Source organism: Phacochoerus africanus, chromosome 11 (assembly GCF_016906955.1).
Source record: "Phacochoerus africanus isolate WHEZ1 chromosome 11, ROS_Pafr_v1, whole genome shotgun sequence".
Classification (NCBI taxonomy): domain Eukaryota; kingdom Metazoa; phylum Chordata; class Mammalia; order Artiodactyla; family Suidae; genus Phacochoerus; species Phacochoerus africanus.
The window spans coordinates 64,602,650-64,746,315 of NC_062554.1; the positions used below are offsets into that span (position 1 = coordinate 64,602,650).

A 143,666-nucleotide genomic window follows, 5' to 3' on the forward strand; every position below is an offset into this window, starting at 1 on the left:
GACAGGAACTCCTAAAAAAGCAATCATAAAGGTCCAGAAGAGACCAGGCTAAGTAGCCATTTTGTTTATTTGAAACCCAGCATGTGGAGTTGCCAGCACATTCAGTCTAGGAGGAAAGCTCAGACTTTGAAGGCCACTTTGGCTGTGTTAATAGATACACAAGGGGAGTTCCCATCATGGCTCAGCAGAAATGAATCTGACTAGCATCCATGAGGACGCTAGGTTCGATCCCTGGCCTCACTCAGTGGGTTAAGGATCCAGCGTTGCCATGAGCTGTGACTCGGATGCTGCGTTGCTGTAGTTGTGGTGTAGGCTGGCAGCTGCAGTTCCGATTTGACCCCTCGCCTGGGAACCTCCGTATGCTGCAGCTGTGGCCCTGAAAAGACAAAAAAAAAAAAAAAAAAAGGCATACAAGGCATGGTCCCATGGTCATCCCACCTGGTCACAGCACACCTGAGCCACGTGCCCAGCTGTGTACCAGGGGAGAGGCTGCTCTCTCTCATTGGCTCAGTTTCTAGCTATTTCGGGACATAGCAACCAGCAGAGTACCTCTTCTTCCCCTTCCCTAACTGGCTAAGTCCCTGCAGGGTCATCTCTCTTTCCAGGGGAAAAGAAGCCACTGCCCTACTGTGCCAGCTCACCTGACTTCCTGGGGGCAGCCCCATGCTCAGGACCAAGGACTTCTGTTGAGAGACAGATTAAACCACCATAACTGCCTTTCTCCCCCCAGAAGAAGGCTTCATTTCCAATGACTGGGCAGTTGTCAGCACCACTGCACAGGGAGCCCTTGAGGACATGGAGACGGGGAACCAGAATGGCACCTCCTTCCGCAGGGCTCACAGCTTCCTGCCTGTAGCTGAGGAGGCTACACGAAAGGAGGGTTGCAAAGATGGCTTCTATCTTCCAGCCTCTCCATCCGCCAATACCAGGCACATTTATACATATTTTGCACTTATAGGATCTAAGGCGTGCTGGGGTCACCTTTTGGGTTGCTGGGATAGAGCCCAGCACTCTTAGGGGAGTTCTGGGGTAGCAGGGGAGGTGGTGATGAGAGAGGGTCGCAGGGTTCTACTGACTTTATGAGGCCCTGGGGGCTTATTTAAGGGACCAACACCAGGATTCTCCTTGCCACATGGGCCTGTCAAGAAAGGCAGCACCTGCCCATCATCCTGGACAGGAGAGGTTGATTTCTGATTGAAATCAGTCACGGTGATTTCTGACTCCGATTTTCCGTGATCAGCACAGGCTCTGCCCTGCCTCTACCCCACAGCGCTTCTGGATCATGGAGGATGAATCCAACCCTCACCGATGGCGAACAGGCTGGATGCCACAGGCGAGGCCTGGTCGGTTGGCATGGCTACCGGAACATGACTGCGATGGTCCCCAAACTTTCCCAGTTCTTTCCCCTAAAGAACATGTAAGTTGCCCATGAGAAAGAGCACATGTGGGTGGAGCCTGCTGACTGCAGGGCAGTGGGCTGTACATTTTGAAATGGGGCTGAGCAGCCCACCAATAGAAGGGGGAGGAGCCTAGGGACCATTCTGCAGCCTCTCCCCCAAGCATCTCATGGGGCCATAACCTATCCCTCTGTCTATAAACTTGCTGGGGCACAGGAGTGAAACCTTCTAGCCACCACAGGATGGCGCTCCGTGGTTCTCAAAGTGGTCCCCAGAGCAGTAGCAGCAGCATCACCTGAAAACTTGCCAGAAATGCACATTCTCAGGCCCCAGCCAGCTCTAGATCTGGGGTTAGAACCAGCTGTCTGTGATCTGGTGATTCTGATGCAGGCTGATGTGTGAGAACCCCGGCCCAAGCAGGTTACCAAACTGGCTGTTTGCTGAAGGTCTTCAGAGAACCCTGCTCTCTTTGTGCCCACCAACAGAGGAGCATCCCCCTCGGGCTTGGGGTGAGTGTTCTCTTTCTAGGTTCCATAGGCCCTGGTGCTCTGCTTACTGGTCTGGCTTCCACCTCTGAATACACCTGCAATCTCAAGGGTGGCTTAGAGCGGCTTCCAAGAAGTCGGCTACATGTATCTGTAGCACAGGAGCCCTCAGGTTCACACGCTGCATCTTTCTGGTCTCAAGAGACCCAACTCAGAAACAAGAGCTCTGGGCCAGCAGGCTCTTGCTCTGGAACCACCCCTTGGCTGCTCATGGCAGCCCCCTCCCCCCCTGGCTCTAGTGTTTTTCCAACTGACATTCCTTTTCACGTTTGGTCCTGAGAAGTTAATCCCCCCCCCCCCTTTTTTTAAGACTGCAAAGGCAAACCAGGCTCATGGCAAATTATTCTGAAATGAACCGGAAAGATAAAGGCAGCAATCTTCTTGTCCCTCAGCCCTCCCCTCCCCAAACCCTCCATCACCCCACCACCCCTCCTGCCCCAGTGAGCTGAAGTTCTTGCTGTCTTGATGATTTGCAATTCTCTGCATGACTCTGCCTCTTGGGTTTGTTTAATTAGAAATAGGCTGGGAAGTGTTTCCTATGCACTGGCATGTTAATTGCTTATCACAGAAAGAGAAGGGGTGACAATGTTCGGTGATGGAAATTTCCACTCTCTCCATCTCTGGGTTTTCCTCCATTTGTCTCTCCCACCTTCTTCCCTTCTTGTCTCCTGTGTGTGTGGTGTTTTTTTTTTTTTTTTTTTTTTTGTCTTTTGTCTTCATGGGGCTGTACCTGCAGCATATGGAGGTTCCCAGACTAGGAGTCTAATCGGAGCTGAAGCTGCCAGCCTACACCACAGCCACAGCATCGCCAGATCCGACCCACATCTGCAAATCTGAGCCGCATCTTTGACCTACACCACAGCTCACGGCAATGCCTGATCCTTAACCCACTGAGCAGGGCCAGGGATAGAACCCGCAACCTCATGGTTCCTAATCGGATTCGTTTCTGCTGCGCCACGATGGGAACTCCATCCTGTCCTTCTTTCTTTCCCCTCCTGTCAGCCCTTCCTGCACTTTGTCCCCCTACTCCCACCCCACCGCTCTCCAGCTCAGTTCCAGGGACCCTCCGGGGAGCAGGCCCAGAGGCACCTGGCGAGGCTAGAATTCAAACCTAAAGGGAAAAACCATGTCCTCTTGAACCATGTCCCCCTCTTTCTTCTCCCTCCTCTCCCATCCCAGGCCCTCCCTCCATCAGTGTCAGGCTTTGAAGAGATTCAGAGCAGAGAGCTCTTTAGTGACACTCAATATTCAAAGGATTATTTTCCTTCCGTTTCCTTCCCTCCCCTTATTATTGTTATCTTATTTATTTTTATTTTTTACAAAATAGGAGAAAAGAGTGAATTGGGTTGGGGGGAGGTGACACATTTCTCCACGAAGGTACAAAATGGCCTATAGAAAGTCAACCTCAGAGCGTTCCTGGGCATCCCTCTCCCAAACGTCCTTGAGATCCAGCTGGGGATCCGCTTTGGGAGCAGCCCCCAAGGAACAGAGGAGTGGCCTCCTTCAGCCCTTGCCCAGGAGGGGAAAGAGCAAGCAACTGAGACTGTACAGAGACAGAGAAGCGGAGGGGTGCATCCTGTGGGCCAAGGGCCTGGGGACACGGGCAGGGGACATCCAGGCAGGGGCCCAGGAGCCTCTGAGCACACAGACAACTGGGGAGGTGGGAGGCTCTAGCCAGAGTCCTTCCTGTTCCTTGGAGATGTTCCTCTGAAAGGCATCGGAGGAGCCCCAGGAGGTAAGGGTGCCTTTCTAGAGGCTGCAGAGCGCCCCCAGGAGCCACAAAGCCAGCTGTCTTGGTCCAGCTGCCAGGCCTCAAGCACGTGGGTCCATGTTACTTTCCTGGCAGGGCATCTGGCCCAGAATGCTTCCCTTTTGGTAAAAGTCATCCTAGTTACTTCTCTACTGCTGAGAACAAGCTGGGCTTCAGGAGTTTTGTGACAATGGTGGTGACAGTGTCTCCCCCTCTGAGGACCTGGGTGGCTTCCTCCCAGGATTCCAGTGCAGGACCAGTGGGGCTGACACCACCCGGACTGAGGAGGCACTCCAGCCCCAGAAAGCCCAGGCTGGAAGGAGAGGTCTCCCAGACACTCCCTGCCTGGGCTGGCCAGTGCCAAGGTGGGCCGCCAGCCCGGCTGCCAGCAGGAGGATGGCGAGAGCCAGGACGGCTATGAGCCCAGGTCGGTCCCCTAAGGCTCTGTGACAAGGAGTGGCCTCTTTAGTCCTGGCCCATACACATGCCAGCTGGGTGTGGGCATCAGCAAAGGCCACTTGCAGGCAGGCCCAGTACTCCGTGGCCTGAAGGAGGCGGGTGATGTTATAGCTGTGGGTACCCCGTGGCAGGCGGGCCAGAGCAGTGGCCCCGTGGCCCCGGAGGGCAGAGGTGCTGGACCAGGTGAGGTTGGTGGAGACTGTGTTGGGCGGGGAGACCCAAGACAGCAGGATATGATAGGGGTGGGTCTCCTGCACCTGGAGCTCCAGCCCCCATCCCTTGTCTCTGCCCGGCTGCAGGGGAGCCCGGCCAACAACCACACTAACCGTCTTAGTGTCAGCCCCTACCAGGTTCTGGGCCACACAAGTGTACAGCCCTGCCTCTTCCACTGTCACCCTCCGTAGCTCCAGGGTCCCCTCGGGGTACACCCGGTACTTCCTGCCTGCCCGGGCAGCCGTCAGTCGAACCCCTGCTGGAGTGACCCAGTAGATCTCAGGTTCCGGTTCAGCCAGCGCCCGGCAGTGCAGCACCAGGCTCTCTCCACTGGCCACCTGGAGGCTGGAGGGGAAGCTGCGGGGGGAGATGAGGGGCAGGCAGTGGTCCGTCATCTCCCGGAAGGGCACCTCCCGCACTGGGCGGCGCTGGAGGTCTGGTGGTTCGGCGCACAGCGTGGACTGAGGCTCGATGAAGCGGACGCGGGTGCCCGTGGCATTGGCCCAGCGGATGACGCAGTCACAGCGGATGGGGTTGCCATGGAGACCCACCTCCTGCAGGTTAGGCAGGGACTCCACTGTCTGCTGGTGCAAGGCACTGAGAGCGTTGTTGTTGAGCATGAGGGTCTCCATCTGGGGCAGGTGGTGGAAGGCGCGGGGGTGGATGAAGGACAGCCGGGGGTTGTTGGTGATGTCCAGCTTGGTCAGCTCAGGGAGGTTGACCAGGGCAAACTTATCGATGGAAACCAGCTCCTCCATGTTGTTCAGCCCCAGCTCCTTGAGGTGCAGCATGTTGGCAAAGTCCCCGGGCCCCACTCGCTGGAGCGGGTTCTTGTTCAGGTCTAGGAACTTGAGCCCGGGCACCTGCTCCAGCGCCTGCCGGGGCACTCGGGCCAGCCGGTTGTCGTAGAAGGAGAGGCTCTCCAGGCTTTGTAGCCCCTCCAGGGCATAGTCGGAGATCTCCCGCAGGTTCATGCCCGCGAGCACCAGGCTGCGCAGGTTGGCCAGGGGCCGGAAGTTCATGTCCAAGATGGCATCCACCCTGTTGCCACCAATCATGAGGATCTCCAGGTTGGGCAGCATCTCGAACCAGCGGCTGTCAATGGCCCTCAGCAGGTTGGAGTTGAGGTGCAGCCGCAGCAGGTTGCTGAGGCCAGCGAAGGCCCTGGGGGCGATGCGATAGAGCTGGTTGTGGTTGAGATAGAGTTCCTGCAGGCTGGCCAGCCCTGCAAAACTGTGGTCCTCTAGCCGGGTCAGCTGGTTCTCCTCCAGGTGCAGACTCAGCAGCTGGGGCAGGGCCCGGAAGTCACAGTCTCGGGTGTCTGAAAAGCTGTTCTGGGACAGGTCCAGCTCTGTGAGATTGGCCAGGTAGCCGAGCTCACCCTGGTCCACGCGGACGATGCTGTTGCTCTGTAGCAGCAGGGTCTGCGTGCCGGCAGGCAACGCCGGGGGTACAGCCGTCAGAAATAGGTCATTGCAGTCCACAGTGGTGGCCTCGCGGTAGGACGATCGGGGTGTATACCAGGGCCGGATCTGGCAGGCACACTGAGGCGGGCAGGGCACACGCCAAGGTACCACGGGCACAGCGGCAGTGGCACCAGCCACCCAAGCTAGCAAGAGGGGGGCCACGAGGAGCCTCATGGTGGAGCTGCGGGGCAGGGGACCCTCCACAAGAAGAGTCTCGAGTCCTTGTGTTCTTAGCAATTTGCAGGCTGAGGGTCAGCAGGCCTGCCAGGGCCCAGGGAACCACCCTCCTAGGGCAGTCATTCTACGCAGGGCTGGGTGGGCATTACTTTTGGCCCCCCGGGGTGCGGCTCTCCATCCTTGTCCGCTGGTGCTGGGTCTGCTTACTCATTGCCATGCGCCATCAGAGCGGTCCTGGAAGAAGAGGATGCAGAGTTAGGGAGTTGGTGAGAAGGCGAGTCTGCTCACTCCTCCCATGTCTCCCTTGTTTGACTCAAGAGGCCACAGGAGCGGAGAGGCACGGACAGGGTCAGAGCCACGGCTGCGGGATTTTGCCCTACTGTCCTTAGTCAGGCTTTACTGTCTTTTTCTTCCATCTGCTGGGGGGAGTAAGTGGCTATGAGCATTTAGGGAAGGAGTGAGAGAGTGAGCCTTGCAAGCTTCCAGAATAACTCAGGGAAGGTGTGTGTGTGTGTGTGTGTGGAGGAGAGGGGATGGCTGGAATGGTTGTCATCTTCAGAGTCCTTCTGAGCCCAGAGAGACATGGAGTAGATTCTCCCACCTTCCTCATCTGTCCCCACTCCCTCACTGAGTAAATGGGAAATAAAGCAGGAGTTTTCAGGTATCCCTCTGAGCCAGGTGCGTAGAGGCTGCTAGAAACAAATGCAGCTTCTGAATTCCAGGGTGAGCTCCCGGAATTCTGGAAGTTGAAAGGCAGTGACCCTGACCCCATACCAAGACAGGGTAGGGAAGTGAGTATGGGGTCATCTGGTGTCTGCTTAGGCTCTCCTGGGGTGGGGGACAGCTTTGATTTTTGCCAACTTCCCTACCTAGAGGAGGGGGTTTCCCCTTTCCCAAAAGTGTGTCTGAGCTGCCAGGAGGGGGTGGTGGGGTTAAGCAGCCTGGGTGTGAGAGTTTCCTGGTGGCCTAGTGGTTTAAGGACTCAGCATTGTCACTGCCGTGGCTTAGGTTTGATCTCTGGCCTGGGAACTTCCACACATTGCAGGCACAGCCAAACAAACAAACACAAAAAGAAAAATGAAGAAAAAGAAGAAGAAGCCTGGGTTGTGAACTCCTCAGCCCTGCAGGTAAGACCTTATGTGATCTGGCCTTAGCTAGTTCTGGCTTTTGCCACCCCACTGACCCACACTGTGACCAACCTTTCAGGCTGAAGTTATCTTGACCGCCCTCCCCCAACCCCCACCTCCTGTCTCCTCTTCACTGTCTTCTAGACAACTCCCACCTGTTCTTCAAGACTCAACTTAAAGTCAGTCACCTCCTACAGAAAGCTGCTTCACCTTCCCCATTCCTGGATGGCTAAGGGGGCTGCCTTATGCTCTCACAATGCCCCATGCTTTTTTCGGTCACAGCCCGGATCACATCATGTGGAACTGTCTCCCCACTTGGGGACCTGTCTTGCTCATTACCATTCTTGTAGCCCAGGGCAGATGTCCAGTGAGGGTTTAAATCGATCTCTGTGGTCCCAGGGATCAATTTAGAATCCAAGCCATCGTTATTCCTCCCTCCCAGGTATGGGCAATCGATTCAGGTTCTCTAGCAGAACCCTTGGCCAGGCTACCTCACCCAAGAGGCAGGTCCAGCCTTAGCCTAGAACCAAGACGGGGGAGAGAGGAGGCCTTCTGGGCCTGGCCTGACTCCTGAGTGGAGGTCAGACTGAGGAGGTTTTCCAGCTGCAGGTGCCAGGGAGGGCACTGTCATTGAACACCTGTGATTTGCCAGGACTCATCAAAGACATCTCATTTACTCCTCATAGGAATTCCCATGTGATACAGTAGAAATGAATCCAACTAGTAACCATGAGGTTGCAGGTTTGACCCCTGGCCTCGCTCAGTGGGTTAAGGATGGGGCGTTGCTGTGAGCCATGGTGTAGGTCGGAAGATGTGGGTCAGATCCTGTGTTGCTGTGGCTGTGGTGTAGGCCAGCAGCTGGAGCTCCCATTTGACCCCTAGCCTGTGAACATCCATATGCCGAGGGTGAGACCATTAAAAAAAAAAAAAAAAAAAGCATTTACTCCTCATAAAGAGTCTACAAATAAGCATTAATACCTCTATTTTGCAGAAGAAGAAACTGAGGTTTGGAAGAGGTTAAGGAATTTGGCTCAAGCCACACAGCTGGTAAGTGGCAGGACACAGGAATCCAGAGGTTGTGCCATTTACACTGTGCTTCTTGGCCCCCAGAACTGGCCCGAGCCCACCCTGGCACTCTGGGCCATATTGGCTGCTGAAGCAGCAGACTGGGTGCCCATTCTTGCCCCTCGAGGAGATGACTTCCCAGTAGGGAGCTAGGGAAGGTGGGAGCTGTGTCCCCTCCACTGCCCAGGCCAATGCCTCTCAGCTGGCCAGGGGGGTTCTTTGCCCACTTCATTCCTCTTCCAGGACGCCGGGGCTGGGAGGGGAGCAGCAGGAGGCCTCCCTCGATCGAGCTCGGGAGCGGCACGCCTGCTTCCCACCTTCTTCTGCAGCTATTTCTGAAGGTGGGAAAAACAACATGACTTAAAATGCACAGAGGTTTTCGTGGGGGTGAGTGTGTGTACACTGACACTTAAAGCTCAGGGCAAACAAACACACGTGCACACACGCATGCACACCTGTGTACATGGGCAGAGGGGAGCCTGGGGAATTCGGCCAGCCAGGCTGGTGCGTGGTAGTCGGGAAGCGGGTTGGGGATTCTGCAGTGGGCTATGCGGGTGGAGAGGCACCAGGTGAGTCCTGGGATGGGCCCGTCATGGAACTAGGTCTGCTGTCTTACCATACGTATGTAATGTACCAGAAGCCCCTGCCTCCTGCCCAGGCCTGACCCGAGACAACAGAACCCACTAGTGAAGAGATTGTACTATTATTCCCAGAGCACCCTGGGAAAAGCTGTTGACTTCTCTGAGCATCTGCTCCTTATGAAAAAAATGAGGATGTCATTAGGATTAAAGGAGCCGAGTGGGGTGCACACAGAGAAAGCTCAATAAGTGCTAGTTCCCTTCATCCCCCTGGCTTGGGAAGCTCTCCAGACTTCTTAGAGGGGATAGAAGTGGGATCCCGGGGTTCAACAAGCCCCTATTAAGCCTGCCCCCTGTGGGCTCAGGGTCGCCCCCCAGGTGAGACGGGGAGCTGTGAGCAGAAATAGAGAAAACGTCCTGTCTTTAAGGGTGCCACTCTGGCAGCACCAAACATGCAAAATGATTAGGGGAGAAAAGGCTGCGGTGGCTGGAAAAGGGCTTCAGACCCTGCCTGGGCCCAGGCATCACTCCTCCAACACCTGTCCTAGCACCTTCGTCCTCCAGATGCTCAACTGTATGGAGAGAAGCGAGAAGCCATTTATTTATTTACTTGTCTTTTTGCCATTTCTTGGGCTGCTCCCACGGCATATGGAGGTTCCCAGGCTAGGGGTCCAACCGGAGCTATAGCCGCCAGCCTACGCCAGGGCCACAGCAACAAAGGATCCAAGCTGCGTCTGCAACCTTCACCACAGCTCATGGCAATGCCGGGTCCTTAACCCACTGAGCGAGGCCAGGGATCGAACCCGCAACATCACGGTTCCTAGTCGGATTCGTTAACCACTGCGCCACAATGGGAACTCCGCAAGAAGCCATTTAAAAGTTAATTTCTAGGGTCCAAATAACACACATGCACCTCCCCCTCAACAAATAAGAGGTCTCTTGTTGTCTGAAAGAGAAGGAAAAAAGCAGAAGCCCCACACAATTAAAATCTGGGCATAAAGAAAATGTCATATATGAAAAGAAAATCAAGCTTACAAATAACACACACACATACCAAAAACCATGTCCAGAGACACGCCTTCCCCTCCACCCCAGGCTCATTCTCCTCCCTGCCCCTGCGGCTGGGCTGGGAGGTGAGCCAGGGCTCCTGCCCCTCAGCCAGGAGCCCAGGGCTGGGGCTCAGCATGCAGAGACGGGCCGCGGCTGGATGACTCAAGTACACATGCACGCACCTCTGGTCCCAAGGCTTGGCAAAGACCCGGCAAGTCCTCCTCCTCACTGCTGAGCACGCAGCCCCCTTCCAGGATAGAATTCAGAGCTGCCCACTCACCTGCCATCACCACTTACGACTGTCTTGCACATGGCCCACTCACGCAGGCTTGATTAGCAATTTCTGCCGAGAGCGGCAGAGAAAGCTAATTGTCTTTTATCTATCATCTCTCAGGGTGAGAGGGAGTTCAGACTATCACAGGCACCTTTTCCCCAACTGGATTTCAAGCTCCTTGTGGCAGGGGTCATGTGTTGCATGCTTTCTGTGTCCCCTCGGCGCCCAGTGTGGGATCGAGCACACAGAAGGGACTGGGGAGTGGATACAAAGAGTGACACGGGTAATTCTCCCATCAGCCCCGTGCGCAGGCAGAGCAAGGATAATTCAGTCTCATGTTTCAGGGGAAGCAACTGAGGCACCGAGGGGTTAAGTGACTTGTGGAGGCTTCACAGCTTCTCATGTGGTGGAGTCAGGATTTCAACTCGGGTCTTTGACTCCATAACGTGCCCTTAGCAGCCCAGCCAAGGCTCACTGCCTGGCAGATGGCAGGGTTGGTGGCCCAAAATGCCCACTTTAGGTGCCACTTCCTTCAGAGGTGACCTGGTCCTCCACTCCTCCTCCTCCACAGCTACCCAAAGGGACCCCTCAGACACCATTTCTTGATTTCTGGCTAGAGCAACTCCATCTGGCAACGCGGGGAAGACACTGTTCCTCTATGTGTGGCTTGGCCTGGAACCACAGGGACAAACAGCCAGGAGACTGCACACAGACCTCAGCCTACCTTCAGACCCGCTCTTTGTGCAGGGACCGCTGGAGTCACAGCCTTCTGTGACAAGAGACGAAAAGCTCTGGGGCCACCATCAGAGAAGCAAGATTGCCCACTCCAGGAACAAAGTTTCTCTTGGAAGCCCCGACGGAACCACCTCCTCCAGGCAGCCGCCCTGGATTTAGCAGAAACTATGGAATTGATCCCTTATACCCTCCCCCCTCCCATTAAACTAAGACCCTTGGCAAAGCACTGAATGAGGAATTTTGGAGAAGCTGTTCTCAGGAGCAGGACCTGCTCTTCTCGCGTCCCTCTGTCTCTGGCCCCGCCCCCAGCACAGTCCCGCCTCCGGGGCGATAACTGACAGCGGCTCCTCCAAGTGGTGGGTGGATTCGGTCTTTTTCTCCTCCGCCCCTCCTGTCCCCTCCTCTCACTGGCAGCCTCAGCCCAGGCCCCCCCGAGCCCAGGCCCCCTGAGCTGCGAGCCCTCCCGAGGGAGGAGCAGCGGGGCAGTGATCGATTGCCTGGCCTTCGCAGCCCGCTGCAGAGCCAGGTCCCCCAGAGCTGCGGAGACAGATGGGCAGCATAATTGAGTGTAGCGTTGATAAACTCCGGCCTCCTCACTGGCAGATAAGCACGGGGTGGGGGGATGCAGAGGGAGGGAAGGCTAGGGCTCCATCTGTACACCTGGCCTCCAGCTCCTCCCAGGAGGTGAGCATGGCCCCTCACTCCCACCTCTCATTTAATCACAGACAACCAGGACCTCAGAGCTGGACGAGACCTCGGTGTTTATCTAGTCTTCCAGAATCTGAATTCCATAAATAACTCATGCAAAGGAGTGGTGGAGCGGAAGGAGCCTGGGCTCTGTGATCAGAGTTTAAGCCCGGCTCTGCCGCTCACTGTGTGTGACCTTGGGCAAAGGTAGGTGACCTGAGCTGGGAAATGGGGGATGAGACCCTCTCACAATATTGCTGCGAGGAACCCAGGATGCCAGGGCTACGATGTGCCTATTAGTTAACTTCGCTGCCCCCTTCCCCATTGCCTTTCATCTCATCTTAGCCCCTAGTTCTCATTTCCCACCTTTTGCAGGAAATTTTCTGTTACTGAGGTACAACACCCGTACAGGAGACTGCATAAACGGTATGAATCCCAAGTGTGCAGCTTGATGAATTTCTCCATTTGTAGATATCAGTACAACTACTACCCAGGGCAAGTATAAATACTGACAGACCTCCTGAGGTTCCTATGGGCTGCCCTTCCCTGTCAATGTCCCAGCCCCCACTGGGAGTTAACCACTGTCTTGATGTCTATCACTACCCATAAGATTCATCTTTTTTTTTCTCTCTCTTTTTACGTCCGTACCTGCAGCATATGGAAGCTCCCAGGCTAGGGGTCAAATGTGAGCTGCAGTTGCTGGCCTACACCACAACAATGCTGGATCTGAGCCACATCTGCCATCTACGCCCCAGCTTCAGCAATGCCAGATCCTTAACCCACTGAGCAAGGCCAGGGATCAAACCTGCATCCTCACAGAGACAACATCAGGTTCTTAACCCACAGAGCCACAAAAGGAACTCCCCTCATGCCCGCCTGCACCTTTTTAATACCCATACTGGGGGCGTATGGAAGTTTCCAGGCCAGGGGCACATCCCGGCTGCACCTGCAACCTACACCACAGTTGCAGAAACGCCAGACCCTTTTAACCCACTGGACAGGGCTGAGGATTGAACCCGCACCACCACAGAGACAATGCCAGATCCTTAACCCACTGTACCACAGCAGAGACTCCCAATTTCATCTTTTTTCTTTTTAGGGCCCACCCACGGCATATGGAGGTTCCCAGGATAGGGGTCAAATTGGAGCTACAGCTGCTGGCCTAAACCACAGCAACAGCAATGCCAGATCTGAGCCACATCTGCAACCTACACCACAGCTCACAGCAAGGCCGGATCTTAACCCACTGAGCGAGGCCAGTGATTGAACCTGCATCCTCATGGATCCTAGCTGGGTTCGTTAACCGCTGAGCCACGCAGGGAACTCCCCAGTTTCATCTTTTAAACCGAGAATTTCCCTTCCTTCTCCATCACACCTTGGGACCAGGATCTTTAGAAATAGTTGCCTCTGGGTTTAGGGAACTTCAGAACCTCAGACTTGGAATTCACTTAATTCATCCTGCTGCTTGACAGTGCATCTAGCTTCTCAGGGTCTCACACTTAATCAGTGATTTCCAGGAAGGGAGGCCAGTTCCTCTTATTACTCTTTATTGTTTTATCCTTCCCATATCTAGAAATTGCTCTGCGTCTCAGGGTCCCCTCTTTGGTTGGAATCCTTAAGACCTGGGCCTGCAAGTGCCACACTGCCTTGAGGCAAGAAGATGGCAGAATGAGCTCCTAGCCCCATGCACCACTGGCAGCCCTTCCCCAAAGCCCTGCTGAGTCTTGGCCACCTCCTGGGGCAGCACTGCTGTCCACTTTCCACTGTCAGATCCCTAGATGCTCTTATTACAGAACCTGGGGCACCAAGCAAGAGGACAAATGGGAGAGTGACCAGGAAGGAAGGGCCCAGGCTCACTTTGAAGAGCCCCAGACCCCTCCACCTGGCTGTAGCAGAGGCTCTGCCCACTCAACTTGTCCCAAACCCAACATCTCCCACCAAACCTGCTCTCACATGTCAAGCAGAACTGCCATCCAGCCACCAGGCTCCAAGACTAGAAACCTCCGCTATCTTTTTTTTTTTTTGTCTTTTCAAGAGCCATACCCACAGCATATGGAAGTTCCCAGGCTAGGGGTCTAATCAGAGCTGTAGCTGCCAGCCTACGCCAGAGCCATAGCAACTCGGGATCTGAGCCACGTCTGTGAACCACAACACAGCTCACGGCAACGCCAGATCCTTAACCCACTGAGTGAGGCCAGGGATTGAACCCGCAACCTTGTGGTTCCTAGTCAGAGTCGTTAGCCACTGAACCACAACAGGAACTCCAGAAGCCTCCGCTATCTTGACCATCCCTCTCCCACCTTACACACATTCAATATAGTGTTCACCACGTACGTTCCCTTTTCACTTCTTGTCTTGACTCTTTTTAAAAAAATCTTTTTTTCCTTTTTATAGCCACACCTGCTATGGAAGTTCCCAGGCTAGGGGTTGAACTGGAGCTGCAGCTTTGGTCACAGTCACAGCCATAGCAATGCCAGATCTGAGCATTGTCTGTGACCTACACCATAGCTCAAGCAAAGCTGGATCCTTTTTTTTGTCTTTTTGCCTTTTCTATGGCCGCTCCTGTGGCATATGGAGGTTCCCAGGATAGGGGTCAAATCGGAGCTGTAGCCACCAGCCTATGCCAGAGCCACAGCAACTTGGGATCCGAGCCGCATCTGTGACCTACACCCAGCTCATGGCAATGCCGGATCCTTAACCCACTGAGCGAGGCCAGGGATTGAACCGGCAACCTCATGGTTCCTAGTCGGATTCGTTAACCACTGCGCCACAACAGGAACTCCAATGCTGGATCCTTAAGTGAGGCCAGAGATGGAACCTGCATCCTCATGGATATGAGTCGGGTCCGTTGCTGCTGAGCCACAATGGGAACTCCTTGATTCTTACAATAGCCTCTTTTGGTGTCTCCTCCTCACCTGTGAGTGACATTCTTGTCCCCAGACCCTCCATGCTCCTGCTACACTGGATTTGCTATTTCCTTCCCCAGCTCGGACCTCTCACTCCACCAGCAAAGGCTTTCCACAGCTTCAACTATCCAACTCCTCTCCAGCCAGAAAAACCCATCCCAAATGCCACCTCCTCTGTGACCCTTTCCCGGAGGCCCTCCTGGAAGGTGATTACACCCACTGCAGTGCCTGAGAGTCTTCGAACAAACCTCTACGGTAACAGCACCTGCCTTATTGTCATTCTGTGAGCCTGTGTTCTCAACCAGATGGTGAACTCCTGGAGGAAAGAATGGTTTGTTATTGATTTTTGTATCTCAGAGCCTAGTGTGGTGCAGACTTTCCCGGTAGGGGTGGGAGGTCTTCTTCAGCCCTGAACTGTGAAATGCAACCCATTAGTGGGTCATGAAAACAATTTAAAGTGGATAACAATCTGCATTTAAAAAAAAGGAAGCAGAAAAATAGAGTGCATTGTATGTAGCTAGATTAAGCACTGTTTTGAGAAGTTTTTCCCTCTATTTTAAACACACACACACACACACACACACACACACACGTGTACAGACAGGGATATGATGCAAAATCAGGCATTTTCGCCCTTGGGTTGCAGCTATAAAAGCTTGAAAATAATGATTCTGCAGAGCCTCTCTCTTCTGGTGAGGTGAGTCCCTTCAACTCTAGTTGACACCGCTGGAAGGAAGGATGACATAAATCAAAGTGTCAGAGGGGAGATATGACATCCCCGAGTGCTTTCTATTTCTATGTACCAGATTTTTATTTGCTGGCCTCTTTTCTTTCTTTTTTTTTCTTTTTCTTTTTCTTTTTTTTTCTGGCTGTGTCCATGGCATGTGGAAATTCCCTGGTCAGGAACTGAACCCATGCCACTGCAGTGACCTGAGCTAAAGCAGGGACAATGCCAGATCCTTAACCTGCTGAGCCACCGGGGACTCCTTGCTGGTATCTTGAGGTACCGTATCCCATCCTCCCAACAGCCCTGTAAGTAGGTACCTTTCATTTATTTATTTATTTTGCTTTTTAATTTAGGGCTGCACCCGAGGCATAGGGAGGTTCTCAGGCTAGGGGTCTAATCAGAGCTAAAGCTGCCGGCCTACGCCACAGCCACGGCCACATAGGATCCGAGCTGCGTCTGCAGCCTACACCACAGCTCACGGCAACACTGGATCCTTAACCCACTGGGCAAGGCCAGGGATCGAACCCGCAACCTCATGGTTCCTAATTGGATTCGTTTCCACTGTGCCATGACCGCAACTCCAGTAGGTACCTTTTAGAAGAGAAATCCCAAGCTTAGTGGAACTAAAGTGTGTGAACCCAGGTGTGTCTCCTACACCAACCCTTTCTATTTCCCTGATTCTGGTGCCAGAAGCTGACTTCCAAGAGCAGAGGATGGTGAGGGGACTGGAAGAGGGCAGGGAGGAAAATGGGAGGGCATCTCCTGGGGAAAGAATGATGTTTCTCTTGTCCACTCCTGCCCTCCACTCAACACAGAAGTCAGTGTTCCAATTAAAACCCTCTCCCGGCCCGGAAGAGAAGGGATTTATTCCCAGGAAGAAATATCTACATTTCCAGGTCTCTGGGCCAGCCCTGGGCACAGGGTCTTGGAGCTCTGCTGCCTGGAAGGGAGCCTGCCACGTTATTTCTTAATTAGGAGTGGAGGGTGCCAGTGGGTAGCACACAAAGTCATTTCTGTCTGGTTGCACTGCACCAAAAAGGCTGCAGGGGAGTGGAGCCAGCTTAACCAGGGCATGGAGAGCAGTGCCAGGCTGAGTCCCACTGCCATGGGCTGCCAGACTTCTGCCCATGCTCAGGAAACCTTCTCTGGTCCTTCCACACCTCTGCCGGGCTCCCGTGGTGCCCCAGCAACGCCCCCATCATAAACCGGCTGTTTGCTTGTCTGTCTCTCCCTCCAAAAGGTGAGGCCCTCCAAGGAAGAATTGTGCACCAAGTTAGCAGTTCCGCCGACAGCCTAGCGCACAGTAGGAACTCAGAAAACATCTGCGGAAGGAGGGAGAGAAAGGCAAGGAAAGGCAGGACACGAGAGGAAGGGGGCTGGTTGCTCCAGAGCGCCTGAAGCCCAGGGGACCAGAGTCTGGGCTCAGGCCCTTGGGGTCCCTTCCTAGCTTGTGAAGGAGACACACAGCTGCCCCGGAGCACCTTCTGTAGGCACATGCCCTGGCTCCCTTGGCCTGGCTACTTTAGCCCTTTCCCTGGTGGACAGGGCACTTCTGCCTCAAATCGCCGCCTCTGGATTCCACACCATCTATGATATACCACCCTCACCCCCCCCAACCCCCGCCCCCAGTTCCCTCAGATGCCTCCTCTGGAAACCCTGTACCCTCCACCCACCTCTCTGAGAGCTGAGGTTAGGAGTTTAAAGGAGGGCTTTGGAGTTGGTTCTGTACCCGAATCCTGGTGCATCAAGGTCAAGGTATGACTTTAAGCATCCTTACTCAGGCTCCTCCTCTGTAACGTGGGAAGAGAGCCTGACTCACAGGGGGAAATCAGAAAGAGATGATGCCTGCACTCCGTAGAGCCCCCTTCTCTTTTCATCTGCCTCAGTCTGTGTGAGACATAAGCCCTGGCTTCTAGGCCCCGGATCTACCGGGATCACACCAGATGGCCGGACATGGGGCGTCTAATGGAGGCATCTCAGGCTGACTTCCTTCCAGACGGACATGGGTCAACTCTAAGCATTCCCCGGGCCTCCAACTGAGGTCCTGATTCTTGCTTCGGGACAGCGCTAGAACTCAGTTCATTTATAGATCACCAATGTCCAACACACTCTCACCCAACAAACAGCTCACTCTTCCTGGCTCAGGTGAGCAGCTCCTGCATTTGTCCAGCTGCTCCTTGGAAGAGTCAAGAGCTCCGGGCAGAGCTTGAAATGTCCCAGCTTGACAGCAGCGCACAGAGTTCCATACTGGCCACAGCCCCAAGCCAGAGGGGCGGCCAAGCCCTGCTGCTGACCATGAGCCTCTTCCACCTCCCTCCGTATAATCCCCCTGCCCTTTGTAGAATCAGGGAGGGGGTTCTACACAGACACTGCAGCATTCTTTTTTTTTTTTTTCCCTTTTCAGGGCCGCATCCGCAGCATATGGAGGTTCTCAGGCCAGGGGTCCAATTGGAGCTACAGCTGCCAGCCTACACCACATCCACAGTAACACGGGATCTGAGCCACATCTGTGACCTACTCCACAGCTCACGGCAACACCGGATCCTGAACCCACTGAGCGAGGCCAGGGATCGAACCCACAACCTCATGGTTCCTAGTTGGATTTGTTTCTGCTGCGCCACAACGGAAACTCCTGCAGCGTTTTTTTTTTTTTGTCTTTTTGCCATTTCTTGGGCCACTTCCACAGCATATGGAGGTTCCCAGGCTAGAGGTTGAATCGCAGCTGTAGCCGCCAGCCTACACCAGAGCCACAGCAACTTGGGATCCGAGCTGCATCTGCAACCTACTCCACAGCTCACGGCAACACTGGATCCTTAACCCACTGAGCAAGGCCAGAGGTCGAACCCGCAACCTCATGGTTCCTAGTCAGATTCGTTAACCACTGAGCCATGATGGAAACTCCTCCCTCAGCATTCTTGAAAGGTTCCTTCCTGCAGCCCATCAGACACAGTGGATCCTTGGGTGCTGAGTGCAGGTGGAAGGAGGGGGAAGGCTTCAGAGAGAGGCAAGCAATGTTCTTTCCTGCCCCAGTGCCTTTGCACATGCAGGGGCTTTATCCTAGAAGTCCCTTTCATTGCTTGTGTATCTTGGGAATTCCTTCCCATCTCTGAGATCACACTGGCACAACCCCCTCCTCCCCCTGACCACCCAGTGCCCACCCCCAACTAATCAATCCCTTGCTCCTTCTCCTACTCTGGAAGAACCTACATCCACTCTGCTGCTCCCCTGCTCTCTCAGCCTGCGAGCCCCTAGAGGGCAACTGTGTCGCTTGCACCCCAGAACTAATGGTGAGGGAGGCACCAAGGGATGCATGGCGGGGGGTGGGGGGTACCTGGGTAGAGGGTCTGGGGCCCCGGGTGGCTGAGGAGAAAGAGGCAGAGCAAATGGGGAACAGACCAGTTAAACAAGGAGAAAGGCCAAAGCTCTTCTAACGGAAAAAGAAAATGAAATCAGAATGAAAATTGATGAGGCGGAGAGAAAAGGAGACTCGTTTCATCAGCAGGTTTGCCAGATGAAGCTCAGAGATAAATCACGCGGCGGAAGGAGCCTTGGTCTCGGCGGGGCTCACTGCCTTCTCCCTCTGTCAGCTGTCTCGGGCAGGCCTGCGAGATAAATGGCTGCAGCTGAGACTCCGCCGTGGGGGTTTCTGCCCCCCACTAACTGCAGTGAGAATGGCCTGTCAGTCCTCATCACCTCCTCCAGGCCTGCCTGGCCCATGCCTTCACCTGCTCCCCCTCCCGTGGCTGTCCCCCCTCCCCAGCTCGGGGTCAGGCCTGTGCAGCATCTGTCAGAAGCCCTGCCTGACCTTCCATACCCCCATCCAGCTTCTCTGAGGTCAGGGTGGGAGGTGGAGGTCAGGGCACAGGAACTGGTGGCTAAAGGACATAGGACAGGACAGGGCTGGGTTCCAGTCCTGGCCCGGGGACAGACCTTGGAATAGGGTCTCTTCCTTCTCCAGGCCTTGGGCTCCTCATCTGTGAAATAAGGGGGGGTGGGTAAAGCAGTGGTTCTAAAACTGAGGCCCCTGGACCAGCAGCATCAGCATCACTGGAAACGTGTTAGATGCTTGGAGTTCTCATGGTTCAGGGGTAACGAATCCAACTAGCATCCATGAGGACGCAGGTTTGACCCCTGGCCTCGCTCAGTGGGTTAAGGATCCAGCACTGTTGTGAGCTGTGGCGTAGGTTGCAGACACAGCTTGGATCTAGTGTTGCTGTGGCTGTGGGGTAGGCTGGCAGCTGCAGCTCCAATTGGACCCCTAGCTGGGAAGCTCCATATGCCTTGGGTGTGGCCCTAAAAAGCAAAAGCAAAAGCAAAAGCAAAAAAAAAGCAGTGCAGATTCTCAAGCCTACCCCAGACCTCCAAAATCAGGAACTAGGAGGGTGGAGCCTAATTACCGGTGTTTGAGCAAAGCCTCCAAGTACTTCTTTTCTTTTTCTTTTTTGCCTTTCCTAGGGCTGCTCCTGCAGCATATGGAGGTTCCCAGGCTAGGGGTGGAATTGGAGCTGTAGCCACCAGCCTACACCAGAGCCACAGCAATGTGGGATCCGCATCTGCAACCTACGCCACAGCTCACGGCAACGCCGGATCCTTAACCCCCTGAGCAAAGGCAGGGATGGAACCTGCAACCTCATGGTTCCTAGTCGGATTCGTTAACCACTGTGCCACGACTCAAACTCCAAAGCCTCCAAGTACTTCTGATGTATGCCCGTTTTGGAGAATCTCTGGGTGAATCTCTCAGGCCCCTCCAGCTGAGATTAGAATTCTGTAAACAAGCACATCACCACCTAGAACACTCAATTAAAACCATGTATATCATGACCTTCTTATCATTATCCTGATAGATTAGAGGTGCATATTCCAGACCCCTCTCACCTTCTCTGTCCTGTGCCCACAAGGCAAGGCTCTACTCGGTGAGCATTAATAGATCCCCACCTGTATGCTGGCACTGTGAGGGGCTAGGGATACAAGGTCATGGGGAGAGTAGGTGGGAGTTACAGATTTTGTGTGTGTGTGTGTGTGTGTGTCTTTTTGCCATTTCTTGGGCCGCTCCTGCGGCATATGGAGGTTCCTAGGCTAGGGGTCCCATTGGAGCTGTAGCCGCTGGCCTACACCACAGCCACAGCAACGCGGGATCCAAGCCTTGTCTGTGACCTACACCACAGCTCATGGCAACGCTGGATCCTTGACCCACTGAGCAAGGCCAGGGATCGAACCCACAACCTCATGGTTCCTAGTTGGATTCGTTAACCACTGAGCCACGACGGGAACTCCGGGAGTCACAAATTTAAAAAATCCACTCTAGGAGTTCCAGGTGGCTCAGCAGGATAAGGGCCCAGTGTTGCCATTGCTGTGGCTCTGGTTACTGCTGTGGTGTGGGTTCGATCCCTGGCCCAAGAACCTTTGCATGCCATGGTGCAGCCAAAAACAAAAACAAAAAAGTCACTCTATTGGAGTTCCTGCTGTGGCTCAGTAGGTTAAGAACCCGACTAGTATCCATGAGGATTCAGGTTTGATCCCCGGCCTCGCTCAGTGGGTTAAGAATCTGGCATTGCTGTGGCTGTGGTGTAGGCAGCTGCAGCTCCAATTCGACCCCTAGCCTAGGAACTTTCATATGCTGCGAGTGTGGCCCTAAAAAGCAAAGCAAAACAAAATAAACAAACAAAACCCCACTCTACTGAAGTATGATGTGATTTGTCACAGAAGTACTTACCAAGGGCAACAGGGGCATAGCCTAGAGGAGAGAATATGATTCTGCCTCATGAGGGAAGCTGGGCAAAAATTCAGAGGAAATTTCTCAAAGTCATGGAATTATAGCCTAAAAATGGGTAGATGTGATGGTAGGTAATGCACTCCAATAAAGTTGTTTAAAAAACTCCCGGGGAGGAGTTCCCTTTGTGGCGCAGCAGAAATGAATCCAACTACTAACCATGAGGTTGCGGTTCGATCCCTGGCCTCGATCAGTGGGTTAAGGATCTGGCGTTGCCATGAGCTGTGGTGTAGGTCATAGACTCGCCTTGGATCCCGAGTTGCTGTGGCTGTGGTGTAGGCTGGAAGCTACAGCTCCAATGGGACCCCTAGCCTGGGAACCTCCATATGCCACGGGTGCAGCCCTAAAAAGCAAAAACAAAAACAAAAACAAAAACCGAAAAACAAACCCACAAAAACCTCCCAGGAAGTGCTGCCTGAATCAGTAGGTTGGCAGATGATGGAAGATACTCTACACATATTGGGGATGCCAGGAGCAAAGGTCCTGGGATAAAAATGATGAATTCTAGGAGTTCCCGTCGTGGCGCAGTGGTTAACAAATCCGACTAGGAACCATAGGGTTTCGGGTTCGATCCCTGGTCTTGCCCAGTGGGTTGGGGATCCAGCGTTGTCGTGAGCTGTGGTGTAGGTTGCAGACGCAGCTCGGATCCCGCGTTGCTGTGGCTCTGGCATAGGCTGGCGGCTACAGCTCCGATTGGACCCCTAGCCTGGGAACCTCCATACACCGTGGGAGCAGCCCTAGAAAAGGCAAAAAGACAAAAAAAAAAAAGATGAATTCCAAGAACTGAGTTGTCCCCTTAGTTCCCAAGACTGTAGGTGACATGAAGAGACTGGAGCAGCAGGTCGGAGGCAGAACAGTCTGGACATGATACTGCAGCAGAGGGCAGCCAAGGAGGATCTAAGGCAGTGACTCCTCTTGCCATCCATAATAGTATCTATTGTGACTGGGTGCACCTTGCAATTTAAATTCTTCCATCTCCATGATCCTGTGGGATTCTCACAATAGCCTTGCAAGGTCCTAGATACCCTTACCCCCATTTTAATGGAAAAGCTAAGTGACTTGCCCAAGATCATACAGCAAACAAGTTAACAGAGTCAGGGCTAAGAGATACACTGTACTCCCAAGTTCAGACTTACTGTCTCAGTGGCACCGCAGTGTTATTAATGGTAGCCAGTGACCAAGGGCTGCCTGTGAGCTGGCCCCGGGCTGGGCTCTGACATGAGTGGTCACACTCAGTGCTCACAACCACACGATGATAAGGGGATTACTAGCCCCATGCCACAGATGTGAGAGGATAGGTACCCTGCGCAAGAACACCCAGCTGGTAAAGCCAGGATTCCAACGAGGTCTGGCTGCTACCAAAGCCCAGGCTCTAAACCCTGACCCCACATCACCCTTCTCCAGCTCCTGCTGTCTAGCTCTCCCCGGGCCCAGAATGGGATGGGAAATTTCCAGCTGACTCCTCCTTATTCAAATCCCCTTGAGCCTGAGCCAACCCAAGAGAAAGCAACTGGCCCCCAGCCTAAGCTGAGCAGCCCTCCTTCAAGGGAAGGCCCTCTCCAATCTGGCAGGGGCTTCTCTCCTGCAAGCCCATCCATGCTTTCTGAGCTCCGTACACCCGCTGGGGAGCCAGTGCCTCCCAGGGCCCAGAGCCCAGCGGATGGGAATGCTTCCATCCCATGATCAATAACAGGCATAATTCAGTGACTGCAGCAAGTACAAAGGAGTGTAGGTTAAATCAATATTTAGAAGCTTCGAAATGAAACTAATTAAGAGCAAGCCTTAATGATTTTTACTGTCTGAGAATAAAAAAGACAAAAAACCCACCCATATTTCATGTTCCACCTTAGTAGCTGGTAATCATTTGGGAAGAGCTGAAGATGAAAGTGCTCCCAGGCCAGCCCCACTCTCTGCACTGCAGGAGAGGGGAGCACCTCGGCCTTGGTAGTAGAAGGTGAGAAGGAGAAATGCATGGGATGGAGCACAGGGTGCAAAGAGCAGGGCAGAAGGCCACTGGCTTAGGTCAGGGACTGCTATGGGCTGAACTGTGTTCCCCCCCACCAACCTCCCCCAAAAGATACAGTGAAATCCTACTCCCGGAACATGTGAATGTGACTTTAATTTGGAAACAGGGTCTTTGCAGATGTATTCAAGTAAAGATGAGGTCATACAGGGTTAGGGTGGCCTGAATCCAGTGACTGGTATCCTTATAAGAAGAGGAAAGTTTAGGAGTTCCCCGTCGTGGCGTAGAGGAAACGAATCCAACTAGGAACCATGAGGTGGTGGGTTCGATCCCTCGCCTCGCTCAGTGGGTTAAGGATCCGGCGTTGCCGTGAACAGTGGTGTAGGTCGCAGATGCGGCCCAGATCCTGCGTTGCTATGGCTGTGGCGTAGGGTGGCAGCTACAGCTCTGATTAGACCCCTAGCCTGGGAACCTCCATATGCTGCAGGTGCGGCCCTAAGAAGACAAAAAGGCCAAAAAAAAAAAAAAAAAAGAGAGGAAAGTTTGGACAGAGACACAGGGAGAATTCGATGCAGTGATGGAGACCAAAGTGCTTCAGTTTCGAGCCCAGGAAGCCAGCACTAGAGAGACTGGGAGAGGCAAGGAAGCGTTCTCCCCTACAGGTTTCAGAAAGAGCCCAGTCTGGTCGCCTCACTGATTTTAGCCATCTAGCCTCCAGAATCGGAGACAATTAGGGTTCCATCATGTTAAGCCATCTAGTCCGGTCTGTAGTACTTGGACACAGCAGCTCCAGGAAACGCATGCTGGGATCCTGACTTGGCAAATGCTTGGCAAGCTTGACAAAATGCTTAACCGCCACGAGCCTCACTTTTCATCTCTGAGAAATGGGGATAAGACTAGTGCCTTCTGTCTTTTGCCCAGAGATCCGGTTTGGATCGAATGACAACACAAGTGTGAAATATGCTAGGAGCTGTGAATGCTACACAAATACCACCTAGGCTCACTGCTAGTGGAAGGAATCTGGGAAGGGACCCAGGAGCCATCTGTTGGATGGGCAGGAGGTTCCTTGCCCGCTTGCAGGGCTGGTCTGAAAATCCAGGCAGATGACAGGTGTGAGGGGTCTTGGTCTCATTAGAGGCAAGCAGGGTGTTTTTTAAAAAATTGAAGTACACCTGATTTACAATGTTGTGTTGGTTTCTGGTGTCGAGCAAAGTGATTCAGTTATGCATATATATACATATTCTTTTTCATATTCTTTTCCATTATGGTTTATTACAGGATATTGAATACGACACAGTAGGACCTTGTTGTTTGTCTATTTTAAATTTTTTGTTTTTCTTTTTAGGATCACATCTGTGGCATATGGAAGCTCCCAGGCTTGAGGTCGAATCGGAGCTGTAGCTGTTGGCCTACGCCACAGCCACAGCCACGCCAGATCCGAGCCACATCTGTGACCTACACCTACAGCTCACCTCAATGCCAGATCCTTAACTTGCTGAGTGAGGCTAGGGATCGAACCCGCATTCTTATGGATACTAGTTGGGTTTGTAATCCGCTGAGCCACCACGGGAACTCCAGTCTATTGCACACAACAGTCATTTGTACTCGCTAAACCACAACTTCTAATTGATCCCTTCGCCACCCTCTTTTCCTTTTGGTAACCATAAGTTTGTTTTCTATGTCTGTGATTCTGTTTCTGACTGGTCAATAAATTCATTTCTGTCATAATTTAGATTCCACACATAAGTGATATATGGCATTTGTCTTTCTCTTTCGGATTTATCATGAAGGCTATTTTTAGTGTTGATTTACTTTGCTGCCCACTCGGTTTTCTCATCTGTAAAATGAAAGGTTTGGACAACATTATTTTAAAGTATTTTTCAGCATTAATTCCTGGGCCTCTTCATATAGAGATATATAGTAGATATAGAGAGTATATCTTAGCCAACCTCATTGTCATCCCAGGAGCACAGGTGGATGCAGAGGGATGCCAGCTGTGTACTGTGGTGAGAGAGAGGCGTGCTGGGGTGCTGAAGCCCTCGGCCCCACACCGCCTGGGTTAAGGGGGAACCAGAGCATTTTTCCTTTGTCCTCCCTCAAGCTTACTAGGCATGAAAGGAACAGGAAACCATGCAGGCAGCAAATAAAATCTCTATCGATCATAAGATGGCTGGCATCCCAAGTCCAGCTGGCTCAGAGCTGTTCGTCTTAAATAAACGTTCCTAATGATCCACTCGTACCTAATGCTCGAGCTGTGTCTCATTCAAGTGCAAGGGAACAGAGCAGCCAAACATGGGGCTGACGCTCTGTCTGGGCTTCTCCCAGGGCTCCAGGGAGGATGAGGTCCTCAGGTGGCCTCTCAGAATTTTGGAAGGAGCTGCACTTTGTGGCAGTTGGTGGGGGGGGGGGGTCTTTGAATGGAGGGACCATATGACAACCAACATTCTTCCCAGATCAGTGTGTCGAATGGGCATCTGTTTGCTCACCAGCCTCACAGGAAGGGATACAGCAGCCGCGTCACCAAGATCACCACCACCATCATGCTGCCACCTGAGATTTACCAGCATACCGCCTCGGTGGTCACCCCACCTGCAGCACACCATCTCTATCAATATCCCCAGCCCTGCTATCGCCACTGTCCTCAGCTGTGATCCCTGGGACTCCCAGGCTCACTGCCATCACCACACATCAAACATCCTCCACTAGAGCCTTTATCCCTCCATCCACTGTCACCATCCTAGTCATCATAAGAAAATTTGACTTCACTGCTGTGACCTGTACAATATCTGAAGCAGATGTGGACTCTGCCATTGGGAAATAGAGATGATGAGACCCTATAATGCTAACAGGAGATAAGTGGACTCACATGCACGCAGGGGTCCATCCTCAAAGCAGCATGAACATGAGCCTGCGATCTCCGCATGGAGACATCGAAGTGAGAAGAGTCGGACTGGAAGGATAAGCAGGGGCCAACCAGAGCTCCACACTCTCCTTGGGGGAAATGAAAATGACCATCTTGGAGTTCCCACTGTGGCTCAGTGGAAGAGAAGCTGACCAGTATCCATGAGGACGCGGGTTTGATCCCTCGCCTCGCTCAGTGGGTTAAGGATCTGGTGTTGCCATGAACCATGGTGTAGGTCGCAGATGCGGCTCAGATCCCGAGTTGCTGGGGCTGTGGCGTAGGCCAGCAGCTATAGCTCCGATTCGACCCCTAGCCTGGGAACTTCCATATGCCGAGAGTGCCCTAGGAAAGACAAAAAGGAAAAAAGAAAAAGCCATCCTTTGCCTTCTGCTACCAGTTTTTCAATGCTGGTGGCACCACAGATTCAAAAGGGAATCTTTTAAAATATACTGATGCCAACACCCACTCCAGACCAATTAAATCAATCTCTGGGGGTACAATGCAGGCATGGGATTAAAAAAAAAAAAACAACAAAAAAAACCTCTCCAGAATTTGTTTGTAAATCTTACATCAAAAAGAGAAACAAAGTTGTAAAATAACGTTGAACTCTATAGCTGTTGAAGTATTTAAGGGGAAGTGCAGTAACGTTTGCAATTTCCTTTGAAATGCACCAAAAATAAGACGGACTGAGGGAGAGATGGCGAGATGCGAAAAAGCACATCTAGTAAAAGGTTCATGGTAGAGTCCAGGGAGCGGGTAAGTGGCTGTTCATTGTAAAATTCCTTCAACTTTTCTATATATTTGAAATCTTTCCTAAAAAGATATTGGGGGAGGGGTAGAATCCTCAGCTGGTTTTGCTGTGAACCCAGGACTGACAACCACTGAGTCTAAAGGAAAAATCCATAAGCAAGTGAGTTTCTCTTTCCTCCACCTCCCATGTGTGAAAGAACACAGCCCTTTTCTCATCAAACCAATCAGACTCAGAACAGTGGTTAATGAATCCGACTAGGAACCATGAGGTTTTGGGTTCGATCCCTGGCCTTGCTCAGGGGGTTAAGGATCTGGCGTTGCCGTGAGCTGTGGTGTAGGTCCCAGATGTGGCTCGGATCCTGCGTTGCTGTGGTTCTGGAGTAGGCCAGTGGCTATAGCTCCGATTAGACCCTTAGCCTGGGAACCTCCATATGCCACAGGAGCGCCCCTAGAAAAGGCAAAAAGACAAAAAACAAAAACAAAAACCAATCAGACTTTCGTCTGGGGTCTCCCAACCCTTCTTGGGTCGTGGCACATGCAGACAAACGTACTTGGATGGAGCGCTAGGGGACACGGAGGCAGCTGCTTACAGCTGGGGCAACACCTGGCTGCCCAGGCCTCCTAGGACAGCCCTGAGTGTCCAGGGCTGGGCCTGGGACCCACTGCCAAATCAGCTGGCCAGCTCTGCTCTGCTCAAATGCCCCCAGGTCTCCCCTTTCTAAAGCCTCGGCTCAGCACGCTTAGCAAGGATTAAATCCATTCCCAGGAAAACCAGACCAGAGTCTATTGCAGTGTGTGTGTGTCTGGTGGGGCGGCCACTGCGGGCAGGGGCCAGGCCCCACGCCTCATCTGTATGCGCCTCCACCACCGGCTCGCCCTGTGGGGGAAGTGCCTCGGCAACACCGTGCTCTTTAAACACAGGAGTTTGTGCTGCCATAGCAAAGCCGCATTAGGCAATTTAATTAAGGCGCTGGCAGCAGACAAACTTTGTGAGTTCAAGGCATTTTATTAAATCCCATTGTATTACGCAGCTCAGTTCCCCCAGGAACTGCGGAGTCGGGGGAGGACAGAGGAGAATTTGCTGGGGTTTTCTTTTCTCCGCTTTGCTTTCTTCTCTTTTCCTTTCTGCTTCATGACTGCAGTCGCTGAAGGCAGGGGGACCCCAGCTGTGACTGCTCCCCCCAGCTCGGGTGTTCAGGCCTTGGCATAAGGTCTGCAGGCAGCAGTCTGGGGGCTGAGGTCACCAGCACTGACCCCATGTAATGCCACTCACAGTGCTCTCAGAGCCTTTGCTCAGGGCCAGGCCTCCACCTGCGCTTCAGCATCCACAAGGGCACCGTGCTTCCCACGCACCATCTCACTGAATCCTCCTACACCCTCCAAGCAGGAACTGCTGGCATTCCCATTTCACGGGTAGGGACACCAAGGCTTTCTGCTTTAAGAGTTTGTTTGTTTGCTTGCTTTGGTCTTTTTAGGGCTGCACCGCGGCACATGGAAGTTCCCAGGCTAAGGGTCCAACAGGAGCTGCAGCTGCCAGCCTACACCACAGCCATAGCGACTCGGGATCTGAGCCGCATCTGCGACCTACACCACAGCTCATAGCAATGCCGGATCCTTAACCCACTGAGCGAGGCCAGGGATTGAACCCGCAACCTCCTGGAAACTAGTGGGGTTCATTACCACTGAGCCATGGTGGGAACTCCAGAAGCCTGTAAGATGTATGTAGCAGAGAAGCAAGCCCAGAGAGGGTGAGTGCGGAGGCCAAGGTTCACAACACTGCTTGCTCCCCGCTGCCTCTTAAGGCTGGGAGTCCTCTTTTCCCATTTCAACCTTCAGAATGGGTTCCACTCAGGGGCCCAGCCAGGCAAATAATTCCAGGGTGAAGCTGGGGTGGGACTAGGGACTCTCTAGGACCCTGACCTCCTAACCCACCACACCTAGAATGTGTGACTGTGCCCTGTGAAAGGTCACGCCCCAGCGCCAAGAACTTGCTGACACATCCAGGGGGTCCCACATGTCTTCCTGGCCGCCCCAGGGAGAGTGTCTGGCTGGGACCTGAAGACAAGTCCATTTCCTCTAGGAACCCAAAGGTCAGGAAACCAGATGAAGGACCATAGGAGGGTGAGGCTGGATGTGGGGAAGAGGCTGCAACTAAAAAGGTATGACTTGCCGAGAAACCACATTTCAGCTTATCTGACCCAAGTGGGAGCCCAACCAGGCTCCTGCCTCCTGACTAAGGAAGGGTGTCTGGGGCTCCAGTGTCTGCTAAAGACCCCACCCTGAGGCCATCCCCCCTGGTGAGAGTCCCTCCTGCAAGCCCAGGGGAGTTGAGCCCAGGCCCAAGCAGCTCCGTGGAGGCCCACTGTCCCCTGGGATCCAATCAGCCCCTCAGCCTCCCAGGCAGGCAGCCCCAAGCTGTGCCAGGAAGGGGCAAACTGCCTTTTGCTCTGCAAACATTCACTGAGCTCCACCTGCTGCCTGACCTCCTGACCTGGTCCTCTTGCGCTCAGTTTCCTCAACCCTAAATTGGGGACAATGGCATATGCAAATTCAGCATATGCAAATATGTTAAACCAGATGCAAAAGAATTAGCTAATTTCATTAAGGGCTTTTTTCTCTGCCAGGGACTTGCCACTCATTCCCTCTTAATCCTTGTAACAACTATTCTACCATGCCCACTGTGCAGAGGCAACTGAGGCTAAAAGAAGTTAAGCTTCTTCTTTTTTTTTTTTTTTTTTTTTTTAGGGCCGCACCCACGGCATACGGAGGTTCTCAGGCTAGGGGTCCAATCGGAGCTGTAGCTGCTGGCGTACACCAGAGCCATAGCAATGCCAGATCCGAGATGTGTCTGTGACCTACACCACAGCTCATGGCAACACCAGTTCCATAACCCACTGAGTGAGGCCAGGGATCGAACCCGCAACCTCATGGATGCTAGCTGGGTTTGCTAACCAATGAGCCATCATGGGAACTCCAAGAAGTTAAGCCTCTTGCCCAAACTCATGCTACTAGTAAGGAGCAAGAATCAGTGCTTTTCACAACCCCATTCTAATGAAGTACACATATGCATAGGCATGTAAGTGCATATTTACGTGTGTATGTATATAGATGTATATATAATTACATAATTATATATATAGCAGCTTTGAGATATAATTCACAATCACATTACATGTGAAAAATAAATTGTTTTTTTCTTTGTTTTTTAGGGCTGCACCCGCAGCACATGGAAATTCCCAAGCTAGGGGTTGAACCAGAGCCCCAGCTGCCAGCCTATGTCATAGCTACAGCACCACAGAATCCAAGCCGCATCTGTGACCCACACCACAGCTCACGGCAACACCAATCCTTAACCACTGAGTGAGGCCAGAGATCAAACCTTCATTCTCACGGATACTAGGCAGATTTGTTTCTGCTGTGCCACAATGGGAACTCCCAGAAAAGTAATTTTTTGTTTTTCTGCTTTTTTTAGGGCTGCCCTCTCAGCATATGGGGGTTCCCAGGCTAGAGGTTGAATCAGAGCGGGTAGCTGCCAGCCTGCGCCACAGCCACAGCAACACCAGATATGAGCCACATCTGCGACCTATACCACAGCTCACGGCAACGCTGGATCCTTAACCCACTGAGTGAGGCTAAGGATCGAACCTGTGTCCTCATGGATGCTAGTCAGATTCATTTCCGCTGAGTCATGACATGAACTCCCATGAAAAGTAAGTTTAATAGCTGGATTTGCCACCAGGCTTCAGGATATTTTATTATTACCTGATAGGAAGGTCCTTTGCCACCAGGCTTCAGGATATTTTATTATTACCTGATAGGAAGGTCCTTTTGGAAGGGGCATCCAGGGGTCTCAGCAAACAGAGCCAGAGGAGCCCAGGTATGAGGCTCCACAGAGTCAGTTGTGAAGCATATTCTGCCAGCCTCCACCTCTTTTCTCAAGGGTCCCCTCTCTTCTCACCCCTACCCCACCTTGCTCTTCATCCATCACCATCCTCTCCCTGCCCCCACGAGGCTTCCATCTAGGCTCTGGGGTCTCCTCTATCCAGCCCACTCCCTCACCCTCGCCTGGCAGACACTGTGCCACAGCTGCTGTCCAGGTCACTCCTTTGAGAAGTTCCCAGCAGGGTGGCCATGTACGCGGGTGGGCCAGGAAGGTCAGAGCTGGCTGCAGTGTAGGGGAGGGGAAGGGCAAAAGGCCAGCCTGATGGATACCCAGGTCCACACTGCCACCATGTATATCTGCTGGGGAAACAGCAGCATCCCAGCTCCACCTAAACTTACCAACTATGGGACAATCTCACTGAGCCCCAGTTGCTTCTCGCTTGTAAAATGGGGATAAGAATACATGCCTTGGGAGTTCCTGTCGTTGCTCAGTGGTTAAGGAATCTGACTAGCATCTGTGAGGATGCAGGTTCGATCCCTGGCTTTGCTCGGTGGATGAGGATCCGGTGTTGCTGTGGCTGTGCTGTAGGTCGGCGGCTCCGATTAGACCCCTAGCCTCGGAACCTCCATGTGCTGCCGGTGCAGCCCTAAAGAGCTAAAAAAAAAAAAGAATATCTGCCTTGAATTTTAATAGGTACAACTCTTGTTTACTCTGTGCTGGGCCTTTCACAAAGCTTATCAATTCTCAGAGGATGGTACTGTTCTATTTACTGAAGGGGAAATGGAGGCCCAGAGAAGTTAAGCAACTTGCCCAAGGTCCCACAGCAAGTATATGTAGAAGCCAGGATTCTAGTCCAGCACTGTGTGATGCTGAGCCCTCACTCCACCACACCGACTGCCAGGCTGTGAGGCAGCCTACCGGATGGATGTGTGCAAAACTGGTTATCAACAGAAATCTCCAGGGCAGCTAAAACAGGGGTCTTCCCCCAGCTCTCACATGGCTCTGCTATAGGCTGGCCAGTTTTCTTCCAATGAGAACAAGCACTCCAGGGGCTAGTACCCTCCCTTCTGCCCGAGCAGCTTGGGCTGCACACTCATGCACCCATGCACATATGCGTGCGTGTGCATGTATATGTGTGTGCCTGTGTGCTAGGGCAGGCGGCAGGTAGAGGTGTTCTGAACCGCTTTAAGGGAACTGCGTTTGGAGGCTGTATTTTGCCACTGCTGACTCTCCTGAGCTCAAGGCCTGGGTGATGCCAGCTCATTTTCCCAGGGAATTAACAGGGGAACATTCTCCTCTGTAATAATGATAAAAAAATAATAATAATTAACACAGCTGTAGCTTATATTTCTCTAGTGTCTCTCAGCTCAAAACTCTGGGCAAATAGCGAATCTGCGGCTTTCTAGCCACATCCGGTATTGCCAGATTTTCTGTCTCCAGCTGGGTGGCAAGTCAGGTGCAGAGAAGCCAGACCAGGCCAAGGAGCTGCCTTCTGAGCACCACAAGTGGAGCTGGGCACGATCCCAGGTGCTCTGCCTCCCCTCCTTCTCACTCCATCGTGTTCTAGGATCACCCTGTGCCCAGGAGTAGGAGAGCAGGTAAGGAAGAGAGCAAGGTGTCAGCTGTTTTTACTCAACCTTAAAAAGAAAACCCCGCCACCCCCCACCCCCGCCGCCACTGCCACCGCCACCGATCTCTGGGCTCCCCCAACAGCCAGCATTGCCTCAGGGAGTCCTGCCCCTGCTCCTCCAGCCAATGGGGCCACATCCGGCAGGTCTGGTCCCTGCAGAGGATGGCTGATGGCTTTTTCTGGTCCCAGCCAGGAGTCATTACGCACCAAATGTCTAGTTTAAACAAGTGATTAGGCAGCTCTATTAAGACTGCGCGGGCTTCCCACCAGGGAGGGACAAGAACTTCCAGAGGTGGCCGAGGGGGAGGGGGAGGAGGCCCTCAGGGCCTTGCAGCAATGGGCTTTCACCTTCGAGGCATTTTCCAGTGAATTCAGCACAAGGGAAAGCTCCCAGCATTCCGAGAGCCAGGATCCTGGGTGGCTTGGAGCCAGATGGACTTTGGACACAGAGCCCACTCCTGATGGTACAGGCAGCCCACCCACACCCTGATGGACATGAAGGACCTTGAACAATTGAAACAGACAGAGAAGCCAAAGCCCTCACGTGGCCTGCGGCTTCCAGCTCCCTGAACACACTCTTGAAAAGCAATAACTGGATCTGAGTTGCTGGACAAAGAAGGGTCAGAAGGATAAACACAGCAACCGTATTTATCATAAACGTGTTCCCCCAGCATCTCCAGAGAGAAAGCCTACTTAATCTCTTGAGTCCTCAGATGGACTGAAGAACCTGGAAAATACCTGAAATTACGTGTGTGTGTGTATGCGCGCGCGTGCGTGTGAGTGTAGGGGTGCGTTTTTCTGGGGAGAAGGTCCGTAACTTGGATCAGATCCTCAAGTGGTCTACAACCCCCAAATGTGAAGGAGCACTGCTCTATCCCTTGGTCAGTTCTGAAGATAACGGGTTGGATCCCTCGGAAACCAGTGGTGGATACTGAGGCCTGGCTTCCACCTGCTTGGAGAGCGAGGCGAGGATGAGTTTGGGGACACAGCTGAAGCAGGACTGTGACAGAGAGTTTCTCCAGGCAGAGCTGTGGCCGCCACTAATCTAGAGGTGGTGATGAAGTGCCTTCCTTGTTACCTCATTTTTCCCGTTGTGACAGCTCCATATCTACTGTTCTCTGTCACTCCAGTGACAGCCCTCTAATGATGCAGGCAGCAGCAATGTCATATAAATTCCTCCAGAACCCCAGGGGCTAGAAGGAGATCGGATTCAGGAAGCTGGGACCCAAATGCTCTGCACAGCAGAGTGGAGAGAACAAAGCCTTTAGAATATGAAAGACTTGAGTTCAAATCCTGCTTCTGACTCTTAGCAGCTGTGTGACCTTGAACACGTTACTTAACATCTCTGGGTGTCAGATCCAGTATCTATAAAATGGGAACGCTACCTCACAGGGTTACTTTGAGGATGCCATGATGTCACACTGACAGAGACTCTGGCATCATGCTGGCACCCAGCAGGAGCCCAATAGACGAGCGCTCTTTCCCAGCAGGCCCGGGGATGGACCTGCACACCTATACCCATCTGCTGCACTACCGCCATGCCACAGAAAAGGGGTCTCGAGGGAGAATGACGGCTTGGTGACACATGAACGGCAGTCAGAAGCCACGTCTGCCTATATTGACCTGCATCTCCCAATTGCTCAGGGCTCTCGGTGGTGGTGGGGCTTCTCCATACAATGCTCTTCCCTGCCATCCCATAATTGCCATCTGGGCTTTCTATGTTGTGCAATCTCTCCACCCCATGTCTCCCCTCGTGATGAGAGAGGCCACTGGCTCCCTTGATCAAAGGGCAGGCCCCTCGCTGCTCCTGCAACACCCCCACCCCTCCCATCCCCTTCCCACCCAACTCACCAGGGCCTCCCCTCCTCCTCTCTTTCCCAGACTGTACAGGAACCAGCTGTTCTTTTTTGTGCTTGCAGACCTCAGAACCTGTTGTTCTGGAATGCCCTTCCATCCTCTGCTTGGGGAGCTCTTAATTATCTTCCAGTGCCAGCTCAATCGTCACCTCCTTTTTTTTTTTGTCTTTTTGCCTTTTCTAGGGCCGCTCCTGCGTGCGGCGTATGGAGGTTCCCAGGCTAGGGATCCAAGCCGCGTCTGCGACCTACACCACAGCTCACGGCAACGCCAGATCCTTAACCCACTGAGCAAGGCCAGGGATCGAACCCGAAACCTCATGGTTCCTGGTCGGATTCGTTAACCACTGAGCCACAACGGGAACTCTCTTATTTTTTTTTTTAGATTTTTATTTTTCTATTATAGTTGATTCACAACGTTTTGTCAATTTCTGCTGTACTGAATGCCTTGTTGTTTAATCAGAAATGTGTAACCTAGAACATCTTGGGACTTCTATGTTTTTTGGGGTTTTTTTTGTTGTTGTTTGTATGCATTGTGTTATTGTTGTTCTTAAATTTGTGGTGCTCCTTTTCAAAAGTCTACTCCTGTTTCTGTTGAAATGGAGAGGAAGCAGAGATTGCAAGCACCTGGGTTAGAGCACAGCCTGGGAGCAGCAGAGTCCCTCCAGGACCTGGAGGGCTGGAGGAGCTGGGGACAGGGGCCAGGGAGGACCGGTAATCACCGCCAGAAATGAACAGTGGCTGTGAAGAAGACTGGCTTTCCTTGGGCAAGGGAGCTGTTTCAGGACCAGGTGGGATTCACAGGCAACCCCAGGACCCGGATTCTGAGCCAGGGCCCTGCAGCAGCTGGGCAGCTGTTTTAGCTCCTGTCCGGGTGCCAGGAGGGCGGATGGCTTGCCTCCTGCTGGCGTGGGAGGGGTGTGCCAGGGAGCCTGCAGTGACCCTGAGATTCCGATTCCAGGTAGACAAGGAGCAGGGAGGCAAAAAAAAGAGGCTGGAACCTTAAAAGGGAAAAGAAGGCCTTGAGGAGCCTCGTGTGGCAGGGTTAATAGTTTCTTTCCTTCAAGGGAGATTTCATGCCACGTTGAATAAATAAAATGCTACGCAGTTGCAAAAGACCCGTTCGTTCGGCAGTGTATTAGATACCAACACACAGATCTCCGTCTGTCAGCCGCCATCAGGCTGACTGATGACTTATCAAAAGCCATACTGACATTTCCAAATGAGATGTTTTGATAGAGGTGCCATTCAACGGGGCCAAAAAAGCCAGATAGAACCTGAATGTAAATGAGGAACATTTGTCACCTTTGTCTTACCTATTTAAAGGTTTCTTGTCTGACAACAAGTCCTCCAGGAGAGAGCTAAGGAGAGAGGGAGGGAGAGAGAGAGAGAGGTGCTGGAAGATGGGCAGGTCAGAGGGGAGGGAGGGACAGTGTGATCGAGAAAGAGCCCAAAGGAAGAGGAGGACTGTCCCCCTGGGAACAGTAGGGAGTCAGGGGTAGCAGAGGCCAGGGAGACAGCTCTGATCTCTATGCTGAGTCACTCTGTGACTCAGCCGGATGGAGCAGCAGCAAGAACAGAGGCCTGCACTGTCCAGCACGTACCCTGAAGTGGCCCCTGAGCATCTGCAGTGCGGCCGGTCCAAACTGAGAAGTGTGCTATACACGTTAATGCACACCAGGCTGTGAAGATTTAGTGTGCAAAAAGAATGCACAATAGCTCACTAGTAAATCTGTTATACTGAGTACATTTTGAAATGATAATTTGGGTGACAGAGTGGGTTAAATAACATGGTATTCATTTCACCTGTTTCTTTTTCCTTTTTTTAATGTGGCTACTATGTATTAAAACCACCTTTGTGGTTTGCATTATATTTCTTTTTTTTAATTTCTTTTTTTTTTTTTTTGCATATGTCTTTTAAGGGCCACACCCATGGCATATGGAGGTACCTAGGCTAGGGGTCTAATGGGAGCTGTAGTTGCTGGCCTATGCCACAGCCACAACAACACCAGATCCGAGCCTCGTCTGCGACCTACACCACAGTTCACGGCAACGCCAGATCCTTAACCCACTGAGCAAGGCCAGGGATCAAACCTGCAACCTCATGGTTCCCAGTTGGATTCGTTTCCACTGCGCCACGACGAGAACTCCTGCATTATATTTCTATTGAGCAGCACTAGCACAGGCTGGATCAGAAAACTGTAGGTTCAAGTCCCATCTCCACCACTTACTCAAGCCTTCCCCCCCCCCCAATTCCTGGGAGCCAGGACTGAACACTCTCCTAGCCCATCACTCATTAGCTGCACACTTAGCTTTTCTGCTGGTCCTCTGTGAGAATGTGCGAAACTCTTACCCCTGTGTGCTCTGGTTTTCTCAAGTGTAAAATGAAGGGGTTAGGGCAGAAGACTTCTGAGTCCTCCCCAGAGCGAGGTGACCCAGAGCCTGAATTATTACACAGCCTCTGTGCGCCTCGGTTTCCTCACCTGAGTCTTGACAAGGGGCAAGCGGCCGTAGTGGCCCAAAGGGAGCAGGTGCAGTGGTGGTGCCCCTGACCTCTCAGGGTGACTTGATGTGTTTGTGCCTTATGGTCACACCACTACCCTCTGGGCTGGGATCTGGAACCAGTGGGGGCTGTGCTGACGCCCCCATGCCACTTCTATGTGAAGCGGGGGGCTGTGACCAGCCAAGTGAACCCAGCTAAGTGCTCTGATCATAAAGCGTGTCTAGAGAAGGTGGAGGAGGCCTTAAAACCTTTATCCAGGAGCATCACCTAATCCCTGGGGAAATAGATATCCTTCCTGCAGAGCTCATCCAGGCTCCCAGCTGCTGTCCACAACCAGCTCTCCTCTCCTGATGCTCCCACCTCCCCAGGCCAGTGCAGGGGGAAGGGTGAAAGTCAGGATTACCAGGGAGACTAAGGCAAGAAGACCTAGGGTTAGTCCATCCTCCAGGCCACCAAACAAGTCCAGCTGGGGGCTGGTGGCTTCTCTCCCTGACCCTGAACTCTGGGCCTTAAAGAGCAGGTGACAGAGTCCTTCTTGCCACATCTGGATCAAGCAACCTTTTATAGAGGGTGGTCCATGGCTCCCTTAAACCAGAATTAGGTTCCGAACAACCATGTAGGGTATTTGTTAATCCTGAGGATTCCTGGAATCCACCTCAGACTTCTGGGATCAGATTCTCCAGCGGTGAAAGCCGGGACCCTGCATGCTTAACACACCCCAGAGGTGATCTCCTGTAAGCACTGATGGAGCTCCCAGGTGAGGGTCAGTATGATGACCTCTGGGCTGGGAAGGAGCCTCCCAACCCTTGGGCCTGACACTCCACGGAGCAGGCTGCACATCTGTCGATCCCATCAGCAGAAGAGCAGGAGACGTCAGAGCAGAAGGTGAAGGATGAGGTACGCACCACGAGGGGAAGTGAAAGCTGGGGGGCAGTGCACCCCTCTTTTTGCATCTGTGTGGCCCTATGTGCCAAAGACAGTTCCCAGGCACCTGGGAAAAATGGGTCATGCTGCAGCAGCAGAGGCTGCAGTAGGAATGTCCTACACTGAGGAGCCAGCCACACTGGAGCATCTCGTTTCTCTTCTTTAGTGACAAGAGACAGGCCTGCGGTGAGGAGCTCTAAGTGCCCCAAAGGGGAAGGGGTCCTGAGGCTGTGAACCCAACCTCCCTATGCCCCTCCTTCAGGTGAGGCCGAGCAGGAAGATGTTGGGACAGGAAGACAGCAGTAGAGGAGTGAGAGGGGGACCTCTGGCAGGTGGCCCAGCTGAAGCCACCAAAGGCAAGAGGAGCAGTAGGTAAATAGTACAGGGCTGGAGCTGCAGGGCTGTCCCCACTGGGGGATAAGTCTCAGCTGCCCACCCGGACCGTATGTCACAGTGGGAGCCTGGGAGAGGACACCATCCAGTGGCCTGGGAGCTGAGGCTCTGCAAGGAAATCCCTCCTCCCGCCCCACTCCCAGTTCCATGCTTTCCACTTCCCCATGTGCTTCCGGTCTGTGCTCCCACCAAACCGAAGGATGCCATCCAGGTGCGGTGGCAACTACCACAGCATAGCAAGGACGCCCTTTCCCACGGCACTGCAGGGTTTTTGTTTTTGCTTTTGTTTTAATCTTTCTAGGGCTGCACCTGCGGCATATGGAGGTTCTCAGGCTAGGGGTCTAATCAGAGCTGAGGCTGCTGGCCTACACCACAGCCACAGCAACGCCGGATCCGAGCCTCTGCGACCCACACCATAGCTCACGGCAATCCTGGATCCTTAACCCACTGAGCGAGGCCAGGGATTGAACCTGTGTCCTCATAGATATTGGTCAGATTCATTTCCGCTGAACCACAATGGGAGCTCTGGTACTGCAGGTTTCATTCAGGGGCTCACTTAGGGCACTCTGCACCTGTCTGCTGATGTGCAAACACCCTTACCTTCACACAGCCTGTACCACACAGTTGGTCACCACACATCCTACTTTACCTACAAAGAATGGGAGGCTCACAGATTTCAGGTTCCCCAGAGGTGGTGGCAGCCCCAACCCAGGCTGCTCCTGACTACACTGGGCCTTCCACCAGCTATGCTGCCTCCACCTGCGTGCAGTGGGGCGAGTGCCCAACAGAGTCACCAAAGGCGGCGGTGGAGGCACTGGAGCCCAAGGCCCTGGCTTCAGGAAGGAGGGAGGGATTGTGGCAGGCCACAGAGAGCCTTTGGAAGGCAAAGCTGGGATTAGAACTTCAAATTCCTGACTCCAAACTTAATTCCTCAAGCAGCAGCAATTCTTAAGAGGTGGGTGAGCTCAGGGTCACCCTCCACAGTCAAGGGCAGAAGCTAGCAGCCAGTGTCTATTTCCTTACCTGCTGCCGCTCAGGATTAGGGTCAGGTCTCACCCTAGAGTGGGGGTGGGGGTGGGTCCAGGGCTCCACACCTGAAAACCACAAGGCTGGGAAGTCCTTGCCTTTGCATCCCAACACCTAGAATGGTTCCCAGCACACAGCTGCAGTGAAGGATGAATAAATGAATGTGGGAATGAATGAATGAATGAAGGCAGCCCAATGTATGAGGCTCAATGGAGGAGGGGCTTGGTGGACTCAGGACTTGGCATGTCTTCATTTCCTGCATCTGTGAGGATACCTGGCATTGTGCCGGGCGCAAGCCCTGGGCAAGAGAGCCATGAAGCCCCCAAGCAGAGCAGAGACAATTAAGCAAGAAGAAGCATGATGGGCTGTGTGTTCCTCCTGGGTTTGGACCCCTGGGTGACCTTGAACCAGTCCCCTCCCTCTCTAGGCTTTAGTTTGCTTAGTAGGAGCAAGGGTTAGCCTAAATGATGCAAGGTCACTTAAGCCGACGCCCGTGACTAGTGCTGAATCCCTCTTTCAGCTGAAGAAAATCACAGCCTCATCAACAGGCGAGCAGTGAGTGGGTGGGAAGAGCAAGGCCAGCCAGAGATGCCCTGACCCAAGGGAGGGCAGGAAGCTGGAAGCTGGGTCCCCAGAGACCGCGCAGCCAGAGGTAACTGGCTGTGACAGAGGAGCGAGCCAGTAGTCAATTCCATTCAATAAAACTTTGATTGCCTAGAAGCCTTGTAAACAGGCTGCTCCCCTGTGGGCCAGAGGCACTCTCTTCCTCCCTTCCCCCCCACCTTGCTCCTGCCGCCACCTGCTCAGCCCAATCCCGCCCCCGTGCCAGCCACCAATTGTCCCTCGGTCTCTAGCGCAAGGTGGGCAGCCAAGGGTTAAGTGCCTGCTGACAGGTGAGGGCCCAGGGCCACAGGACGGTGGGAGGGGGAGGGAGCCAGAATCACTTAGCCCTCATTAGTCCAAATTAAAATCAGGAGTGAGATGACAATTACAATTTGCAGTGGGCTAATTGTTTTCCCTCAGAAGCTGATCGTTTTGCAGATTGGGGAAATTAATTGTTGGAAGTCCCAGGTGGATTGGCTTTGAACCCAGCCGAGGCAAGGCAGTCCTCCACCTCTTCTTCGTCACCCCTCAGAGCGGCCACCCAGGCTCAGGCTTCTGCCCTCTGGGATCCTCAGGCAGGGAGAGACTGAGGGTCTGGGGGTTCTGGGTAGGAGGAGGGGAGAGCACGGGCAGAGAAGCTGGGTTGGGGAAGCAGCTGGGCAGAAGGTGCAGCTGATCACAAGCCAGCAGTGCTAGGGCCTTCCAGCCCAGCTGCCAGGAGGGGGTACTGTGGCTGCAGGTGTCTTCCTGCCTGATTTGCCATCTGTCCAGCTGAGGGGTGGACTCTGAGAAGCTTCTTTGGATTTGCCACAAATTGCCATTTCCACTGAGCATCCAATAGTCATTTTAACATTCATTCAACAAACACCAATAGCCTGCTGTGTGCCAGGCCCTGTTTAACAAGGGCTAGGGAGGAGTTCCTGTTGTGGCTCAGTGGTTAAGGAGCCTGACTAGTATCCTTGAGGATGCAGGTTCGATCCCTGGCCTTGCTCAGTGGATTAAAGATCCGGTGTTGCCAGGAGCTGTGGTGTAGGTCGCAGATGCAGCTCAGATCTGGCGTGGCTGTGGTGTAGGTCAGCAGCTACAGCTCTGATTCCACCCCCTAGCCTGGGAACCTCCATATCTGGCAAGCACGGCCCTCAAAAGACAGAAAGACCAAAAAAAAAAAAAAAAAAAGGACTGGGGACACTGCCGTGAACAATATAGACACTACTCCCTCCTGTGTGGAGCTTACATGGTGGGAAGGGATAGATAAATAAATAAATAAATAAATGCAGAATAAATATGTAAATAAATAAAACACCAGATAGTGACAAGGACTCTGAAGGAACATGCTAATAAGCAGAATGGCTCTCCCAAGATCTTCATATCCTAGGCCCTGGAATCTGCTGAATGTCACCTTACACAGCAAAAGGGACAGTGCAGAGGTAACTAAAGTTAAGGACTTCAAGGTTAGGGGGAGTGCCCTAGATTATCTGGGTGGGACAAATCTAATTTTATTTTTTATTATTTTTTTGTCTTTTTACGGCTGCACCCGCAGCATATGGAGGTTCCCAGGCTAGGGTGGAATAGGAGCTATAGCCGCCAGCCTACACCACAGCCACAGCAACGCAGGATCTGAGCCACTTTTTAGACCTACACCACAGCCCACAGCAACACTGGATCCCCAACCCACTGAGCAAGGCCAGGGATCAAACCTGAGTCCTCACGGATGCTAGTCAGGTTTGTTAACCACTGAGACACGACAAGAACTCCAAGGGTGGGACACATCTAATTACAAGAGTCCTTAAATATGGAAGACTTTGTCCAGCTGGCAGCCGAGAGGGAGTCCAAGCATGCACAGATTTGATATTCTATGTGCTCATTCTGAGACTAGAGGCTAGAAACAAGGACCGCAGGGAGGCCTCGGGAAGCTGACAACCAGCAAGGAAGCAGAGGCCTATCTCAGTCCTATAACCACATGGAACTGGGTTCCCCCAGCCACCTGCATGAGCTCACAAGTGGATTCTCCCTTGGGGCCTCCAGAGGAAGGGTCCAGCCTGGTGGACACCTTGATTTTGGCCTTTGAACCAGGAGGAGAGAAACCAGCAGAGCCAAGCCAGGTGAATTTCTGAGCTGCAGAGCTATGAGACAACAAATGTGTGCCGTTTTAAGCCCCTACATGGAGGGTAATTTGTCACAGCAGCAACAGAAAAAGAATTTGGGAGCTAACGGGAGTGATAGGCGAGTGACCTGGTGCCACTGCCTCTTTGAGGAGGGATCTGTGGACTGGGACCTAAAGGAGGAGGAGGCAGAAGACGGCGACCCACTCATCCCCATTTCTTGGCTCTCAAGTCCTGAATCCCCAAAACCTCCGGGGTCCCAAGCAAACCAAATGGTTGGTCACTGTAAGGCAGAGGGGACAGCAGGGCAAAGGCTCTGAGGTGGGGGCTTTGAGGTAAGATGTCACCAAAAGCATCCTGGTTGGAGATGCTGTCAAATACAGAAGCAAGTGACAGAGCTGCCATGGCATCTCGCTCAGAAAGCTTGAGAATGGGGACAGAGCAATTCTAGCTAAGATGGAGGCCTGCCCAGAGGTGGGGGGTTGGCCCCTTCTGGAACCCTCTCCTCCCAGTTACAGGGCTTAATTACCACTGCCTTTCTGGTCCCCTCAGGGCTACTTCCTCTCTCCCAGGCTCTGCCTCCCTTCCCTTGCTGGCCTCTGCCAGCACCCAGGTGCCCGCTGCTTGCTGCTTTTCCCAGCAGGACGCTGGCACACCGCCGGCGGCTCACACTGGGGTGGGATTATTCAAGGCATCTTTAATTAGGAGACAATAGGAGGCTGGGAAAAAGGGAAGACAGAAGTCCGGAGGAATTCATGCCCTGTCAAAACCTGCCTGGGAGCCTGAAGGAAGCCTGAGAAGCAGAGGGGGCAGGAGGGCTTCTCATTCCCTCTGCCCCACCCTCCCCCCAGCAGCTCCGCCTTTACAGGCACCCACCCACCTCCCAGGGCACAGGTCACTTTCCAACACTGCAGGCACGCAAGCAGCAGTGGTTGGCCTCAGCAAGGAGCCAGAGTGGTGCAGGGGGAGCGCCAAGAAGGACCCCAGTTAAAATTCTGGCTCTTTATCTCATTAGCTGTGTGATGTCTGGCAAGTTAATTGTTCTGGGTCCCAGCTTTCTCTTCAGTACGATGAGAGTAATGATACCTACTTTGCAGGGTGGTGGTTGTAAAGATGAGATCAGAAAGTGCCCCACATGGAGTAGGTACTGGATAAACAGTAGCTGTTTCGATTATGAGCCCTGAACCTCTGTCTCGGACCCCAGCGCCCTGAATCCAAGATTTCTCAAATCAGAGTCCGCCCAACAATCACCTGGAGCACATGTTAAAATGCAAATACGGGGAGCTTCTGTTACCACTCAGTGGTTAACAAACCCAACTAGGGTTGAGGGTTCGATCCCTGGCCTCGCTCAGTGGGTTAAGGATCCAGAATTGCTGTGAGCTGTGGTGTAGGTCGCAGATGCTCCTTGGATCCTGCGTTGCTATGGCTGTGGCAGAGGCCAGTGGCTGCAGCTCCAATTCGACCCCTGGTCTGGGAACCTTCATATGCTGCAAGTGAGGCCCTAAAAGGCAAACAAACAAACAAACAAACAAACAAAACAAAAGCAATAACCCATTCAACCCTGATTCTGTGGAACTGGGGGTGAAGCCCAGAAACCTGCAGGTTGAACCCACTTCCACGCTGGTGATTTTGATGCAGGCGGCTAGGTCTACACTTGCTATCCCAGGCCAGGGTCTGCCTGTTGCGGGGGAGAGCTGACCCAAGGGTCTCCTGCACTTGCATCCATTTCAGAAGCTGCCTCCACAGAAGGAAAGAGGAAAGAGCTGGGTGGGAGGGGGAGCCTCTCCCCACCCCTTGCCTGGAGGTCTGTGCCTTGGCAGCCTTCACACCTAATCGAGGTGAGTTGGTCCTCAGCCTCCTGGGATGTCTGTCACAAGAGTCACAGCTCATCTCAGCCACCTCATTTTGCTTCCCTGTTTTTAGTGAAAGAAACTGATTCCCAGAGCAGGAAGGGACGTGTGCAAGGACACACACTGGAACTCTGGGCTTCTGATTCTGATCTGCAAGGTACAAGTTCTCAGCCACGACCATGGGTCCCTCTCAACTCTAAAAGTTCTGTGTTTGGGGGATTGTTGACTCCAGGAGCTGGCTCCACTGGCCGTAGGCGGAGGAAGCCCAGGGACAACTGCTTTCCTGGGTCTCTAATCAGTCTTGATGACATTTTGAAATTTTAAAATGTGTCTATAATTATGAGGGTCTTTTGTCATTAATTGTGCTGGGCACCTAGTGGACCCTTGTAAGCTGGGAAGTATGGAATCATTTCCATTTAGGGAAGTGGAATAACTTTTCAGTTTCTAAGAGTTTACTCCTTTTTTTTTTTTTTTGCTTTTTAGGGCTGCACCTAGAGCATGGAAGCTCCCAGGCTCTCAGGTTAGGGGTCCAGTTGAAGCTGTAGCCACCAGTCTACACCACAGCCACAGCAACACCAGATCCGAGCCGTGTCTGTGACCTACACCACAGCTTGTGGCAACGCCAGATCCTTAAGCCACCGAGAAAGGCCAGGGATCAACCCTGCGTCCTCATGGATACTAGTCAGATTCATTACTGCTGAGCCACAATAGGAACTCCTAAGGGTTCATTCTTGTTCTCTGCATTTTCACTCTTTGCAAACCACCCAAATGTCCATCAGCAGATAAGGATAAACAAAAAGTGAAATATACATACATGCCATGAAATATTATCCAGTCATGAGAAGGAATGGAGTACTGATACTGCTGCTGCAACACAGATGAATCTTGAAAACGTCATGCTAAGAGAAAGAAGCCAGATACAAAGGCCATGTGTTGTATGATTCCATATATTGTATGGAAATGTCCACAGTAGGTAAATGTATAGAGACAAAAAGTAGATTAGTGGTTGTCAGGGCAGAGGGAGAAAGAATGGGGGATGACTACTTATGGATATGGGTTTCTTTTGTGGATGATGAAAACATTCTAGCATTAGATAGTGGTGATGGTTACATAACCTTGTGGATATACCAAAACCCACTAAATTGCACCTTTTTTTTGTATTTTTGGGGACACACCTGCAGTTTATGGAGGTTCCCAGGCTAGGGGTCCAATCAGAACGGTTGCCACCAGCCTACACCACAGCCATAGCAATGCCAGATCCAAGCTGCGTCTATGACCTACACCACAGTTCATGGCAACGCCAGATTCTTAACCCACTGAGTGAGGCCGGGGATCGAACCTGCAACATCATGGTTCCTAGTCGGATTTGTTTCCGCTGCACCACGACGGGAACTCCAATTGTACTTTTTTTTTTTTTTAGGGGGGCTGTGCCTAAGGTATGCAGAAGTTCCTGGGCCAGGGATCAAACCTGCTGTAACCAGAGCTACAGGACTGACAATGCTAGATCCTCAATCTGCTGAGCCATGAGGGAGCTCCTAAATTGTACATTTTTAAAGGGTGAATTTTATGGTATATGAAGTGTATCCCAATTTTTTAAAAGATCTTTTGTTCTGTAGGCATAAAATCCTCCCTTATTTCTCTGAGGCTATCAATGGGGAATCCTTTTTTATATTGGATGCTTTTCTTAAAAATCTAGTAGTGCTCAGCCCATAGCTCATATTTATGAGTGAGACATTTTAAAAGCTGACCAGAAGCTCTGTGAACATGAGCAGAGCTTCGTACTGGTGGGTCTCACCATGAGAGGTTTCCATGAAGTTCCCTGAAATGTCACCGTTTTGCATTCCCAGAGCCAGTGGGAGGAAAAGGGCAAGGGGCTTCCCCATTTGACTTGCAAACATTCAGCAAATCCTCATTTTTTTAAAATCCTTTTTTTTTTTTGTCTTTTTAGGGCTGCACTCACAGCATTTGGAGGTTCCCAGGCTTGGGGTCGAATCGAAACTGTAGCCATCAGCCACAGCAATGTGGGATCCGAGCCTTTCCTGTGACCTACACCAGAGCTCATGGCAACGCCAGATCCTAAACCAACTGAGTGAGGCCAGAGATTGAACCTGCATCCTCATGGATACTAGTCAGATTGGTTTCCATTGAGCCACGATCACAACTCCCCCATTTTTCAATATATCATCTCCTTTCCACTAATACTTGTACCCATGTTCCCAAGCCAGTGTTTCTTGGGCTGATTCTCTGGTGGATAAAGTTCTCTCCAAGATGCTTAGGGTAAAGCAGGGATATTTCTGCGGTGAAATGGGGGGAATGAATCACTCTGAGGTTTCATGCTCCTGTTTTGGGCCCCGCTCCATACCCTATGCTCAGATGTCACTATTTCAATGGCAGGCATGTGCCCATTTCTCACTGACTTCTCCATCTCTAGGTTTTACTGTCTCCATCAAGCCAGGTCAGTTAGCTTCTCAACCTCCTGCCCCGCACAGACATGGCTGGTTCCCTCGGGTCTCCTCTCCCCTACCCTGGGCTTGCACCTCTTCTACACCTTTGCTCGGTTCAGCGCGGTGGCAGAGAGAAATGCGTATGGCTTCAATCTACCACGTTCAAGCGACGTCCCCCTCTGCTATCTGTTGTCTGAAAAGGAGCAGATGCTTGGCACCTCCAAGATTATCATAAAGTGGTTTTATCGCAACCACCAACCCTGATCTGACATGAAACAGCATCCAAGGCTGACTTGCAGGTGCTGTGGGTCTAATTCAGGGAGCCCTCCCGGCACGCTGAGAGTTAGGTGACTTTGCCCTCGCTAGCCATCCTCATTACATTTCTGAGCCATACTTTACTGTTTTTGATGGGGGAAAATTACCGAGTAGTCTCTAATCCACAGATTCATGACAGGCTATGATGTCTCCCTTGAGAATGTCAAGGGGCTAGTGTACCTCTGTTGCTATGGAAACCAGTTCCCTGGTGACAGTCAGGCTTAGATCCACAAGGGTGGGATGCACTTGGATTCTGGCTCTGGTGATGGGCAGAGAGCAGTCCCTGGAGAGTCCACACTCACCCTGATGACCAGCCACGCCCTTTGGGATGTCCCCTGAGCATGGAGCTGGCTTGAAGCACTTCAGCTCAGAGAATGAGGAGGGAGAGGGAGAGGGTATGTCTGTCCGGCCCACTAAGATCAGGAATCATTCAAGTATTCCTGGAACTGCTTCAAGTCTAGCCCCCCTAGGACTTCTGCTTCATGTTCACCCAAGCGAGGGAGACTTGGCTCAGAGCTCTTCCAGTGGCCAGCAGTTCATAATCAACTTTCAGAGTGGGGAAGGAGGGAGATGGATAGGTTTCTCTTTAAACTGATTTTTAAATTTTTTTGTCTTTTTAGAGCCACACCCACAGCACATGGAGGTTCCCAGGCTAGGGGTCGAGCCAGAGCTGCAGCTGCTGGTCTACACCACAGCCATAGCAATGCAAGATCCAAGCCAAATCTGCGACCTACACCACAGCTCAAAGCAACGCCAGATCCTTAACCCACTGGGTGAGGCCAGGTGTGTCTTCATGGATACTAGGAGGATTTGTTTCCGCTGAGCCACGAAGGGAACCCTGGAGATGGAGTTTTTAAAAGTCACTTGTATTTGGCTTTGAAACCCCCTCCCCACCACTGCATATTTACTATGCAAATGAATTACTAAGGGCTTAGAACAGCCTGGCTCCTGGTTAGTGCTTTGTAAGTGTTTGCTATTACTATTATTACTACAAAAACTGTATTTAGCTTGTACCCATAAGAAAACAAATGTGCATTCCCTGCCTCTCTGCAACTTTCTCTACTCAGAAAATGCACAAGACAGAGACCCAGGGACTGAGAACTCCTGGGTCTTTGACTCCTCTTCACACAACAGCAAATAAACCATCATCCAAATTATTTTGTTTAGCATTTCTCCCCATTCACTAGATTGGTGACCTCACTCCCTAGCAGCCTTACTTCTTGACACTTTACCAAGAACCAGTTAGGAGATGTCTGGAAAGCCACATGTGAACATCCCCCTTTTCCAGGCTGTCCTCTGGGCTGTCTCTTGGTCCAGGGGCTGATAAGCAGACTTACCCCTCCTTCCTCCCGGCCTTGCACTTGCGGCTCCAGTACAACCCCTGGCCTTGAAAGCCGGGGGGCTCTTGCTCCTCCATTCCAGCTGTGTAAGCTGACCTCCAGCCCTCCCACCCCCACTGCTTCTTCCAGAGGCTCCCGCCTTTTCCAGATGTGTCTCCTTGTCTTTTCTGCTATGGTCCCCGTGATCTCACTTTCTCTCTTTTCCTCCCCTGGGCTGGGAGCCCCTAAGGGCTGATTTTTTCCATCTTCACAGTCTAAACACCCAGCATAGGGCCTGACACATAACAGATATTAAGAGGAAAAAAAAAAAATTTTTTTTTTTTTTCTCTTTGGAATGACAGACTCCTCTTTCTGTATTGCCCCGTTTCTGGAGCTGCTTTGCATCCTCTACCTGTACACCGCCCCCCTTACACCCCCACCTCCCCACTCACACCCTTGCTAGCTGCCTCTCAAGGCCCCGTGGGCTGCCCCTCTGACCTCTGCGTGTGATGGAGCTAGGGCTTCCCAGTGCCGGGCAAGCCCTGCTGACCTCAGCTGTAAGGAGAGGCCTGAACAGGTTGCACAGCTCAGCGTGTCAGGACTGATACCTACTGATGAGGAGTTGGCTTGTTCCGGGCAATTTCCATCTCATTTGTCTTTCCATTTGTAGCTTAAATTGGCCAATTTCTTCTGGAATGTGCCCGGACTCTGGCAAGCCGCACACAACAAATGCATGTCCCCAGTAGCTGTGACAGAGAGACTGGCAGGGGAACAGGCCCGGCTCCTCCACGGCAACACAGTGATGGGTCCTGAGCCTCCGGAAGCACTAATGTTTGAAGGATGACAACCAAACATGATTTCTCCAAGGCCCGAGGATGGGAGGACAGGGAGCAAACCGCAATGAAGGGGATTAGAGTCAGGCCCTGGAAAAATCTGTTTTCTTTTATTCTTTTTTTTCTGTCTTTTTAGGGCCACACACGCGGCATATGGAGGTTCCCAGGCTAGGGGTCTAATTGGAGCTATAGCCGCCGGCCTACACCACAGCAACAGCAACGGGGAATCTGAGCCAAGTCTGCGACCTACACCACAGCTCACGGCAATGCTTAGTGGGATCCTTAACCCACTGAGCGGGGCCAGGGATTGAACCTGCAGCCTCATGGTTCCTAGTCGGATTCATTAACCACTGCGCCACGATGGGAACTCCTTTTGTTCCTTTTTATTTGTTCCTATCTACCTTCTTATCTTGAAGGAGAGGGTAATGTGATAAGTTGTTCGGGCCTTTAAAGGCAGGCAGCACTGACAGAATGTTGAGTGCGAGAAGCCAAGTGGTCCAATTACAAGAAATTTAAAAATGGGCAAAACGAACGTGTGGGGCTAGATCTCTGAACAGTGTCACTGAGGGTCAGGGGCATGCGGGAGCTTTCTGGGGGGCCAGAAGTATTCCGCATCCTGATCTGGGCTATGGTAACTGGGGGTATGGTACACCCTGTGGACAATTTATCAAGCTGCCCACTTAACAATCTGTGTGCTTTGCTGTGAGTTTTACATCAATGAAAATAAGGGGAAAAAAGTCACAGCAGTGGTTTTCCAACTTTCCTGTGTATAAGAATCACAGGGGAGCTCATTTAAAATGCAGATTTCGGAGTTCCTGTCATGGTGCAGTGGAAATGAATCTGACTAGGAACCATGAGGTTGCGGGTTCGCTCCCTGGCCTCGATCAGTGGGTCAAGGATCCATTGTTGCCGTGAGCTGTGGTGTAGGTCGCAGACGTGGCACGGATCTGGCGTGGCTGTGGCTGTGGCATGGGCCGGCAGCAATGGCTCCGATTGGACCCCTAACCTGGGAACCTCCATATGCCGTGGGTGCAGCCCTAAAAAGACAAAGAACAAAAATAAAATAAAGTAAAATGCATATTTCTGGCAAACTACAACTCCAATGAGGTACCACCACATACTAGTCAGAAACTGCTATCATTAAAAAGTCTACAAAAAAAAAAAAAAATCTACAAATAACAAATGTTGGAGAGGCTGTGGAGAAAAGGGAACCCTCCTACACTGCTGGTGAGAATGCAAGTGAGTGCAACCACTGGGGAAAACAGTGTGGAGCTTCCTTATAAAACCAAATGTAAAACTACCATATGATTCAGCAATCCCACTCCTGGGCATATTTCTGGACAAAACAGTGATTCAAAAGGATACCTGCACCCCAGTGTTCACTGCAGCACTATTCACAATAGTCAAGACATGGATACAACCTAAATGTCCATTGACAGAGAGATGAATGGATTAAGAAGATCTGGTATATATACACAATGGAATACAACTCAGCCATAAAAAAGAACAAAATAATGCCATCTGCAGCAACATGGATGCCTTTAGAGATTATCATGGTAAGTGAGATAAGTCAGAAAGACAAAGAAAATTACTGTAGGATATCACTTATATGTAGCATCTAAAATATGGCACAAATGGACCTACCTACAAAACAGAAACAGACTCATGGACAAGGAGAATAGATTTATGATTGCCAAGGGGAGGGGGAAGGAAGAGAGATGCACGGGGAGTTTGGGATTAGTGGATGCCACCGATCACATTGAGACTGGATAGGCAACAAGGTCTGGCTGTATAGCACACGGAACTATATCCTATCTCCTGGGATACACCATCATGGACAGGAATACATATTTTTAAAAATGTATATCTGTGTATAACTAAGCCATTTTGCTATACAACAGAAATTAGCATGTAAATTTATGTAATAAATCAATAAATTTTGAAAATGCAGATTCCTGGAGTTTCTGTCGTGGCTCAGTGGTTAATGAACCTGACTAGCATCCACGAGGATGTGGGTTCAATCCCTGGCCTCACTCAGTGGGTTAAGGCTCTGGCATTGCTGCGAGCTATGGTGTAGGTCGCAGATGTGACTTGGATCCAGCCAAGGCTGTAGTGGAGGCCAGCGGCTTTAGCTCTGATTCAAACCCTAGCCTGGGGACCTTCATATGCCTCGGGTGCAGCCCTGAAAAGACAAAAGACCAAAAAAAAAAAAAAAAAGCACATTTCTGGACACCACGGAATCTATTTAGTTGGTCTGGAGTGCTGTCTGGGAATCTGATTAACCTCTCCTCCTCACCGAGAGCGATTCTGAGACAAGAGTCTACAGATCAGATATGAACTCTTGGGGCTTGGACAACTGTCCAGTCAAATGGCCTAAGTGCCATCCTGCTGGGAGCCTGAGGGGCAGCTGGGTGATTAAAGGCTCCCAGACACCCTTGGCAGAAAGGGTTAGGGGTTGGTTATGCTGTTGCATAGAGGAAGCACTGTCAGACAGAAGTGGCGGTGAGACATGAGGGGAAGCTCTCTGGGCTAAAATCAGGACAGGAGTAGGCCCCCTCACCAGGGAAGAGAATGACTCTGGGCAAGGAGCCCTCTCCAGCACTGCCGTCCTCTGGGCGCCCTGCCCCAGGATGCCAAGCAAACGTCATGGAGATGCAGTGGCTGGGGAAAGCTGCCCAGCAGAGGTGGTGTTCCATAGAATGGCCTAACGACTCCAGAGGGACTGGAGGTCACTTGATCAGTCACGCGCTCCTCAGCAAGCATCTGCTATTGGACAGGAAGAAGAAACCCAAGACTGGGACATGCAGCTAAAGAGGAGGCCCTGGTGGGAGTTCCCGCCATGGCGCAGTGGGTTAAGAATCTGACTGCGGCGGCTCAGGTCACTGCAGAGGTGTGGGTTCGATCGCTGGCCCAGTGCAGTGGGTTCAAGGATCCAGCGTTGCCTCAGCTGTGGCTTGGGTCATGGCTGCAGCTCAGGTTCAATCCCTGGCCCGAGAACTTCCATATGCTGTGGGTGTGGCCATAAAAATTTTTTTTAAAGAAAAAGAGGAGACCCTGAGGAGGGTGTGGACAACGTGGCATTTCCATAGACAAACGCAGTGTGGGCTGTGTCTGGAAATGTGTGCAAATTATGTCTTCTGAGCTGTCCTTGATTTGAAGGCCGAGGAGAGGAGTGAGACATGGAGGGTGGAGAGAGGGCAGTGAGCAACATTTGGGGAGCATTTAGCATATGCCAGACCCTTTCCAAACACCATGTCATCTGATCCTCACGATATTCTGACATGGCTTTCTTGCGTCCACTTTACAGATGATAAAACCAAGACAATGAGATTTACCAGGAGGTTGAACTCTGGTCTTTATGACTCAAGCCCTGAGATCTTTCCACACTCCCTGCTACCTCTCCCTCTCAACCTCTAGCACCCGTCAGACATTTAAGAACTTGCAAAACGCTTTCTCGCATGTTATCTTTTGAGTTTTCACAAACACCCTGTGTCAGGCAGGTAGAAGTCCCACTTTATGGATGAAAAAGTGACCTTCAGGTAAGGAATAACCTACCCAAGATCAAACACTTGGGACATAGTTGGGAACTGGGCCTTAAGCACAAGTTAGACGGCTCTGAATTTGCCACAATCCCTTGTCTGGACACGGAAAAATACACTCCAGGGAGTTCCTGTCTTGGCGCAGCTCAAATGAATCTGACTAGGAACCGTGAGGTTGCAGGTTCAACCCCTGGCTTTGCTTAGTGGGTTAAGGATTTGGCGTTGCCGTGAGCTGTGGTGTAGGTTGCAGACGAGGCACGGATCCCGCGTTGCTGTGGCTCTGGCATAGGCCGGTGGCTACAGCTCCGATTCGACCCTTAGCCTGGGAACCTCCATATGCCACGGGTGCGGCCCTAAAAAAAAAAAAAAAAAAAAAAGACTAAGACAAAAAACAAGAAAAAAAGAGAGAGAGAAATACACTCCAGCCCTGTCATAAATCTCAGAGAATCTGGGGACACCGCTGCTTAGAACACAACTTGATTTCATGATGACTGGTTTCACTACAGCCCTTTAGGGACTGAAATGGAAAAATGGCTTAGCAGGAGATGGAGGCCCACAGAGTTTTGGAGAGTAGCTCAAGATTATACGGGACACTGGAGTTCCTCCTATGTGTGGCACAATGGGATCAGTGGCATCTCTGCAGCACCAGAATGCAGGTTCGACCCCCAGGCCAGTGCAGTGGGTTAAAGAATCCGGTGTTGCTGCAGCTGTGGCACTGGTCACAACTGTGGCTTGGATCCAATTCCTGGCCCAGGAACTCCATATGCCACAGGGCTGCCAAAAAAGAAAAAAACAAAAACAAAAAACTGTACAGGACACTGAGGCTGGAGCTGAGACTAGAACTCATGTTTCTCCAAATGGATCATTTCCAGATCCTTTGATCTCATTCACATTCTGTGCCTCTGGGGCCCTCCCCTCCATCCTTCACTGATGCCACAGGTACAAAAGGAGCAATAACCACTCCTGGGGGTTGGGTGGGAGGGCAGAGCACTAGCCCTAAGAGTCTTCAAAGTTCCTCTGGCAGAGTGTCTGGACGTCGCCAGAAGGCGTGACCGTCAGGACCGCACATTCATGGGGAACCTGGTGCTAAACCATTTGTGGACGACTTGCCTCTGGGCTGGAGTTTCGTACAGAGCAGAGCACCTCCCTCGCTGCGACCTATTGCAAAGTCAGCCTTTGACACAAGGGTTTGTAATAATAATAATAACAATAAACAATTTAGAAATAAAATTTTTAAAAACTCTAAAAAGGAAAAAAAAAAAAAAACAGTGTCTGGAGGCATCAGCTGATGGAGCGAGGAAATGTCACTGAGGCGAAGGTCTGCACAGGGATGTGCATCCCGGACACCGTCCCTGACCCTGCCCACAAGGGTTTTCCCAGGCACAATCCTTGGTTAACTTGGCCATCAGGGTGGGGAGCATCCTATTCTGGGGTGACCTGCCAGCATCTGGACTAATCTGCCAGGCCAGGTCTTCACATTGGGGCGGCCATCGTGGACCCTCCATTCTGCTTGTGGGCACATTTGGGGATTATTCACCGGGTCACTTTTCCCCAGCAAGCAGTCTCTGCCCAACCTGGTTTCTCTTTGCTGCCTTCTCTACTCGAGGAAATGCAACCAGTGCTCTCCAAATCAGACCTAATTAGACCAGCAAATCACTGCACTCAAGTCATCACCACACACTCCAAGCACAAGTGGAAATGCTGTTTGGATTATCCTGCAAGGTGCTTGTTGTGTCTGTTGTTGTTTCTTTGCATTATCCATTCTCTGCTTCCCGCCTTCCATCACCTCCTTAATGGAGAGGCAGGATGCAGTCCCCCAAAGGCTGGCATTCATCTTCCCAGCCTGACCCTCTTGCGGGCTATTAAGCGGCTGTTGCAAGATGGAGGAGGGGAGAAAAATGAAAACAGGGCACTGAGAGCAGTGAGGGCAAACGGGACTCTTTTAGAACCGGATCCATTGATAAGTCAGGCCAAGAAGAGATGGCCTCGACCTCTGAGAAGTGGAGAGCTCCCCAGATCTCCTGGCTGGGCTGTGCACAGCAAGTGGCCAGTCGGGGAGGGTCTCCGTAAAAGGCTGAGCCGCCTAGGAGCCCACACCCTGGGAAGTGAGGCAAAGATTGCTGAGGTCGATGCTGCCGCCACCTCAGTGCAAGGACTAGCAATTCTTCCTGCCCTGCCCTGCTCCTCTCCTCCCACAGCATCGAAGGAAGAAAATACCGAAGCCCATGAGGTTGTGGGTTCGATCCTGGGCCTCAATCACTGGGTTAAGGACCCGGTGCTGCTCTGAGCTGTGATATAGGTCACAGACACAGCTTGGATCCCTTGTTGCTGTGGCTGTGGTGTAGGCCGGCAGCTGTAGCTCTGATTAGACCCCTAGCCTGGGAACCTCCATATGCCGCAGGAGTGGGCCTAGAAAAGACAAAAAAAAAAAAAAAAAGAAAGAAAAGAAAATACCACAGCCGACAGACCTGCCACATCCTCAGTTCCAGCCTCCCCAGGCCCTCTCTGCTGCAAGCAATCTTTTTATTCATCTCTGGCTGCTGCCCCAGAACACTCTGCAAAGCCCTTTTCTAGATCTGCTTCTCATCGTGCTCCTGTCTGCATCCTGTCCTTCAGATGGGGGACCTTGCATGACCTCCTCTGCCCATCAGCCCTGCGCCCCCCTCCCTGCAGCTGTGCCCAGCTGCCCATTCTCTCTTCCTTCCCTCTGACTTCAGGCAAGAGGTGTTCCCCTTTTAAAAATCAACCTTGCAGTTCCCGTTGTGGTGCAGCAGCAACAAATCTGACTAGGAACTGTGAGGTTGAGGGTTTGATCCCTGGCCTCGCTAAGGATCCGGCATTGTCGTGAGCTGTGCTGTAGGTTGCAGATGCAACTAGGATCCCACACTGTTGTGGCTGTGGTGTAGCCCAGCAGCTGTAGCTCTGATTAGACCCCAAGCCTGGGAACCTCCATATGCCATGGATGTGGCCCTAAAAAGACAAAAGACAAAAACAAAAACAAAAACCAACCTCACCCCTTGCCACCTCCTCAGGAAACTCAGGCCTTCACTTACCCTCTCCCTGCCTTTAAAACCAACCATACAAATGTCACTTTTGTCTGGTCCTCCCCCTAAACACAGACGCTTCTTGCTTAGCTGCCTGTGAGTGGCTTTTCCATCTCACAGCTCTTCTCAATCCAGCAGCATTTTCTCAGCTTTGAGCCTCTGGGAGTTCTTAACGGCATCATCCAGCAAGGCTGGAGGCCCTTCTCTCTTGGAACTCTCCCCATCTTCTGAGTTCACCTTCCCTCTGGAAGTGGCCTCTCCTGCAGACTCACCGCCCCTCTTCCTTGGCCGCCTCCCCTCTACTCTCTGGTCACACTGGCAGCGCCACCCCAGCGACCATTGTGTGCTATAATCTTTTCTCTCCACTCATTTCCCAAAGCGACCAAACTTCAACCTGAGTCCTTAGAGTACCGGGCCTAAAGCAGACACACCACACCGTCCAGCCCGGTATGGACCCCACGTCCCAACAAGCCCATCCTCCCAACAGTCCGTCCCACCTCTGCTCTCTTTAGGGAGATGAGAACACTCCCTTGGAAGTGGCTCTGATGACAGAATGGTCATGCAAGCCCGGGGGTCTGAGGACACAATCCCAGATGGCCTGCAGAAAGGTCAAAATTGCCCTGGAGTCTTGTCTGAAACCTTTTGTGAACTTTTGTTTGTTTGTTTGTTTTGTTTGTTTTTGTCTTTTTAGAGCTGCGCTCCAGGCATATGGAGGTTCTCAGGCTAGGGGTCGAATCGGAGCTGTAGCCGCCAGCCTACACCACAGCCACAGCAACTAGGGATCCAAGGCGAGTCTGTGACCTACACCACAGCTCACGGCAATGCCGGATCCTTAACCCACTGAGCGAGGCCAGGGATCAAACCCGAAACCTCATGGTTCCTAGGTGGATTAATTTCCGCTGTGCCACGACAGGAACTCCCTCTTGTGAACTTTATGCCACATTTGTATTTGCTTCCCTCTAATGTTTCTTCCCTGAGTCTCTGCTTCTGCAGTTAACACGGTCTCTCTTTGCCACCAACAACCACTGGCTTTAGAGCCTGTACCACTTGGTGTGCTGTTTATTCTTAATCACTTTGAGGCTGCGTCGGCACCACCAGCAGTGCCTTGAGGACAGGGCCCATGTCTCGCCTTTTTTGTCTATTGCTCCAACACATGGTAAAGCCTTGACTGGACTAAAATCACAGGTTCCCTCAGAAGCCACAGGGCATGTTTCCAGACCCCCTCCGTGAAAGTCTCCCCCTGGAGACTCCACTTGTCCCTATTGTGTCCCTTGAGGCTGGGCTGGGCTCTCTTGGCAGATCACCTCTCCAAACAGAAGGATGGCAGAGGTGCTGAAGCCAGCCCATCCCCTGGGCAGCGTGCCGGGATGAAGACCAGTCCAGCCTGTGGGGCTTTTCCAATCACTTCGTTGCATTTGGCTCCACACCTGAGGCTGAGGAGTCCGACTGCTCCACAAATCCTCCTTAATGAAACCTCCTGAGACCCCTGCCGAGTGACAGTAAGTAACTCGGCTCCCCTTCTACAGGCTGAAAGCACCAAGGAAACCAAAGAGCAGGTGCTTGGTTTAGGGCAGGTGCTTTCAGGACCCAGCCTATGGTGTGTGCAGCCTGCACCAGCACAGCCTGGCTGGAGCAGCTGAGAGGGCGGTGGTGACGAGAAGCAGGAGCTGGGAAGGGTTTCTCTGCATTGTGCTAAAATGAGCAACCTGAAAATGAGATGCAAACTACCAGGCAAATATGGCATATATTAGTGTGGAACCAATAGCTTTGGGCATTTTAGGCAATAAAATGCCAGCCCCGTACGCGATCATATTTACTGCCCCAATTTTCCTTTTCTGAGATTCCAAGGAAAACTGAAAGTGCAGTTATATAAGATATGGAGAGGAATGTCTATTTCTCTCTTGGGAATGTCTAGACACTGGGATAAGTTAGACACGACTCCTACCTATGTAAACACAGATGCTATTTCATCCACGTCCTTACTGGCCAACACACCTCCTCTGTGTAAAACACCAGGCTGGGCACTAAGAGAGTGATGTGCCCTCATTCAGCTGAGCTCAGTACAACAAACGTCGATGAGGTGCCTAGTCCTAGACACTTATTAAATGCCCCTTCCTAGGGGTGTGACTCTGGGCAAGTTAGTTTTCTCACTTGAAAATGGGGCAATGCGAACATGCTTCAGTGGGTGAGTGGTTAAACTACGGTGCATCCTTATCATGGAGCACTGCCCAGCAACAAAGGGGAACCAACCATTGATACGGGGAACAACTTGAATGAACCTCGAGGAAAATATGCTGATGGGAAAGAAGCCAATAGCAAAAGATACAGATGGTATAACCCCATGTATATAACATTTGTGGAACAGGAGTTCCCATCGTGGCTCCATGGTTAACAAACTCGACTGGTATCCATGAGGACCCGGGTTTGATCCCTGGCCCCGCTCAGTGGGTTAAGGATCTGGCGTTGCTTTGAGCCATGGTGTAAGTTGCAGACAGGGCTCGGATCCTGCATGGCTGTGGTTGTGGTGTGGGCCGGCAGCTGTAGCTACGATTGGACCCCTAGCCTGGGAAACACCATAGGCTGTAGGTACAGCCCTAAAAAGAAAAAAGGCAAAGGCCAAAGTACACACACACACACACACACACACACACACATTTGTGAAATAACAGATCATTGAGATGGAGGACAGTGGTAGCCAGGCGTTGGGGATGAGGTGTGTGGCTATGAAGGTTTGCATCCAGGAGCCTTATGATGGTGCAGTTAAGTGTCTTTTTATTTTTTATTTTTATTTTTTGTCTTTTTAGGGCTATTCCTACAGCCTATGGTGTTTCCCAGGCTAGCGGTTGAATCGGAGGCATAAGGAGGTTCCCAGGCTACGGGTTGAATCGGAGCTGTGGCTGCCGGCCTATGCCACAGCCACAGCAACTCAGGATCTGAGCCGTGTCTGCGACCTACACCACAGCTCATGACAACACCAGATCCTTAACCCACTGAGGGAAGCCAGGGATTGAACCTGCATCCTCATGGGATACTAGGTCAGATTCGTCTCCACTGAGCCACTACAGGAACTCCATAAACTATCTTGTTTGTGGTGGTTACACAAAGCTAGACACACATAAATGAAATCTGGATAAGCTCTATGAATTCTATCAATGCTGTTTCCTGGGTCTGGTATTGCACTGTCACTACGTAAGATACTAATGGTGGGGGAGGCTGGACAAGGAGTACTCAGGACTTCCCTGTACATTTCTTTGTACTTCCAGGGGATCTATATACTTATTTCAAAACCAAAAAGGTTTATTTTCTAAAAATAGAGTACAGTACCTACAGGATAAGGTCATTTTTAAGGTTCGATGAGTGAATATAAAATACTTAACATAGCATCTGGCACACAGGAATGTCATTGTTACTGCTACACGCCAGACACTGGGAATACCAATGTGGGTAAGTCACAGTCTCCGTCCTCAAGGAGCTTCCGATCCAGCAAAGTAGAAAAGTGCAGCAAAGAGATCTGCCCATTTTTTTTTTTTAAGGGCAACACCCATGTCATATAGAAATTTTCAGGCTAGGGGTTGAATCGGAGCTGCAGGCCTGCGCCACAGCCACGCCAGATCCAAGCTGCGTCTGAGACCTACACCACAGCTCACGGCAATGCCAGATCCTTAACATACTGAGCAAGGCCAGGGATCGAACCTGCATCCCCATGGATACTAGTTGGGTTCATTACAGCTGAGCCACCACGGGAACTCCCAGGAGATGTATAATAGAATAGATCTTAATAGAACTCCCAAGAGATCTTTAATAGATGTTAATAGAGTACACATCTTTAATGTGGACTCAGTACGTGGGAGGAGGTCGTTGGGCTTTGGGGAAGGTTTCCTGGGAAAGATGTTACCAGAGCTGAGGGCTGAGGCATGGGGAGAGTCAGCCAGGAGACGAGCGTGTGAAGGGCACCCAGGCAGAAGGAACAGCCGAGCAAAGCTTACAGGTGTGGAGCAACGTGGGAAGGCTGAGGGCAGGAGGCATTTAGGCGGCAGAGAGCGAGAAGGGGAGAGGCTGGCAAAGTCGGCAGAGGCCAAGCCAGGGAGGGTGTGGATGCCTCAAGAGCCCAGACATCACTCCTCAGTCCTGCCCTGGCCTCAAACCGCCCTCATTCTTTACTCTGGATTCATCTGGGCACTCCTGCTGCTGGGACCCAGAGAGCCTGACCAGTCGCTCTGTCCAGCACTCAATGAGGGACTATGAGTATCTGAGAAAAGTGAGGCCCAGTGCTGGCTCTGCAAAGCCCACTCGGACTGGCCTTAACACAGGAAGGTAAATCTAATGCAAACCAACCTGCCCATCACATTCCGGACGCCTCTCCTCCTTCCCACCCCGTGGGTCGGTTTGTTTTTTGGTACCAGTCCTCCCTCCACTACGGTGGCTAATCCAGAACGTGCAGCACCTTCCCAACAACAGTGTATATGCAGCAGAACAGGGAGCCCAGAGGTGGGGCCACAGGCAACAGCCTCGAGTCTGACTCTCTTGACCAACCTCGTGGCTGCTGGCAAGCCCCTGGGCCTTTCTGAGCAGTAGCTTCCCCTATTGTGCAACACGGGATCATAATACACACCCCAGCGTCCTGGTAGGGGTGGCTCAGGGGACATAAAATAATCAAAACACCGTAACACACGTGAAAGAAGCTTGCAGGTTGTAAACAACTGTTCACATGCGAAAGATTCTTGCCATTGTTCCTGAAAGAACTACTGGTGGAAGAATCTACACCTCTGGTTGGAAAATCATTGTAAACCTCCTTTGATTGTAGGCCAAGTCTTTCGTCAGGGAAGGACAGTGCAAGGAAAGGAAGGGGAGAGGACGCCAGGGGCCCTGTTTCTTTCTACAGAACACAGGCAAGGCAGCAGGCATCTGGTCTACCAGTGCCATACCTGGAGGGAGCTTTTCCCGCTGGCTTTTCCCACAAGATCCTTTTTGTATATAAAGACCTTTCACTGATTAATTCGTGCCCCAGATAGTTTGTCAATTCTTAACCGGTGCCAGGCAGCAGTGTTACAACCGTGAACTAAACAAACAGGGTCTCTGCCCTCATGGGGGTCACCGTCTAGTGGCAAAGACAGACATTTATCTAATAAGCGCCCAATTATATAATCAGATAGATGAAGTGTGTTATGAAGAAAGAGCATAGGGCATGACGAGAGTGTTTAACAGGGGCCTGATTAAAATTCTGGAGGCACCTCGAGAATCCTTTTGCAAAGAATGATTAAGGGTCAGGGAAGGGCATATGCGAAGACCACACGGCAAAAAGCAGCTTCGCAGTCAAAGAACAGGAAGAAGCCAATGTTTAGAGCGCAGAGGGTGTGTCGGGGAGGGGAGGCACTGGGAATCACTGAAGAGTTTTGAGAATATGGGAGACTGTGACCGGGCCCTGAAAAGGTGATTCTAGCAGGTAGCTGGAGACTAGATTGGCAAAGGCAGAGGCAGGCATGCCAATGAGAAGGGGATGCCAGTGGTACAGGTGAGACATGAGGGAAACCTGGAGTGCGGTCTGTGAAGCTGGGGAGGGGGGGATGGATGCAGGTGGTGTTCTGGGCATCAGACAGGACTTGGTGATGGGCTGGAGATGAAGGAGGAAGAGGTGGCCATCACTCCCAGCACAGAGAATTGGCTTGAGGTGGTATCACTCAAAGACCAGGCACGCTGGAGGGGATCAGGCACAAGGTGGAGAGGCAGTGAGAGACTTAGGAGAAACACCTCTCTGTCTTTTAGAGATGCCGAGTCTGAGGTTTCTTGGGACATCCAACTCAGTCAACTAGGCAGGTGGACAGAAGGACATGGAACTCAGATGAAAAGATACAGGATAAGGATACACTTGGGAATATCACTTGCATGACTTTTGGGGGTCACCTGCACATGGCTGATAACAGAAGACTCTCATGAGATGGCCTAGGGACAAGGCCTAGATATCTAGCTGGAAGAGAGCATCCTGAACCAGACCAGAAGGAATGTCAAAACCTAAAGATGGAGGGAGTTCCCTGGTGGCCTAGAGGGTCAAGGATCCATCACTGTCACTGCTGTAGCTTGAGTCACTGCTATGGTACAGGTTCAATCCCTGGCCCGGGAACTTCTGCATGCCAGGGGCAGCCAAAACAAACAAACAAACAACAACAAAAAATCCCAACAAAAACGATGGAGAAGGTAAGGATGAGTCAGCAAAGACTTAGGAGTAACCGGAAAAGCCAGGAATGCAGGGTCAGAGAAGTCAAGGAGAAAGAAAGTGTCAGAAAGGAGTGAAAAATGCTTCTGAGCATGAAAAAAGTGTTCCCTGCCTTTGGTGACAGGGAGAGCTGTTTCAGGAGAGCCACGGGGGAGGTGGCCAGACTGAAGTGGGGCAGAGGAAGGAGTGGGAGGTGCAGACATGAAGGGAGTTAGTGGAGCCAACTCTGTTAAGAGTCGGGCTTGCGGCAGGTTTTTGTTGTTGTTGTTGCTGTTGTTGTTGAAGATGGAAGATGCTCCAGCACGGCGGGAAGGATGTGCTGGGGAAACTGAGCACCGGCTCTAGAGCACAGGCGGAGGAAGCACTGGGCTGCCATGGAAATGTCGCCTCCCCTGCTGGGACAGGAGGAAAGGAGGAGAGGACGGGGCGCAGGGGCAGGGGGCTTTGAGGGTTCGGTGGGGCAGGCTGAGGGTGTTCCCCTGGTGACTTCTAGTTCTCTGTGAAGTAGGAGGCGTGGTCCTCGGCTGAGAGCGAGGGCAGAGGTAGTTTTGGGGAGGGAGGTATGAAGCAATCATTATGGAGAGTCAGGAGGAATGTGGTAGGAACACCAGGCACTTTTGAAGAATAAGTTGGGTTGGGATGGTGAATTTTTAGAGGTACCAATCTGCCTCCTTTTGCATCTTTTTCTAGCAGGTTTGTTGTTTTCTGGATGCAGGCAGAAAGCAGCAAATGGAATGATTAATCTGGAACTGGGATGCTGCCAGACTGGGGCAATAAAAAGACAGAGGGTCGGAAGCATTTAGGATATCAGCAGGAGAGGTCTTTTTTTTTTTTCTTCCTTTTTTAGGGTCGCACCTGCAGCATATGGAAGTTCCTAGGGCTAGGGGTTGAATCCAACCTGCAGCTGCCGGTCTATGCCACAGCCACAGCAATGCAGAATCCCAGCCACATCTGTGGCCTGCGCTGCAGCAGGAGAGTTCTTGTGATGGAATATGGAATCTACCTGGACTGAGAGAGGAAGGCAGAGGAAGGTCAAGGATGACAAGAAAGTAGAGGTGCTAATGGACCAAAGGATCTAGACCACAGGTCCCAATGGATCTATGTCCATACGGACCAAAGGTCCCAACGAGGTTAAAGAGTGGTTGTGTGGGAATCTGAGATAACAAGCTGGGGAACCAGGAGGTGGTGACCAGAAAGCAGGGCACTCCATTAGGTGAGTTCCAGGCGACAGCAAGATCTAGGGTGTGACCTTGGGGGTGAGCGGCTGAGGTGGGAAAGTGGTGAAGGGGCTGATGGGTCTGGGGGTAGAATGAGTTGTCCATCTAGTCCCTGATCTCACCCAGAACAATGGACAGACTTGGAAAGGGGAGAATGTCTGTGGGCAGATGCCAAAGACTTTACTAAAGAAGAGGGTGGCTGGTGATGATAAGCGGGAGGGGGAGATGCAGCCTGATTTTATGAGACTCAGGGAACTGGAGAAATTGGATTCCCTTGAACCTGAAATACATTCTCCGGAGTGAAAGGTCAAGAAAGAAAGTGCAAGGAGTCTTGAGAAGAGGTAGCAGATATAGCAGAGGGTCAGAAATTAGGAAATTAATATCTAGTCCTAATGGCACGTACATGCTGTGTGACCTTGGGCAAGTCCCTTCCCCTCCCTGGGGCTCAGATTTCCCATAGATAAAAATAAGTGGGGGGAATTGGCTAAGCAGGAGCTCCCCAATCAATGTTATGAAGCCACAGAGGGTTATGGGTGTGCTGAGACATTGATCCCCTTTGCCCCTGGGTCAGTCAGAGTCTCTGAGCCATTATGGCTGTGTCTGTGTGGGCTATATTGTGAACCAGAGGGTGGGGAAGCGTGGGCCAGACACTCTCCAGGGCCCCAGCCGCCTCTGACGTTCTGTTTGCGCATCTCTGGCGCTCCGTCTTGGAAGAGGCTGCGGGGAGGCTGACAGAAGAACAGACAGACTCCTGCTGCAGGCAGAAGTCCATCTGCTGGAAGAGATGGAAGCCAAGCTCCCAGCTCCCCCTTGCTCTCCTCGCCCCGCCTCCCTCCCAGGACCAGTGGAGCGAGCTGTGATCTGCTCAGATGCCCAGGTGAGGGCAGGTGCCTCTGCTCCACTTCCACCTGGTGGCTGGGTGGTCACCGGTGGCCCCCTCAAGCTTCAGCAGCAGGTAATAGAAGTGGAGGAGCAACCACCACTGGCTCTGTCATCCACTTTCCAGTACTGAAGACAGACTCGCCATTTCTGAGAAGTCGGGCAGCAGGTCTCACTGCACGTGACCTGGACAGAAGCTTCACACAGCAGATCTTCTCTTGGGGCCAGCCACTTCTCAGAAAGCCATGTGGGCCACCCTTTCTCTGCCACTAACTCTCCTTGCCCCCCCATCTCCTGTCAGATGCTACATACTTAGAGAATGTGCATGCAACTTGCCTGCACTCTAATCATAAAATAGGAAAGACCCAGTACCTGGCCCAGTACTCTGTATACAATAGATAGTCAGTAAATATTTACTGAATAAACGAAGACTATTCTCAAAAACTTAAAAAAGGAAACCCTACTGAGCCCACCAGAATTTTTTAGATTATCGATCATATTGCTCCTATTTATTTGAGTAGACAAAAGATTACTTTCTAAGTTCATTAATATTTATTGGCACCTGCTATATGCTGAGCATGGATTCTTTTTTTCTTTTTCTTTTTTCTTTTTATGGCCGCACCTGCGGCATATGGAAGTTCCCAGGCTAGGGGTCGAATCGGAGCTACACCTGCCGGCCTACACCACAGCCACAGCGACGCCAGATCTGAGCTGCATCTGTGACCTCCACCACAACTCACCGCAATGCCAGATTCTTAGCCCACGGAGTGAGGCCAGGGATTGAACCTGCATCCTCACGGATACTAGTCGGGTTCTTAACCTGCTGAGCCACAACAGAGCTCCCTGTGCCAATCACTGAAGTGTGAGCTGGTTTCATTTTCACAACGCTGTGAGATGGCTATGTAAATCCCATTTTACCGATAAGCAAACGGAGGCTCCAAGAGAGGTTAAGAGACATGTCCATGATACTATACATAGAAAACCCTAAGGACTCAACCCCAAAACTACTTGAACTGATTAATAAATTCAGCAAAGTAGCAGGATATAAGATTAACATTCAGAAGTCAGTTGCATTTCTGTATACCAGCAATGAAATATTAGAAAAGGAATACAAAAATACGATACCTTTTAAAATTGCACCTCACAAAATCAAATACCTCGGAATACACCTGACCAAGGAGGTAAAGGACCTATATGCCGAGAACTATAAAACTTTAATCAAAGAAATCAAAGAAGATGTAAAGAAATGGAAAGATATTCCATGTTCCTGGATTGGGAAAATCAATATTGTAAAAATGGCCATACTACCCAAAGCAATATCCAGATTCAATGCAATCCCTATCAAATTACCCATGACATTTTTCACAGAACTACAACAAACAATCCAAACATTTATATGGAACCACAAAAGACCCAGAATCACCAAAGCAATCCTGAGAAACAAAAACCAAGCAGGAGGCATCACTCTCCCAGACTTCAAGAAATACTACAAAGCCACAGTCATCAAAACAGTGTGGTACTGGTATCAAAACAGACAGACAGACCAATGGAACAGAATAGAGAATCCGGAAATAAACCCGGACACCTATGGTCAATTAATCTTTGACAAGGGAGGCAAGAACATCAAATGGGAAAAAGAAAGTCTATTCAGCAAGCATTGCTGGGAAACCTGGACAGCTGCATGCAAAGCAATGAAACGAGAACACACCCTCACACCATGCACAAAAATAAACTCCAAATGGCTGAAAGACTTAAAGATACGACAGGACACCATCAAACTCCTAGAAGAAAACATAGGCAAAACACTCTCTGACAGCAACATCATGAATATTTTCTCAGGTCAGTCTCCCAAAGCAATCGAAATTAGAGCAAAAATAAACCCATGGGACCTCATCAAACTGAAAAGCTTTTGCACAGCAAAGGAAACCAAAAAGAAAACAAAAAGACAACTTACTGAATGGGAGAAAATAGTTTCAAATGATGCAACCGACAAGGGCTTCATCTCTAGAATATATAAACAACTTATACAACCCAACAGCAAAAAAGCCAATCAATCAATGGAAAAATGGACAAAAGATCTGAATAGACATTTCTCCAAAGAAGACATACAGATGGCCAGCAAACACATGAAAAAATGCTCAACATCGCTGGTTATAAGAGAAATGCAAATCAAAACTACCATGAGATATCACCTCACACCAGTCAGAATGGCCATCATTAATAAATCCACAAATAACAAGTGCTGGAGGGGCTGTGGAGAAAAGGGAACCCTCCTGCACTGTTGGTGGGAATGTAAACTGGTACAGCCACTATGGAGAACAGTTTGGAGATACCTTAGAAATCTATACCTAGAACTTCCATATGACCCCGCAATCCCACTCTTGGGCATCTATCCGGACAAAACTCTACTTGAAAGAGACACGTGCACCCGCATGTTCACTGCAGCACTATTCACAATAGCCAAGACATGGAAACAACCCAAATGTCCATCGACAGAGGATTGGATTCGGAAGAGGTGGTATATATACACAATGGAGTATTACTCAGCCATAAAAAAGAATGACATAATGCCATTTGCAGCAACATGGACGGAGCTAGAGAACCTCATACTGAGTGAAATGAGCCAGAAAGACAAAGACAAATACCATATGATATCACTTATAACTGGAATCTAATATCCAGCACAAATGAACATCTCCTTAGAAAAGAAAATCATGGACTTGGAGAAGAGACTTGTGGTTGCCTGATGGGAGGGGGAGGGAGTGGGAGGGATCGGGAGTTTGGGCTTATCAGACACAACTTAGAATAGATTTACAAGGAGATCCTGCTGAATAGCACTGAGAACTTTGTCTAGATACTCATGTTGCAACAGAAGAAAGGGTGGGGGAAAAATGTAATTGTAATGTATACATGTAAGGATAACCTGACCCCCTTGCTGTACAGTGGGAAAAAAATAATAATAAATAATTAAAAAAAAAAAAGAGAGAGACATGTCCAAAGTCAGAGACCTGGTAGAATGTGGCCCCAGGATTCTAACCCAGATGTATCCAACTTTAAAGACGGTGCTCTTTTCAGCACGCCAGGCTGCCTCCCATGACCATCTCAGCAGAGACCGGAACGGGGACAGAAGCAAAGGGGGAGGCAGAGAAGTATGCAGGAAGACTGATGGCACGCAGATGGCGGCTCCCTGCTGGGGAAGCAGTTTTGAGGTTGGGTGAGCTTTGCTGAAGAGAAGTGGAGGGTCAGGCCCTTGCTCATCTCTCCCCCTTTGATTCCTTGGCTGGTTCACCCACCGCCTATGCGATCTGGCATTTCATTCAGCGCTGCCTGGCTTGGTTCTCTGAGCCTGTGAGAGGCCAAGACCCTGCAAGGACCTGTCCTGTGGAGACACGATCCCAGCCCCCTCCCCATGAGGTAGGATGACTCCTGGGCCCAGAAGGGACCCTTGTTCTCAGGAACCATTGAGCAGGCTGGAGATGTCAGAAAACACAAGGGCTTTGACCTGCCCGGGTAAACACGCCTGTCATCCCCCCACCCCCACCCCACACCTGCCTGACAGGTGAGCAGCTGTGCTCTACATCTGTCTGTCCATCTGTCTCCATCTCAGGGGCCTGGAGAGAGCTGACGCTCCTCAGGGAGGGGAGGCCCTGGACCTGAAGCAGCTCCTTTGCTCCTGATACTACTCAGCAGGGAGGAAGGAGGGTGGGGCAGGGAGAAAAGTGGGCTTCGATCACCCTTCCAAACCTGAAGTCCCTCCCCATGGCCAAGGCCCCCATGCTGCCCCACCCCCACCCCCACCCCTCCGCCCCAGCTCCCCTAGTTCTGCCTGCCAAGCTCTGCAAATTACCACACACACCAATAAGTCATTAGAAACCAGAACGGCAAATGTGGGGTTGCCATGGAGACCAACACCAGGAGCTGGCAGCCCTAGGGGCCAGCCCGTGGCTCAGGTGTGCTGCGGGGAGAGTTGGAGGACCAAGGTGCCTGGCAGACAGGAGATAAGGCACTCGCAGAGTGCTGGTTTCAGGCCAGGCACCGGGCTCTGCCGCCTCTGCTCCTCGGCTAGCTCAGGCCCTGTGCGCTACAGGAGGGCAGGTGCAGCTGGGCCAGTGTGCCAAGCCTTCTCCCTTCACAGAGGGAGGGGCTGTGCCCAGAGGAGGCCGCTGTGACAAAGCCCACCTGGCGTGCTAAGGATGGCTGACAGCCCTGAGCAACCTGTGTCTGGAGGAAGAAGCCCCACAGTGAGGGGCTAAGCGTAGGACTAGCACTGGACCACACGCTCCCATCTTCCTGGACTTGGAACTCACTTGTGCTCCAGCCCAGTGCTTAGCATAGTGCCGGATCTTTGCAGGCAAAAGCACACGCATCCATTTATTGCAAATGGATGAGTGGATAAGGGGTGTGGGGGGGCAAGCACCTGAGACCCGACAAGACAGGAGCAGGCCCTGGACTGAGTCCGCCAGTTCAGCGTGACCTCCAACAACGCCACTTCTCACTGGGCCTTGGTTTCATCATCGAGAAAATAACCAGACTGTGTCTCAGACATGGTGTTTTTCAAACTGGGCTCTTCAGAGCCTCTGAGCTCTGAAGCGATCCTCCAGAGTCCTGGGTCAGGAGGCGACGGAGCAGTGGCGTTCTGGTCCACCGGCTTTGATCCAACTATAGCAGTCGATATTCATTTCCTCTCATGGAGGTAACATACTTCCTCAAATTTAGTGGCTTAAACAACATAAATTTCTTATTTATAGTTTGAAATGTCAGAAGTCCTAAATGGGTCTCACTGGGCTAAAAGCCAGGTGTGAACAGGGCTGGGTTCTTCCATGGAGGTTCTAGAGAAGGGTCTTCCTCCCTGCCTTTTCCAGTTTCTAGAAGCTGCCGCACTCCTGAGCTCATGGTCCCCTCCATTTTCAACGCCAGCAACGGCCTTTCTCACATCTCATCCCTCTGACACTGACTTCCGCCTCCCTCTTCCACGGTTAAAGGACTCTTGTGATTACACTGGGAACCCTCGGATAATCCAGGATAACCTCTTTATTTTAAGGTCAGCTGATTCACACCCTTAATTCCCTCTGCCCTGTAACAACAGATTTCCAAGTTCTGGGGATTAGGAGGCGAACATCTCTGGGATGCCGTGATTCTACCACACGCATAGCTTTGTCTTGCAAAATGAGTCAATTTCTAGAAACGTTTGAAAGCTACAGGACCAGAGGACTCTCGGTGGCTATCAGTTTTCAATGCCATGACCTGGAATCCTCCTGTTCTCCTGAGGGGGAGCCTTAGGATGAAAAATCAGAGGCATTCTGGGGCCTGCCCATGGGCTGTGAATGCTGGCAGGCTCAGGCTATCCTGGGGGCGGGGCGGGGGGGGGGTGCGCAGAGAGATGGGTCTCCGAATCTGCCAGAAAAGAAGACTCCAGCGTGGAAAGCATGAGGGCTGTTTTGGGGAACCCCCTCCCAAGTCTCAACTCCTTCCTCTCCCTTCCATCTCTACTCATATAATCAGATTACCCGGCATCCTCTGTTCTTGTTTTCACTTCCAGGTTAGGTCAGGTGGAGCGGTGTGGGCACGTGTATCCATGTATGTGTGTGAATGATCTCCTCTGTCAGACTGGGTGACCCCTGAGGCCGTGACCTTGATCTCCTTTGCTCCCTATTACCCATCCCCATCCCTTGGCGCTGCACTTGGGGTGGAAGGAATACTGATGGTTGTTAGTCATTAAGTTGAGAGAACGTCCCTTTTGCCCCACACTGTGACCTTCGACACTGTCCCCTTTCTAAATCCACCCAGAGGAGTCCCCAGATTATTTCTACGAAACTCTAGAATGAACACTCCAGTTCAAATGCCTAGGTCTTAGAATCTTCCTGCTGCCCACAGTAACCAATACCTGGGGGAGATGCTGGCTTCTTATTCTCCTCTCACAGCATAACCTCTCTTCCCATCTCTGCAAGATACGCTCTGCCTGAGTTTCCGCTGTGGTGCAGCAGGTTAAAGATCTGGCACTGTCTCTGCAGCAGGGCAGGTTCAATCCCTGGCCCAGCACAGTGGGTTAAGGATCTGGCACGGCCATAGCTGTGGTAGCTGTGGCAGTGGGTGGCAGGTGCGGCTTGGATTTGATCCCTGGCCCGGGAACTTCCATATGCCACAGGTGCAGCTGGAAGAAGAAAAGGAAAAAAAAAAAAAAAAAAAGATGCTCTGCCAACTGCCTGGGACCCAGTGGGGCCGAATAACAAAAAGCTCTTATGAGAAAGGTGCCCTGGGTATTAATCACAGTCTTGGTGTGTTACGATTTTATGCAAATTACTCACCCTCTTTCAGCCTCCCCCCGCCTTAGTATAAACCGACAGCTCATTCCCATTCCTACTTCTATCATATGTCCCAGGGGATCCCGGAGAAAAAAATGTGATGCGGTTGGGAAAGCCATTCTTTGGAGGAGGGGCCCTGGGGAGATTGAAGAGGAAAGGAACCAACGTTTACTGAGCCTCTGCTTTGTAGCAGGCACTTTACACAGATTAGTTGGCTTAATGTGGTGGTTGAGAACCAGGGCTCTGGAGTCAGAGCTGGGGCTGAATTCAGCTCTGCCACTTGGCGTCTGTGTGTGGCCTCGGGCAAGTTACTGAATGTGTCCCCGCTTTAGTTTCCTCAACGGCAAAATGGGGGGAAAATAACATCGACTTCACAGCGTTCTGTGGATTAAGTGAGATAAATGCAGTGAAGCTTTCGGCGCATCAGAAGCACTCAGCAGCTCAGCTCTTATCATTAACAATCCTATGAAGTGGGTGCTATTAACCCAGATTTATAGATGAGGAAACCGAGGCTCGGAGAAGTTAAGGAAAATGCCCAAGGGCATGTGGTGAGGAAAGAAACCCTAATCAGCTCTGATTCCAATTTCTCTGGGTGGCAGACCAGGCTCAGGCTCACGCCTGCACCATGGAGATGGCAGAGACAAGGTGCCTCTGGGACCGAGCTCTGTCCTCAGGCTGCTGAGGGCACAGAGGACGGAAAGAAGCCTGCCCCTGTGCCTCTTGGCTCCCTCTCTTTGGCTGGGGGCCAGGGGACAGAAGAGTCCGCCTGTGTCTCAGGCAGGGCAGAGCATGACCAGGGCTCCCACTCCATCCTAGGGCCATCTTTCTCCACACACCAGAAGGATGCCCAACCCCCAGGACTCAGGCGACCTCTCTCCAGGGGAAAGACAGGCTCACCCCGCACAGGGGATGTAGGCTCATCTGGGCACAATTTCATTCCCATTTCACTATACATGAAATGAACTGGAATCCTCTAGGTATAACCTACCAGACAGGAGCCCGCAGTGAGAGGGCGATGAGAAGCCCGCTGCAGACGTGGTAGAAAATCGGAGCTCTAGGGAATTCCAGAGAGCTGGACCCCAGACATCAGGGGGCCAAGGGGGCACTGGTGGATGGCACCAGATTAGGAGAGCAGATCTATGCAAACAATTAGAGAGCTGGAAACACAACCTCCTGAGAGCAAGAAGGCTTCGAGGGACAGAGATCTCTGCAAAGGAGAGGCCAAGAGCGCTGACCGATGGCTTCCATTCTCTCAAGGGCTGCTCTCTGTTCCCGAAGAGCAGTAAGGGGACACCAGAGACCCAGATGGTGGGGAAAGGGCTGCCCCAGAGACAAAGGGCCGGCCCTTGGCAGCTTACACACCTGCTGCCTTATGCCCATCCAGGGGCCCTCCCCTGGCTTGGCCACCCTTCCCCCCTCCCCCCACAAATCACAAGCCCCCTCCTGAGAATCCTCTCCTCTGCAGATCCAAACCCCACCCCGGTTTCAGGGCCCAAGTCAGCCGCACCTCCTCGGGAAGCGTTCCCTATATACTCCCACACAGAGCTCACAGTTCTGATAACATTTATAGTCTAAAATCACACAGTTTAGCACTTGGTTTTAAATACTGTCTGGTATTATTCCCTCCTTATTTCTTGGGAGTGTAAGGTTTTTTTTTTTTTTTTTTTTGGCCTTTCCAACTGATTCGCAGGTTCCCTTACAAGTAAACACCTTGCTTGTCTTAGGTTCCTTCTTGTTCTCCTCCGCCCCATCCCCCACTGCCTAGGAGGCCTGGGGCTCAGCCCAAAAGGACTGGGTGGGTCAGTAGTGACCGACTCAATTAGCTTCAATGCCCGGAGAACTCCCTGACCAGCCACCTAGTAAAACACAGAAATGGATGTGGCCCAAGCCCCGTGGTTTGAAAGGTCAGATCGTATCATTTCTGCCCTAAACCCCGCAAAGGCTTGTCTATCTCTGAGGGAACAACAAACTCCTCACCCCAGCTCCAGGGCTCCCCGAGATCTGGCCTCCTCCAACCCGCCACGCACAGCCCTGCCTCTGAGCCCTTGCACCTGCGGTTCCCTCTGCCAGGCATGCCCTTACCACCTGCCTCCACTTCATCTTTATTCATCTGTCACCTTCTCAGCGGTCTTCCCTGGACAGAGCTACAAACGCTCCTCTTCCTAACAATACCGGCTTTATTTATCTTTTTAGCCCATGCCACTTTCTAATATACAGCTGACACTTGTAGGCAGGGGTTTGGGGCACTGACCTTCTTTCTGCACAGCTGAAGATCTGCATGAAAACTTATAGTCAGCCCTCTCTGCGTGTGGTTCCTCCACATGCACAGATTTAACCAAGCATGGATATAGGGGTCCTGGAGTGCTGCAGTATTTACTATTGAGGAAAAAAAAAAAGCCTTGAAGTTCAAACCCGGGTTGTCGAAAAGTCCACTGTACTATTTATCTCCTGTATCCCCCGACAATAAAGTACAAGCTCCATAAGAGTGGAGATCTCTGGTTGCTCACTGTTAGCGACACCCCCAGTGCCTGGCACGGATGCTTCATAAATACGTGCTGAATGAAGAGACGCCAGTCTCACACTGGGTGTGAGGTGGCCAAGGCACAGCTGTGCTCAGAGATGGGCAATGGACAGGAAATTCTATAGGTTCTCCCTCGATATGGGATGCCACCATTCCACCCCGGGGCCAGCTCTGGGGAAGCACTTTCTGCGGTTTGGAGGCCGGGAGCTGTTGTGAGCCCCTGCGACCTTCCTCCCGTTGAGAGGCCTATCCAGAAGCAGAGATGAGGGGGCAGGAGTGATGGCCGGGCAAGGTGAAGGGTCAGGTCTCTCCCCTCCCCCATGCGCAGCTTTTAGGTTCCCAGCCTGCCCACCAGCTGCCCCTCTGTGCCCACTCCAACTCCTGGGCATCATTCCTCCCTCCCCGGGACCCCGCCTCCTGGGCCAAAGACACATGCTTTCGTCCCTTGGCTCTGATGAGACCCTTTATAAAGAAACACGAACTGCCTGCCTTTCCCCTCTCCTCGCCTCTTTTCCTCCCCCCCACGGGAAGGATGAGGAAAGACAAACCTGCTTTTCCTGCGGGACCCTGCTGGCTGCCTAACAATTGCTGCCCCTTCTACCACGTGTTTGCTCTTGAAGGATCTGATGCCTTGTGAGATGTCTGTAAACCGACAGGAACGACTGTACTTCTTCTTCCCAAGATACACGAGCCTCCCCTGTTAGAGACGCCTCACCGATGGCGCTAATCCTAAGCCTCCCCATCTCCCTCTGCCTTGTCTGGGCTCTGAGCCTCGCCCTCACGTCCCCTGGAAGTCACCTTTGCACTGGTTCCCACTATGTGGCCCTGGGCACTGACTCTTAGGGTCCAGCTTTTCTGAGGCTATTGGCTCCATGTGGCCCCCCAAAGCGCTTAGCTGGGATAAAAGGAATGGATGTTGGCTCTCCTGGAACTGTGATTTGTGGGAGGAAGAAGGGAGACCGCTTCTGAAGGTCCCAAAAGGGGGTAGGAAGCCCCCCCGCTTGGACAGGACATGGGCAGCTTCTTACTGTGGGGAAGGGGACACTGGATTCTGCAAGAGTGAAGGAGCAGGAGCCCTTGGTCAGAGAGAAGGTTAAATCTTGCCTCGGTTTTTTTCCTAGCTACACATCCTTGAGCAAGTTACCCAGCCTATCTGAGTCTCAGTTTCCTTTTGCTTCTTTTTTTTTTCTTCCTTTTTAGGGCTGCACCTGCAGCATATGGAAGTTCCCAGGCAAGGAGTTGAATCAGAGCTGCAGCTGCCGACCTACACCACAGCCAGAGCCACACTGGATCTGAGCCGCATCTGCGACCTACACTGCAGCTTGCAGCAACTCTGGATCCTTAACCCACTGAGAGTTAAGACTGGCACCCACATCCTCATGGACACTATGTTGGGTTCTTAACCCCCTGAGCCACAACCGGAACTCTTCCTTGTGTTTAAATTAGGGATAATAAGAGGACTCACCTAACGGGGTATTTTTTGAGGAGTTGATGGGATGAAGCAGGTGGCACAGTGCCTGGCACATAGTAAGTGCTCGATAAATGCCAGCTGCTATAATTAATGCCATTACAATATGGCATTAATATATGTTATGGAGGTTGAATAACAGTTAGTGCCCCAGGAACCCTCTGCCTGCTCTGCATCTTGGAATTCACTTCAAGTCCATCAAATGCTGAGCAGTAGGGAAGGTGTGGGTGGAAGGAATGTACAGAGAGAAACTGCAATTCTCAACCGAGGTTGAATTCACCTCGTAAAAGGCAAGTGCCTCAGGCCAAGGTGTCTCCTGGGTCCCTGGAAAGTGCAAGAAGCCAGAGGACAAGGGTCCTGGCAGCTCTGGGTTTGAAGCAGGGACTGCTTGGTGGTGGCTTAGAACATTTAGGAGGCCGCCGTCATGAGACCAATCCCAGCAGGGATGTGCCAGGTCCCCTGCCCAAAAGCCAAGTGTTTCAGGCTGGCGAGTGTGGGGATGTTCTGGGCAACCAGCCAGCCTCACTGGAAGCTCAGCTCCAAGCACTGGAAACAAAGTGGGATGTGTCCTGGGTGTTCCTGGTGTCCCCAGAAGGCGGCACATACACACGACAGAACCCCGTTCCACATCCAACTCCTGGGCCCCAGGGTTGCCAGGCCCACCACCTCTGCCTGGCTGACTCCTTGTCAAGCCTTGCCCCAAGAGCATGTCCTTTGAGCACCATTCCCTAATCCGCAGTCACCCCTTTATCTGCTTATCCTGTAATTATAGCACTTGTTTCATTTTTCTAAGACTGACTCCCCGCTTCAACAATAATAAGAATACTTAACTGGCACTTACTATGCCAGGCACTGTTCTAAACACAGTACACGTATTAACTCCTTGAATTGTTACAACAACACTATGAAGTAGGTACTATTATTATCTCATTTATACATGAGGAAACTGAGGCACAGTGAGGTTAGATAACCTGTCCAAGGTCCCCCAGCTACGAGTGGAGGGGCCTGGATTTGAACCCCAGCTATGTGGCCTCCTCTCCCAGACTCCCAACTCCTCCAACCGCTCCTGTGAACTCCTCAGAAGCCAGGGGCAGCATCTGATTTGTCTCACCCCAGCCCAGGGCTGAGGGCACAGCAGGTGTTGAGAGAAGATGGGCGGACTGAGTAAGCACACGCCTGCATAAGCTAACGTGTATGTTGCAGCCTCTGAGCTGCAAGACTGAGACCAAGGCCCTCCAGGAAGGATCAGATAAAGGCATCCTCATTCACCCCTGCTTAGCAATTTCACTGCATGCTACTGTCTGCCCTGCCCTGCCTGTCCTATCTTTTCCTGCATGTCTCCTGCTTCTGGTTTACGTTTATCTCCTGCCTTTGTCTGTTCCTAGGTCATTCTCTCCCTTTCCTGCCCCATCCAGCCTCTGTCCATTGTCCCTGTTCCTCCCAGTAGTTCTTGCGCACCTGAAAGCTTCCTACTCCTATTCCTTGCCTTGGAGCTTTTCTAGAATCCGGACCTGCCCAAGGAGGCTGAGAACACCCGTGACATTGACTCTTTAGGCTGGCCATGGACCAAGCCCCTATACCTGACCCTGAATGAAAAGAGCAATCTCCCATCAACTCTACATGGAGGTGTGTGTGTGTGCGTGTGTGTGTCTGTGTGACTGCCTGTCTACAGCTTGTCACAGATCTGTGTGGGATCAGGAAGATCCACTGCCTCCTCTCCCAGACTCCCAACTCCTCCAGGTAGCCTTCCCTGATGGCCTTGAGAAAGCTTATTCATGAAACCATTCAGCAGATTCTTTTGTTTTCTTTTTCTTTTTTTTTTTTTGTCTTTTTGCCTTTTCTAGGGGCTGCTCCTGTGGCATATGGAGGTTCTCAGGCTAGGGGTCCAATCGGAGCTGCAGCTGCCAGCCTATTCCAGAGCCACAGCAACACGGGATCCGAGCCACATCTGAGACCTACACCACAGCTCACGGCAATGCCAGATCCTTGACCCACTGAGACAGGCCAGCGATCGAACCCACAACCTCATGGTTCCTAGTCAGATTCATTAACCACTGAGCCACGATGGGAACTCCAGCAGATTCTTATACACTGTCACATTCTGAGATCAGGCATGCTCATGAAAAATTCGGTTAAGATGTACTTCAGATACCAATATAAGTTGTCACAGACATAGAGGCCAAATGAACTGCAGACAATCCATGATTCCAAAACAGATTTGCGACCTGGGACAAGTGGTTTATCCTCTCTGGCCCTCAGTTTCTTCAGTTATACAGCAAGGGATGATAATCCAGAACTTAGAAGGTTGTTAAGAATGAGGAGATTTTTATAAAGCTCCTGACAGACTGGTGCTTAGCAGGTCCTCAGTAAGAAATGTTTCTTCTCCCTTCGTTGCCTAAATCACTGGCCTACGATTCAGCCCTCCCAGAAAACTGGTGAGATGTGAACTGGTCTAGCCTTTGAGGTCAGAAATGTCATAAGGACAGGGTGACCCTGAAGCTTTGCAGTACCTGGCATATTGTAAGGAGATGGGCCTGCCATGTTAGAGGTCACTCAGTATGATGATGATGACAATTATTATCACGATGACACTAAGATTTTTCACACCCCACTGCCACTGATCACAAGCATTGAGTCTTTGAAAGCATCTAGCTGGCACAGGCCTCATCAGCTGGGAAGTCTGGATCCAAGTTTGATTCCACCCTGAGATATGGAGGGTTTTTTGTTGTTGTTTTCTTTTTAGGGCTGCACCCACGACATATGGAAGGTCCCAGGCTAGGGGTCAAATTGGAGCTGCAGCTGCCGGCCTATACCACAGCCATAGCAATACGGAATCCAGGTCGGATCCTTAACCCCGAGTGATCAAACCCACATCCTCATGGATACTAGTCAGGTTCATTACTGCTGAGCCACAACAGGAACTCCTGGTTTAATTGACTATAGTACTCTCAGTTCTTAAAATAGTGCCAAACACAGAGGAGGTGCTCAATAAATTGTTGATGCACTTTTCTTTTTTAAAGCAATGGGTTATCTTTCCCCTTTCAAATTAAAAAAAAAAAAAAAAAAAGAGGGTAGGTAGGAGGGGCGAACGGCAAGGTACAGGAGCCATGCCAGGGGAATGCAGCTGCCAGGCCCGCCTCTCAGGCTCCTCCTCTGCAAAAGGGATGCAGCAAAGCCACCAGTGCCTGTGTTCCCATCATCAGGATGCTTGGGAGCCGAGGGCACACACCAGGCTCCCTGGCTCGTGGCTGAAGCTGCAGGTTACGGAAGAGAGATGGAGCAAAGGTGGAGGAGACAGACCTGGGAGGGAGGGAGAGGAGGAGGGGGAGAGAAGAGGGGGAGCAATGTGAGGGGAAAGGGAGATGAAGAGATGTTTGAGGGGGAAAGTGAAGAGTGAAGGAGAAAGAGGGGAGGAGGAAGGAGGGGGGAGGCAAAGGGAATAAAGAAAGGGGAGCAGGAGGAACTCTCTTAGCCTGGAATTCATTTCAGCAGACCTCTGAGTTTCCCCTGCTCCTCTGTGTCTCCTTCCAGCTGGGCTATGCAGGGAGAGGGTGTGGATTTGGGGGTGCTCTGAGATGCCAGGGGTCTGCCAGACCCTGGGCAGGTCTCAATCCCTGAAGCCTGAGACCTTTCATTCTCACCTTTACAAATGATGAAGTCTCAAGCCAGATCGAGGGACTCCCCGACCCCCACCCCAGGTGGGAAGGAGGGGACTCAGTCTGAGCCAGCGCAGGGGACCAAAGGGGGCCTGGAAGGCTCAGCCCCCTAGCTGTGTCCTTCTTTTTTCTGCCTTCTCCCCACAAGGGCACCTGGCCAGCCAAGAAAATGGGTCAGGCCACCCACATGTGACTTTTTTCTGGTAACGGCAGTGCCCACAGGCAAAGGGGCCTAAGTACCCTGTACACAGCCTGGCCATTCCATAGCCAGGGCTCTTTATGGGAGGGGCCTTTAAGGAGCAGGGGGAGGGGATCGCTGCCTTCTCATTCGGGAAGAGGACGTGGGCCAGAGCCCATCCCAAGCTGGGGTGCGGGGGGGAGGCTCCCCCTCTGCCAGGGTGCATGGAAAGACCCAGATCGCCCCATGATGGTGAGCAAGCTGGCAGGGAGCCACCTCTACTCCTCTGACCTGGTGAGTCTGTTTTTTCGACCACCACACCTTCTGGGATCTTCAAGTAGAGGGCCCGCCCGCCCGGTCCATCTCCGGCAACTGAGCGCTGCGCCCAGCCCACCCCCTCCCGACCCTGCTAGTCGCCCAATTAGAAACTGCGTTGGCTCCAACAGATGGGAGCTGCGGCAGCCTGAGGAACAGAGCACAAAGCCCAGCTGACATTTTCCTTCCTGTTCCTTTGGTGGGGGAGGAAGGCCAGGGACAGAGGGGGCGCACAGCAACACCCCTCGGGGCCAGCCCCAGCGTCCAAGTCTCCCGCACCTCCTTAGCGTCTCAGCTCAGCCCCCAGTGGAGCTCAGTTTCCCCTCGCCCGGCGGCGGCGGCTCCTCGCTGGCTGGGCAGCCGGTGCCTGCGCCGCCCTTCGCCTGCAGGACAGACGCACCACCTGTGGCTAGCCAGCCCCTCCCGTCTGCTGGGTGTTGTGGTGGTCCCAAGCTGGCCTTCCCCTCCGCTTCCCACTCCCGGGGCGCGCAAGCTGAGCCCGAGGCCGGCCCATCCCCCACCCAAGGGTCCCATCCCGGGCTGCGGACAGACCCCTGCCGCCCGGCAGGAGCCAGACTCCGGGTTCCACATACTTCGGACAGACCCCAAGGCCACCTTGGACACCCGAGCTCCAAGGCAGGGGAAGTCCCCAGGCTCTGGAGCGCAGCCCCCAGCAAGTCCGCCGCTGTCACACCCTCCCTAACCTCTCCGCTACCTCGCGGCTCCCCGACATCTCGGGCGCCCCGCTCTGCCCAGCAACAGTTTGGGGCGGTTCGGGCCTTTCCGGGTGGATTCAAGCCCAGACGCCCCCTCCTCAGGTCCAGCCCGCGCAGTCGGCAACCTTATTTCCAGCATCCAGCCCTCCCTTCCTCTCCCCTCGTGGTTGCCCCCCCGCCCGAGTCCCCGGCTCCCCTGCGGGCGTCGCGGCGGAAGCCCGCCCCTCCCCCAGTCCCCGTCCAGCCCCGCCACCGCCCGGCGCCCAGCCCCCTACCCGCCCGGGGTCCTCCCGGGAGCCTCACACTCACCGCCAGCCGCTGTCGCCGTCCGCCGCCCGCGCCGCCCGCGCCGCCGCGCACCGTTCGGCTCCGGCCCGGGCTGGGCAAGGGGAGGCCGGCCCGCGCCTCCCTCCGCGCACCGCCCGCGCAGGCCGGGGCGGGGTCGCGGGCGCCTCCCCGCCGCGGAGTTTTCCTGGGAGTGGTCCTGGAGCAGAACCCCGTGAGGGCGATGGCAGAACAGCCACCTTCCCAACCGTGGCGCGCTCCGCGCGCCCCGCTGCTGGAGGCTGGCGGCGGAGATCGGACGCTCCCTCCGCGCGCCGCCCGTTCGCTGGTGCAGCGAGCAGGCCCCCGCGGCGCTCCGCGCCCCTCCGCGCGCCCCTCCTCCCGGCTTCTCTTCTCGTTCGCTGCTCCGCCGCTCTCCCAACCTCCCCAGCCCACTCCGGTCGCCTCCTCCCCGTCTGCCTGCCACGCCACCCCCTCTTCCAGTCCCGCTGCCATTTTAACTCCTGAGTGGCCGGAGGCCCCTCTCTCTAACACACAAACTCACCCGGGAGGTAGGAGTTGGGTGGAGCCGGATGCGAAGCCTTGAGCATCGGGCCGGTGGTGTTCTGGTGCATTTAGACGCTAGCTTTGGTTGAAAGAAAGGGGGGGACACGGTGCCTGGATCTGAGAGGGGAAAGGGGTCGGCTCTTCTGATATAGCCTCTCATTCTCTTGTAAAGGCTAGGACAGAGGGGAAATTCAGCAGCTTTTAGAGGACAGGTACAGCTCTTAGGATGTAGCAGTTTTGCGTTGTGTGGTGCTACCCTGGCCAAGTTAACAGCACACTGAGGAATGCAGAGGGTGGGTTAGAATTTGTCCATGGGCACAGGCACCTCTTGATCCAAAAGAACAGCGTGGAATACCCACCCTACCCCAACCAGTTCTCACACCCTTCCAGCATCGCCCCGAGTGGGACAGCTCTGGCATGCCGGAAAATTCCATCCTGGCCCTTAGCAAAGATATCTGTCGACATAGGTGTTAAGGCAGGAACTAGCAAGCCCTCTATGGGCTTGGCTTTGCGGGATGCCGCTCCTGCAGGCTGGAGACTTGAACACTGGGAGAGGAGAGCAGGATGGTGCAGGTGGGTGCTGGGCTGCTACCTGGTGGCTTAGAGCGGCTGGGTCACTGCCACTGGTGGGTGCTTAGGAGAGCACATCTCTTGCTCAAGTCAACTGCTTGAGGCCCATGTCTTAGTGGAGCCTTCAACCTGGACCACTCAGAATGCACCATGACAAACTCAGGTCCATGGCAGGTCACACCCCAGTGATGGGTTCTGACCAGAGCCTGCAGAAGGAAGTAAGTGGTGTGGGTGGACCCCAAAGGATGGGGAGTCCTTCAAGGAGTGGCATTTAGTTGCCCTTCCTTCGCCCAGGGCTTGATCAGCGCCTCCTGTGAGCTGAGCTTCAGACAGAACCTGGCCAGAGCTTTCTGGCTTTGTCATCTCCAAGGGCACAGCCGGTGGTAACTCCATGCCTGGAGGCTTTTATCAAATCTGGCTTGAAGGTCTGTGTGTTCTGTGTGCACAGAGGGGGATCTCACTTTCAACGTAGTCAATAAGCACATATTAAGTTCCCATTGTACCTCCTAAACCACTCCCATGTCCCTACACCCACCCCCCACCCCCCCCTTCTGTGGGGCACGGTGGCCTCAAAGAGCTTTGAGGGACAAGTTGGAACTATAGGAAACACATTTTAACATTTCAAGGCAAAGGAAATGCCATAGAAATACAGACAGAAAAGGCCATTATAGGCTAGGGTTATTCATGAATGGTTTTATGGACGAGTTGAGTTTCAAGCTGAGCCCAGATGGAAGGTAGGATTTGAACTGGCGGAGAAAACAGGAACCTGTGAATGCAGGAAAGTAGAGACTGACAGAGCAGAATGGATTGCCTGGAGGGTAGGGGGCAAGGGAGGGAATTTGTAGAGCTGCTATTGGATGCCGGGCCCTTTCACACATCTCTCTCATTTTATCCTCTGGGTTGACTCTTAGCCCATTTCACTGACAGAGAATGGAGGCTCAGAGAGCTTAAGATCTATAGGCAGAATTTGAACCCTCTTCTTGGAACCACAGTGCCCTTGCTGTAACACTGAATTGGGTCTACAGAGAGGGAGGAGCTGATAAGCTCAAAGACATTCCAGTGCTCCAGTCCCCAATACCTGTGCATGCTGCATAGCTGTGTCTCAGCTCCCAACCAGACAGTAAACTTCTGGAGGGCTAAGACTGTCCCACACAGCATCTAGTCAAGACTTCTACTAGTGTCTTCTAGCAGATGCTCAGTAAGTGATTATTGAAGAATAAATGGGGAGTTCCCGTTGTGGCACGGCCGGTTAAGGACCCAACTCGTATCCATGATGATGCGAGTTCCATCCCTGGCCTTGCTCAGTGAGTTAAGATTCCGGTGATGCTGCAAACTGTGATGTAGGTTGCCGAAGCCGCTCGGATCTAGTGTTGCTGTGGCCCCATGTAAGGCGGGCAGCTGCAGTTCTGATTCAACCCCTAGCCGAGGAACTTACACGCGCCACAGGGGTGGCCCTAAAAAAACGGGGGGAGGGGAATGGGGTAAAAGCAAGTACCATTTGCCAGTTGGCTGGCAGACCCTGTAAGACCTATGCTGGGTAAGGGGTAAGAGAATTGCATGTCTGTGGACAGAGAATGGAGAAAATGTTCTTCTGAACTGACTCCAAATTTCCTACAATACAGTGGGACTAAGCATAGGTTTTAGAGCCTGGGGCTTGAAATTCTGCTCATCACTTCCTCTGTGTTGCTTCAGGAAAGTGCTTAACTTCTCTGAGCTCCACTTCCCGTTTCTGTGTAAAAATATGAATTCACGTAATAGCGGTTAATGCTTATTAAGGCATGATGCTACCTAAGCACATTTATGCATTGGTTCATTGAAAAGTCCACCACCCCTGGGACTCTGGAGATAGGAGGAAATAAAGTTTAACATTTATCTAACTAGTACATAACAGAGCTGAGATCTGAACCCAGGACTATTTGAGGGTGGAGTCCAAGCACTGAACCATTACCCAGGTACCACCAATTTAAGATGAGAGTAGTGGAGTTGCCTGGGGGCTCAGAAGGTTGAAGATCTGGTGTTGTCACTGCTGTGGTTCTAGTTATTGCTGTGGTGTGGGTTCGATCCCTGGCCTGGGAACTTCTGCATGCCATGACCACCCCCCCCCCAAAAAAATAGATGAAGATAGCCATAAGGGCATTCATTCAGACTCATAGGATTGTTGTGAGAGGATGTAACAGGGGTTACTGTGTCTGGCAGTGAGCATGGTGTCTGAACATGGTCCATCTCAATAAATGGTAGCTCTCAACCCATCTCCCATGGCAGCCATTCTGAGCCAGATACTTTCCTGGGAAAAATGGCTGCTCAATTCAGTCCTTTGGAAGCTCTTACCTAATTACCCAGAGGATTTAATGGCCTCAGTACTGACCTTATGCCCTTCAAGTTTAGTCTCTAGGCTTAGCCATGCATAACTTACTGCCAGGAAGCCTGGGACTCTGTGACACCTTCGTGTCTTAGGAGGAGGATGCTGGGATTTCAGTCCACTACAAATGGCCCTCGACTCAACTCCACTTGGCTCTTTAATGTAGGGGTCAGACACTGAGCTAGAAGCATGCTGTTTGTGGGGTGGGGTCAGTGACGAGGAATGGGCTCCTCCTGGAACTTAGCAGATGAGCCACGTCAGAGAAAGGAGGGTGGGGATGTGGGGCCACCTCCCTCAGTGGACCCTCTACTGCTGGATGTGGCCTCTGCCCAGCCCCTAACTCAGGAGGACCTGGATGAGGCCTTTGTGGTCACTGAAGACTGCTGTCCCACCAATGATGCAACTAAGTAGAGAGTATGGCCCCAGAGCAGTGGTCTTCAGGCTGAAGCATCACCTAGAGCATGTGTACAAATGCATACTCTCAGGTCCTACCCGAGTCAGATTCTGTAGTTCTTAGAATCTACAGTTTGACAAACTCTCTAGGTGATTCTGCCTCAGGTGACTGGATGAACCGTGCTTTGAAACACACTGGCCTGGGGTACCCATCGCTCTCTGAACTCTCCCTGCCCAGGCTCAGCAAGTACAGAGCCCTGTATTCTGGCTATTGGGGAACAACAGTGAGAGAGGAGCATAGGGTCCCTGCCAGAGGCAGGTTCCAGTGAAGCTGGTGAAGCTGATGAAGCTTGAGCTTTGTGGTTGTTCCGCCTGCAGGGATCAGAAAAAGGGAGACTGGTTTGCAAACAGGAAGCATTTTTATGCAAGCATTTCTGGTGAACTGAAAGAAGAGGTGTCAGAAGACAGGGAGCTGAATTTCCAAGGCTCATATAAATGGTTTTGATCTTTCTAGTTCTAAAGAAATACCACCATTGGGCCTAATTTTGTGTTTGTTCTTTTTCTTAAGAGGGTGCAACAAAACCTGGCTCTTCTCCTGGTCCCTGCCTTCTTCCCAGGATCGACAGACACCTTTGGAGCACAGAGAACCAGAGAGGCAGGAAGACATTGCAGATGGCAGAGTTGTGTGCAACTGCAGAGACTCCTCAAATTTATCTTGGGTTATATTCCTGGAAAAGGCACTGCAGGTAAAAATGATGTGGGTTGAATCTGTTTTTGCCCAGAAACAATGTGATAATGGAAATTACCTTCCTCACCAAGGTCCTGGTGCCCAACTTTTTATAGGAAGAAGTATAAACACTATAAACACCATATTTAATCAGCTGTAAATGATACACCTGCACTCTGTATTTGTTAAATTGAATTTGAGTATATAAAACAGCTAAACTGGGCAATATGGTAACCAAATCCCATTCTGTTGAATTTAATGCATTCAGAAAATTCCCAGGGGAAATGCTATTGTGGGGGGTAGGGGAGAGCCATGGAGAAGACTGGAAAAATGCCTCCTTCCCTCCATACAGAGCAGGTGTAGATAAAAGGGAGACTCTCAGAGGTCTGAAGCTGGGGGAGAAGAGTTTTGTACCCCATGGCACATCTGAAAACAGCCCAACCAGGCAGCATCTTTTGTAGGTATTTGTGGGTACACCTGGCCAACTCTAACGTGCATGTCTCTTAAGACCCCTTAAGGGCTGCCTCCATGCATACCAGCAGCAGGGGACATTTGAAAAGGCTTTGAGTACTTGAAGTTGGGTGAGGAGGGTGGTCTGAGATGGCTTTCTGGAGGAGGAAACGTTTTTTTTCTAGGGCCACACTCGTGGCATATGGAGGTTCCCAGGCTAGGGGTCCAGTCAGAGCTGCAGCTGCCGGCCTACACCACAGCCAGAGCAACTCGGGATCCAAGTCACCTCTGCAACCTACACCACAACTCGAGGCAATGCCAGATCCTTAACCCACTGAGCAAGGCCAGGGATCAAACCCACATCCTCCTGGTTCCTAGTTGGGTTTGTTAACCACTGAGCCAGGAACGGAACTCCCTGGAGGAGGAAATTTTTGAGAAAATCCTTGAAGGCAGGAGAGAAGAATGGTTAGGCTCCCTGAGAGGTCAGTGCCAGGGACCCTCAAGGACCTTTTCACTTGGCTCTTGACTGACATCACTACACCCCAAAGACTGCCAAGAAGACTTTGTCCCCAGTTGCCCATCTCTCAACTCCCACCTACTCCAGTGTTTTTCAAACTTCAGGTAGAGACCCATGAGTGAGTTACAATAGGTACTTTATTTTTTTAAAAAAAAGAAAGATGAAATAGTATAGGATAGAGCGTATTTCATTAAAACTTCTGCTCCAGTCAAGAAAACGTGTGTGCGTGCGCGTGCTGTGTCATGGCATTCAATGGATTTCTTACCATGGTGTCTACTTGGCTATTTATTCCCAAAGCCTGCAAATAAGATACATCCAGCGTCTCCCACCTGTTAAGAATACTTACTCAGGAGTTCCCATCGTGGCGCAGTGGTTAATGAATCCGACTAGGAACCATGAGGTTGCGGGTTCGGTCCCTGCCCTTGCTCAGTGGGTTAACGATCCGGCGTTGCCATGAGCTGTGGTGTAGGTTGCAGACGCGGCTTGGATCCCGCATTGCTGTGGCTCTGGCGTAGGCCGGTGGCTACAGCTCCGATTCAACCCCTAGCCTGGGAATCTCCATATGCCGCGGGAGCGGCCCAAGAAATAGCAACAACAACAACAACAACAAAAAGACAAAAAAAAAAAAGAAAAAAAAGCTTACTCAAATCCAGCCTTTCTTTCTTGGCATTACTTCTGTCATTACCTTCTTTTCCAATCAGATGCTGTTCATTTTTGAACATTTTATTTCAGAAATAAATGGTTGACAGGGCAAAGACACCAGGACTCAGTGTATCCTAATCTAGTTTTTTTCTCTTTGCACTGTCTCTGACCCCTATATGTTCTTTCTTATTTTCTCTCGGAGAAAGAAGTCTTTATGGTCTTACTTCCAATGTTTGAATTAATTCCAAGATAGATCTTAGACTCACAGGGCTCTCCAGAGATCACGTCTATGGTGAGTCCCAGCAGCCAGCGCCTGGGTCTATTTTTGCTTTCTAAACTTCTGAAACTGTGTGCGCAAAAGAACCACCTGGGGAACTGATTAAAATGCACTTTCCTGGATCCCATTCATAGGTCTGAAGTGAGGCTCCTGAACTGCAATTTTGACCCGTTCTTTAAGTGTTTCTGAGGACCGCACTTTCTTTTTTTTTTTTTTTTGTCTTTTTGCCATTTCTTGGGCTGCTCCCGAGGCATATGGAGGTTCCCAGGCTAGGGGTTGAATCAGAGCTGTAGCCGCCAGCCTATGCCACAGCCACGGCAATGCAGGATCCGAGCCACATCTGCAACCCACACCACAGCTCACGGCAACGCCGAATCCTTAACCCACTAAGCAAGGCCAGGGATCGAACCCACAACCTCATGGTTCCTAGTCGGATTTGTTAACCACTGAGCCACGACTGGAACTCCCTGAGGGCCACACTTTGAGGAACACTATAAACCATGGAAAAAAATCAGCTCCTTACAGGAAGCTTCCCCCCATGCACTCCTGATTCTGATCAATCCACTACTTCCCTTCTGCAAGAATAGACTTGTTTATGCTGCTTTATGTTTATTTGCAATCATTTACACTTTGCAAAGTTATTTTATCTGGGCCTCCTGCCTTCCTACTTAAATTATAAACTTGTCCAAGGAACTGTACTATTTAGCACTATTTCCCCAGAGTGCCCAGCCAAGGACTTTGCTCATGGCAGGCTTCTCATACGCTTTCTGTGCACAGGACAGAATCCTCCCCATATACCGCCCCCCGCCGCCCCTCTCAGCCCTTCGCCCCCTGGGTGGTAGCTCCAGGCAGGGGTAAGTGATCTGTGTTGTTCCCTGGATCAAACAGCATTATTGATTGGGTGATTTCAGCTCTGTCTGACTTTGTCCTTTCCGTCTCAACCTCCACAGGTTTAGGGAGAAACGAATCGGTAAAAACTAATGAATCCAGATGACCCCCCGGGATTGTAGCTTCATCAAAGGCTATTATATGCTTCCCATCTAGAAACACATTGACCGGCAAAGGCAGAAGACTGAGCAGCAAGTTTAGAACTAGAATGAGGCAAGCTAGCCACCTAGGGAGCCAAATTTAAGGAAGCGCTTGTTCCCGGATACTAACCCTGCCATTGCAGGACCCTGAGAGTGGTACCTCTTTAAATTTCAGCTCTAGGAACCTTCTTGCCTCACCCTAGTCCCAGCCTAAAGCAAGCATCCTGGACCATTAACCTTGACACTTAGGCCTTAAAATAGGAGGGAAAGAGGGCACGGCCTGGGCATTGTTCTATTCCTAGATATTAAATGGTTCTTCAGGCAGAGGGCACCTTGGTCCGTTCTCCCGTCCTGAGGAGCTGTACTGCATGATAAGCAACTTGGGTAAAATTAGCTCTGAGCCCCTGATTCTGTGCAAGGAGCCTTCAGTGTGTGGTCTTACTTGGTCCTTAGGGGTCTAGAGGGGCTAGACTTCAGCTAGGAAGCAGCCCAGAGCAGACTCAGCCCCATGTCCTATGGTCCAAGTTTTTTGGTTTTTTTTTTTTAATTCTTTTTCCTTGTCTTCCCCCTCTATGACTCCCCTGCCTCTCGTGAAAGAGATCCCACAATCCCCAGGAGCCACTTGTCAAACAGATTAAAACCTTCACTGTCAGAAAGTGCATCCTTATGTTTTATCCTTATTACTCCTCCTGCCACGAACCACATTTTTTTCCTGTTTTAACCTCAGGGGGAAAAGACTTCTTGAAGCCAAAGGCCCCGGGGGCCCCACATGCCGAGGCTGGTGACCAGTGACAGACACAACTTAGAATAGATTTATAAGGAGATCCTGCTGAGTAGCATTGAGAACTATGTCTAGATACTCATATTGCAACCGAACAAAGGGTGAGGGAAAAAAATGTATACATGTAAGGATAACTTGATCCCCTTGCTGTACAGTGGGAAAAAAATAAATTAAAAAAAAAAAAGAAGTCTTTTCTGTCTTCTTTTGTTCGGGCATTGAAAACTCACCTCCTTTGCTGGCAGCGGGGCTGGGTACGGGGTTCTTTTCTGGAAAAAGAAAAATTATAAGGAGGGGAGGGAGACGAGTAGGGGGAAGAAGAGAAGGAAAAGTAGGAGAAAGGAGGGAGCCAAGGATGTAAACAAATTCCATCTCTTCCTGAGCAGATCTGCTGAAGGCAGCACCTGAGGGGATGAGTCCTCAAAGGCTGGACCCCTTGCAGGCCAGGACCCTGGCGGAGTTCAGCACCTTGGGCCTCTTCTGTGTATTTCTGCACAAATGATTCAGGGTCCACCTCCCTTCACGGACCTCAGGCCTCTGTCTCTGCTGAGTGGGTCCCACCCTGGAAGGGAAGATAGGCGAAATAGCCCCTGGAGAAGGTTGCGCCTGGCTCATCTGAAGGCCCCCATCACAGGGGAGGGGCACCTTCAGGCTCCAGATGGGAGAACAGAAAGCTGAGGACCCAGCCCCTTTCCTTCCCCCCCACCCCCTGCAATGTCAGAGATGAGCTTCCCGCACACTGAGTAGGGTGGCTGGAGTGGGTGACTAATGCATGTCATTTTCAAGATGCTCTCTCTGCGCAGGAAAGTACATTCAGATCCAGGTTTTAATTGTGTGTGATTTTAGCTGAGATGGCGTTAATTTATTTCCTTTGCTACTTCAGCGGTTCTTCCTCTTTCATCACGGTGAAATTATCTGGAATGTATCTTTTTTTTTCTTAAGGACAAAGAGAAGCAGCTGATCTTGCTCCTTTTCCACTGATTGAGGTTTAGAACATTCTAGGGGCTGCCAGATGCTGTTTGGTGGGTGCTTCAGGATGGAAGCCCTAGGGTCTCCCACTACCCCACCTCTTGCCTTCCCATTACTAGATCTGCCAAAGGGAATGCTTGATGTGGCAGCACCCTCACCACCCAGACAGACCCTCTGATACGTTCACCCATAGACAGGAATTTTCAACCACGGCCAGCTCCGGTTAGTGTCCAAAGCTTGAGGTGCTTGTTTTCCTTTGCAGAGTTTTCAGAGAAAAGGGGAACAATTAAGGTCCACAAAGGGCTTCTTGGAGGAAGGGGATAGATAGTGTCAGCGAAAGAAAGATGGCACAGGAGACACCTAAGATGCCTTGACTTGTACTCCGAAGCTCGGGACTTCTGACTTGGGTTGGAAGAGAGTCTGTTTGAGAAAGTGGGCAGGGTCAGGGTGAATATGATTAACCTGGATCCATGTTTTTATTTTCTTCTTTTCACTCGAATTCTCCTTGAGGTTTTTTGTTTGTTTGTTTTTTTCCTTCCTTTTTTGGTTGCACATGTGGCATATGGAAGTTCTGGGGCCAGGAATTGAATATGAGCCGCAGCTGTGACCCATGCCACTGCTGTGCAATGCTGGACCCTTAACCCACTGCGCCTGGCCAGGGATCAAAGGGCAATGCCAAGAGACAAGCAGAATTATTAACTCATTGTGCCACAGCGGGAACTCCCTCAAATTCTCTTTGTTTTTAAAATTTTTTCAAAAACTGTATTAAAGTTGATTTACAACGTTGTGCTAATTTCTGCCGTACAGAAAAGTGACCTAGTCAGGCACACACACACACACACACACACACACACACACACTCCCTTTCTTACATTATCTTCCATCACTGTCTATCCCAAGAGAGTGCTATAGGATCCCTGTGCTATACGATAGATAAGACATTATTGCTTATCTATTCTTAATGGAATAGTATTCTCTTTGCGATTAGCATAAAAATAGCACACACATCTTCAGAGAGTCCGCTGCATCTGGCCCCAGAAATTTGCCTTCTTTGAGTATCTGCACTAGCTAAGATCATTTTATCAAACCAACTTACTCTAATTTTTATTATAAAAGTAAAATAATTTTAACTTTCCAAACATAGAATTGTCGTGTCATTTTGAACATGTTCTTTCCATCTCTACATTAGTCCTGAATTGGAGATCAAACTTTCCCACCCTCGCCCATTGCAGAATCACTGGATCACTGCCCTGATACCCAGCACAGGAGAAGCAGAAAAGCAATGCCATGCCAGGCTGGGCCGATTCAAGAACATTTTGTCTGTAGTCCAAGTCACTACCCCCGTGTCATGAAATAGTGTCTTTTTCGGTCATTCAGGCACACAAAGTGGAAAATTCATTAAGTATATATAGCATGAATTAATCTATTAAATTACACATCTTGCTCAACCTACAGTGGGGTTACGTCCTGATAAACCCATCGTAAGTTGAAAATATTGTAAGTCAAAAATGTGTTTAATGTAACCTACGGAAGAGCATAGTTTAGCCTAGCCTACCTTAAATGTGCTCAGAATACCCTCTTAATTTACAGTTGGGAAGAGTCATCGAACACAAAGCTTTTCTTATAACCAAGCGTTGAATATCTCAAGGAGTTGATTGTAACTGTACTGAAAGTGAAATACAGAATGGTTGGGGGTCAGGAATCGTTGTAAGGGTATCAGCTGTTTACCCCTGTGATTTGAGGCTGATGGGGAGCTGTGGCTCCCTGCCTCTGCCCAGCATCACATGAGAATATCTTTACTGCACATTACTAGCCTGGAATAAGGTCAAAACTCAAGATTTGAAGAAGGGTTTCTACTGAACGCCTATCGCTTTAGCAGCATCATAAAATTTTAAAAAATCGTTAAGTCAAACCATCATAAGTCAGGAACTGTTTGTATTATAAAGTGCTTGGCACAGTGTTCGCGCCCGTAGTGACAAGGTGCCCGAGAAGAGTAAGCCATTGTTCCTAAAGTTCCCAACACCCTGCCACCTCCACATGCCCTAAAAGCTATCTACCCCCTGTTAAGTTGGTCTAGCTGATGAAGATGCTGATTTTCTGAAGGTACTTTGAGACAGCCTGCAAAATTCTCGTTTCACCTCTGAATGGGGACCACCTATACACACACTGGCTTCTTTTGGTTGAATCAGAAGCCTAGCATAGTGCCATGCACATAATAGGGCTTCAACAACTATCTGTCGAAGGAGTGGCTGACTGGTCTAGTGTCTTCCACTTGGCAGCTCCTGTGGTCGGGGGAGGCAGAGTCCAGGGAGACTGGGGCTGGACCATCACACGGCTCCTTAGTGAACAAGTAAGCTGTTCTGATTGTGGGCTTTATGGGCGGACTCTGATTTACCAGCATATAATTAGGTCTTGAAAATCATTCTGGGCAGTCCATCTTTCTAGTGTGTTTACAGGTTTGTTGGAGGCCAGTATTACTTGGCTGTTTAAAATTTGGTTCTGAGTTCTCTCTAGATTGCTTGGAATAGCTTTGGAGTCCAGATGGCTCTTCCTTCCAATTGCTTCTGGCCATTTCCTGCTGTGTCAGCTGCCATCTCAGTCTCTGTAGGGTGATAAGTATCAGTTTTCTTTCCCAACTGGGCCCAGCCTGGACCAAGTGGACCCTTCTGACTATAGGATGGAGGTGCCTGTTTATCTGCCCCCAGTCGCCTTTTCTTCAAAATAAAACATTGGAGTTCCTGTTGTGGTTCAGTGGAAACGAACCCAACTGGTATCCATGAGGACATAGGTTCAATCCTTGGCCTCGCTCAGTGGGTTAAGGATCCAGCGTTGCCAGGAGCTGCGCTGTAGGTCTCAGACACGGCTTGGATCTGGCATTACTGGGGCTGTGGCGTAGGCGGGGAGCTACAGCTCTGATTCGACCCCTAGCCTGGGAATTTCCATATGCCACACCCAGGGGCAAACATTAAAAAAAGAAACATACTGACTATGTGATCCTGCAGTCACCTTCCTAGATGTGGGTCCTGAAGAAATGAGAACTTAGGTTCACATAAAATTTTGGAGTTCTCCTGTGGCACACTGGGTTAAGGATCTGGCATTGTTACTGCAGCGGCTAGGGTCGCTGTTATGGTGTAGGTTCCATCCCTGGCCAGGGAACTTCCACACGCTGTGGGTGAGGACAAAAAAAAAAAAAAAAGACACATAAACGTCTTGTACATGAATGTTCATAGCAGTTTTCACTGTGATAGCCCTCAAATGGAAACAACCAAAATGTCATTCAATGGGTGAATGGTTAGACAATCTGGTACATCCATGCCACGGAATAGATCCAGCAGCCAAAAGGAATGAACTAGTGATACATACAACAACTACATGGATAGCTCTCAGGGTGTTGTGTGGAGTGAAAAAAAGCCAATTTCAAAAGGTCACATGCTGCATGATTTCATTTATATGACATTCTCAAAATGACAAAATTGTACAGATGGAGAACTGATTAGTGGTTGCCAGGGTCTGAGGAGGAGGGGTGGTTTAGGAGGAGAAGAGGGTAGGATGTGACCATAAAGGGACAGCTCGAGGGATCTGTGTGACTGGAACAGTTCTGCATCTTGACTGTGACGTGTGATAAAATTGCATAGAATCTCTGTCTCTCTCTCTCACACACACACACGTACACGAGTGCATGTAAAATTGGTGAAATCTGAATAAGGTCTGTGGATTGTACCAATGTTCAATTCCCATTTGTTTGTTCTAAAAAAGAACCTCCTGCTTTTGTTACCGCTCTTCGTCAGCCCCTGGTCTGCCTTTGATCTCTGGCATGATGTTCAGAGAAGGTTCGGAAGGACCAGATTCTCCTGGCATTCTTGAATATTAGGAATATAGCTAAAATACTTTAGTTCTCCTTCTAACCCACAATAAATCCATTTTCCCTGGAATCGTTATAATCTGGTTTGGGAGCACAACATATTTCCAGCCTGTGCCTCCTCTTGGGGTATTGTAGTCTTAAGTGGATTATCTACCCTGAGAAGTAGGACTATAAACATATTTTGTTTATTTGATTATTCCAAGCCTAATCAGCTTCACCTTCAAGTTTAAGGAGGATCCTGAATTCAATTACTGGAGGACTTGCTTCGGCTGCTGCTTTAATTTGAGGCCATGTCTGCAGTCTCTGAACCCATGGTGTTCTCCTGGCGATCCAAGGCTCCACTCTGTGCTTGGCATGGGATACAGGGTGCTGCTTGCCCTTGGGGGTGTCCAGGGTAGGGGTCCTAACCGAGTCATCCTAAGCCTTGATTCATTTGACCCCCACCACCTCCTCCCCACGTGAACGGCCCAGGAGTTCTGAGCTCTCTCCTTGCCCCAAGTCTCTGCAGAGAAAGACACAGGCTTGTCCTGCTTATTGCTCATCTATGCCCACCCTCATCTTTTGCATCCTGATCTTGTGGGGATCCCAGGAAGGTACACAATCATCCTCTCTCCTTTCAGACAGACTATGCTTGCCTGAACAAAGCTCCTAGTTTTGTGGGTGGAGACTCTGAGACCCTGAGACCCTGCAGTAGTTCCTGGCCGAGCTGTCTACAGGTCCCCCCTTCCCCTGTCACCCCCTTGCTGGGGGACCTCATGCTACCTCTTTGGGAGAATGAGTTTCATAAATTTATGGCTTACAGTTCTGGTGTGTTAACTGGGGGAGTTTGGTGACAACAGGTGTGGGACTTCACCTGAGCTGCCCTGGCAATAAGGGAGAGTCACTTCTGGGACTCTGTGCTCCCACCCCCTACTTTTGCTGGGGCCAGGTCTCCAGAAGGAGCTGAAGAGATGGGGAAAAGCTCAGCAAAAAAGGACGAGATTCCTCTGACTTCTGCGGAGGCTCCTCTGCTTTTTGGTGCTCTGGCTTTTTGGAGCTCCAGGTTTGCTTGGAAGGATCAGCCCAGTCCAGGGGGAGGAAGGCTAAGCCTCAGGGTGTGGCAGTTGGAGTGATGTTGGGGAGTGTAGTGGGGAGACCAGAAAACATCCTCCAATGAGCTCAGCAAACACCTTCCCCAACTGACACCTCTTTACACATACTTGCGTGCGCGCATGTGTGCACACACACACACATACGCAAATATGCACACTGTTGGATTTAAGAACACTTTTTCCTGACCTCTACTATGGTGAATGATTAGGGACATAAAGGTTAAGACCCATCTGACCTTGGAGTTCCCTTTGTAGCTCAGCAGGTTAAGGACCTGACCTTGTCTCTGTGAGGATGTGGGTTCAATCCCTGGCCTCACTCCGTGGGTTAAGGATCCAGAGTTGTCGATAGCGGCAGCGTAGTTCACAGATAGGCTAGGATCCGTTGTAGCTGTAGTGTAGACCTCAACTGCAGCTCCAATTTAACCCCTGGCCTGGGAACTTCCATATGCTGTAGGATCAGCCATAAAAAGGAAATAAAAGACTCCTCTGACCTTGTTTGAATCCTGACTCTGCCGCATCCTGGCCATAGCACTTTGGGCAAGTCTTGCAAACCCTCTTAGCCTGCGTTTCTTCATCTCTAAATAGGGATAATGAATAGCATCCATTTCACAGAGATGTCATGAGTATTGGAAGAGAATATATGTACTGTACTCAATCTAGTCTCTGGTACTTAGGGAGGGCTTGATAAATGTAAGTTATTTTGACAATGCTGATCATCATGATAGCGAGTATGAATGTTTTAAAAATCATTTTATATTTGTGTCCCTCCTGTTTCCGCTTAGGTACTACTTCCTCTCGAAAATCCTGCCTGACCCTGCAAGCATGACCTAGACCCAAACTTGTCTACCTTACTCTTTTCACATTGTATTGGTGGCCTTGCCAAGTAGACTGAGTTTTTGCAAACAGCATCCACACCCTGTCCATTTCTCTAACCCCAAGGTTTAGTGCAATGCCTGTCAAAGAGGAGGTGCTTAAGAAATAGCTGTTGAGGAGTTCCCGTCGTGGCTCAGCGGTTAAAAAACCCGACTAGCATCCATGAGGATGAAGGTTTGATCCCCGGCCTCACTCAGTGGGTTAAGGATCCAGCGTTGCGGTGAGCTGTGGTGTAGGTCACAGGCTCAGCTCGGATCCCGCGTTGCTGTGGCTGTGGTGTAGGCCAGCGGCTACAACTCTGATTGGACCCCTAGCCTGGGAACCCCCATATGCCAAGGGTATGGCCCCCAAAAGACACACACACACACACAAAAGAGTGGTTGTCTTTGACATTAGATAATAAAAAAAAATCAAGGTTTAAAAAAAAAAAGAAGAAGAAATGGTTGTTGAACAAATGGATGAATAAAGGGATGAATGAATGAATGAAAAAAAGGATGAGTAAATGTGAGGCTCAATACGCCCTCTCCATAGTAAGACGAAACCTGCCTGCGGGCCTTCGCTCATTCCACCTCCCCCTTCTTCTTGGACCGTCCCCCTCCATCTGAAGTCCCTGCCTCCTCTGTGAAGCCTTCCATGATTACTCGACCCACTGTGAGTCCCTCCTGGTTTAGAATTCACATGGGAATGATTTGGCATTGACCTGGACGGTTAATTATCTTTTTATGTTTATGTCTTTTCTTCCCAGACTGTAACTTCCTCGAGGGCAAAGAGGTCACTTTATTCTGCTCTGCCTCCCCAGAGGATTTAGTAAACCTCAGGGGCTAAATAAATATTCATAAGTTGGGAGTCAGAGGAATTTCATATGAGGCACAAGGACCAGGAGAGTCACAGGCTGGACCGAAGGGTGGACCCCACAGTGATGCTTCTCCCATCTGTTAGCTGGCTCACCTTTGCAGATTCCTTTTTTTCTTGGAGTCTCATTTTCTTCACCTGAAAAGTAAAAGTGCTTAACTTTGGAGGGTTGGTGGCACAAAGCACAGGACGAGTCCCTGACCCCTTAGCTGCCAGTTCTGTTCTTCCATTGTCCACCACGTTCCTCCCGTGTGCTACCAGCTGCTGAATTCATTCTACTGCCTTGCGCTTTGCATCATCTTACCCTGTTATGAGAACCCTGTAAGCAAGGCATGGGTCCCCTGGTTTCAAACAGAAAGAAACTAATATTCAGGCACATAGAGTAACATTTCAAGGGTCACACAACTAGAAAATGGCAGAGCCTGCAGTCAGGCCCAGGTCTGTCTGATGCCAAATCCACACATATTACAATGTAATTGTGGAAAGAGCACAAAAGTATAGCTCTTACTCTGCTGCCGACTTGCTCTGCGACACTGAGCAAGTCATGATGCATTTTCCAGTTTCATCGGGATGTGGTGACCCGGCTGGATGGGCAGTGACGTCACTCCTGCTCTCATGCCCTGTGAGCCTCTCCAGGGCAGGGACTAGATATTGCTCAGGGTTCCCTCTCCAGCATCGCTCGTTCTACACACACACACACACACACACACACACACACACACACACACACACACGCTTCGTTGGATGGAAACTAGACTAACTGGGACTGCGGCAGATGGGTAGGAAGGGAGGGGTGTGGTGCTGGTTAAAAATGAAGGATTAGACAAAAAAAAGTGAAGGATTAGGAGTTCCCATTGTGGCTCAGTGGGTTAAGGATCAGGCGTTGCCGTGAGCTGTGGTGTAGGTCGCAGACATGGCTTGGATCCTGCATTGTTGTGGCTGTGGCATAGACCGGCAGCTGCATTTCCGATTCAACCCCTAGCCTGGGAACTTCCATATGCGCTGGTGTGGCCCTAAAAAATAAAAGGGAAGGATGAAAGGAAGAAAAATAAGGGTGAAGGACTATGATGAGGGCATTGGGGTGGATCCCAGTGCAGTTGCCATCAGCAGAGGTAGCCTGGCCTGGGCAGGAGGAGGAGGACAAGGGGCTCCGATCCAATGTCTACCTAGGTCTGGGTGAAAGAACGAGGGCAGGGGAGTTGCTCGTGTGGGCACTTCTAGGGAGAGGGATTTCTGAATGGCTCAGGTGAGCTTGTGGTTTAGGCGGCTGTAGAAAGAGGATGGTCTTGACTCAGAGCTGTGGCTGGGCCTGATTATCAGTGCTGAGCCCCCGCAATCAGGACCCAGCGACTGAGTGAGTAATCAGGACCTACTCAGCTTTCCCTGGCTTGTAACAGCTGTCTCCCCTTCCTGGCCAAGAATCTCAGTTTTCAATACTCGGCTTGGTGACAAGCTCCTGGACACCATGGGAGATGCTGTCCTTCTCCGCGGCTCCTCCAACATGACTAAGGAGTGGAGGCCATGCCTTGACTCTTCTCATCGCAGGGGAGATGGGCTGGGCCAAACACAACCTGTGTTCAATCTATCACAGGAGATCCCTAGTGGCTTAGCGGGTTAAGGATCTGGCATTATCACTGCTGTGGTGTAGGTTGCTGCTGTGGCATAGGTTTGATCCCTAGCCTTGGAATCTTTTTAAAAAATTTTATTTATTTACTTATTTATTTTGTTTTTAGGGCCGCATCCATGCAACACAGAAGTTCCTGGTCTACGGGTCGAATTGGACCTGCAGCTGCGAGCCTATGTCACAGGCACAGCAACGCCAGATTGGAGCCGTGTCTGCAACCTACATTATAGCTCACAGCAACGCCAGATCCTTAACCCACTGAGCAAGGCCAGGGCTCAAACCTGCATCCTCATGGATACTAGTCGGGTTCATTACCGCTCAGCCACAGTGGGAACTCTGCTGGCCCTGAGATTTTTGCCAATAAAAGAAAATAAAGTAAAATAAAATTTAAAAACAAAGTTAAAAACGTTTTAGAAAGACCTATCACAGAAGAGTAGCTGTCAGACATGGCCAGCTCCCAGGCCTCCTCCCCAGGGTCCAGCAGGCGTTTCTTCCTTGGGTCCCTCACACTTAACACTCAGCACCCTTGGAGCTGCTGCTGCCTCCTGCATATGCTCTTGCCCCCTCCCCTTCCCAGAATCACACTCTTTAACTCCTCACCTATGTACCGGTCACCTGCCCAATATGGGTCCATACCAGCAGTGATGAGAAGGGGGCCCTGAAACTGTCTAAAGTGGCATTTTGTAAAAGACACCGTTCCCCATGAGGGCACAGTGCTCTACAATCAAGTACTGTCCCTTATGGACCTGAGGGCTAGGGGAGGGCAGAGCGATGGCCAAGCTGTCCCCGGGCAGCATGGAGCCCTGGGTGACCATGTCATCACTGCCTTCCTCCTACCCGACATCACCTTTGGCCCTGCTCCGACTGGCAGCACCGAGGAGAAAGGGCTGCAGGGCACTTTCCATATGCTCAGCCAGGCTGCCGCAGGGTTTAGACACGACATCATTTGTCCGAGGGGCTGAGGGCTTTCCTATGACATGTCCAACCTAGGGAGCCAGCTTTGAATGAGTTCCCCTCCTTGAATGTCTTGCACCCTCCCGGGGACAAAGCGGGTCCTTTTAGAGGGTCAGCCACAGAGCACCCCAGCTCCCCAGCCCTTCAGACAGAGTCCCTGACACCACAGATGGGCTAGAAGGGCCCAGGCAGAGGGCAGACATGGTTCCTCTGGCTACTTATTTCTTTGGTTTGTAGCTGTTTGACAAGCAATAAAAACAGCTTATAAATTAGGTGCCCGGCTATAAATTGCAGAAACGGCCGTGGTGCAGGCAGCAGGGAGATCTCCTCCCCCATCTCCCGGCGCTCCCCAAGCAGGGCAGCACCCCACCCCACCCCCAGCATCCTGGCTTCGGGCAAAGCAGCCCCCCCCCCCACACACACACACTGCTTTTCCTGATGGCAAGGGCCAGGGAGCTGCTGTCAGCTCCTCAGAGGCTCTTCAAACACAGAGATGTTTATATCTTTTCAGGGTGGTCTAAATTACAAGCAGGAAACTGGAGCTTAGGGAACATAAACCAAGGGATACAAGGTAGGATTTTTTTTTTTTTTTTGTAAAGCTTGATTTAAATCAACCTCCGGAAGATCTCAAATGAGGCCAGTGGGGAGGACGAGCTGCAAGAAGAAAGCACGGAGGCCTGGCTTCCAGGAGTTCAGAGTGACCCGATGCATCCTTTTTGGGTCTCCTTCACATGGTGGCCTTTCTTCTAACCTCTTCAGAGCCAGTTACTCCGGTGGACAGGGAGCCCAACAGAGGATGGGCTCTGGGTACAGCTTTCAGCATGACCTGCGTCCACTGCTTCTCTGGCCACAGGCGGTCACTGGCCCAGCCCTCTAGGGAAGTGCCTCCGCTCTACCGCCTTGACAGGGGGAATATCTGGTCTCCTGAGACTTTTCCCTCCTGCCCCAGACGCAGTGGAAGACTCAGGACCTGGATCAGTGCCTTAGGGAGTCTAAGCCTCTACCCAATTGTGCTCAATGCAGACTGTAGGGAGGCCTCAGAACTTCTTTACCGACTAGAGCTCACCCTTAGAGTTAGTTTCTGGAGGTTCCCATTGTGGCTCAGCTATAGTGAACCCACCTGGTATCCATGAGGATGTGGATTTGATCCCTGGCCTCACCCAGAGGGCTAAGGATCCAGCGTTGCTGAGAGTTGTGGTGTAGGTGGCAGACGTGGCTGGGATCCCATGTTGCTGTGGCTGTGGTATAGGCTGACATCGATTTGACCCCTAGCCTGGGAACTTCCATATGCTGAGGGTTTGGCCTTAAAAAAGACGAAGAAAGAAAGAAAGAAAGAAAGAAAGAAAGAAAGAAAGAAAGAAAGAAAGAAAGAAAGAAAGAAAGAAAGAAAGAAAGAAAGAAAGGAAGGAAGGAAGGAAGGAAGGAAGGAAGGAAGGAAGGAAGGAAGGAAGGAAGGAAGGAAGGGAGAGAGAAAGAGAGAGAGAGAGAAAGAAAATGAGAGAGAGAGAGAGAGAGGACAAAGGAAGGAAGGAAGGAAGGAAGGAAGGAAGGAAGAAATAGAGTTAGTTCCTGAACCCAGAACACAGCTGCTTGGACTTAGTATCACCCACCCCTTGGCGGGGCTGGGTTATTACTCTGCATTTGTTTATGTATTAAGTCACTGTGTGTGCACCCAGCCCACATGAGGAACGAGGGTCGCACGCCCTTCTAAATCGAGGATGCCAACCGGCAGGGAGAGGACACCCAGGTGGCGTGCTCACACACATATGTGCGTGTGTGCGTGTGTGCACACACACACACACTCACACAGACATGTTGACATTGAGGTACAATGTCAAGTCTTATAGTGGCTGCTTTTTCCCAGGCATTTTAATTTTTTACTTATTCCATTGTCCTGCAGGCCAGCTGCCCACACATTCCACCCTGGTCTAAGCCCAGGAGGTCTGAGAGGGGCAGATTCCTGGGCTGTATTGGACCAATGTTAGACATGATGTGTTTTAGACCAGTGAGCGACCAAGTCATGCTATCTCTTTTTGAGAAAGAAGACATTTCTGACCCCCTGGAAACATCTAGGAAGTACTTTATCAAATCTAATAAGCTGTGTGACCTTAGACAAGTCGGTTAACCTCTCTGAGTTTTAGCTTTTATCATGGAAGTTAGGAAAGTGATCCCTGTGAAACTGCTTTCGGGATCAAAGAGGATAATGATGAGAAACAACTGTGAGAAGTCAAGTGCTCTGGAATGTCTAGAATTCTACAGAATAACCCCAACGACTCTTATGTTCAGCAGGAATAGATGGTGGTGGATGCCAGAAAGGAGCTAAGTGCCCCATAAGGCCTTGGCGTCTACGCTCTCACCACCTGTGCTTGCCAGCCTGACCTCCTCTTTCCTCTGTTTCTGTGTGGTATACGTGACCAGTTATTCTACACACACACACACTCACACACACATGCATGCACGCACGCACACACAGAGCCCCATGTGCTATTGATTAATCGTTGACCATGCCTGCTGCCCAGGGTGCTCAGGATCCCAGAGTCCCCACACTGTGGGGTCCTGGACCAGGAGTGAAGGCTCTCTGTGTGACAGGCCAACTCCTCCCCACCCCTAGCCCATAGCCTAGGACTCTGAGACAAAGATAACTGTGTAAATCTCAGCCCATTTGGGGGGGGGGGTGTTTTCTTGGGCCAACATGTCTGTAAGAGGGGTGCAGGGTGACATCCTGAGACACCCTTTGGCTTATCCTATAACTAGTATAGTTCTCCAGTGGTGGTGGTGGTGGGGCTCCTTGATGAGTAATTGCCCCCCAAAGATAAGGATCTATAAGCTTCAGGAAATATGTTTACTGGCCATTAATGATCAGCCCCCCTCCCACTGGGGGGGTTTACAACTTAACAGGTATTTCTATTTCAGCAGAATGGGATTCAAAGGACTATCCTTATTGCTGAACTTTCGTTTCCATTCTGGAGCAAGTCTTCCCAACCAGCCCATCCACACCAGATATTCAGGCCAACCCATGTCCCCTCCCTCCCAGCCCCAGCTCTAGGGCCGTCCAGCCCTGAGGCCTTGCCTGGGGGTTCCTGCACCTCTGGGAGCACCCACCACAGAGACCCAGGCCTCCTCTCCCTCCCGGGTTCATCAGCACATGACTCTGTACAGGGGGCTCTCAGTTGGCTTTGGCGGAACTGCAAAGGCAGATGACCTAGGATTTCTCTGGGGCTGGACCCAAGGTGAACTGCCCTGAGGAAATTTCCAGTTTCTCCATGAGTCAGGGATCACAGTTAGCTGCAGCACAGTGGCACAGAAGAGGCGCCCGGGTGCGGCCCCTCTCTCCTCCCCTGAGCTTGGTCTCCTGCCACCCAGCCCACGAGGGGCGGTGTTGGGGTGGGGTGCGTGGGTGACCTGCATCCCCGTGGTAAAATGCCTCCTGGGATCCCTGCTCTGGCTCTATTGTGGCAGGGAAGAAAAAGGCCTGACACTAAAGCCTTCCTCCCTGCTGTCCCCAGCGCAGTATTTTTCCACCTACTCCTCTGGCTCCGGATCGATTTAAATAGAGAGAAAGCAGGTGCGGGGAGAGAAGAGTGCGACCGAGGGAACAAGAGGCAGACTAAAGGAGAGAGGAAGGGGAAGAGAACTAGCAGCGTGGTGGTGGGCGGGGAGAGAGGAGAGGTGCTGAAAGCAGAGGACCAGGAGCAGAAAGCAGGAGGGAGAGGATACGGAGCGAGGGGAAATAGCTTCCTGTGGTTGGCAGACTCCTTCCAGGCCTCCCCTCCTCCAGCTAACGGAGGGGCTCTGCCTCCTGGGATCCCTCTGAGCCACAGCCCAGGCAGGACAGAGCAAGGCCATCCCTCGCCAGTTCCCGGGTCCTGGAGATGACCCCTAGGCTTCATGAGATGTGCATGGGCGGAGCTGTGCCACTCTCGGTGCCCACCCGATGGAAGACCCCGCTCCTGCTCCCCACAGCCCCACCAGCCCTGGTGCACAAGCTATGCCCCTTGATGAGCCCTGTCTGTAATGAAGTCACTTGGTGTGAGGGGCTTTCCTCTGTCTGTTTCAAGGGGAGAGGTGACCTCTGAAAGGAGGTGCCCATGCCAGCTCCCGGCAGGCGATCCTGCCCACACACATCCTTGTCTCCAGGCCGTGTCCAGCCACAATGGGTACAGGCTCTTTGGGGGTGATCCTCATACTCCAGGTTCTGCTGTGCCTGTTCCTTTCTGTCCTGGGGCTTCGGCTTAGGAAAACACACACAGTGGTGTTTACGGCACAGTTGGATGTGTCTGTGTTGCCATGACAACAGTGAGGCTTGCCCCTGTTCCCTCCTGCCTCGTACTCTGCTCCTTTCACAGCCTAAAAACCCCCTCTCTGCCTCTGTTTCTCCCCCTCAATTCTCCCTCCTCCACCAATTTCCTGAATTTCCACAGGAGTTAGACCCCTCCCTGCCTGCGACATCTCTCCCTCTGGACGGAGTAAAGGTGTGCATATTTCTCATCAATCCTTCCAAGATTGTAGATTCCTAGGAGCTGGCCCCAAGCACTGAGTGAGGCACCCTGGGTTGTAACTGGGAGCAGAGGGCAAAGGACCTGGGTACGGTTTATGCCAATGCTAGGGCCTCACGGCTCTGGCATCCTCTGGAGAAATTGTCTTCTCCTTCGTCAGAGTACCCGCCACCCTGACACACCCCATCCCAGTTCCCAGGTGTCTGAAAGGACCTCTGAGCCGCCTCCATCACAAAGAGCTGGTAGCCTCATTCTTCCAATTCCAGGTCAAGATTCACCTCCCCAAGAGTTCCCTTTGTGGCGCAGTGGTTAACAAATCCGACTAGGAACCATGAGGTTGTGGGTTCGATCCCTGGCCTCGCTCAGTGGGTTAAGGATCCGGTGTTGCTGTGAGCTGTGGTGTAGGTTGCAGACGCGGCTCGGACCCCGTGTTGCTATGGCTCTGGCGTAGGCCGGCAGCTACAGCTCTGAATGGACCCCTAGCCTGGGAACCTCCATATGCTGCAGGAGTGGCCCTAGAAAAGGCAAAAAGACCAAAAAAAAAAATTTCGTCTCCCCCATAAGCATTCCCTGTTTAACTCCACCTGACCTGAAAGACCAGGCTCCCTCCTGGCATTTAAGTGCACTCTGGAGTATTGATTCATACTTGCTGCCACGTACCTGCCCCACATTTATGTTCTCGCTAGATTTATGTGTCTAGCCTCCTCGGCACCGGGGGCCGTAGTTTTGTCTGTCCATCCTCCCACCCCCGCCCCACAGCTCTTTCTTATTGGCAAACCCATTCTGTGTAGATCAGCGCCCACCCTCCTTCAGCCTGTCCCACCTGCCAAAGGATGGTCTCGCAGCCAGGCCACATAGCGCCTTCTCTGAGACCCAATCACGGCAATGCCAGATCGTTAACCCACTGAGCAAGGGCAGGGTTCGAACCCACAACCTAATGGTTCCTAGTCGGATTCATTAACTACTGCGCCACGATGGGAACCCCAGGAGTGTTTCTTAAAGCAGATTAGATGCTAAAGTCCTGATAGTTTAGTTGGTAAAATACCAAGCATGTAAGTCTCCTCATTCAGGGTTTAATTCCTTGTTCGGATTAAAGCTGCGCCTGGGTAGTAACTGTCCATTCACCCTGCAAAGGGCTGAGCCTAAAGAGAAAGGCAAGGTGGGAGTTCCTGTTGTGAGCAGCAGAAACAAACCTGACTCATATCTATGAGGATGCAGTTCAATCCCTGGCATCGCTCAGTGGGTTGGGGATCTGGTGTTGCCGTGAGCTGTGGTGTAAGTTGCAGACAAGGCTTGGATCCTACATTGCTGTGGCTGTGGCATAGACTGGCAGCTACAGCTCCTCCAATTCAACCCCTAGCCTGGGAACTTCCACATGCTGCGGATGCAGCCCTAAAAAGCAAAAAAAAAAAAAAATTAAAATTAAAATAAAAATTAAAAAGAGAGAGAGAGAGAGAGAAAGGCAAGACAATCTTTGCCTTTGGGGATTTTCAGTCTGACCAAAAGGCTTATCTGTGCTCTGACGAAAGTACAGACGGGGTACAGTAAAGGCCCAGGAAGCAATGGCAATACCATCAGAGGGCAGGTCTGGAAAATCTTCCAAGAAAAGGCCCGCAAACCAAGTCCTGAAAGAGGCACAGACACTTGTCACCTGGGCAGGGTGGAGAACGGCCTTGCAGACTGAGGGAGCAGCCCCATCGGAGATAGGAGCCAGGAAGCAGCCTGGTGGCTTGGGAGGTACAGGTGGGTATGGGTACAGCAAGGAGGCTGAGGCTGGGAAATCAAGGAGCACCTTGATTTCTCTCCTGGCCCCTCTCTTGCAGCCAACCTTCACAGAATCATCTTCAGCTGCATGGACTCTGCAGTCTTTCAGGCCAGGGTAAAGAAGCTGGGCACACTTAAGATGACCTCTTCCTGTACTTTTTCTTTCTTTTTTCTTTTTTTTTTTTTTTGGTCTTTTTAGGGCAGCACCTGCAGCATATGGAGGTTCCCAGGCTAAGGGTCCAAGCAGAGCTGTAGCCACTGGCCTATGCAACAGCCACAGCAACACTGGATCCAAGCCATGTCTGCAACCTATACCACAGCTCACAGCACCACTAGATCCTTAACCCACTGAGCGAGGCCAGGGATCGAACCTGCGTCCTCATGGATACTAGTCAGATTGGTTTCCACTGAGCCACGACAGGAACTCCAAGATGACCTCCTTCCTTACCTCACACTTGGGTTGCCATTAGTCAGCACTCTCAGCTGCAAGTACCAGTAACCATTCTCTGTCAGAGAGAGAAATAAAATATAAACTTTATCAAATATAACTGGTGTGGTATACTTCATTGGCTTAGGGTAAATCAGGTCACAGATTTTTTTGGTAGTATTTAAGTTCGTCCTTTAAGCATCCATTAAGCCCAGTTTAGCAGGAAATCCAGTGTCTCCTGATGCCTCTCTCTTCCTCCCCAACTCCTTGTAACTGTCAGCAAAAGTTCTAAGGCTTAGGAGTTCCCGTCGTGGCACAGTGGATAACGAATCTGACTGGGAACCATGAGGTTTCGGGTTCGATCCCTGGCCTTGCTCCGTGGGTTAAGGACCCGGCGTTGCTGTGAGCTGTGGTGTAGGTTGTAGACACGGCTCAGATCCCACGTTGCTGTGGTTCTGGCGTAGGCCGGTGGCTACAGCTCCGACTCAACACCTAGCCTGGGAACCTCCATATGCCGAGGGAGCGGCCCAAGAAATGACAAAAAGACACACACACACAAAAAAAGTTCTAAGGCTTGTGAAATGGGGAGGGACTGGTGATTGGATAATTGGAGGGCCCGACCAGCCCATGCGTCCATCATGAAATGACGCTCTGACAGTGGTTTCCCACAGTCTAGCGGGGCTTTTCTGTTGCTACCTTGATGCCATTAAGATCAAGTTTCTGGAGTTCCCGTCGTGGCGCAGTGGAAACAAATCCGACTAGGAACCACAAGGATGCAGGTTTGATCCCTGGCTTCGCTGAGTGGCTTAAGGATCCAGCATTGCCATGAGCTGTGGTATAGGTCGCAGACATGGCTTGGATCTGGTGTTGCTGTGGCTGTGGTATAGGCCAGCAGCTGTAGCTCCAGTTCGACCTCTAGCCTGGGAACCTCCATATGCTGCGGGTGCGGCTGTAAAAAGACCCCCCCTCCCCCAAAAAAGATCAGGTTTCCACACAGATTGGCACAGGCGTGTTCCACACTTGGGTCCCTGACAGGTTACAAATGAGTATCTACACATGTGTTCAGCCCTTCCTTACCCCCCAAGGTCACCAGCGAAATGGATGGACTGGGGAGAGTTTCTGGCCACAGCCACATGCTGTGTCAGAACCAGCCACTCTGCCACCAGCGTCACCCAGGCCCCAGCATTCAAGGCACATAGATGCTCATCTAGACGAGTGCATCCCTGATGTTATTATGCATTAGAATCTTTGCAGAACCAGTTCAAGCACAGATGCGGGGCCCCATCTGCAGAGATTCTGGTTTGCGCGGGGCTTCGGTGGGGCCCAACAGTGTGTATTTCCCACAAGTCCCCCAGGATGCTGAGGCTGTGGGTCCACGGACCCCACTGCACAGCCCTGTCTAGAGTCTTCTTTCCTCAGGATGAGGTCTCCTTTGGAGACCTTGGTGTTCACGCTCACCAGTGGTATCGAAGCTCATTTCCATCACGGCCCATCATGCCTTACAGATTTGAGTAAATACAAGATCAGTGACTCGATCCTCCGTTCCTTTCGAGAAGCTTTTTGGGCCCTATGCAAATCTGTCTATCCTGTCCCTGGTTACCTTTGAACCCTCTATACCAGTAGTTCTCCAAGTGGGCTTCCGAGACCAGCAGCCTCACCTGGGAACTTGTTGGAAATTCAAATTCTTGGGGCTCACCCCAGACCTACGGCACTGTTGTTTTTCATTTGTTTTGTTTGGGGGAGGTGATGGAGGAACTATGTCTAGTCACTTATGATAATGTGAGAAAAATAGAATGTGTACATGTATGTGTAACTGGGTCACCATGCTGTACAGTAGAAAAAAATTGTGTTGGGGAAATAACAATTTAAAAAATAAAAAAATAGGAGTTCCCATCGTGGCTCAGTGGTTAACGAATCCAACTAAGAACCATGAGGTTGCGGGTTCGATCCCTGGCCTCGCTCAGTGGGTTAAGGATCTGGCGTTGCCGTGAGCTGTGGTGTAGATTGCAGACGCGGCTCGGATCCCGAGTTGCTGTGGCTCTGGCGTAGGCCGGCGGCTACAGCTCCGACTAGACCCCTAGCCTGGGATCCTCCATATGCCATGGGTACAGCCCTAGAAATGGCAAAAAGACAAAAATAAATGAATAAATAAAAATTTAAAAAAATTAAAAATAAACCTTATCAAAGTAAGCAAAAAAAAAAAAAAATTCCACTCGGGAGCCTCTTCCCCTAGCTTTACCTAAGCAGGAGGAACCGCTGCCAGGACTCCATATCTGCCACATGCATCTTGGGGAAGAGGGGGCAGCTGGTCTGAGCTGCTGGGGGCGGTCAGCCCTGCCCCTGCCTGGCTGTGTGTTTTTGGACTTGTCACAAACTTCCTTTTGTCTCCTCAGCGGAATGTAAGGGCTGCACCCCCAGAGCTTGCAGCCCTATATTTCCCTGAGTCTCCTTATCACTCCCCAGCGTCCTCATCTGTAAAAGAAAGATAATGCCCTCCCCTGGGATTAGGGAGGCAATGAAATGAGGTGATGTGTGCGGGAGCACCCAGCATACGGGAGAGGCTTGATAAATGTCAGTTGAATTTTACATTCGTTTCTTGTCCTCTCGATTTTGCCAAAGTTTACTTCTTACTTCTGCTCTTACTCAGGGCTTTACTCAGGCCTCAGGGACCCTCTCCTCTCCAGAACCATCTTCTCTCCCTCTCTCTTTTTTTGTCTTTTTAGGGCCACACCTGTGGCATATGGAGGTTCCCAGGCTCGGGGCCCAATCAGAGCTACAGCTGCCAACCTACACCACAGCCACAGGAACGCAGGATCCAAGCTGTATCTGTGACCGACACCACAGCTCATGGCAACGCAGGATCCTTAACCCACTGAGTGAGGCCAGGGATGGAACTCGTGTCCTCATGGGTGCTAGTTGGGTTCGTTAACCACTGAGCCACAATGGGAACTTCCCATCTTCTCTTTAGAGTATTAGCAGCCTTACACCCCACAAATATTGTGGGGAAAGAGGATCCCCCTATACTTCCTCAAGAATCAGGTGATGGGGGACCACTGGAGTCATGAGATAGTACCAGGCCCCTGAGGGATGCCTGACAGAGCTGGGCCAGCTCCAGGCCTCAGCTTCCCTGCCTTGTGCTGAAGCTCAATTCCCACTCTTCTTTCAGGCCTCAACCAGCCCCTCTGAGGAACGACTCAGAGCCCAGAGGAGACCCCAACTTTCTTCCCTGCCTGTCACCACCCCCACTGTCTCCTCCCCCTCCCCCGCCCCTCTCTGCCAATGTGCCTCTGCCAACGGCTGGCTATTTATATCCCCGAGCAGCTGCTGACAGACAGCTGGGAGCTGGGAGGCATCTGACAGGGATGAGCGAGGCAGAGATGACAGGGTGGTGGGCGGTGCTGTCACTCTTAGCAGGACTGCTGGGCAGAGCCTCCTCCCCTTCACCCAGGGGGGTGAGACCGAAGCAGGGCTGACAGGGGCATCTGAGAAGGGGCACCTTCTCAGGTGGGAAGGGAGCAAGGCTATAAATCTTAGGACAGGAGGCAGCTGGGCTTGGGGGGAAGACCTTTGGCCCAGGTGACCTTTTTCAGACAGGGAGGGGCAGCTGTGGCTGAGTTATCTGGACACTTGCCCGTGGCATCTCCTGCTCACTAGCTGTATGACCTTGGGTAAGTCACTTTCTTTCAAGTAAAGGGAGATGGTTAAACACAATGTTCTCGAAGTTCTTTTCTAGCCTCATTAGGAGAGTTATAAGCACAGACCTGGAGTTTGAATCCTGCCTCTGCCACTTGCTTGCTGTGTGACTTTGTACACTTTACTTAACCTCTCTGTGCCTCTCTTTCCCTCTCTGTCAAATGAGGGCTCAAAAGCATCGATAGCCATGCCTTTTTGTAGGGATGGAATGAGTTAATTAATACATGTGTTGACATGAGCGTGGTGCCTGGCACATGGTTATGTAGTTTAAAATAGAACCTCAAGGCTATGATTCTTTGGATGTGTCCCCTTGTTCTAAGAAGGTAATTGTGGGAGTTTCCTTGTGGTCTAGTGGTTAGGATTCAGAACTTTCATGGCTGCCGCCTTGCAATCAATCCCTGGTCTGGGAACTGAGATCCCACATTAAGCAGCTACATTCTGTGGCCAAAAAAAAAAGGTAATTTTATTAGAAAATATTAACAAAAAGGGGTGATACCTTCATATGTGTGTGTGTGTGTGTGTGTGTGTGTGTGTGTATGTAATGCAGGGAGAATGGGAAGGTTTAATGGGTTCATATGCCTTATATTATAAAATGGGTGACCCGCACATTGAAAAATGTTTGGGCTGAGGCTAAATGTTTTGAGTAAGTACTCGTCCAACCTCTGACTCTTCCTTCACCAGGAATCTCTAGACGCTGTTGTTTTTGCAAAATAGTAAAAGGTCAAAAATGCGGTCGTGCTCTTTTGCTGACCCTGTCTGTCTGTCATTCTCCCTCTCTTTTGCCTCTCTCAGCTCCTGTCTTCCACTGAACCACTTGCCATCCCGCTATTTTAAAAACTAATACCTGGTCTGGGAGAGAACTGAATCCCAAGCGTGTAATTAAGTCCCTGGACACATCTGTGCCTAGAGCACCAGCCTAGCAGTCAGGGTGGGGTGGGGCCTGAGCAGGAATCTGGGGGCCGGGGGCGGTGACCTTGGAGCAAGGAGCCTGTCCGTCCCTCCACCAGCTCTGAGCCCCACAGGCAGACACCTTGGGTTTCCAGCAACGCCTCCTTAGCTGTGGTGTCTTCGAGCCCTTGAGGCCAGTGTGGCTGAGGGTCCCTTCTCTCTTTCGCTAATCTTGGCTCTCCTGTTTAGAATCAGAGTGTCCCCATAACAGAGACAGGGGAGAGGGGGAAGCAAAGGAGGCTGATGGGTTACCATGGAAACCAGCTGAACACAAACTCTTAGCTTCAGCTAATACTCGACTTGCAGAAATACTTCCAGAACCACAACTTAAGTGAAAATACACACACACACACACACACACACACACACACACACACACACACGGAAAAGGAGAATGATTGTCTACTCATCCTTCTCTAATCGCAGCAATTGGGCCATAATGTTGGGGTCCTGATGAAAGGTGAGAATGAGATGAACCTGCTCTCTTTTAGAGAAACCTCTTGCAATTCACTCTTTTTTGCAAACCTGGGACATTGGCTCCAACGTTCTAACACTGCCCAGAAGTCACCTATGGAGGATTATGTCCCCAAAGTCCCTTAATCCTTTGCTGAGTCATGCCAGTTATAGCTGTAAATTGTCTGGCTTCAAGGAGTCTTCTGCCTTATGGCGGAAGCCACAGCAGTGGGGAAGAAGGGAGCGTCAAAACTGGTTAGTCATTCATTAAACATTTCCTGATCACCCACTATGCACCAAAGTGCCAGGAATTAAAAGTGATAGTAAAATAATAAAAATCTGGTCCCTGTCATCAAGGAGCATCATAGCTCAGGCAGTGGGAGGTATAACACCCATTATGTGTTAACTAATAACAAAAGATCCACATTCGCACAGGATTTTTATGCATGCACAAATATTGCATTCAAGGTGACCCATATGATGTTATGCTTTCTTGAGAGCAGAGAGTGAGGACTGGGCCTCAAGGAGAGAAAGTGTGAGAGCTTGACTGCATTGTCTGACACCCTCAGCCCTTCCAGCTCCTCCGTCTTCAGTTACTCTAACCTGCAGTCACCTGCCCCATCCGCATGGCTATGGACCCCCTAGATCTCCAGGATTAACTGCCTTCTCACCTTGAAAGCGCCCTTGTCCTGAAAAGGGTCAACTTTGTGCCTGACCAGAAGCAACGCAGTCTCTGTAAGACCCACACCAGAAAGGTGTCTTTATTTATTTATTTTAGCCGCACCTTCAGCATGTGGATATTCCGGTCCAGAAATCCAACCCATGCCAGAGCAGTGACAATGCCGGATCCTTAACTGCTAGGCCACCAGGGAACTCTGGGAAGGTGCCTTTTGAATGAGCATACTGCCCATGGGTTTAAACTCCACACACGCTTGCATGCTATCTCATTCAATCACCAAGGAGCCCTCTCGGTCCTGTTTAACAGGTGAATTACTGGGAATTGGTCTTGCACGAAGTTGGGCAGCCGGTTAGGGTAGCGTCTGAGCTCCACCCATGCAGGATTGTGGATCTTCAACACGTTTTTGTTTGCCCCTGGGTCCCAACAAGCAGAAGAAGCTCTGGTGGCCAGGTGGAGTCAGACCTGGACCTCCAGCCTAACTCTTTGCAAAATGCTCTGCTCAAATGTCCCTTTATCAGAGTTCTTTCCTGACTACATTTTTCCAAGGTGTATCTCCCCCGTATCCCCATCACTTTCTATCCTCTCCATCCTTTCTTTCTTTCTTCCTTCCTTTCTTTCTTCTTTCTTTCCCAAGCCTGCAGCATGCAGAAGCTCCCAGGCCAGGGATCAAACCTGCACCACAGCAGTGACCAGAGCTATAGCAATGATAGCGCTGGATCCTTTAACCTCTAGTCCACCAGGGAACTCCCATCCTGGATTCTCTTCTTCATACTCATTGCCACCTGCTGTAACACAGCCACCTATTTGTGTTTTGTCTATCTCTCTTCATTGGACTGGAAGCTCATATCTAAATCGTGCACTGCTGTATTCCCGGCACTTGGAATATTGCCTGGCACAGAGTAGGCACTCAATGTGTTTGTTGAATGAGTCAATGAACGAACAAACAGAACCTCAGAGAGAATCTCCCTGCTCCCTGCTCTGCCCACTTTGGGGAAGCCAAGGGTCACCAGGAGATGGCAGTTGAGGAAGTGGTCCCCCTGGACCATCCCAGAGGCAGTGCGCTCACCCCTCCGAGGGACCCAGGAAGCACTCATTCTGCAGCCAAGGCTGCCAGTGGACCATTTCAAAGCTGAAATGGATCAGAGTTTCCCAACAGCCTCTACTCAGAGAAGGCCCGGAGAGGTTCAATAAGACAAAATAGCAAATGTAACACTGTGGAGTTTTGCGCTGCTCCCCGCTTCCCCCAGCCCCGCCCTCGCCCTACAAAGAATCAGCGCAGCCCCTGCGGCTGCAGAGAGGTCTGTTTTCCCCAAGTCTCTGCTCCCACAGCCAACTTCCTCCTGCTCCACACTGAGGCTCCCAGAGCTCATCAGGAATCTTCTGATTTGCATCTCCAAAGAAATAAAATAAATTCCACTAAACGCTGTTTATTTTTCCTTCTGTTTGCCCCGAGGCAGACCTATTGTGGCTCCTGGGATCCAGAGTGGGTAATCAAGGCGATTTCCATGGTTGGGGAGCTGGGGACCTCAGGGGCTTTCACAATAAAAAATAAAGAGAATTGTAACTCCAGTTTTAAAGGGGAGACACTTGGAGGAAAGATAAAAGGGCAACAAAACCTGCCTGGCACAATCATAGCCACATTTGCATAACAGAGACTAAGAACTCCCTTAGAAGGAGTGGTAATTGGATTCTCCAGTGATCAGGGACACTTTCCAAAGATGGGGAGAGGAGATGAAAATCCACCTTGAAGGGGAAAAGCGTGTGAGAAACTGAGGAGCGCTAGTGGGTGGCAGGACAGGAGGGATGGCCGACCTGAGAACTAAAGGACTCCCCTCCAGCCTGCGGAGGTTTTTCAACCCAGAACTGCTTGTCCAGATCCAGACAAGTGTCAAAGTGTTGAAGCCCTGCAAACCTGCTCTCTGGGGCACTTTCCCCGGGGAACTGACCCCACTGAGGTACACCTGGATGTTCTTGGAGCAGCAGGGAGCCTCGGGACTGGAGCCAGGATGCAAGGAGAGAGGGGCAGAGAGATCAGAGCCCTGCAGGCCTTGGGCATCATCTTTGTTCTGATGTGTGTGTGTGTGTGCGCGCGCGCGTTCGCGCACACGCACGCATGCACATATAAGCAGCATATGGAAGGTCCTGGGCTAGGGGTCAAATCAGAGCCACAGCTGCTAACTCTCAGCTTGTGGCAATGCCAGATCCTTTACCCACTGAGAGAGGCCAGGGATGGAACCCGCATCCTCATGGATACTAGCCAGGTTCTTACCCCACTGTGCCACAGTGGCAACTCCCTCTGGATCCTGATTTTACGCTGAGTGAGAGAGAGGCCATCAGAGGGTTTTGGGAAGAGCGGTGATGTCACAAGGCTTTCCATAAGGACAATCCCAGTTGCTGTCGGGCAGAATGGATGTGGCAAGATTAGAAGCAGGGACCCCCTCTAGGTACCATCGTGGGAGTTGGCATCCGCCACAACAAGGAACGAAAGGTTCCACGCAAGGAGCCTGAGAGCTAGGACATCTCCCTGAGGCTGTTGGGTAAGGTGTACAGGTTTCTGGCCAGATGAACCAACGCCACCGGCTCTCACGTTGTGCTGAAGAGGCTGTTCATGGGTTATACAGCCCGGCCACCCCTGTCAATTTCCAGGATGATGCAGAAGATGGAATTTCCCAGCCGGGAAGACAAGACTGCTCTGGTTTTAGGAGCTATAACCGATGACGTGCAGGTCCAGGATGTGCCTAAACTGAAGGCATGTGCTCTGCCAGGGAGCAGCCATGCCTGGAGCCTCATTTCCAAGGCAAGATCCTCATCTTCAACCAGCTGGCCCTGGACTCCCACAAGGGCGGGGGCATGGTCCTCCTCTCTGGTCCTCGCAAGGGCTGAGAGGTCTACAGGCATTTCAGCAAGGCCTCAGAAACCCCACACAACCACACCAAACCCTATGTACACTCCCAGGGCCGGAAGACCAAGCGCACCAGAGACCAATGTACCAGCCATAGCTACAAAAAATAATCCCAGAGTCTGCCTTGTTATTAAAAAGATGTTGGGGAGTTCCCATCTTGGCGCAGTGGTTAACAAATCCCACTAGGAACCATGAGGTTGCAGGTTCAATCCCTGGCCTTGCTCAGTGGGTTAACGATCCAGCGTTGCTGTGAGCTGTGGTGTAGGTCACAGACATGGCTTGGACCCCGAGTTGCTGTGGCTCTGGTGTAGGCCGGTGGCTACAGCTCCGATTCGACCCCTAGCCTGGAAACTCCATATGCCGCAGGAGCAGCCCTAGAAAAGACAAAAAAAAAAAAAAAGATATTGGATGCTGAAAAAAAAAAGAAGAAGAAGAAGAAGCAGGGGAGCCTGTTCAGGAGGCAAATGCAGCATTCAGAGGGCCTAGGCGGTAGCCATGGGGTGGCAGGAAATGCTTGCAGCCAATAGATTGGTTGCTGGGTAGGACATGGGATATGAGAGAAAGGAGGATGCCTGAGGTTTTAGCCTGAGCAATCGGAGCTACAGGTTGCTGAGTTGGGAAGGAGTAGGAAGGAAATGAAAGTTCTGTTTTGGAGATGTTCGTTTTGAAATGCCTGTTAAATATCCAGGCAGCCATGTGAAGGCAGTTGGAAACTGGAGATGAGTTCAGGGGAAGAGGTCTGGGCTGGAGATACAAATTTGCATATAGATGGTGCTTAGAGTAATGAGAATGGATGAGATCACCTAGGCAGCCAGGGCTGACAGAAAGGAAGGGAATTCTGGGAGGTCTGAGGCTGAGCCCCAGGCTTTGGCTATTTCCAAGTTCTTTCTGGCAGATTGGTGGTATAGGAGAGTGACAGGTCTGGGTAAACCCAAGCCTGGATTTCAAGCATCCTATTCCCCACCCCCGGCATCTCCCACTTTTAGGATGCTCAGGGCCTCAGATGCAGAGCTATGAAAGGAGGCATTAAAATGCCATGATGGGAAATGGAGATGGGACAAAGCTAACCGTGACCTGGACAAGCCCCTTCTCCGGACCTCAGCTTTCTCTTCTGTCGTTGGCGTGGTAGATGCTTCGTCTCTGAGGGCCCTTCCAGGAAAGTTTGGCGCACTCTGAAGACATAACTGACCTCAGGGAGACTGTCGGGTGCATACCTTGGCCCCCTTGTCTGGCTCTCATCACCTGCAATAGACAGCTGATCCCTCTTATTGCGGATTCTGTATTTGCGAATTCACCTACTCACTAAAATTGATTTGTCACCTCAACATCAACACTCAGGGTGTTTCGTGGGTGGTCCACAGACATGCGCAAAGTGGGGAAAGATTTGAGGTGCCAAAGGTATGAGTTCCCAGCCGAGGTCAAATGAGGCGACCCTCTGCCTTCTTGCTTTAGCTCTCTTACTGTAAACAAGCGTCCTTTTCATGGTCTATTTAGTGCCACATTTTCCCCATCTTTGTGCTTTTGGTGGATGATGTCGCTGTTTAAAATGGTCCCCGAGCACAGTGCTGAAGTACCGTCTGGTATCACTGCTCGGGGAAAGCTGCGACGTGCCTCATGGGGAAAACGCGGGTGTTGGATGAGCTTCTTTAGGCGTGAGTTATGATGCCGTTGACCTGAGCTCATGGTTAATGAAGCAACAATTTATATTACTAAGGTGTCTTTAATCAGACACACATAAAAGTTATGTGTTGACTGAGTGACAAAACTGTTGTGACCAGAGGCTCACGGGAAGCTAACCCAGGATTTCCCCAGGAGCACTGTTTGGGGATGGGCTAATTTAGTGTTCACAGTGATTTATAGACCAGAACTGCTGTGGATACCAAGCAGTGACTGTATTTAGTTGTTAAGCCACCGTATGCGCACACTGCTAAGGCAGAGCACTGGGAGAAGCAGATTTCCGGACGGGAGAACAATACCTGTCCTTTTCGTCTTTTGTTTTACCCTTTCCAGTCAAAACTGTGTCCCAAAGTGACTCAGGTTAGTTCTTTCTTCAGGGTAGGTGCATGGTTCATTTATAGACGATGTGTTTATTTCTTAGTGTATTCCGTTTTGAGTTCCCCCAACATTCGGTATTTTTTCATAATTTGCAAATAGTAACGTTTGCTTTTTGTGGTCTCAACAAATGCATAGAGGTGTGTATCCACCACCACAGACATGATATATGCGTGAAATGCCCTGTCCCGCCCTGACATGGTCAGTCCCTCTCCCCAGCACTAGCCCTGGGAACCACTGATTTCTTTTCTGGCCCTATAGTTATACCGCTTCCAGAATGTCATAGAAGCGGAATCATGTAATATGGAGCCTTTTGGATCTGACTTCTTTCATTTAGCAAAATATATTTAAGACTGATTCACGTCATATGTCAACTCCAGTGTGTTCCTTTTCATGGCCCAGTAGGACTCCACAATCTGGAAGAACTATAGTTTGTCCATTTGCCAATTAAAGACTATTTGGGTGGTTCCAGGGTTTGGTGATGTTGAATAAAGCTGCTGTAAACTTTGTGTAAACATATTTCCATTTATTTTAAGCCGAGAAAAATGGGATTGTAGGGTCACAATGGTGGGTATATGTTTAACTTTTTTTTTTTTTTGTCTTTTTAGGGCTGCACTCAAGCATATGGAAGTTCCCAGGCTAGGGGTGGAATTGAAGCTGCAGCTGCTGGCCTATGCCACAGCCACAGCAACACCAGATCAGAGCTGCATCCGTGACCTACACCACAGCTCACAGCAATGCCTGATCCTTAACCCACTGAGCGAGGCCAGGGATTGAACTTGAGTCCTCATAGATACTAGTCAGATTCGTTTCCACTGACCCACGACGGGAACTCCGGTATATGCTTAACTTTATATAAAACCACCAAACTGCTTTCCAAAGTGGCCGAAACACTGGCGATATATGAGCATTCCTTTTAGTCTACAAACTCATCAGTGCTTGGTAGTATTTATTGTTAGGTATAATTTTTTATTGTTGAATTTTGAAAATTCTTTCTATATTCTGGATACAAATCCTTTGTCAAAAAATATGATTTGCAAAGACTTTCTCCCCACTGTGGCTTATATTTCTATTCTAGTAACAATATCATTGGCAGAAGAGAGGATTTTAATTTTGACAATATCTAATTTATCATATATTTCTTCTATGGATCATGCTTTTGGTATTATATCAAAAAACTCCTTCCCTAGTCAGGGTCACAACTTCTTCTAGAAGTTTTATAGGTTTTTGTTTTTGTTTTTGTTTTTGTCTTTTTGTCTTTTTTCTAAGGCCGCACTCGCGGCATATGAAGGTTCCCAGGCTAGGGGTCCAATCAGAGCTGTAGCCACCGGCCTACGCCACAGCCACAGCAACACGGGATCTGAGCTGTGTTGCTGCTGCTGTCTGTGACCTACATCACAGCTCACAGCAACGCCGGATCCTTAACCCACTGAGCAAGGCCAGGGATCGAACCCACAACCTCGTGGTTCTTAGTCGGATTCGTTAACCACTGGGCCACGACGGGAACTCCTAGAAGCTTTATAGTTTCATGTTTTACATATAATTCATATGTAAGATGGTCCCTATGATCCATTTTTAACTATTTCTGAGTTAATGTTTGTAGAAGGTGTGAGGTATAGGTTGAAACTCATTTCTGTGCTCATGTGTGTTCACTATTGAAGAGACTCACCCTTGACTAGTCTTTTAAGTCAGTTGAGGAAAAAGACGGAATTTCACAATGTTTCAATTCTGAGACAGTGGTCCAATTCTGACAGTGATTCCAATGTGTGTTTTTTTCAATACCACCAAGAAATTAACTCAACCTGACACTCTCTACCTGGAGACAGCATCTCATCCCACAGTTTAAGGGCTCAGTCCCACAAGATGCCCCCCCCCCCCCCAGATGCCAATCAAAAATCTCATTACCTGTGTTTCTGATTGACTGGCTATAACTCAGGAGATCCCACGACCCCCTCCTCATCCTCAGTTTCAATTAATTTGCTAGAGAGGCTCATAGAACTCAGAAAAAGTGTTTCCTTATTGTTATAAAATGATATGATAAAGGTTACAGATGAACACCCAGCTGGAAGAGGGACTCCTCTTCCATCCCACAGAGCAAGGTATGCGGGAAGCTTCCATGCCCTGTGCAAGCACACCAGTGTCCCAGGACCTCTGTGTGTTCACCAACCTAAAAACTATCTGAACCTCGTTCTTTTTTTTGGTATTTTTTGCCTTTTCTAGGGCTGCTCCCGCGGCATATGGAGTTTCCAGGCTAGGGGTCGAATTGGAGCTGTAGCCACCGGCCCACGCCAGAGCCACAGCAACTCGGGATCCAAGCCGTGTCTGCGACCTACACCACAGCTCACGGCAACGCTGGATCCTTAACCCACTGAGCAAGGCCAGGGATCGAACTCGAAACCTCATGGTTCCTAGTCGGATTCATTAACCACTGCACCATGACAGGAACTCCTGAACCCCATCCTTTTAGGTTTTTATTGAGGCTTTATTACATAGGCACGGTTGATTAAATCATTAGCCATTGGCAGTTGGTTCCATCTCTAGCTCCTCTCTCTTCTTGAGGTCAGGAGAATGGGTTGAAATTCCACCCCTCCAATCACATGACTAGTTCCCTCTGCAAGCAGCCCCGTCCTTAGGTGCTTTCCAAAAGTCACCTTATAAACACGAACTCAGCTGTGATTAAAAGGCATTTGTGGAGCTCCCGTCGTGGCGCAGTGGTTAACGAATCCGACTAGGAACCATGAGGTTGCGGGTTCGGTCTCTGCCCTTGCTCAGTGGGTTAACGATCCAGCGTTGCCGTGAGCTGTGGTGTAGGTTGCAGACGCGGCTCGGATCCCGCGTTGCTGTGGCTCTGGAGTAGGCCGGTGGCTACAGCTCCGATTCAACCCCTAGCCTGGGAACCTCCATATGCAGCGGGAGCGGCCCAAGAAATAGCAACAACAACAACAAAGACAAAAAAAAAAAGGCATTTGTTTATGAATATCAAGACGCCTTTATCATTCTCATCACTTAGACAATTCCAAGGGTTTAGGAGCTCGGTGCCAGAAATAAAGACCAAATGTATATTTCTTATAATAAATCACAATAGCACAGGTGAGGACTGGAAACGGATGGTGGAAGGATCAGAGGGCTGGTGCATGTATCAAATAATCCATCAGCGGCTGGAATCCAGAGGTGGTCAAAAGGAGATAAATCGCCCAGGAAATTATAGAAAGGCTTTGGACTTCCCACAAGTCATTGAGGTGGGACAAGTTTGTTGAGTCAACCTCAGGCAGATCCTTCAGGGAAGAATGAGCCTCCCTGAGGTCTGAGGACCCCCAGCAGGGAGGCATATTTCTCAGGTTCTGGTTTGTGGGCATGGCCAGGGGAGGTGGACTCTGCAGCCTGGGCTGGAAGCCAGGTTGACCCATTGGCTCAGGCCGAGCCTCCAAGAGAGGGGTGGTTTTGTTTGCTTTTGTTTGCTCTCAGAGTGAGCCCTGTTGCTGTAACAGCACCAAGGTGTCCCCGCGCTTTCACTATTCCCTCCCTGGGTTCCTAATGGAGATTGACAGGACCCAGCGTCCCAGGTAATTCTATTGTCAGTTTCAGCAGCCTCCTGTTCCTCATTAGACAAAAGCAAAGAGAAATGAGTGGAGAAGGAATGTCAGCCCCAGAGCAGAGGGGGCCTGTTAGAGTAAGCAGCTTTCAGAGATGACAAGGTAGTGAGGAAATTATCTGAGCCTTCCCACCAGCCCCTCCAGGTCCTGGGCGGGAAACTGGGACATTTGCAATAAAGCATGGCAGAGCAGAGGCAGTGTAGACTGTTCAGGTTCAGCTGCAGGCCCTGCTCTTTAAGGGGAAGCTAAGAAAGACTCTATTGTCCAGCCATTGAGTCAGAGGCTCTTCCTGGAGGTGGGACCTATCAGGGAGGTGTCTCTGGGTGGCTTGGGTGTGAGCAGCAAGTGGATCCAGGGCTGGGGGTCAAAGCCTTATGTGATTGCTCCAGACCTTTAAGATTTCACTTAGTGGAGTTCCCGTAGTGGCACAGCAGAAATGAATCCGACTAGGAACCATGAGGTTTCGGGTTCGATCCCTGGCCTCGCTCAGTGGATCTGACGTTGCCGTGAGCTGTGGTGTAGATTGCAGACGCAGCTCGGATCCCGAGTTGCTGTGGCTGTGGCGTAGGCTGGCAGCAACAGCTCCGATTAGACCCCTAGCCTGGGAACCTCCATAGGCCATGGGTGCGGCCCTCAAAAAACAAAAGAAGAAGAAGAAAAAAAAAAGATTTCACTAGGGGTGGATAAATTGTAACAGACTGTGGGAGAGAGAACGTGAGCCTTTGGGAAAATGGGAATCTGTCATTGTCCCACACTATTATGCTGTCCCCAGCCCTGGCCAGAAGCACACACACTTACACATACACATATGACACAGATACAAATAGAACACACCTGGCACTCCCAAAGAGAGCCTCGTGTACAAGTGCATGCGACACTCATTCATCTGTTTGCACACATTTTTAAGCACACAGGGCACTAAACCAAATATATATGCCCAAACCACACATACACATAACACATACAGGGTCATGCTGGAAGCATTCCTCTACAAAATTTTTGTCTGTGGCTTATGGCGTCAGCCTCATTGCTATCAATTTACATCTTGGATGTATATAGCTCGCACGCACATTCACACCCACCCACCATTCTCACAGCACATAACACGCACTCAAACACCCATGCCACAAACAGACTCACGTACACATAAACATACGTGCCTCTTTCATTTTCACCGAGCCTGAAAGCTCCTGACCAGACCCGGACACTCAGATGCCTGCCCCTGTTCCGAGTGTGGACACCCACGTAGTCTCTTTCTCTCTCTCTCTCTCTAGCAGGCTCTCGGCAGGCTGGGTCGGTGTCCACACAGACCAACAGAGCCGGGAGCGATTTCCACCTCCCTCCTGTCATTGACATGCAGCACCTGTCCTGTCTTTAGTTCCTCACACTCCAGCATCGACTGGGTTGAAAGCCAGAGTCTGCCTGGCACAGAGCCCAGAGCCGTGGTCCAGAAGCAGCTGTCCTGTGGGAATGAGGCTCCCTGAGCCTGGGACGGGTGTGTGTCAACCTGGAAGGGCCATCAGGGAGGTGGCCTGGGAGGTGACCCCTCCCTTCACCAGTGCTCTGGAGCGCCCCGGGCGGGAGTCAGCACATGGCATCCTCTTTCCAGCCCTCTTTTCTCCTCCCCCAGACTTCTGGATCTTTGGGGAATTCTAGGCCTTTCCCAAACGAGAATGAATAGGACTTGAAGATCTCTTTCAGCTAAAGAACTCTCTAACAGCCCAAGAACCCAAGAACCCTTTTCCAGCAGCCTCTGCGTCCGCATCACTACAGCCCCATCATCCAGAACGTGCCTGCAACAGTGCATTTCAACTGAAAACATAAGAAGGTCTGTCAGCCTGTGAAATGGGACCAAAGCTACTTTGTCTCTCAGGAGAGACATGCAAACGTGAGGAATTGTTGCCGTCATTGTGACCAACACCAGGCAGGTAAATCATTTTCTTCTCCAGGTCACATGTTCTGGCTCAACTCACTCCATGCACCTGGCACTATCTGTCACTAAGGAATCGTACCAGTCGCCATCATTTGAACATCCGCTGTGATCCAGGTACTACACTAAATACGTTACAAATCCCGCATTTCATCATCACAACATCCACATTAAAGGAATATCGCTGGTCCCATTTTCTATTCAAGGATTCAAGGTTTTAAGAGGCTGAGTAGCTTGCCCAAGGTCACACAGCTAATAAACAGCAAAAACGGGATTTGAACTCAGGTGGTAGTTTCTCCAGCCTACGCTTTCCCTTGTCAACCAATTTTGCGTCTGTGATCACCAGCCATAGATTGTAAATTCTGTTCATACATCCGTTACCTAAGTCTAAGCCCCCCTTTGTGTCTGTGTTCATCTCACAATCTTAAACTAGAAGTCAGATCGTAGATGGCAGGAACTGTGTTTATTGAATTCATTTCCCAGTGCTCCGCATACTTCCAAGAATATATAGTACATGACTTTAAAAAAAAAAAAATGGTTCTGTGAATTTTGAATTGTGCCTGGAGTTAAGGGACCAAGTTCTAGCCTTGTTTTTAACAAAGAACAAACTTCAACCTGCCGTATAATATGGGGAATTCTGCCCAGGGTGCTGTGATCATCTATGTGGGAAAAGAATCTGAGTGAATGGATCTAAGTACATATGTGGCTGAGTCACTTTGTTGTATGGCAGAAATTATCATAATATTATGTCAACCATACTTCAATGAAACTTAAATATGACCCCTCCCCTAACAAAAACAAAAGCAAAAAACAACCACCCCCAAAACTTCAGAACAGCTGAGTTAGAATCCAACACCACCCCTTACTAACAGTGTCTTTGCTCTCATCAGCTCCTCTCCCTGGCCTCCCTCTCCTCATTTGTAAAATGAGGACATGATGATCTCTTGGGTTCCTTCCAAAAATGACCTCCTGAGAGCACACCGTGTCCCATGATACAGAGTGGTAACCTTTTTTTTTTTTTTTTTTTGTCTTTTTAGAGGTGCACCTGCGGCATATGGAGGTTCCCAGGCTAGGGGTCGAATCAGAGCTAGAGCTGCTGGCCTACACCACAATCACAGAAACATGGGATCTGAGCCACGTCTGCAACCTACACCACAACTCATGGCAACACCCAGATCCTTAAGCCACTGAGCAAGGCCAGGGATCGAACCCACGTCCTCATGGATCCTAGTCAGGTTCATTAACCACTGAGCCATGACAGGAACTCGTAGTCTTCCTTCTGTAATCTCAGTTTTCCCGTCTGTCATATAGAATGTTCCTGTCTATTGTTAGGATGGTATTGAAAGAAATGAGGTCAGGGCAGGAATACCTTGTGTCGTAGGGAAACTTACAGTTTACTAAGCCCAGCTCTTGCATTAATTCTCACAGCAATTCTGTGAAGGGAGGTAGATGGAGGGTGAAGTTCGTGGATGGACCATTTCACGCTGGGCCAGTAGGATTTTTCAGCAGAGGGCTAGAGAGTGAATATTTTAGACTGTGCAGGACACGTGTCTCTACTGCAACTAATTCTGCTTCGTAGGTTGAAAGCAGCCATCGACAATACGTAAGATCATCTCTGTTCCAATAACCTTCATTTATGGACAATGAAATTTGAATTTCCTATAATTTCCATGTGTCACAAATTATTCTTCTTTTGATTTTTTTTAACCTCTTAAAGATAGAAAAATCATTCTTAATCCTCGGGCTATATAAAAACAAGTCATAGGCAGAATTTGACCCGCAGGCAATAGTTTAGCATCCTTAAGAGGAAATTACGCTTTGAAGAGAACATGACTCTATACGTTGATATAAATGGGCAGTTAGAACTGGCTTGGTTCCTACTCTACCGAAGTTTGCGCAAAACTAACCTGCCACCCAAAGGAGCCACCCTTACTCTTTAATACATCTCGAGGGACCTACCAGTGAATTTTCCACTGTGGGATTCTTGGTATTTCCCCAGGAATGTGAATCATCTTCCCTTATTTTCCATTTCAGACTCTTCAACTGCAGTGGGCTCTTCTATGCACCACATCAGTCGGAAGAGGTGTTAGGACAACGTATAGTTATGAGCAAATTGTTTGTTTGTTTTTGTCTTTTAACGGCCACACCTGCGGCATCTGGAAGTTCCCAGGCTGGAAGTTGAATGGGAGCTGCAAATGGAAGCCTACACCACAGCCACAGCAACGCTGGATCCCAGCCACATCTGTAAACTACATCGCAGCTTGCACCAACACAGGATCCTTAACCCACTGAGCGAGGCCAGGGATCAAACCAGCATCCTCAGGGACACTGTGTCAGGTTCTTAACATGCCAAGCCACAACAGGAACTCCACAAACAATGCATAACCCTGCTCCCCTTCTGTTCATGCAGAAAATAAAGAGCCCACTGTTGTTACCACTGCTGATTTTATGACTCGGTCCTATTTTCTCCCAGGTATCCTGCAGTTTTACAAAGCACGGATTGCCTATCTGTTCATTATTCTGTATTCTCAAGCATGTAGTTCACCACTCTTCCTGCAGGAAGAACTCGGTGACTGATGACCAAGCTCCCTTAAGCCATGGTGATGCGTGACAAGAGGTGGGTGAGACCCACCTGTGTGATCTATATTATTATGAAAATTTTAAACATTCAGAAGAGTTTAAAGAATTGCATAGTCCACCCACCACGTAGATTCTGTAACTCACATTTCACTCTATTTGCTTTTGTTTTGTTTTGTTTGCTCCATTTGTTTTATCCCACATCTGTCCATCCATCAGTCCATTTTTATGCTTTTGACAGATTTCAGTGTAAGTGGGGAGACATCAGTACACTTCTAACTATGTCAGCATCTTATCCTTAACTAGAGTTCAGGTTTTGTTTATGTAATTTATGTGTTCATGTTGTTGATATATTTTTGTTATTTACTTATGTTATCTATCTATTTATTGGTGGCCTGGTATACATTTGAGAGGCTCTGGAAAATGGCTCCAGAAAATACACCACACTGACCCCTGAAAACTACTTGGGCATTTCTTTCTTTGGCTTTTCCAAGGCGTTGATTATGCATGTTTGGTGGAGAGACCTCAACTCCACCCAGCAGTGGCAAATAGCCTTTGTCAGGTTCAGTTCGAATCCCAACTCCATCACTTAATGGAGATGTGTCCTGGGACAAGAAAGTTTTTTTAAAAATCTCTCCGAGCCACTTCCCAGGTAAAATGCAGTTAATAATAACTATCTTGATATAATAGTAGGATCCCAAATTGTGTTTGTGAGTTACCTGGTAAATGAGGATGTGGTAGAATAATTCGATTGAGAAATGAATTGTGTCTACTTTCCTGACTACGGGTATGTCATGAAAGAGTGAAAGCTACTTCCAATTTCAGCCCATTGTCACTCCAAAGAGGTCAACCAGGCTTTGAGTACGAAGGTTGAGGCTCTTCTTACCACTTTGGGTGGAGCTAACAGCATCCTCGTGTCTCTACTCACACTTTAAAAGATAAAGCAAGAGAAAGTCTACCTTACTGAACCCACATGCACATCTGGGAAAGCACTGGCTCCACGGGATGGAGAAGGAGACTGCTCTTGGACTGGGGTTGGAGGGTGATTTGCAGCCCAGGGGAGAGTGAGGAGGAGTGAGGGAGAGGCAGCTTTTGTGAGTGGGGGAGACCTGCCCTCCACACCCATATGGTGACCCAGGACACAGCTGAACCTCCTACAGGGTCTGGGGGACTACAGCCAAGTTGGCATGGAAAGACTAGACTTCAAGGACAGCCCTCACCCCTCTGAAGGGACCCCACAGTTTTGGGCAATGGGCAGAAGCCTTTCCCCAAGCTTTGTGAATTGAGTATGCACCCCGAACACGCAAACCACCTTAGAGACGGAAGGAGATACCCCAAGCATAGTGTGATGTCCCACCAGCTAGCTGGGTAGCATCTCAGAGTCTTTTTTTAGGGCTACACCCGCAGCATATGGAAAGTCCCAGGCTAGGGGTCGAATTGGAGCTACAGCTGCCAGCCTACACCACAGCCGCAGCAACGTCAGATCCAAACTTCATCTGCGACATACACCACAGCTCATGGCAACACTGGATCCTTAACCTACTGAGTGAGGCCAGGAATCGAACCCACATCCTCATGGATACTAGTCGGGTTCGTTACCACTGAGCCGCAATGGGAACTCCTCATAGTCATATTTAATTTAGAAAATTAACCATCTATCCTTGCAGGGTTCTTTCTTTCTTTTTCTTCTTCCAAGAGTCCTGAGAGATATGCCAATGGGAAATGGTTACATGGCAGAAAAGGAGTGATGGATGCTGGAGAGGTTCCTCCCCTCTGGCAGAAACAGACCCGAAGGACACTGAGAAGAGAGATATGGCCCGAGAGTCCCCAGCCCCCATCTGTGGGGAAGAAGAGAGCTGGACAAGGGCAAAGAGAGCCGAGGGGAGAAGGAGGAAGACTGGCATCTGGAATCCTCTACCCTTGCGTCCCCGAACCAGGCCGCTTCTTCTGCTCCCACTCATCTCCCAAGTTGCTTTTTCCTGTAGCTTGTCTGCTGGAGAGTAGAAAAACAAATGGAGCGTGAAAAAAAATTCAGCAAAAATAATTACAGGTTACAACAGATCAATTGGAACTGTGTAAATAGCCGCAGGCAGGTAGTCAAGTCAAGGTTCTTCAGCTTAACACCCGGCCCTCCCGTGGCAGCTCCAAGTATGAGTCGCCAGCACACGAGACCAGAAGGAGTCCTGGATGTGATGTCCGAGGATCTGGATGTGAGTCCCATGCTGACCAGCTGGGCGATTCTGGACCATCCACTCCATCCTCCTGGCCTCAGTTCAGACTGAAATCAGAATTGCATCTACCACTTGGTATCTGTCACCGCTTGTCGAGGGAGACAGATCTCAAAGGACAGAGGAGATGCAAAAGAGCTTCGGGTAATCTCTTGGACCCATCCACTTGTCTCCAGCTCCATCAGTGGCTCCTTGAACTGGCTCCCCTGTCTCTCATCCGGCCTGCTGCAAGAGCTTTTATGGACTGGACTGTATCCACTCTAGCCCCATGACTTTCTTTCCTTCCCCCTTTTTTTTTTTTTTTTTTTTTTGGCTTTTAGGTCCGCACTTGCAGCATATGAAGGTTGCCAGGCTAGGGGCCCAATGGGAACTGTATCCGCTGGCCTACACCAGAGCTGCAGCAACTTGGTATCCAAGCCGCGTCCGCGGCCTACACCACAGCTCAAGGCAACGCTGGATCCTTAACCCACTGAGAGAGCCCAGGGATTGAACCCGAATCCCCATGGATCCTAGTCGGGTTCGATAACCACCGAGCCACGACAGTAACTCCTCTAGCCCCATTCTAATCTCTTTGGTAGGCTTATAGCCAGCTTGATGTTCTATAATCCAACTTGTGACCATATACCCAAAGATATCTAACCCCTGAGGAGCTGAAGTGTAAGGTGGGCTAAAGGTAGTTTGGATTAAGAGAGAGAGAGAGAAACAAGCTGTACAGTTCAATAGTATTCTTGGTGTGTTGTGCGTTGGTGTGGTTAAGGGGATTTAAGGGGTCTGTTTTGGTGTCCTGCCCTTGTGGCCTTTCACAACTATGGGGGAACACAGAGTCTGCAAATGTGTAACAAATTGAGTGCAATTAAATGCCAAGCTGTGTGCTTCTAGTTGCAAAATGTCTCAGTCTGCAGCAGAAGCCCAGGGAAGCTCATGGCAAAGGCTGAATTTAAGAGGAAACCTTGGGAGTTCCTGCTGTGGCTCAGCAGTAACGAACCTGGCTAGTATCCATGATGATGTGGGTTCAATCCCTGGCCTTGCTCAGCCGGTGAAGGATCCAGTGTTGCCGTGAGATGTGGTGTAGGTTGCAGACGTGGCTTGGATCTGGCGTTGCTGTGGCTGTGGTGTAGGCCAGCAGCTGTAGCTCTATTAGACCCCTAGCCTGGGAACCTCCACATGCTCTGGGTGTGGCCCAAAAAGGAAGAAATCTTGAAGAGCAAGCTGGATTACAAAGACGAGAGAAGAATGGGCTTCTTCAGGGGATCGAATTGCACTATCTTTGGGCTGCAGGGGGCAGCAGTGTGGGGACTCCATGCTGGTGAGCAGGAGCCCAGCATGTGAACGAGCTGGCTGGACGTTGGGGGGACGGCTGGCTGGGTAGTAGTGTCAGGTGAAGCGGAACTTCAAAGCCTACCCTGAGGTGATGAGATCTCATTTAGACTAAATGTGGATAATCTAATGAATTATTGATTTGCTCAACGGATAATTTCATAGCTCAGAAGTGGAGGAAACAAGGGAGAAATTCACTGCTCTGGACTTCACTCTGACCGGCCCCAGGGAACACTTACTGGCCATCACGTGACTGAGAGCCTAGGGCAAGTGACTGTCAGCCTGACGTGGTCGCAGCAGGCAAGGGCAGCCTGGCACGGCGGGCAGCGGTGCTAAGTGTGAGGGAAGGGCATGTGAGGCTCAGATCCAGTGTTGTGGTGGCTGTGGTGTTGGTCTGCAGCTGCAGCTCAGATTCGATTCAGCCCCTAGCCTGGGAACTGCCACAGATGCGGCCCTAAAAAAAAAAAAAAAAAGAAAAGAAAAAGAAAAGTTCTGTTTGGGAAAACATCAGGGTCCATTCCCTGGCCAGATCTCAGGAACAATAGTAGTGGTGGTGCTGGGAGGCGTGGCTGAGGTTCACGGAAGACGGAAGACGGAGGATGGGCTGTGAAAATGGAAATCTGCAGTACAGTCACACCTAATTCTAAAGAGAGAAGACATTGGCTGTTCCCCACCATCACACACACACACACACACACACACACACACACACACACACACACACACACACACAGGTGCTCACGTGTCTGTCATTAGGCATTCAGGCAGTTAATTCATCCAGACACCCTGCTGAGAGCACCAGGAGCCTTGTACAGTGGAAATGGGATGGCTTTGCAAGGCTCATTACAGAGTCCCTGAGGGAGGCCAGAAGGACAGGGAATCCCCCTCCCTCAGCCTCTACAGGAGGCCCCGTGTCTGTCGCCTCAGCTCCCACCCTGGCAGGTGGAGTCCCTGGCCCCAGGCTCCCAGGCTTCCTCTGACTCTGTCCTGGATCTCTGGTCGTGCTCACCACCGCACACCCCCATCCCCCTCCTGCTTCCCAGTCTGAGAAAGGTCCTCACCTTGGGCTCTCTGGAGAAGAAGAGGGCAGGGGCTGAGGTGGCTGGGAAGTGGAGTGGGGGACTTCTAAGCCAACTATGCCCCTTCCCCTCAGCTTAGCCCAGAACAGCTCAGAGGGGGAGTTCCAGTTGTGGCTCAGTGGGTTAAGAACCCCACTAGTGGAGTTCCCGTCGTGGCTCAGTGGTTAACAAATCCGACTAGGAACCATGAGTTTGTGCATTCGATCCCCAGCCTTGCTCAGCGGGTTAAGGATCCAGCGTTGCCTTGAGCTGTGTTGTAGGTTGCAGACGCAGCTCGGAGGATCCCGCGTTGCTGTGGCTCTGGTGTAGGCCAGTGGTACAGCTCCGATTTGACCCCTAGCCTGGGAACCTCCATATGCCGTGGGAGCGGCCCTAGAAAAAGGCAAAAAGACAAAAAAAAAAAAAAAAGAATCCCACTAGTATCCATGAGGAGGCAGGTTCGATCTCTGGCCTCTCTCAGTGGGTTAAGGATCTGGCATTGCCGTGAGCTGCAGTGTAGGTCACAGATGAGGCTCAGATCCAGTGTTGCTGTGGCTCTGGCATAGACCAGCAGCTGAAGGTCTGATTTGAACCCTAGCCTGGGAACCTCCCTATGCTGTAAGGGTGGCCCTAAAAAGGAAAAAAAAAAAAAAACGAAGACAGCTCAGAGAGAAGTAGGAGCATTCCATGCTCTTCCCTGCTCCCCTGACTTTCACAAAGGGGCTTCCTGCCACTCCAGGAGGAACAGTGGATGTTTGAGGCACTTACTGAACGCTTACCCTGTATCATCACTCCACGCACATGCGGGCGATCAGGAAACCTAAGAGGTGAGAATTCCCGAACCCATCAGGTCTCCATCTGGGGAGGGGAGAAGAGTGATAGCATCAAACACAGCAAATGAGTAAATCGTGTGGTACATTAGAAGGTGATAAGTATCACAGGAAACACAGAGCAGGGGGCAGGGAGAGGGAGGGGGCGGTCAGGCCCGGCTTCCTTGGAAAGGTGACATTTCAGCAAAATCTTGAAGAGGGGAAGGAGAACAGAGGCTGTAGAAACAACTGGAGCAAAGGCCCTGAGGTGGGAGGGGCTCGGCCTGTTGGAGAAACAGCAGGAAGCAGGGAGGAGTGGGAGGGGGTGGACCTCTGTGTGCATGAAGAACTGAGGTCTCAATCAAATGTCACCTACCTCTGAGGTCCTCCTTGACCTCTCTGCCAAACGTCCCCTGGTCCCCATGCTCTACCCCCTCACCGAGCTTTGCTGTCTTCATGAGCCTCATCATCAAGCAGCATGTCATGTAGTTGCTTTTTTTTCTGCTTTCTAGGGCTGCTCCCTCGGCATACGGAGGGTCCCAGGCTAGGGGTCTAACTGGAGCTGTAGCCTCCAGCCTACACCAGAGCCACAGCCACGACAGATCGGAGCCGTGTCTGCGACCTACACCACAGCTCATGGCAACGCCGGATCCTTAACCCACTGAGCGAGGCCAGGGATCGAACCCGCATCCTCATCCTCATGGATCCTAGTCTGGCTCATTAACTGCTGCACCACGAAGGGAACTCCTCAATGGTCTCCATTTTTAGGTGCTGGGAGGTTCTCTCTGACCCTAGACGGAAAGATTGGATAAACACGTTAATTAACACACCCAGATCACGTTCATGCTCCTCGCAGCTATACTTTCTTCTCTCCCTTGCTGCATCCACTGGGATCATTCAAAGCTCCATGTCTCCACAGCCAGATGCGGCTTCCTGGACCCCCTCCTCACCCCCATCTCCCAGGCCAGCCCTTACCTTCCATGTCCTGCCAGTGGGGTCTGAGGAATATGGGGTTTCTTGATTTTAGCGTGAATGGAGCAAAGATTCCCATAACGACCTTCGCGGACAAACGATAGGAGTAAGTTGGATGATAGGATATTAGAGGTTTTTTTTCAGTTTCATAGCCAAAAAGTGTTGTTCATTGTCATCAGAGCAGTAAACAATAGGCCTTTTTCACTGGTTTTGACCTTTTCAATATTTTAATCAGTCTTGCTTAAAGACTAAATAACACAAAGATTAGAGAAGAAGTTAATCAGCAAAATCAGGTATGTAAAGACCAGACGAAGAGAGACACACCAGGTAGTCTGCAGGATGATTCTGGAGGCTGTCTCTTGGGCAGCCCAGTAGAGTGCTGGTTGTGTAGGAGGGCTTCAAGAACTCGGGTTGCATCCAGTGCTGATATGCAAATTTCTCACCCAGCTCATGGGGGAAGAGGATATTTTTCGGGGGCAACAAGTTTATAACCAGGTCATAAGCTCAGGATCTCTCCCCTCCCACCATCATCATTAATGAATAAGGCAGTGGGTCACCAGGTTCCCTCTCTTGGATCACAGACAGACAGACAGACAGACAGACACACACACACACACACACACACACACACACACACACACACACACACACACACACACACACACAGTGCGTTCCAAGCCATGGTCAGCCTAAGCATGCCTCTCCTTGGGATGGCAAGGGTCTGAGAGGACAGTGTCCATCTTACTAGCCATTATGCCTGAGCATCTCCACTTTGAGTCTACACTGTATGTCATTTACAGTGTTTATTCTTGCCCCTTACTGCACAGATGAGTTAAAACAAGACTTTTGTTTTTGTTTTTTGCTTTTTAGGGCCACACCTGCGACACATGGAGGTTCCCAGCCTAGGGGTTGAATCGGAGCTACAGCTGCTAGCCTACACCACAGCCACAGCAATGCAGGATCTGAGCTACATCTGTGACCTACACCACAGCTCACAGCAACGCCAGATCTGTTATCCAATGAGCAAGGCCAGTAATCGAACCCTCAACCTCATGGTTCCTAGTTGGATTCGTTTCTACTGCACCACAAGGGGAACTGCTCAAAACAAGACATTTTTTAAAAAATATTAAACATCATATAGATAAGTATGCTGCATGTAGGCTAAAAAAGGTCGATTAGATAGGTCCAAGGATGTGGTGTAGACTTGGCATCATAGCTTGAGAGAGACCCAAGAGGTTAGTGGATTCCCCATGAGTAAGGGGGGTGACCCTGGGGTCTGTGGCTTGATCCAGATTTCAGGAGAGGACATTGTGCCTATCTTGCACCCCTGTGCTCAGTGCAGCCCATTCTAGTCCCAGGGAGAGGCAAGGCTAATGGCTGCGGCAGATGTACAGGCAGAATCCTTACAAGGCCAACAGAACCAGGCTGGAGCAGATAAGGGTCTGAGGCTGGCAAATTAGAGCAGAGCTGGCCTGGGCTCATGTCTAGGATTCTAAACAGAAGGGAAGGCAGAGAGAGACAGGGAATGGGCCTGGATGACTATGGGAGGACCAAGGGGAGAAGCCAAAGCATACCATACCGAGGCGAACGGGAGCCAGTGGTTAGAGGGCTAAGTCAGCTACTGAGAAGGGAAGCTGATGAGAACTGATGGAAAGGAAGAGCAGGTTGGAAGGGCAGCTGTGGAGCTTCACTGGAAATGCTCGTTGCTTTGAGAAGGCTCCAGTACCACTGCCTACTTTATTATTTTTTTTTTTTTAGTTATTTTTTCTTTAAAAAAATCTAAGTAATGCATGGGTACAGGTTTGTTTTGTTTTGTCTTTTTAGGCTGCACCTGCAGCGTGTGGAGGTTCCCAAACTAGTGGTCAAATTGGAGCTGTAGCTGCTGGCCTCATAGCAACGCCAGATCCAAGTCTCATCTGAGACCTACACCACAGCTCACAGCAACACCAGATCCCACTGAGCGAGGCCAGGGATCAACCTGCGTCCTCATGGATACTCGTCAGATTCACTTCTGCTGAGCCACAATAGAAATTCCCAGGTTTTTTTTTTTTTTTTCTTAATTCAATAGGACCACTAAGTCAACAGTGAAAAATTGCAATCCCATCCCCCTCTTTTGAATTCCTGATTCCTAGAAAAACCTGCTTTCAATTCTCTCCTCTGTTCCTCTGTTTCCCCCTGGCCCCCTATTTCTAAATAGCAGGATTATACTGCTCTTTCTTGCTTTTTCAGTTTTCTTTTCCTTTTTGGGGGTGGGATTCTGTACCAACCTTTCCTGCACTCCGGCCACAGCCACACAATCACTTCTTCCCATCTTCCCATTACAGGATTGTCACCTTGTGGGTGAAATCAATGTTCAGTGGTTATGGAAATGTAATTCACTGCCTATCTGGGGACGCAATAAAACTTTTCTTGGACAACTTATGTTTTGCTGGAGTTAATGGCTGCCTCCTTGTTCCCTTGCTTGCTTAGCGTTTCATGTACTCATCACAAATTCATTTCAAATTCTCTGGCCAAATAATAAAAATTAGCTCAATATGTGCAAACATATTAAGTTGGCTATCTCTTTTCTTTTTTCCCCCTCTTCTCTCCTATACAGCTCTTTTTCTGTTATTTCTAACTTGTAGCTTTTAAGCTTGTGGCACAACTCATCATGAGCTTCCCTTCATCATTAATCTGAGGGTTTCTGCTGCATCTCTCTTGTGTTACATTTCTTATTTTCTGGATTCCATATTTTCCTCTTTCTTAGTTTATTTACTGTTGTTGGCAGAATACATCTGCAAGTAGCTTCTTGTGAAAGATAAGTGGGAGGTTAATTTTTGAAGCCTTGCATATCTGAAAATGTCTTTATGTATTTTTACAGCTTTATTGAGATACATTTCACATACCATAAAACTCACCCACTTAAACTGTACAGTTCAATGGCTTTTAGCACATTCACAGAGTTGTACAATCCTTACAATTTAATGTTAGAATGTTTTCAATACCCCCCAAAAGACACCCTTCACACATTAGCAATCATTCTCTATTTCTTCTCACCCTTCTTCCCCAAACTCCCTGCCTCGACCCCAGGCAGCCATGAATTTACCTTCAGTCTTTATGAATTTGCCAATTCTGGACACTTCATGTAAGCTGAACCATACAATAGATGGTATTTTGTGACTAACTTCTTTCACTTAATCTTTTCAAAGTTCATCCATGATGTGACATGTATCAGTACCTCATTCCTTTTCGTTGCTAAATAATATTCCAGTATATGAATATACCATATATTGTTTGTTCATTCATCAGTTGATGTATATGTATGTTGCTTCCACTTTTTGGCTATGTTGAATAAAGCTACCCTGAACATTAATGTACAGTGTTTTTTGTGGACATATAGTTCATTTCTGGGGTATATCCCTAGGAGTAGAATTGCTAAGTCACATAAGAACTCTATATTTAGCATTTTGAGCAACTGCCAAACTGTTTTCCAAAATGACTGAACAATTTTACACCCTCACCAGCAGTGTTTGAAAGTTCCAGTTTCTCCATATCCTCACCAATACTTGTTATTGTCTTTTTTACTTTAGTCAACCCAGAGCGTGTGACGTGGTATCTCATTATATCCATAATAATGATGCTGAGCATCTTCTTGTGTGTTTATCTACCACTTGTATATCTTCTTTGGAGAATCTATTCAAATCCTTTGCCAATTTTTAAGTGGTATTATTTGTGTTTTTATTGTTGTAAGAGTTCTTTTTATATCCTGAGTATATGTGATTTGCAAATATTTATTAGTCTATGGATTATCATTTCATTTCCATATGAATTTTAGGATCAGTGTGTCAATTTTGGCAAAAAGAGTCTGGAATTTTGACGTTCCTGTCGTGGCTCAATGGAAATGAACCCAGCTAGTATCCATGAGGACACAGGTTCAATCCCTGGCCTCGCTCAGTGGGTTAAGGAGTTATGGTATAGGTCATAGATGTGGCTTGGATCTGGTGTTTCTGTGGCTGTGGCATAGGTAAGCAGCTACAGCTTCAATTCAACCCCTAACCTGGGAACTTCCATATGCTACGGGTGTGGCCCTGAAAAAAAAAAAAAAAAGAGTCTGGAATTTTTTTTTTTTTTTTTTGCTTTTTAAGGCCACACTTGCTGCACGTGGAGGTTCCCAGGCCAGGGGTCTAATCGGAGCTACAGCTGCCAGCCTATGCCACAGCCACAGCAACATCAGATCTGAGCCACATCTGCGACCAGATGCCAGATCCTTAACCCACTGGCTGAGGCCAGGGATGGAACCAGAAACCTCATGGTTCCTAGTTGGATTCATTTCTGCTGCACCGTGATGGGAACTCCAAGACTCTGGAATTTTGATAGTTATTGCACTGAATCTGTAGATCAATTTGGGGACTATTTGCCATCATAATAATGTTAATTCTTTCAATCTATAAACAGGATTGCTTTCCACTTACTTAGATCTTTAATTTCTTTTTAAAATGTCTCGTTTTTGTTGTACAAGTCTTGCGCTTCTTTTGTTAAATTCAGTTCCAGGCATTTTCTTATTTTTACTGTGTTGTAATGGAATTGTTTCCTTAACATCTTAATTTTTAGCTGGTTCATTGTCAGTGTATGGAAAGATAACTTTCTAATATAATGATCTTGTATTTTTGCCACTTTGATGAGTTCATTTATTAGTTCTACTGGTTTTTAATGATTTTCTGAGGATTTTCTATATACAAGGTGATGTCATTTGCCAGTGGTTTTATTTCTTCCTAAGTGAATGACTTCAATTATTTTTCTTGACTAATACCCTGGTTAGATCCTCCCATATAATGTTGTGTGAAATGATGAGAGCAGACTTCCTTGTCTTGTTTCTGATCTTAGGGGGAAAACATCCAGTCTTCTGCCATCACATATGACCTAGCTGTGGATTTTTGATAGATGCCTGTCATCCGATTGAGGAATTTCCCTTCTATTCCTAGGTTGTTAGGTACTTTTATGATGAAAGACTGTCGAATTTGTCAAATGCTTTTCTTTCTCTATTGAGATGATCATGTGGTTTTTAGCTATTATTCTATTAATCAGGTGTATTACATTGGTTGATTTTAGTAGGTTAATTCAACCTTGCATTCCTGGGACAAATTTCGTTTGGTCACAGTGTATAATCCTTTTTTTACTGAGTTTGATTTGCTAGTATTTGTTGAGTATTTTTACATTTTATTCATGGCTGATTTTGTCTGTAGTTTTCCTGAGATACCTCTGGTTTTGGAATCAGAGTAAAACTTGTCTCATAGAATAAGTGGAGAAGGGAGTTTTATATATTCTTAAAATTGTTTAATAGTTTAATCAAATTGAAAAAAGTGTTAGAACAAGTTTCACAGAATTTCTGTAAAGAAAGAGACAGTTAATATTTTAGATTTTAGAAGTTGCACATGGTCTCTGTCACATATTCTTCTGTGTGTTTTGTGTTCTGTTTTTCCTTTTATAACTCTTTAAAAATTGAAACATCGTTCTTAGTTAATAGATAAACAGACTGTGGTCTAGATCTGGCCCACAGGCCTTAGATGGCCAATCCCTGCTTTAAAATTTCAAAGGCATCCCTCCATTCTCGTTTGGCTTCTTCCCTTAACCCTTCAATGTAATCTTTGTTGCTTTGCTTTGTTTTTTCTCTGAAAGCATATATAGTCTTCTGTTTGTCTCTGGTACCTGGAAATTTCTCAAGGATATATTCTGTTGGAGGACTTTTTTTTATTCTTTATACTAGGAAATCTGTCAATATGGAAACTGTCAACATGGAAATATATGAACTTTTCGATTATTTTTAGCATTATTTATTTGCTAATTTCTCCCCTGTTTTGCTGTTCTCTCCTTCCCAAACTCCTGTTTTTCATAAATTGATCTTTGAGTTTTCGTCACTCTTCTTTATTGTCAGTCCTCCCCCCATCATTCGTCTTTTTGTTCCAACTCCTGGATGATTTTCTCAACATAATTTTCCAATCCTTTTCTGAATTTTGAAATTGTGTGTGTGTGTGTAATATACAATATACAATTTCCAAGATCTCTTTCTTATTCCCTGGGTGTTCTCTTTTATAGAATCCTGGTTTTGTTTCACGGATATAATATATTCTTCTGTATCTCTAAAAATATTTTTTAAATTTTAAAGGTTTTTCATTTTGTGTTTCCTCCTTATTCTTTTTTTTCCCCCTGTTGCTTTTTCTTTGGGGGAAGACTTGTCTAGATGTTTTCCTCCTGTTTTTTGATCATTTGTGTTTCCTCCTTATTCTTTTTTCTCCCCTGTTGCTTTCTCTTTGGGGAAGACTTGTCTAGGTGTTTTCCTCCTGTTTTTTTTTTGTTTGTTTTTGTCTTTTTGCCTTTTCTAGGGCCGCTCCCACAGCATATGGAGGTTCCCAGGCTAGGGGTTGAATCGGAGCTGTAACTGCCGGTCTACACCACAGCCATGCGGGATCCAAGCCGCGTCTGCAACCTACACCACAGCTCACAGCAACACCGCATCCTTAGCCCACTGATCGAACCCACAACCTCGTGGTTCCTAGTCGGATTTGTTAACCACTGAGCCACAATGGGAACTCCTTCTTCCTGTTTTTTGATCTTTGATCATGCATTCAAATTTAAGAGAGACTTAAAATACGATCAGAAAACCACCTGGGCTTTCTGAACTAGTGGGCTTCACTGGTGATCAGGCAGGGACCTTTTCAGGAAGAGAGGAACAAATATAAATTTTTTTTTTACATTTTCTCTTTTCCATCATGAAGAATTCTCTAGTCCCCCACCTAGGAGTGGGAGGTAGTCACAGGACTGGCTGTCAATGCTCTGTGAGCCAAGTAAGGGAAAGGAGGACTAGGGTGGCAGGGGATTTGTATTTCAGGATATAGACTTTGATTTTATTCTCCTTTGCTCGCCTGTAGCTCATCTGTGTTAGTATTCCCAGGTACAGCACTCCTTTAGTTCAGTTTCTTAAGAGACTAAACCTCTACTCTTTTTTTTTTTTTTGGCTTTTTAGGGCCACACCCTTGGCATATGGAAGTTCCCAGGCTAGGGGTTGAATTGGAGCTGCAGCTGCCGGGCTACACCACAGACACAGCAACATGGAATCCAAGCCACATCTACAACCCACACCACAGATCACGGCAATGTTTGCTGGATTCCCAACTCACCGAGCAAGACCAGAGATTGAACCCACATCCTCATGGATACTAGTGGGATTTGTTACTGCTGAGCTATGGCGGGAACTCCCTAAACCTCTACTCTTTTGCTAGGGTGGGACTGGGATAGGTCCACAGTCTCAGGGGTGGGAGATTAGATTTGGGGAATCTAAATAATTCTTATAAAGATTTTCAACCAATCCCATATTTCAGCCCCACCACAACTCCCACTTCAGGGGTACCAGGTGCCTCCAATTCTAGAAACTTTACAAAGCTCTGGGGAAGTAATTGGTTTCCTATTGGCTTTCCTGTTTCTAGTTCTCTGGTCTGCTAAGTCACACTAATATTTCAGGTCCTAGTTTTTGCACGTGTGTCTTTTTTTTTTTTTTGTCTTTTTTAGGGCCGCAGCCATGGCATATGGAGGTTCCCAGGCTAGGGGTCTAATTGGAGCTACAGCTGCCGGCCTATGCCAGAGCCACAGCAACACCAGATCCAAGCTGCGTCTGCGACCAACACCACAGCTCACAGCAGCGCCGGATCCTCAACCCACGGAGCGATGCCAGGGATTGAACCCTCAACTTCATGGTTCCTAGTTAGATTTGTTTCCACTGCACCGTGACAGGAACTCCCAGGTCCCATTTCTGTCTTTGACTCTTGTCCTTTTGAACTTGAGGGTTTATGACTTTATTTTTCTCTAACTTTAGTAAGATATTGGAAAGAAATTCAGACAAGTATGTGTGATCAATCCGTCATGATTTAAAGGAAAGTATTACTTCCTTTTTAAAGAAAATGATTCTACATTCTTTGGTAGTATCCTCACTGAGGTGCAGCCAGTGCCTCCTTGTCACATCCTGTGGATGGTTGGAACCCCTACTGCTGTTTCTTCCAGATTCTGAACCACCCCCTCTCCCCTGACAAAGAATTCTCAAGTCAATAAGCCTAAAAAAAGTGAAGCAAAATCAAACCAAAGCAAGCAGGAGGAAGGAAATGACAAAGATAACAGCAGAGATCAATGCAATTGAAAACAGTAAAGCAATAGAGAAAATCAATGAGTTGGTTCTCTGAAAAGATCAGTAAAATTGACAAACCTCTAGCAAGACAAATCTCTAGAAAGAGCAAGAGAGAGAGGACACAAGTTACCAACATTAGGAATGAAGCAGAGAATGATACTGAAAACTGCAGACATCAAAAGGAGAAGAAGAGAATGCTACAAATGATGCTGTGTAAGTACATTTGACAACTTGATAAAAATGGACAACTTCCTAGGAAAAAAAACAAATTACCACAATTGACCCAATATGAAATAGATCATTTGAATAGCTCTATAACTATTAAAGGAAAGTGAATTCATAATTAAAACACCCCTCCCAAAAGAAATCTCTAGGCTCTATACCCTTGCTGATTTTTTTGTCTATTTTATCAATTGTTGAGAGAGGTATACTGATGTCTTTAACTATAATTGTGGTTTGTCTATTTCTCCTCAGTTATATCAGGTTTTGGTTTACATACCTCGCAGCATTGTTGTAGTGTGTACACACTTGGAATTGCTTTGTCTTCTTGATAGCTGATCTTTTAATCATTATATAATGTCCTTTGTCTCTGGTCATTTTATCTGATATTAATATAGCCACATCTGCTTTCTTTCCGTTAATGTTTGCATGATATATATTTTCCCATCTTTTTATTTTCAACCCAACTATGCTGTTAGATTTGAAATAGATTTCTTGTAGATAGTGTACGGCTGGTCATGTTTTGTAATTCACTCCATCAATCTCTGTCTTTTATTTGGTGTATTTAGACCATTTATATTAAATGTAACTATGTACATGTTAGGGCTAAAGCTGCCATTTTATTTGTTTTCTGTTTGTTTCCTCTGTTCTTTCTTCTGCCAGGAATTAAACTTGTGCCACAACAGTGACCTGTGCCACTGCGGTGAAAATGCTGGATCCTTAACCCACTGTGCCACGAGGGAATTTCCATTTCTCTATTTCTTTTTCCTATCTTCCTGTGGACTACTCAATTACTTTTTAGGATGTCATTTTGATTTATCAATCGTGTTCTTAAGCGTATCCCTTTGTATGGCATTTTCAGAGGTTGTCCTAGGCATTACATTACATGTAGTAACTTTTCACAGCCTACTGATGTCATCCTTCTATCTGTTCAAATATAGTAGAGAAAACTTAATATCCTTTCATTTCCATAATTTTCTCATGTATTTCATCTACAAACATTTTTCCTTCAACCATCAAATAATTAGAAAATTTGAGAAGGAAACCTCATTACCTTTACCCACATGTACATGTCTCCTTCTATTATTCTTTTTCCTTTCCAAAGTTCCAAATTTCCTTCTTTTGCTATTGCCTTTCTGTCACAAAATATTCCTTTAGCCTTTTTATTTTTTTTTTTTAGGGTAGATCTGCTGGTGACAAATTCTCTTAGATTTCCTTTGTTCCTTCTTAACTTCTCTTCATTTCTGATGGCTATTTTCAGTGTATATAGGAGTCTAGGTTGACAGTTCTTTTAGTACTTGAAAAATATCATGCCACTTCCTTCTGGCCTCCATAGCTTCTGGTGAGAAATGGTTGTCATTCAAGTTATTTTTCCCCTTATAGATAGTATCGTTTTCTCTGAATTGTACCAAGAATGTTTGCTTTTTGTTGAATTTGCCAATTTATGTCTCTTGTCAAATTTGGGGTGTTTTAACCTTAGTTTTTTGAATACCTTTTTATCTCCACCCTCTTTCTCTTATCCTTCTGGGACTCTGATGACATGGATGTTATATCTTTTGTTATAGTCCCACAGATCCCCGAGGCTCTTTTTTTTCCAGCCTCTTTCCCCTCTGTTATTTAAGATTTTGTAATTTCTATAGTCGTATCTTTAAGATCACTGATTTTTTAAATGTCTCCTTCATTTTGCTATTGAGCCCATCCACTGAGATTTTTATTTCAAGTATTGTGTTGTTAAGTTATAAAATTTCCAATTGGTTCTCTTTTATATTTTCTCTTTCTTTGCTGAGACTTTTTTTCGCTTGTTCCAAGTGTGCTCATAATTGCTTGTTGAAGCATTTAATCATAGCTACTTTAAAATCTTTGTCAGGTAATTTTACCATCTTTTTCATCTTGATGTTGGCATTTATTGATTGTCTTTTTCCATTCATTTTGAGATTTTCTTAGTTCTTGATAAGACACATGATTTATTGAAACTTGGATTTCTTTTTTCTTTTTAGGGCTGCATCTGCAGCATATGGAAGTTTCCCAGCAAGGGGTTGAATCAGAGCTGCAGCTGCCGGCCTATGCCATAGCCACAGCAACTTCTGAATCCAAGCTGCATCTGCAACCTATGCTGCTGAGTAAGACCAGGGATCAAACCCGCATCCTCATGGATACTAGGGGGGTTCTTAACCCACCGAGCCACATCAAATTATGTTATGAGACCCCAGACCTTAGTTAAACCTTCTGTTTGACCTGGTTTTCTCTGACAAATTCCAATAGGGAATATGGGGTGGGTAACCACCTTACTATTGCCAGGTGAGGGTAGAAGTCTGGCTTTGGCTTCTGTGCTGCTGGTCAAGGGTGGGAATTCCAACTCTCCACATGGTCTCCTTTGGTATAATGGTAAGGAGGCTGAGTTACTACTTATTGATGATGAAAGTCCTGATTTTCTTCTAGGTCTGATACCATTCTAGTGGAGAAAAGAGGAGAGCCTCATTATTCCTTGGTGGGGATGTAAGTACAGGCTTACCATATGACCTCCACTGACACTGTGGTGAGAGGTATCTTGTTACTAGTTATCAGGGATGAAAGTCCCATCAAGTAGGGGATGAAGACTCCCTACTTGGTCTTCTCTGAGAGCATCCTTGCAGGTCTGTTGGGACACCTCATCACAGCCTCATGAAGATTGGAACCCAGCTTCCCATTCTACTTTTCTGGCATGGGTGGAGGCAGGGTGATGGTTTTATCCTGTTGTATTTGGCTGGAATGGATAAATAATTGTCTAAACATTTTCCATCTTGCTGGGGTGCATTCCTGGTCCTTTAACTCAACTTTTTGCTGGAGATTTTTCTTTTTTGTGTGTGCCTGTTGTTTGCTGGCTTCTTCAGCTCTAAATCTTTGGTGTATGAGGCCAAAAGAAGACTCGGGGACTAACAGATACAAACTATTATATATAGAAGGGATAAACAACAAGGTCCTACTGTTTAGCACAGGAAAATATATTTAATATCCTATAATAAGCCACAATGGAAAAGAATATTAAAAATATGTAGGTATAGCTGAATCGCTTTGCTGTACAGCAGAAATTAACACCAAATTGTAAATCAACTATACTTCAATAGTTGTAAATCAGCTATTCTTCAAGATCCACAGACCTCACTACCATGTAATTCCTCAGGTCCTGAAGTATCTAGCCGGTCAGCCTTCTGCTCTCCACGTTTCAGAGTCTTCTTAAGTTTGTATTATACGTAATGTCCAGGGTTTTTAGAGGTACCCAGCAGGAGGAACCAGGGAGAGTATGTCTATTTCATTGTCCCCAAAGCAGAGGTCCCCAATGCATTATTTTTTCCATTTCACAAATGAAGAAAGAGACTCATTTATATTTACCCACATCACAAGATTCCAAACAGGATATGGACAAATTACCAATGGAGCTTCTCCTCTTGCCAGAAACCAGGGGGCCCAGAACCTGTAAGAGCCAGCAGTGGGAGCTCCCCCTGAAACCATACACCTCAGATTGAGACTCGAACCCATGTGCTGGGTGTCTAACCCAGACAAGACTCAAACCGGGATCTGAACCCACAGGCCAGGACTCAAACTTGGCCAAAACCCAGATGGGGACTTGAATCCACTTCAAAAAAAAAATAAAAAATTAAAAAAAAAATAAAATCACAGCCTAGTCCCAAGTCTTACTGAATTTCAGGTTTTTCATGTCTCAGCACAGAAGGAATTCAGCAAGAGGCAAAGTGATAGGTAAGTAGATTTATTGAGAAATAGACAAAGCATGGGCTGTCTCAAAACGGGAGAGAGGGCCCTGGGAGAAACACTCTCCACAGACAGAGTGTGGGCCACCTCAGAAGGCAAGAGCTAAGAGGCCCTGAAATATGGAGTGGTGAGTTTTTATGAGCTGGGCAATTTCACAGGCTAATGAGTGAGAGGATTATTCTAATTATTTCTGGGAAGGGGTGGGAGGTTTCTAGGAATTGGACCACCGCCCACTTTTTGGCCTTTCGTGGTCAGCCTTGGAGCTGTCCTGGCACCTATGGACATGTCATTCAGCATGCTAATGTGCTACAGTGAACACATAATGAAGCTCAAAGTCCATTGGAAGTCAAATCATTCACCATTTGGACCTTGTTGGTTCTAACTAGTTTTTGTCATATCCTGAAGGACTATGTCCTTCTTTTACAGGGTGTGCCCTGCCCCCTTCCCTCCTGTTTCACAACCATCCACAGGATGTTGAGTGCCCCCAATCGCACAGCAGTTACCTGCCTAACTGGAATGTAAGCTCACATTTGTGTGAGTCTAAAACCAGTACCCTTTTCTCCTGTGACACAGGCCCATGGGGCCTAGATCCAAATATAAGAAAAATGGTCATATGAGATAAGGATGTGACTTATTTCTCATAGATTCAGAGAGTAAAGAATCCATCAGAGAGCAGAAACCATCCATCAGAGATGCTGTCATGGAAGACAGTATGAGAAAAAGAAAAAATATATATATATATGACTGGGTCACTACACTGTACAACAAAAATTGGAAATTACAATGATTTACAACATTATAAATCAACTATACTTTAAAAAAAAAAGAAAGGAGAAAGAAAATCACACACACACACACACACACACACACGCACACAAAAGATGCTATCTGGAGTTCCCGTCGTGGCGCAGTGGTTAACGAATCCAACTAGGAACCATGAGGTTGCGGGTTCGGTCCCTGCCCTTGCTCAGTGGGTTAATGATCCAGCGTTGCCGTGAGCTATGGTGTAGGTCGAAGACGCGGCTCGGAGTGTAGGCCAGTGGCTACAGCTCCGATTAGACCCCTAGCCTGGGAACTTCCATATGCCGTGGGAGCGGCCCTAGAAATAGCAAAAAGACAAAAAAAAAAAAAAAGATGCTATCAAACAGGATCTCTTAAGATACTGTTCAATGGACCACCTGCCATAAGAATGTTAAATATGTTATTAAAAATACAGATCCTAAGATGATTTGTGTATGTGCCCCCTAATGATTGTTAACCACTGCTCTCAAGAACAAAAGGGGAAAGTTCCATGACCTCTTGGACCTCTGCAAACCAAGCCTCTGTGTTTCACCTGAGGGCATTGTCCCAGTCACCCAATATGGCCTCTGTCAATTTCTGATAAAACTAGTCTGGTGAGCAAGGCCCACTCAGTCCTGGCTTATGGGAACTTGTCACGAGGGGAAGGGAGATTTGAGTGGGGGAGGGATGAGGGAGGGATCTAGTCAGAAGTGGCAGATAGTAGAAGACAAATGGGATTAACACAACAGATTCATTACCCAAGGATTCTGGGACCTTGCCAGCCCTCTCCAGCAAATGGCCCAAACTGCCCCCTTCATAGCCTTAAGTGCAATTACAAATCAGAGATGCAGGCTGATGAATCTCCTTGGGGTTTCTCTGAAGACGTTGTGCAGTGGGGGTGGGGGTGGGATGATGGTGCAAGTGGGTGACCACTGCTTCTCTGCCAGCAACTGCAGCACCTGAGCCACTTGGTCGGCTTCCCTTGTCCTTGGCCTGGGGGGGGAAGGAGAGAAACAAGCAGACCTGAATTATGGTCAAAGCTTCCTCACCCCATTCCACCCCACCCCACCTACTCCATAGCACAAAGCGCCCCCTTCAAAGAGAAGCCAGGAAGAGACAAAATGCTCTGTCCCAGAAACTGCCATGGCCACAAAATTTAAGTTGGAGTGGTGTCCCATGCAGGACCATTGTGGGATGATGCCAGGAAGGACTTTTTTTTTTTAACATAGCCCAAGCCTAGGTTCCTTGAGAAACTGAGAGGCCTCAGGTTGAGAAGAGGAGGCCCTCATCCACTGGGTACCACTTCTCTTGCCAAGGCCAGGCTCTAGGGCAGGCAATATATTCCGAAGCTTATTGGGAATTAGAGACTTAGCGGTTTGGTGACCCGAGTCACTTCCCAACTCCTTCAGCATGTGGTTCATAGCAGCTCTTGACTTTGCCTGATGGAAATTCTTGGAATCTACAGCAGAGGCCCTGCTGCTTCATCAGACTGCTTGCTCACATCTTCCATGGCCCTGGCCTAGCTGATGGGCTTTAGTGGTGATTCATCATCCTCTGCTCCTCAAGACAAATTTTGGTTACCTCATCCCCCACATCCCTCCTTTCTTCTGGGAAGAGGGATGGGGAAGTCGACCAAGCCAGGTTGGGAAGTGAGAGCAGACGGTCAAGCAGTGGAGGCTCCTGTGGGTGGCTGAGTCCCTGAAGGGACCAGGGCTGGTGTGCCAGGTAGGGAGCACCTCAACTCCCAGGATGCTTCTGTGTTGGCAGCAATCATCGAATCTGCCTGCGTGAATCTCATTGGCCAGGCC

At 50.0% G+C, this 143,666-nt stretch overlaps 1 protein-coding gene and 1 pseudogene across 1 annotated transcript; one reads left to right on the forward strand and one right to left on the reverse strand.

Annotated features, from left to right (window-relative positions):
• Nucleotides 1-3,215: 3,215 nt before the first annotated feature.
• Nucleotides 3,216-78,894, reverse strand: LRRN2 (leucine rich repeat neuronal 2). The gene is made up of 2 exons (XM_047753806.1): nucleotides 78,575-78,894; nucleotides 3,216-6,241 (listed from the first exon to the last, which is right to left on the reverse strand). Exon 2 carries the CDS (start codon nucleotides 6,002-6,004, stop codon nucleotides 3,866-3,868), a length of 2,139 nt encoding a protein of 712 aa, XP_047609762.1. The 5' UTR covers nucleotides 6,005-6,241; nucleotides 78,575-78,894; the 3' UTR covers nucleotides 3,216-3,865.
• Nucleotides 78,895-111,325: 32,431 nt separating this feature from the next.
• LOC125112149 (ribosomal protein L18-like) lies at nucleotides 111,326-119,447 on the forward strand (annotated as a pseudogene).
• Nucleotides 119,448-143,666: the final 24,219 nt, after the last annotated feature.

Bases quoted from the DNA above. Each gene is read 5' to 3' on its own strand.
- LRRN2 (XM_047753806.1), bottom strand. From the start codon at position 6,004: ATGAGGCTCCTCGTGGCCCCCCTCTTGCTAGCTTGGGTGGCTGGTGCC.